Source organism: Lepidochelys kempii, chromosome 3, assembly GCF_965140285.1.
Source record: "Lepidochelys kempii isolate rLepKem1 chromosome 3, rLepKem1.hap1, whole genome shotgun sequence".
Lineage (NCBI taxonomy): Eukaryota > Metazoa > Chordata > Testudines > Cheloniidae > Lepidochelys > Lepidochelys kempii.
The window spans coordinates 135,885,259-136,027,495 of record NC_136382.1 but is presented as its reverse complement, the minus strand read 5'-3'; the positions used below and the strand labels follow the sequence as shown (position 1 = coordinate 136,027,495).

The window sequence follows — 142,237 nt, the reverse complement described above, 5'->3', positions numbered from 1 at the left end:
TAGGACTCTTGTAATTTCTGTTTTAATTTGAGAGTATAATGAAAGAAATTGTCTGAGGATGCTCCATCAGCTGAGACCCCAAACCACAGGTTGGCTGGCAGACAAGCTTCTTACCCAAATATAAGAAAATAGAATGAGAAGCTGGTTGCATCAAGTCTTGTGCAGTTATATACGTCCTTGGAAACTAAAGTGCTTATTCCACTTCTGCTTTTATTCTGCACAAATCCTCGGTGTGAAGACTGTGATCACTAAAATCAACATCCTGACCCCTGTCATTTCTATTCAACAAACTGTGGGTCCGAAATCTGCTGGTGACAGAGAAGATCAGTATACTGAAGGGGCTGATGGACGGTGGAAGTATTAAGAGTGTTTTGGGACTGCTCATGCTAAGACCTTACACCATGGAGTTGGGAGTTAATAGTCTCATTCTGTAAAGCTCTGGGCTGGGGTAACAACACCAGGGATACTGCTTTCAGTTACAGTGCCTCAATCCTAGGGAGATATTTAAAAACTGGAGGGAATTCAGGGAAGAACAACAAAATGATCAGGAGGCTAAAGGGATGGGTATAGGAGTAGAGATTGAAAGATCAAAATAAGTGACAACTAAGTTGGAGGATATGGTACCTAGAAATTTCTGAAGGGTGTAAACACCAAGAAGAGAGAGAAATGGAATGAAAGGGCACCTGTGACTGATATATTTTGTATATTTCAACTATGATTTCAGAGTTAACAGCCCCTGAGGTGAATGGGAAAGTTCATACTTCTCTTAAGGGCCTGAATGAGAAAGAAGAGTCTTGTTTACATTGGCCATAAATTAGGCAGATGTGATTACTTTGAACCTACCAGGCATTTGCAGAAGATTGATCATACATGCTGGTTTAGAACATTTCCCATTGGGATGTTATGTGACTCTTAACTTATTATATTTAACTTATAGATTTTCCGGAGTCCCCAGTGAGGCTTAAAACTCTAGTTGCTACAGGATTTTAAGGGAACGCTTGAAGCCCAAAAGGCCATCAAACAGTATTCAGTGCAACTCTGAGATTAGAAAATAAAATAATGTTGAGAATACAATTCAATTAATTAATTCATCAGGTTTTGCCTTCCTGAATATACAGCCTCCCCCCTGTATAATTATGTCACTAAATGAAATACAATTCAATTAATACAATTCAAATTCAAAATGAAATACAATTCAATTAATTAATTCATCAGGATATTAATTCATTAGGTTTTGCCTTCCTGAATATACAGCCTCCCCCCTGTATAATTATGTCACGAAATTAAACAGTAAAACATAATCTGAGTGAGACACTGAATGTTTCAAATGCTTCTCACATCATGGGTTTTGGTTTCAGTGCAACCCATGTGCTTGTTAGAACCCGCTGAGTTTTGCCTGTAAATATGTAAGAGAAGCTTGTTAATAAGGTCAGTAGTGGGCTTTCACATTTTTACTGTTTTATTTTAACGGTATCAGCATCTTCTCATGACATTGCAGAAAGCATCCCAGGTCAGTGAGCTGGAAGCTAACATGCTGAGGAAGCAAATATAGCGGTAGGAGCTCGCTATTTGTTTTGTTGCTGGTGAAGGTGAGGGAGTAGAGGAGAGAGGCCAATCTGTTCATGAATGTCAGGCTGTCCTAGAGGGGTATACTAATGGGCTCCATATCTCCCTTTTTCTGGTGTAAAGCTGAGGAAACTCTTGACCTCTAAAGATCAGTGGACTTTATTCCTTCTGCTGCATCGTCTCCTCTTTGTGGGCGACAGGAGCTGTACAGAAAAACTAGGGAGTTTTGTGCTGCCACCACTTCCTGCAGCAGCCTGAGATCCACAGCTATGAACTCCCCTAATCCCATGGATCTCAGTGGTGGAAGTATACTGCATAGTGTGGTTCTTGGCATCTACAAGCAATGGCAACATGGCTGACTTCTTGCTACACTTCCACGGGCCTCATCCCAGCCACCTCTGATCATGTGATCTATGCCGTGTGGTGGTCACATGGTGCATAGCAGAATTTAATGCTGCTTTGACTGGAAACATAGACAATTATTAATTGTTATGTAGGAAAAGTAGAGACAGATCCACATAAACCAAACCAGACACAATAAACAGAGAAAATAGCTTTTTGTTGTTGCTCTGGGTAATAAGGAACCAAAGTAACTTCTGGGTTTTTTTTTGTTTCTCAGCTCTCTCTGTCTTTTCTTTATTTATAGTATCCTTGGGCAATATTTTTCTCTGACTTCCTCACATGCCTGAATTCTTCCTGTTAGACCAAGACCAGTCAGACTAGTCTCTGGACTAGAAGAATGGTAAAAATACTCTAGAATTCATGGTAGTTTCTTTATTCATTCCCCTGAATTGGAGTTTGCCATAGAGTTTTAAATGCCTCATTCTTTACTCTGTCTACAACAGAGATATCAGATAACCTCCCTGCAGCTCAGCAACTTCAAATTCTCCACTGTCCTGGGCAAAAGATTTTTGAAAAGATAAATTCCTAAAGAGCTTAATAGAAGAAGGCATGAGAAAGGAAAAACTTAACTGTGTAGCAATCATTCATCCTGAATTTCAGCTGCTGCGGGCCAAGCACGAGTCCACAATACAGATATTTGCAATCAAAGCTTTTAAAATATCAGCTATCCTGGCCAGATGTAGCACTGAAAGGTCAACTGGAAGCAAATCAGCAGCTGTGCTATGAGAAAATATGGATGTTTCCTCTAAGCAGAATCAGGAATTTGACTTTATCACATAGCTGATACCTAGATATTACAAGATTAGTGCCCTCTAAATACCAAGGATGGATTAATACAGAAGGAATAAACCAACTCTGCTGGTTTGCAGACTCACTTTCAAGAAGCACATACTGGAAGCCATCAGTCAGAAGCAGAACCCATTTATAATACAGCTTTTTGGTTGCTTCCAAACTGCTGAGCATGTGAGCATGTGGAATGAGCTTGGAATATGCTTCTGGCGGGACACTTCTGATCTCTGCTCAGTTTGGGCTCTTCTCTGAGTTACGGGCTATAAAAGTGTCTTTTGGATACAGCTCCTCTGTGCCATTAAATATTTGGAGGTTCTGATGGAAACTAAACAATATGCTGAGAACTAGTTTTCTCAAAGGAAAAACGTCTCCTGGAAGATGGGCTTCCCCTATGAGCATTAGATTCCATTAGCTGTCCCTGGCATGTGCCTTTTATGCACTAAAAATCTCTCCATAGCCCTCATGATAAACCAGATATATTTTTCTGACCTTATTTGGGTCATACTGTGTAGTCAACAACAATACAAATGTAGGCATCTATCCTATAATCCTTATGCAGGCAAAGCTTCCACTGCCTTCAAAGAAAGTATAGCTTGTGCATAGAAAACAAGATCCAGCCCTCACAGGATAATCAGATTAAACCAAAATACAAGTAGCTTTAAAGCATGAAATTGCTGGTTGATATTTTTAGGTGCTATTTCCATGGAAAAAATCCTTCTGGGAGCCCCCCAAAATGCTAGGTCAATGACTGGGTGATTGAATGGGACAGATTTAATTAACCAACAGCATCAGAGCTTTGGTGTCTTCTTTGCCACCTTGGACTTTTGTGTAAAGCTTTGTCTGGTAGCCTTAAGATTGTGTCAGACAGTTCTACAGCTTCCCATCTCTTTCAGCCCTAGGGCCCAATCCTGCTCCCAGTGATCGTCCATTAACAAATCTCCCATTGCACAACAAACTGTGAAACTCCCATTGATTTCTTTGGGAGCAAGCTCAGATCCAATAAGACATCTCTACATTCCTTTTGTAAGAAGACTTCTAAATCCTGATGTTTCTGACCAGGCTACTGAGATTCCCTCATCCCTCATGGGATAATTCTGTGTGATTTAAAGCAGGATTTTGCAACCTGCAAATCAAAGGTTGAAAAGTGTTGAGATGGATTTGTTGCCTTTCACTATTTGAACAGCTCTGTGCAACCTGCATTGTCCTGGGCATCCAGTATCTGCATGAAAATAAGACTATTTATGGGGAACCATAAGAGGGGAACTGAAATTTCCAAGTATTCCCCTTCAATAGGGATTTCCTTGCCTATTTCCATCAGCTGGGAGGAGACTGGGGATCAGGAAGGTATAGTTCTTCCAAACTGTGGAGCAAAGGGATCTGTGTGGATCTTTGGCCCCATCTCCTTAGGTCTCAGAATCTCTGTAATGCATCCTTGTAACAGTGGTTCTTGGGGACTTCTGCTCTCCATAAGAATCTTAATGAATCAGAAATAAAAGCCCTTTTAGAATGGGCTGATTTTAGCTGCATCCAGCAAAGGGGATTAACTTAATTCTTTTTCTTTCCTTGGCTTTTAATGCTGCTTTAATATCTGCTAGTTTGCATAATGTCAATATAGTCCTTCAAGAGCCTCCATTTTGTTTGAAATTAACATATCTTTTTGCCCTGGTTCTCTTTTAGTTCAGGCAACTGTAGTCCTTGCTTTGGGAGCAGAAAGATCTGAGTTCCACCCACCTGAGATTTATGTTGCCACATTACAGATCACAAGGCTTCTCATTCTGCTTAACTAAACCCCATGGGAGAGTCTGTAATACCAGTGTCCTAGGTGTTAGGGACAAATGACAAACCAGGAAACTCTACACTAGGGATTGAGAAGGGTTATTTTATACATTTTTGCTCAGTATCTTTTTGTTTAACACTAAGGATTCTGCAAATAAAATGAACCCAAATGTATATATCTTTGGACTATCATTTTCTTTGATACCTGATGACTTTTACAAACCACCCACCTTTAGCTGAGAGTAAAGAAACTAGGTAATTCCTTTAGCTGTACAGGAACCTGGCTGGAGTAGGAGAGAAATGACACCTCACTTGAGATGAAAATGTTAGTTATATTATCTCATTAGCCTCCAAGACTGCACTCAGTCTTTGCTTCCTCCTTGATCTCAGCCTCCCTTCAGTGGAGATGATGAGAGGACAACCCTTTGCAGTGTTCTCAGGGCTGAAGTCACCTGTCCAAAGTTCCTACCAGCCAAAGCCACCTCCATAAACAGCCTGGTGAGGAGAAAGAATATTCATGCCTTAGCCCCTCACCTCAGCTTTCCCATCCAGACTGGTAGGCCTTCGACCTCTGGGTGACCCCAGTCCACCTGCAGACCAACACCCACTGTCTTCAGCTGTCTATGGGAAGGAAAACACGTTGGAGGAGAGAATGAGAGTTTGGGCCCTCAGGTATCGTGGATTACAATGAATCTTCTCTGTGGAAGTCAGGTTCCCAGCTAGGGTTGCCAACTGTCTAATTGCACAAACCCAAACACCCTTGCCCCGTCCCGTCCCTTCCCTGAGGCCACGCCCCTGCCCCGCTCCTTCTCTGAGGCCCTGCCCCTCGCTCACTCTCCCCCACCCTCATTCACTTTCACTGGGCTGGGGCAGGGGTGTGAGAGGGGGTGCAGTGTGCGGGCTCTGGGCGGGAGTTTGGGTGCAGAAGGGGGTAAGGGGTGCAGGCTCTGGGAGGGAGTTTGGCCATGGGAGGGGGTGTGGGGTGCAGGTTCTGGGAGTTTGGGTGAGGGGTGCGGGCTCTGGGCTGGGGCTGGGGGTTGGGGTGCAAGTGGGGGTGAGAGGGGCAGCGCTTACCTCGGGCAGCTCCTGAAAGCGACCAGCACATCCCACTGGCAGCAGCTCCTAGGTGGTGGGGGGAGGGGAAGGGGTCTCCAAGCTCTGCCCCTGCCCGCAGACACTGCCTCTTCAGCTCCCATTGGCTGCAGTTCCTGTCCCGATTTTTCACACTTGCTGTCTGGTCACCCGATCAAGAACACAGCAGGCTATGTAGGCAAAGTGGATGGAGGAAAGCTGGGAATTGAAAAAGTGTGAGAAGAAAGGAACATTCTTAAATGGATGTTCTTAAACTTCCAAAATAAGCCTTCAAAATAAAAGTTACAAATTAAAAGCATCCACAAGCAAGTGATAAAATCCTGGGCTATCTTTTCGCATTTCTGTTTGAATATGCGTCTATATGTAATAGATCTAATTTCAAATTATATTACACTGTTAAAAGATACATTTAAAGAACATAAAGTTTGCAAAGTCAAGCACTCAAAAGTTAGGAAATGACAAAACAGAGGTTGCCTGCGCAACCTTCAGTCACCTCCCAGTCCATATGCATTATGATACTGTCCTTAATTACATGATCACATACTACTTTTTCCACAGGACCTTGCCTTATTCAGTGCACAGGATGGACAGTGTGGACAGTGCTCTGGGAGTGAACTAGGAGTGTGTCTGTGGTGAATGATACTATTGTAAGGAACCCCAGCCTCCTTTGTTGCAGTAGTTGGAACTGAAAACAGGGTCTTATAATGGAAAGTGGCTGGCACCCTGAAGTACAGGCAGACTACTCACTCCTCTGATAATAAAATCCTGTGAACGCTCAATATTAGGGTGATGAGATCATTCAAATGAAAAATCAAGACCTTTCACAGATTATCATCAAAGAGATGAGATACTGCATGTGGGAGGAGGGGTTTTGGGGGAACAAGTGTTTGTCCTAGGCTGTGTGGAAAGGCCTTTGTAGCTGCAGGATGTGAAGGATGCTTGTCCTGCGGTGTATTTGGAGGACTCTGGCAGCTGGAGGATGAACAGGAATGAGAAGCTTTGGAAGCTGGGAAAAGACAGGTCTGAGAGGCCTGGAATGATTTCACAGCTGGGATGGAGGAAAGGGGTATTTGTCAGGGATGTACTCCCTTTCATCTTCAGCTATGCTAGCCCTAGTTTGTTTTGGAGCAAATATAAATCTTATCCAAAAGCAAATTTCCAATCCTCTCAGTTAACAGAACAGCCAAGCAGAGGCTATACAGTAAAACCCTTCAACCTCAATACAGCGTTTGCTATTAAGACATTTAATCAGATGTGGTCCTTGCCCAAATGAGTGTGATGAGATTTGCTTCCTTTTAATCCTGTCATTGTAGGGAAAATTCCATCATGAACTGCTATCTTTTATCTTACCTCTCACATTTCTTTTTTTATAGGGCCAGATTAAGAGGAAACCAGTTTCCTTACCCTCATTTGTGCAAGGTTAAACATCTTTATGGCAAAACATTTTGAGAGGTTGCCACCTTTTGGTTAAAAAATAAAGCACCTCTCCAGCCCCATAAATCAGTAATAACTGGAGTATTTGAGAACAATCTAGTGACTGTGAGTGTGCATTTTCCAATTATAGCAGGAGAAATTCCAAGAGCCAGGAAGAGGAGCTGAACTGAAAATCACAACTACTCCTGCTGAGTGATGACTTGTTCTGTGGATCTGGTCAACATCCCATCAATTCCCCCTTTGAATTGTTGTTAAAAAACTTGCACCTTTGGAAAAGTGATCTGAGGCTTGTGTTTACTTAGAACCCGTCTTGCTCCTTCCCATTGAAACAAATAAGAGTTTTGCCATTGCTTTAAGTGGGATTTGTTGTTGTGACGATTGTATCATTGTCATGATACAGATACAGACCCTCAAAGGCACTTGGGCACCTAATTCCCATTGAAATCAGTAGGAATAATTGCATAAATACCTTTGAGGAGCCAGGCCACAGTCCCTAAGGTTCTAATGAGGCAGCAGAAGGACACTAGTCCACATTTCCACCATAACCATACAGTGGTATCTGACATACCATAGTTTTCTCCTATTTTGAATAGGAGATAATTATGGTAACTTGTGTCTTTAGCAAATGTTGACTTTTAATGATGTTGGTAATAAAATTTACCTTTTAACTTGCATTTTTCATCAGCAGATCTCAAGTCATTTTTCGGAGGAGCGTAAATATCATTCCATGAATCTAATGGCATGAAAACTGAGAGGTCTGCCATGGGTTATAGCTGATATCTCACATCCACAGCTTACCAAACCACTGAGAATGATTAGAAGAAATACATTTGTCACTGACTGTGACTTTGTTAAGATGGCAAATTAGACAGTGACATCTTGTATTACTAACTGAGAGCAACACACAAATAACATAGGAATAGAAGTGACTAAGAACAGTGCAATTATTCAGATTTGTGGATGGAAAATTTTACAGAAGCTCGAAATGCATCAATGAAAGAAAATGTCACTTAATCTGAGTCTATTTTAGTAACAAACATTCTGAGATATACCTTATTTGGCAATTTATATGTAGGGGATTTACACCAGAGATGAAACTGGCCTCAGGATACCTATTTATAATTGTTTTAATTAATCCAATGAATTAAAAAATAAAATTTTCAAGTTTAAAATGGAAAGCAAACGTCCCACTCAATTTTGCCCTTCTTTGTCAATGACTGGTTCCAGAAGTCCCTCATTTTAGCTAAGCAATAGCTATTATGGTGCAGGGTATTGTTGAAGATTGGTGATTGGATTGATTGCCTTGACTGCATATCAAGCCATTAGACCCAAAGGTTCACTCATCAAAAGACTATGGGATTTGAGTGGATCATGGCAAGAAACTGTGAATGGCTTCTGGATCACAAGTGGGAAAAGGCTGAGAATTACTACTGTAATCTATTACTTTTAGAATCCTGCCAGCAGAAGGTCAATTAACAAATTCACTTTGCCAAAGGCATCTTTCCTGTGGTCAAAATTATGGTATAATATACAAAGATCAGCATTGGGACAGATAATTTTCAAAGCTGTCTCTTCAAAGGCCTCCCACACTGAGGATGGAGACAATTACCATAAATATTCTGACAGGTTTCAGAGTAGCAGCCGTGTTAGTCTGTATCCGCAAAAAAAGATGCCACAAGTCCTCCTTTTCTTTTTGTAAATATTCTGGTATTTAGGATCTATGTCTGTTTCTAGTTTCCCTGCTTTACTATGTTTACTTACAGGTTTCAGAGTAACAGCATGTTAGTCTGTATTCGCAAAAAGAAAAGGAGTACTTGTGGCACCTTAGAGACTAACCAATTTATTTGAGCATAAGCTTTCATGAGCTACAGCTCACTTCATCAGATGTATACTGTGGAAAGTGTAGAAGATCTTTTTATATACACACAGAGACCATGAAACAATACCTCCTCCCACCCCACTCTCCTGCTGCTAATAGCTTATCTAAAGTGATCACTCTCCTTACAATGTGTATGATAATCAAGTTGGGCCATTTCCAGCACAAATCCAGGTTTTCTCAATTGGAATTCATTTGCAAATTTGATACAATTAACTTAGGCTTGAATAGAGACTGGGAGTGGTTAAGTCATTATGCAAGGTAACCTATTTCCCCTTGTTTTTTCCTACCCCCCCCCCCCGACGTTCTTGTTAAACCCTGGATTTGTGCTGGAAATGGCCCATCTTGATTACCATACACATTGTAAGGAGAGTGGTCACTTTAGATAAGCTATTACCAGCAGGAGAGTGGGTTTGTGGGGGAGGGGGTGAGAAAACCTGGATTTGTTCTGGAAATGGCCCAACTTGATTATCATACACATTGTAAGGAGAGTGATCACTTTAGATAAGCTATTAGCAGCAGGAGAGTAGGGTGGGAGGAGGTGTTTTTTCATGCTTTGTGTGTATATAAAAAGATCTTCTACACTTTCCACAGTATGCATCCGATGAAGTGAGTTGTAGCTCACGAAAGCTTATGCTCAAATAAATTGGTTAGTCTCTAAGGTGCCACAAGTACAACTTTTCTTTTTATGTTTACTTACGTCTGTCTATCAGTAAATCTGACCTCACAGGAAACAAAATGACCACATGAGATAAAGTTTGCAATAAAGAAGACAGTGTGATCTAATGGTTAAAATTTGAGTTTGAGAGTCAGTACTCCTGAGCTGGTAAAAAAACAAAAACAGCTTCACAAAAAAATTAAAAAGTTCAAAGTTGTTTTCATTTAGAAATACTAAAATCTGACCCATTTTTCATTTTTAATGCAGCATTATTTTACTGGAAATAACTTTTAGCAAAAGAATTACTGAAAATATTATCAAAGTTCTTGCTGAAATTTTTCATTTGGCCAAAATCCAGTTTTCAATAAATATTTTTTTTCATTTATTGCAAACCCAGTGTTTGGTAAACGAAAAATCTCAGTAATCACTTCAGTAACATTTCAATTAAAAAAACGTAATGAAAGATTTTGGAAAACCTGAAAAATTTCAATTATGTAGAAATTTGTTGTTACAAATGTAATATTAAGAAAAAAGGCATATTTTTAAAAAATGTAAAAACTATCAACCTGGTCTATTCCTGGATTTTCTATTCTTGACTCTGCAACTGGATCAAGTCACAGCCTCTGTCTGTGCCTTAGTTTACTCTACTGCAAAATACATTTATTAATGTTGTGAAGCTTAACATTTATTTGTAAAGCACTTTGAGATCCTTATAAGAAAGGTGCTATAATATTGTATGTGCAAAGGGTTGTCATTCTAGCTTAAATGGTGAAAATCCAAGAAACTTGGAACTAGAGCTAGATTCTGTTGTGCCAATGAATATAATATATCAATTACCCACCCAATCACTATTTTGGGTGGATCCTACCAACAGCAAAACTTAGCAATAACAATGTGATTGAGCGTTTCAGCCTTAACTATGATTCTTTCTGCTTTTATTATTTTCAACCAAACTTTTAATATTGTTTTTACTTATAAACTTAGTTTTTATGAGGTAATTTCCTTCTCTTTTGTTAGTTTTGGGAATAAAAACCCTTGAAGTGTAAGAAAAGCTGAGTTTCTGAAATATACAGGACTTGATTCTCATTTACACTGAGGCTACTTCATGCTGCCAGAGTGGTATAAAAGACAGCTAGTGTAGAAAAGATTCACACCAATAATTGTCAACAGTGCCACTACTGTTCTTTCAGAGCAGATGTGACTAATATAGATTTTTCCCACAGGACCAGAGTCAGATTCTACCTCGGAAAATGAGAGTGCTATTTCAGTTAAAGTCAGTAGGGCAGATTGACTTGATTGAGGCTATGACACATACACCATCTGAGGAGCTGCCTCAAAGTGACTGATCTGCACATATAAGTGGCAGAATTTAGCCATAGATCTCTGGGAAAAATCAATATACTCAACACCATATCCACTTTGTAGCCCTGTGTTCCTGGGATCATAAAGTTCTATGTAGAATATATTCAAAATACAAGCTGGTCATCAAAATTTAAAAGATTCAGACACTATAAAACTTGTAAATTCTGACCAGTTGCGTTAAACCTATACAGTGCTGGAACTGTCAGTGTTTGCAACTGACCTTTTCCAATGCACCATGGAATTTCTGTATACATATTTTTAATCATGTAAATAGCAAGAATAATGTGAACCAAATTTACATTTCATGCCATGCCTGAAACTAATGTTGCCCTGGATGTACAGTATATAAGCCATTCAAAGAATAATGAGTTACATTACTGTTTATGGAAGCACATATATAGAAAACAAAAATTACTAAATAAGATCATCAGCTGATGCAAATAGGCCATTAACTTCAGTTACAGCCCTCTGTCTACCCCCTGCTGACTGGAGATTGGTGGGAGAGAGAGAAATATATCTTTATCTGTTCACACTATAATTTTAGGAGGTGCTCAGATACCATAGTTATGGGTGCTATATTAACTAGATAAAGGTTTTTTGAAAATTACTCAGAACATGGATTTCTGAGATGAATAATTTAAAGGTGACCTGCAAGATAAAAATAACTTTATCAGGATGTACCAAATGCTCCTGATAACACCTAGGGATATGATGCATCTTCTGGGTCAAGGGAATTCACATTCATGCAGTCTCTCATGAACCCACACACAGTAAATAGAGCTTAAAGAACCTTGCTAATTCCAGTTTGAGTTGTCCTTTTATCATATCAGGATTGAGTTTCACATTGTTCTAATTGCTCAAAAGTGTGAAAGAAAAAAACAGTTACATTTTAGGCAATGTGCTAAGTAACTGTTGACTATATGGAACATTTATCTTATTATTAGAAACGTTCATAATTTATTATTTACATTTTTATTTAATGTTATTATGCCGGTTTTAAGCACTTGCTGTGTGCTTGAGCTTTAAGTAGTGTAGAACTCACTATCTCTGCTTCGGAAAGCTGTAATGGCAAAATTATTAGAATCAGTGTTACTTTTTCAGGTATTCTATAAGAAATTAAGAATTTAATATTAAGTATTAAATATTTAACAATAGTTCAAATGGAAGTTATCTTCAAATGTCATAACAGGGACCAGCAGAGGGCGCCATGGTCTTCTTTTCTGTAGAGGGTTATTTGAAAATTAATTATCGTGCCCTCAGGGCTAATTTGGTGGGTGACTGATGCTATTGTGTCACACGGGACTGTTTGTTGTACTTTGCTCTCAGGCATATTTCCTGTGTTCAAAGTTACGGCACAATTAGAAGCAGGCCTCAGTTTTCGAACCGCTTCTTCAAAGGCTCTGCATCCACAGGAGGGAAATAATTGTTGCAAAAATGCTGGGACTCTCTCACATTTATTAATGCAGGCCTGCCAGTGAATCCGACCTTATCAGAAAGCAACAGAATTCTTCTACCATTACATCTTCACCTTAAAAACAAAGACCATATATCTTTCTTGTGCTCTTCTCTGTGTATTTCTGCCAGTTGTTATGCCCATGACTATCATGAGCTGGGTGGCTTTATCTGAGTTCTCCTTTTGCTTAAAATGCTGAGCATTAGAGAACACACAGCTTCAGTTTGGAGACTTACTGAGAAACTCTTTGACTGAAAACAAGTGTTCAGTTTGGGAGAAAGCATGATCTAGTGTGTTTCGTAAAGTCACTTCTTGGTGTCTCAGTTCCATTTCCAGCTCTGTCCCTGATTTGCAGTGTGACTGACATGTTTTGTGTGCATGTCACTTATGACCTCTTGGTGCTTTCATTTTTCATCTGTAAAGTGGGAATAATAATATTTACCTACTTTAAAGGTAGTTTATAAGGGTTTCAGAGTAACAGCTGTGTTAGTCTGTATTGGCAAAAAGAAAAGGAGTAGTTGTGGCACCTTAGAGACTAACCAATTTATTTGAGCATAAATGGCTAAGTCATTATGCAAGGTAACCTATTTCCCCTTGCTTTTTCCTACCCTCCCCACCTCAGATGTTCTTGTTAAACCCTGGATTTGTGCTGGAAATGGCCCACCTTGATTATCATACACATTGTAAGAAGAGTGATCACGTTACATAAGCTATTACGAACAGGAGAGTGGGTTTTTGGGGTGGGGGGTGGGAGTGGGGAGAAAACCTGGATTTGTTCTGGAAATGGCCCACCTTGATTATCATACAGATTGTAAGGAGAGTGATCACTTTACATAAGCTATTACCAGCAGGAGAGTGGGGTGGGGGGAGAGAAAACCGTCTGTAGTGATAATCACCCATTCTTTCATGGTTTGTGTATATAAAAACGTCTTCTGTATTTTCCACTGAATGCATCCGATGAAGTGAGCTGTAGCTCACGAAAGCTTATGCTCAAATAAATTTGTTAGTCTCTAAGGTGCCACAAGTACTCCTTTTCTTTTTATAAGGGTTGGCATTACAGAAGTGAAAGGTGCTGCTGGTGGTATTATTATTACTATGGCTACATAGAAATCTATGCTTTGCTTACCAGTCCTGCATAGTATGGTTACACTTAGGACAGGGCTGATGTCTGTGTTTTGTACTGAACTGAATTTACTACACAGAAGAAAAAAAGTTTGGATGTCCTCAGAATGAATACAATGCTGTTTTTCGCTCCCGAGGTTCTACTAATTTTGAAGACTTCAGGTCCTTATCTCAAATGGCTGGTTTAAAATATCAGTAAAAACTTGAAAGTAAACCCAATTTTTTATTAAATCTGATATCTAATATAATATGTGCTTTTAACTATTTTTTTAAATTCCATTGTAACATATATTTATGTGTTTTCATTGAACAAATACACACACACATTGTGAGTAAGGAAGGCAATAATCATGTCCAGTTCAGACAGCTATATATCATACTTTATAGCCACGATGTGGGTGTAGGGATGGGATTGTGGGGAATATGTCATCAATATATTAACAATTGCATAGGATATAACAGGACAAGAGTTACTATATTTCAAGAAAGCAAATAGTTGGGAATTAAGGGTAAGATTCTGTTTCCCTCACTCATACTGAACAGCACCTTACTTCATGAGTAAGTTTCTTGATTTCAGTGGTCCTATACATAGAGGAAGGTGGTACTCAGGATAATGAAGGGTGGCCATAAAAATCAGGCCCTAAAAATATCAGTGACCTCTGTGCTCTAGGAAAAAGTATTAAAATGGTAAGAGTGCAAGAAGTGTTAGAGAATCCGAAAGACTTTACAATTAAGGAAACAGGCATGATTCCTCTTTAAAAGAATTCAAGGAACAAGAAATGGCTAATGTGGTTTTAAAAGTATCTGCTCAAAGATCTGAGAGTTAATTTAAGCCGGTACTAGAAGTCGAGAAGGCAGGCAGGAAGGAAACAAGCAAAATATACTGTTCAGAATTAAAGCCTTTTTTGGAAAGGAAAAGGCAGTAAAATGCTATCGTTCAAGGGGAATAAAGGGGCTGAAACCATATCAGAGAACAGCAAAAATAGTAGAGAGAAACTCACCCACTAATAATTGAAGAGAGGATGGAATCAATAACTCAAAAATAGCTGTGCTAGACCACTGCCATTGTGACGTCTTTCCTTAATGCAAAAAAATAAAACAGCAGCATATGGACATTCAGGAAGTAATGAAGATATTGACAAAACAGCTCATCCAAAGGCAGGGCAGTATTTTAAATGTGAATTTTGGTTCACATGTGTCCTAAGCGTGGGACCCAATAGTGAGTCACTAAGCCCAGTGCTCTCTCCACTGTAGCACAAAGCCTCCCATCACCATTCTTTGATGTGTACGACTATATTTAAAATTTTGGTTTTGGGTCACTTTAAAAAATGCATTTACTAATATACATTGTTAAACCTAGACTTCTGAGTCTGTTTTCAGCACATCTGTGCCCAGATCGAATGTATATTTGAATGGGGATATTCTAAATAAAAGAGAATAGTCATTTTCTGATACGAAGGGTATCACTGAAAATGGCTAATTTCATATAAGTAAATTTTTATTTTTAACTTTTAAAAATTTACAGCTTAGAAGCCTGGAAGTTTTGTTTAAATCGCTAAAGGCTGGATTGTGCTGCCCTTATCCACTATGAATTGTATCTTACTTTGCTAATAGTCCTTTTGAAACAAATGTGACTACTCATGGAGTAATGTACTACCGCATGTGAATAAGGGGCTCACAATCTGTCACTATTTATATTAAATACTGAAAAAAGAGAGTTCTTGCTCTCTTCTCCTTCCCCCAAGGGACCTCCCACATGCGTTAGGGCTACTGTATCAAGCCCTATTTTTTGCAAATAATGCCTTTTTCCCCAGGACTAAATAAGTGAATATGTCTTGCACAGAATTGGCCTAATGTAGATATTTATCTTTTATTGCTCTTCTGTGACAAAACCACAGTGTTATATGCTAAGATGAAACGTTAAACTATGTTTGGGAAGAAACTATGTTTGGGTCACTATTTATATTTGTCTGCAGTTACTAAGTGGAATGAAATGCATTATAAGTAAGGAGTCCTGGGGACAGGAAGAATAAATAGTTGTAATTCATGGAATTACTGCTCATTTCTGGATCCGGACAGCTTCAGGGCCAGAGGAAATTCACAGGCTTTGCACAAAAACATGTTAAAAAAAGAAAGAAAGAAAAACATCTTTATTCAGTTTGGTCAGCATTATGGGTGCACAGTGTTTTATAAACAACTAACTGTACAGAGCCAGCTACTTTTTGTGTGGAAGTTTATCCTGAAAGGGGAAGGACATAAGCGCTTTGCTGAATCACGATCTACATAGAAAAGAGAGAGCAATAATTACCACCCAGTCATACTAAAGGCATTTACCATCTCCTGTTTTATTGGATATGAAACAGCTGCTTTACTCTAATCTTGAAAAGGACAGTTTTCAATACAGCAAACTTTGAACAATGTGTGTTAGTTGGCCAAGAGAGAGATCAGGAACACAAGCATCCTCGTGCCCTTAAAGTGACTTTTTTTTTTTAATGGGGGATAAGGGGGTAGCAGCCCCCAAGACTCTCTCTCTATTCCCTGTCACACAAAAAACATAAACAAGCTATCATATTATAGGAAATATTAATATCTAATGTTGAATTCTTCAGAAGCCTGGGCTTCTGACTTTTGATTTGGCATACTTCAAAGTCTCCACGTGGATTCCAGAAAACTGACTAAATTAAATGGCGGGCCAAGGTCTACTTTGGGGGCTTCAGTATTAGCCAGAACAGCTGGCAACCGTTGTAGTACATCTCTCCTCCCTCATCAAATCTTTTCATAAAGCCCAATATCTGGAGATTGTTGGTCCAGGCTGCATTTTCCAAAGCCTCAGTTTCCCCTGTTTGGAAATCCATTCTCTCTCATTATGGAGCTCTACCAGGCTCTGTGCTGTACTGGCAACTGCCTGAGTTAGTGATGCTTGTTGCTTATTCATTTCTATATAGAGTCAATTTTAACCTGTGTATTCGGGTAAAACAATCAGTTTTATCTTTCCCTGGGATCCTCATTCAACGTACAAAGACACTGCGTGGACGCATTTTACCTTGTAGAAAATATATGCCCCAGATTGCTCTGTACTCTCCAGCCATAGCACTCTAACAGAGCAGAACAGAGAAGGAAACAACTTTGGGTATGTCTCCACCCAAATTAAGATGTAATTGTAGCACGGGTAGGCATACCTGAGCTTGCTTTAATCTAACAAATGCAGGTAGCAACAGTAGTGAAAACATGGTGGTACGAGCTTCAGCGCAGGCTAGCCACCCAGGTACAAACCCACCAAGGACCCTGGGTACATACTTGGGTTGCTAGCTCACACTGAAATCCGTCCGTACCATCACATCCTCACTACTCTTGTTACCTGCACCAACTAGATTAAAGATAGTATGGATATGCCTACCCACACTACAATTATACCTTCATTTGCCATGTAGACATACCCTTTGAAACAGGGTGTGAGACAGAGTTAGACACTTCCAAGGCACAAATAAACATTGGAGGGCAAAAGCTACTTTGTGCCCCATTGGCATTACAACTCTACGTGTTTCTCAGCTACTAATATCACCTGTGGAGAAATACATGAAGACTTTTCCAAAATGGACTCCACTTCTTCTCCAGAAGGGCTAGCTAAAATGGATATTCAGGCAATCCATTTCCCCAAGATATCTTTCCTTCTCTAATAACTTTGATCAGCTAGTTGGAAGGGAAAAATCAGTAAGTGTTCTGTCTAAGGGCCCATTTTGCTTATTCACAGTTGTTTAGACTGAGAAAAACTTTTTTCTTTAGATAATTTATTTCTTTACTGCATGCATTACCTTAGCACCTGGAGATGCAGTCAGGATCAAGCCCCATTGTGCCAGGTGCTATACAAACAAATTCTACAAATCATAGCCAAACAGTGATGTAATTGTCCAATAAATTGCCAGGAATGGTAGGGTGGGAAATTATGAGCAAGTATCTCAGTCTTCACTAGTACTTTCTAAATAACCTTAAATCAAAATGTCAAGGCTTAGCACATATTGGATGCTTCTTTTTCCAAATATTTGCTGTTGAATTTCTAGCCACCACTAATACCATACATGTACTTTACCTTTGTTGCCTTGTGGATCATCTCTTGAAAGGTCCAGAAATAGCACCTTGGGTCTGCTGCTAGAATACATGTCAAGTTTGATGCAGTATTCCTTGTGCATCCAAAACTCTCACTCAGTTTACTGTAGTGGAAGTTTTGGGTAAATACAGAATGCAGGATCTGACCCATACTGATACTTTGGATTTGGTGGCAAATTTTAGATTGAGTGATGATTTAATGTGAGATGTATAAAATCTCCTTTCCTCATTTCCAGACCACAAGATGTCAAGAACATTTTCCTTTTGTTTGCTGTCTTTTGAAGGCTGATAGGATAAGACACCAATGGTACAGCATAGTAATTTGAAGTAATTTTCCACAGCAGATAGGAGATAAAGTACAACTTTTACATATCTATTTCCATTGTTCCACTCTAATTTGCCTTTTCACATCCCATTCCCATTGTTCTGTGAACAATAGTGCTTCATCTCTGTTCACCGCAATCAGTTAGAAACTGACTATACCTTTTGTCATTATGTCTCCTCTAATCACGTTTTTTGTTATTCTGAAGTCTGTACATAGTGCCTCTCTTTTGTGCCTTTTGTTGCATAAAGTTTAAATTTGCATATAGTGACAAAGTGGTAAATCTTGAGATAGTTATACTGCCCTTTTTGTTGTGAAAAGCATATGAAGTTTTAAAATAGATTGTTGCTCCATCCCAACCCTCTCCTACTTCCCAAAACTGCCTATTCTTCTTCTTGAGGTAGGCTTCCCCTTGGGAGACAATGGGAGATAGGATCGATTTAAAACTTTAGATAAGGAGTTTAATATTTTTCATGTGACCTTATGACAGTTGGGATATTTGTGATATTTGACTTTTATATAGCCAGATACTTTGTCCTTGGTGACAATGTTCTTTCTGTTCTGTTTCCCACATCCTTTCCCACAGATTATATCCTAGTTTTGCTTAAATGAGGAAAAGTGTTTATGGTTTTGTGGGAAATAATTGTGTAACTCAAATTATGATTTCTTTTTCTGAGCCCTTCATATATCTATTGATTTTGAGGACTGTACAAGAAATTAGATGTAAAGTTCAAAGTTAGGCTCTGATCCTGCAAAGACTTAAGCATGTGTTTAACTTTAAGCACTGAATAGTCCTGTTGAAGTCAATGGATTTACGGTGCTTAATGTTAAGCATAAGCCTAAATCTTTGCAGGAACAGGGACATAATATGTGCATCTGAATGTTCTTGTTATACAAGAAATGAGATCTGGATGATTAATTTGTTCTGTGATGATTGGTTGTTGTAATATGGACAAAATTCTGCCATCAGATCTGCACCTTATGTGTCTCTGGTCTCGTGTACACTTAAAATTTAGGTTGACATAACTACATCTCTCAATGATGTTAAAAAATCACTGTGTATGGCACCTATGTCATTCTTATACCCAGTGTATATGTAGGTATGTCAACAGAAAAATGCTTCCATCTATCTCGCTACTGTTGCTTGCGGAAGTGGTATTCCTACACCAATGGAAAACCCCTTCTCTCGGGTGTAGGCTGTGTCTACACTATGGGGCTATGCCCTGTAGTGTAGACATACTGAATGAAAGGTGCTTTATGGAAGCTTTTATTGTCAATCAAAAACCTTATGTGAGAGTAAATGGCATTCTGACATCCTCCCAGATGTACCTAACTCCAGATCAATTTTCTGGGAGTTGCATGATTCTCTTTAGCAAATATATCTGGATTCAACCCCATATTGACTTCATACGTTAGCTCTTGCAAGTCATTTATTCCCTCCTATGAATCTGGGAGAGAGAGAGAGGTTTAAATCCACATCTCCTACCCCCCACGTGAGTGCCTTAATCACCAGGCTATAGAGTCAGTCTCACTTGCTTTCTGTTTGGCACAATGAATATTTAAATATTTATACACAGTGGAATAGAGGGATTGAGAGCAACTCACCCCAAAATAGCCTCTAGCCTAGTGGTAAGGATGCTTCACCTAGGAGGAGGGAGATCTGAGTACAAGTCCTTGTTCTATGGAGATTCAAACCTGGGTCTCCCGCATCCCAGGTGTGTGCCCTAAGCATTGGACTAACGGCTATAAGGAGGAACACACACAGTCAAACTTGTGAATAATTTTGGGTCAACCAAAACTGCATTTTTCAATGAATAAACTATTCTCCTGAAAAATTTCACCCCGATCTACTTATAACCTTTTACTCCCTTGCACATGTGTGTAGGGTGAGGGACAACATTGCCCTTTGTGTGCCTCTGTTCCCCTGGGCATCTGACTTTGCCAAGGGTGCAAAAGTGAGTTGCTCTCTCCATATAGAATTTTGCTATATTGTGTCCTTTCCCCCCCTCTCTACTGGCTTTTGTGTTCTTCATTGTGACATAGACATATTTAGATTTATGATGAGTGAATCCCAAAAGGTTCAGAGGTTCAACTTTAATAAACAGGCAAACATTCACATGTCACGCTGCTGTGACTTAAACTTTATGAGGCTGTCTGAGATCTTCCTTCAAGCCCCCTCCTTCTCTGTGACCTTCTAAGGTTCCCATGGCCTGCCCCTCTGAAAACAATTTTCCTTCTCAACAGGCCTCAGTTCCATCCTTCCCAGTGATCAGCCCCCTCATTCTATTCTGTATCCTTTTTTCCCTGCAACTACTGTATTGTGTTCTACATAGTGACATAGACATATGATAACACCCATTGTTTCATGTTCTCTATGTATATAAATCTCCCCACTGTATTTTCCACTGAATGCATCCCATGAAGTAAGCTGTAGCTCAGGAAAGCTTATGCTCAAATAAATTGATTAGTCTCTACGGTGCCACAAGTCCTCCTTTTCTTTTTGCGAATACAGACTAACACGGTTGCTACTCTGAAACCAGACATATACTATGGTCACTTTATCTTTTGATGATCTAGTATCTCATATAAACTGAACTGCCTGATCTAAACTCCAAAGTTAAGAAAGAAAAACTGTACAAGAAAATGAGTTCTCTCTCTCCTTTCCCACATGTACAGGTGTGTGTGTACATATGTATTTGTTGTATATATATTTTTCCACATAAGAATGGAAATAGGGAGAAAAGGAATGTTTTACAATTTCTTCTCTCTTTTGGGAAATGTACTATCTACTTTTATTCTGAGTTTGCTGCTGCTCTCCACATGAGCACTACATCCGGTTGTTGGAATCTGTTGTATTATCAACAGTCAGGGAACTTTGGTTTTCTTAAGAGAATTACGGCATCAACATGAGAGTAGGAGGGAACGCATTAAGGAGTTCTGCTTCATTCTCTAAACTTACACACAAAAAAAAACCCCTCCAATTCAACTGCAAGAAAAAGAGATGTTATTGGTCGGGTGAGTTATGGCACAATGTGGCTGGGATGGGAGTGTGGGGGGGGGTACTTTGAGTTGCTGCGGTCGGGGATGGGGTTAGCAGGGGAAAAACTCAGGCTGATGGATTTGATTTAATTTATTTAATTTACTGGTACGAAAGAGACTTACTGATGGGGTCGGGATGCAGTGAGGGGTGGGGGAGCCCTTCCCCTCTAATTGTGATTGGCTGGTTTTCTCTGAGCTGCCTTGTTCATTGGTTGGCTCCTCAGCCCCGCAGGAGCCCCCCTCTCCCCTCCCCACCCCAGCCCTGGCTGGGTTTAAATCTTTGGGGGCTTCAGAGTTCCGCCGCCCGCGCTGGAGCTGCTGCCGCGCGCTGTGCAGGGAGGCGCCGGGCGAGGAGAGCATGTTCCCCGGGCGGAGCTGGGGATGGGCGCTGCTGTGGGTGCTGCTGGGGCTGGCCGTGCCCGGGGGCTGCCGGCCCCGCGGGGGGCTGCTCTTCCCCTTCGGCGCGGAGCGGGGTGACGCGGAGCTGGAGCCCGGGGACGACGTGAGCTCCCCGGCCCTGGAGCTCCGCACCCCGCTGCGCTTCTACGGCTCCAGAGTCCGCTCCCTCTACGTGAGTGCGGGGCTGGCGGGCGGGGGCTGCCGCGAGTCACCGGGCTGGGGCGCGGCAGATAACTAACCGGGTTGCTGCCGGGCCGCTCGGGTTCAGCGCGTAGAAGATCCCCCCGTTTCCCTCCTCTCCAGCCGAGCGCTGCTGCGCCCCGGGATAAGGCGCTGTACAATGGGCGACGTGGGGAGGTCTCCGAGCTGGAAGACTTTGGCTAACCACAGACCCAATGAAAAGCAGATGCCCCCCCCCCCCCACGCCCGCCTTTCTCGGCTGGGTAGCTCCCTCCCTGAAAGTGCTCTTGTTGCCTGGATTTCCGGGGGGTTTGTTCCACTACAGGGCGTAGGCTGAACGCAAAACTTACCAATGCAGATCGGAACTCTCCGAGCCAGATCCTCAGCAGGTGTAAATTCAGTTACTTCGGTGGAACTGGGCTGCTGTACATCAGAGAGGATCTAGCCTAGTGATTTTCAACTTTCTTTTTTCATTTGTGGGCCCCTGAAAAATTCAAATGGAGGTGCAGACCCCTTTGGAAATCTTAGTCTGCTGACACAGACTCCGGGCACAGGTTGAAATCTAGCCCACTGTCTCCCCTAGGGTTGGACTTTTGAGTTAATTTGTTCCCTTAGGCAAGAACAGACTATCTTCTCCCCAGGAGTAGTGGTTTGAAAAGGGAGACAAGGTTGATGTTTTTGTTGCACTGGATTCTAAGATGACTATCAATTTTTCTTCACATACCAGGGGATTTTAAAAATATAGCCCCAAATAAGTGACCAGTGTGAATTCCTTGGTGGATTGCCTTGTATGGCTGGCTGTCTTGCTAGTGAAAGGAAAGAGTTGATGCTTTATATGGCGATTGTTGCTGGTGTGTTGCTTAAGTTGCATTAGCACCTTGACTCAAAACTATATCACTTGGCTGAAGATTGGCATACATTTATTATATGTTTGTCATAAAATCTTAATTTACAGGGTCATAAGGCTTTATTTTGTATCAGGTTTCTGATCAACCCACTGCTAAATACAGTAGCTCTGTCTGTATTACCAAGTCTGTATTGGGAGGCCATGGATATGCGGTCTGCAGGGGGAAAAGGCACATAACAGCTTAGCCAGAGTGTGTACAGATTTTGAAATACTAGCTGTTCTCCTGGAGCTAAGAAATATCACTTTCATACTGTATGTGTTGTGTGAGCTGCAAAATTAGAGCAAAAAATATCTAACCAAAAACTGACAAATTCAAGACTGATATATCTGTGCTTAAATTGTGTTCTGACCCCCTCCACTTCACCCCTTATCCCTTGGGAACTCTCAGCATGATGTTAACTGCTAAGAGAACTGCTAGGGTGGTGGGGTACGTGCATGCATACTATCTAGAATATCTTAATATCTATGTATGACTTGAATCACACTATCTAGAATATCTTAATATCTATGTATGACTTGAATCACGTGCTAATTCAGACAGCTATTAACACAAGACAGTGAAAGTGGGATGTATCAGTATTTTTGTTGAAAATGAACTATATAGGTATTAAAAGTGCTGGAAAAAGTGATGTATAGCCGTAGAAACTAGAACCTGAGCTGGAATTTCAGGTGGGCATAAATATCTAATTCTGAGTTCCTTTAAAGGGAGAGGAGAACTCACACACTTTTTATTTTAAAAAAAAAAAGAAAAGGAGTACTTGTGGCACCTTAGAGACTTTTCCCCTGCATGCCTGCTGGTAATAGCTCACCTTTCCTGATCACTCTCCTTACAGTGTGTATGGTAACACCCATTGTTTCATGTTCTCTGTGTATATAAATCTCCCCACTGTATTTTCCACTGAATGCATCTGATGCTGTAGTTCAAGAAAGCTTATGCTCAAATAAATTTGTTAGTCTCTAAGGTGCCACAAGTACTCCTTTTCCATTTAAGAGCTAGTAAGTTTCAAATAATCTGAAACATTCAATTATGCATTTTTATCAGTAACTTCAAGACTTGCACAGGCCTTTTGTAAATGAAATTTTTATAGTGTATGATATTTCAGCACAGCGTTTGTTTGTTTTATCTCCTTTTAATAATGACCAGGCAAGTGTCCACACTGATTCTCTTAAATTTTATCACCTGCTTTATTTTTATAGTTTTATATGTGGTATTCTTTCCATGGCTGCAGACTCTGCAGATAAGTGGTATTTGAATGGCTTTTTTCCTTTCTCTGTGGCAGGACCAAGGGGATAGCTTGTTAATAATAATATTTATTTGTATTATTGTAGTGCCTAAGTGCCCTATTATGCAGCAGGACCCTGTTGTGCTAGGCAAACACAAAACAAAAAGGCAGTCCTTTCTCCAAAGAGCTTGCAATCTAGGTCTAAGACAAAAGACAGCTGATGGGTACAGACAGATAGGGCAGTACAAGAAAACAACGAGACAATATTGGTTACCATATTAGACAGTGGTGCAGTAATGGTGCTTGAAGGTTTTCTTAAGTGAATTCTAATCTGTACCTTCAGTTGTTGTTTGCTGTTTGTATTCTGGTAGCATCCACAGTGTTCTCGTAACTTTCTGCCCATAGGAACATTATAAGTCAGTGTTTTCCAGGAAGAACCTATGGTCAGAGGTACTTGTTCAGTGTAAAGTGTGAGGCCACTAAGTGGAGTGGGGGTTATTTGGACTGCAGCATCACCAATATACTGATGACAATCAGTCCTGTGCTCCTTTGCATGAGATCTGTGGGGTGCAATCTTTCAGTTTTTTTCTATGTTGAACTTGCTGTGACTATTTCACACTTTTATTGGCATGCCGAGTGAAGACTGATACTGATATCCATGTGTTAATATGGCAGCAGAACCTGGCCTAGACCATTGCTTAATGATTGTCTTTTTTCCTGAGATCTTATCAGAGATCTGATGCATTTTAAAAGTCGACCAGACATACTACACTGCCTTTAACACATGTTAACCTGGTTCAGTTAAAGCTGAACCTTCTAAAATCACACTTTGTGTGCTGTATAGGCATGCTTAGTAACTTAACGTTCCAGTGAACTTGAATATCTTTTCAGGTGCACACTGAATGAGGCAGACCCTCACAAGAGCCATTATACATTGAATTAGTTTAATTATCTGGCATTTTGTCCATCGTACCAGCCAGAATGATTATTTGGAATAAAAAAAAAATATTCTGGAATAGAGTCCCCACTTGAAGGAATTTTACCAAAAGTGTTTTATACTTTTTCTATTAAATTACATATACAATATTACTCTTGAGAAACAGAATTTACAAAAAGTACTGCTATTTGATAAATATATTAACTGATAATATACTAATTTATAGAATCCCCAAAATAATTTTTTTAATACTTTAAAAATTCTTGGGTCAGTTTAGGTTGTTGTGATGAAATGTGCATTTCTTTATACTTGATAAGAAACGCTTTCCACATTATTCTTAACTTTTGGGTGCTTTATTTTTGCAATCTTAATGTTTATTAATGTAGGTTTCATTAAATGTAATTCTGTATATATATTCTAACAGTTGAGATAAAAAGAGGTGCTTGAACTAATAGTCCATAGGCATTTCAGTGAAGGACCTTCTAATCTAGAACTAAATCTTAGCTCCACCCCTTTTTGCTCTGACCATCAGTTTGACAGGACACAGTGTAACAGTTATGTATTTGTATAGTGGATATCACCTGAGGAATGATTTAGAGAGGTCTGAGGTTATTTCCTTTTGGAAAGGAGTCTTTTAACTAAACTTGATTTAATTTGTTTTATTACATTTGTAAACTTGTTTAATTTATACTTTTAAATTTTGGCCTTGTTCATGTTAGAAAGTTTTGTTGCTTTAACTGTACCAGCACTCAGTTATGCAAACAAACAACCTTATTTGTCAAAAGCTAATTTTTACCCAGAAAGTGTCATGTCCCCACAATGTCTGGTAATTACACTCCAAAAAACAAACAAACTTGTACCATGTACTTGTTTGAAAATTTGATTTTACAAAAGTATTCAGTGTCATTTTTCTACCCCGCTCACTGCTGCTCTATTTGACTAATTGAGATAGAGCTGTATATAGTGTGTCTGGTATGTTTTACTACAAACCATAAATGTAACTTGACAATGTGTAATCCAGCAGTTTAAAATGCTAAAAAAAATCTGCCACCACTTCCTGTCATTTTAAATAGAGTAATACCCTAAAAGGCCAAAAAAAACCCAACCCAAAACCTGTACAGCTGTTACTGTCTTTAGACAACACAAAACTTCAGCTTTTTTGTCTTTTTTTAAAAATAAAAATATTTCTTTATTAAACTGTAATATATATATCTCAATTTTTGGGCTTTCACTTAGTTGTATCAACATTAATAAAAATGTGTATTTATATGAGTTTAAAGGGACATGGTAAAGTTAAATAATACTTTAAAAAAACAAATTTCCTTATGTATGTTAATAAAATGCATTAATTCTTAAATTTTGAAATTTAAAAAACAACTTTTCACTACTTATGATGAGTGCTTATTCTGTGCACTTGACTCACTTTATACCAGGAATCCAGACTGCTTGGTTTCTAATATTTGTTTTTCAGTGTTTCAATAGTCTGGTTCTTTTGCAGTAGAACAATAGTACAATGCTATGAAGTGAGCTGTAGCTCACAAAAGCTTATGCTCAAATAAATTGGTTAGTCTGTAAGGTGCCACTAGTACTCCTTTTCTTAGTACAAAGCTTGGTTGCATATAATGCAGGGTAATGTTTAAATCTGAACAGAACATCTCCTTTGAAAAACAAAACATGAAGATATGCAATTGTTTTTTGAGAAACCAACAAAATTACTTGACAGCAACCCACTCTGGGGAGCTATTGCCACAGAACGTCTCTTCCTCTTCTGCCACTAAGAGCTGTGGGAAGGCAGAGGGGGTCGCGGGGCATCCTGGGTCCTGTCTCAATGCTCCATGATGCATTGCTTCACATCCCAGCAATCCCTGTGCTTCCGTCCACATTTGGCGCCATCTTTCAACCGTTTGTGTACTGTGGGCCCTGCCTCTTTGGGCTGCAGGAATGGATCCTGCACTGTTGACCAATATGCTGCTCGCTCTCACTAAAACGTCACGAGTGGCAGTGGAGTTATTCCTTAAACTACAAAAGCAAGAGGCATGCAACATTGATCTTGCCATGCGTAGTAGCTACGACACAAGATTGCTTGTGGCATTCACGGACGTGCTGACCACAGTGAAACGCCGCTTTTGGGCTCGGGAAACAAGCACTGAGTGGTGGGATCACATTGTCATGCACGTCTGGGATGACGAGCAGTGGCTGCAGAAGTTTTGGATGAGGAAAGCCACGTTCATGGGCCTGTGTGATGAGCTCACCCCAGCCCTGCGGCGCAAGGGCATGAAAATGAGAGCTGCCCTGTTGCTGGAGAAGCGCGTGGCAATTGCACCGTGGAAGCTGGCTACTCCAGACTGCTACCGATGGATTGCTAACCAGTTCCGAGTGGGAAAGTCAACCACTGGACTCATGTTGATGGAAGTGTGCAGGGCCATTAATCGCATCCTGCTCCGAAAGACTGTGACTCTGGGCAATGTGCGTGCCATTGTGGATGGCTTTGCACAAATGGGCTTCCCTACTGCGGAGGGGCGATAAATGGTACACATATTCCAATTCTGGCACCAGACAGCGATAGATGGCACCAAGTACATTAATCGCAAGGGGTATTTCTGAATGGTTCGCCAGGTGCTTGTGGATCACCATGGGCATTTCACGGACATTAATGCAGGCTGGTCCGGAAAGGTACATGATGCACATATCTTTTGGAACACTGGCCTGTGCAGGAAGCTGCAAGCAGGGACTTTCTTCCTGGACTAGAAGATGACCGTAAGGGAAGTTGAAATGCCCATTGTGATCCTGGGAGACCCCGCCTACCCCTTAATGCCCTGGCTTATGAAGCCATACACGGAGCAACTTGACAGCAGCAAGGAGCAGTTCAACAATAGGCTGAGCAAGTGCAGAATGATTGTTGAGTGTGCTTTTGGCCATTTAAAGGCCTGCTAGCACAGCCTCTATGGGAAGCTGGACCCGGCCGATAACAATATTCCAATGCTTATAGCCTATGCTCCATAGTATTTGTGAAGGGAAGGGTGAAAGCTTCACTTAGGCCTGGACCGCTGAGGCTCAGCGCCTGGAGGCTGAGTTTGAACAGCCAGAGACCAGGGATATTAGAGGGGTGCAGCGTGGGGCCATAAGGATCAGGGATGCCTTGAAGCAGCAATTTGAAGCTGAAAGCCACTAATATTTGTTGCTATGCTCGGGAGTGCTTGTAATGCTAGGAGGTGATTGGTGCAGATGATGCAATATGAAGGCTTAACATAATTGTCTATTGCTTTGCAGGACTCTGTTTGCTTTCAATTAATAGAATAAAAATTGCTTTCAAACCAACACAATTCTTTTATTGAAAAACAACTGGAGGAGAGAGGCAAACAACAACAACAAAAACATTGGTGAGGGGGATGGGAGAAGGGAACATCCCAGGACGAGGTGACGTCCCGGGACGGCTAAAGATTTATGTATGTCCAGGGATCATATCCAGCCTTCTCCTTTGGAGTACAATGCAGTGGGTACTGTACTTCAGCAGGGCCAAACTGCAGAGGGATGGGTGTTGAGTGTAGTGGGTAGTGGGAGTCCACAGTGCTAGACTGTGAGGGGGAGGAGTGGAATGCTGTGGGTATAGACTGGAGGCAGGAGGTTGATAAGAGTGTGTTGGCAGCGTCTGGGGAGAGCATGAGAAAGAGTTTTGCGACAGTGGCTGCAGGGACGGCAGGCACAGAACTGCTCGGTATGTTAGTATTGAGTGTCTAGTATCTGCTAGGTTTCAGAGTAACAGCCATGTTAGTCTGTATCCGCAAAAAGAAAAGGAGGACTTGTGGCACCTTAGAGACTAACCAGTTTATTTGAGCATAAGCTTTCGTGAGCTACAGCTCACTTTTCGGATGCATACTGTGGAAAATACAGATGTTTGTTTTTATGCACACAAATCATGAAAAAATGGGTGTTTATCACTACAAAAGGTTTTCTCTGCCTCCACCTCACTCTCCTGCTGGTAATAGCTTATGTAAAGTGATCACTCTCCTTATGATAATCAAGGTGGGCCATTTCCAGCACAAATCCACGTTTTCTCCCCCCCACACGCACCCCCCCAAACAAACCCACTCTCCTGTTGGTAATAGCTTATGTAAAGTGATCACTCTCCTTACAATGTGTATGATAATCAAGGTGGGCCATTTCCAGCACAAATCCAGGTTTTCTCCTCCCCCCCCCCCACACAAACCCACTCTCCTGTTGGTAATAGCTTATCTATTACCAACAGGAGAATGGGTTTGTGGGGGTGGGCGGGGAAGAAAACCCGCATTTGTGCTGGAAATGGCCCACCTTGATTATCATACACATTGTAAGGAGAGTGATCACTTTACATAAGCTATTACCAGCAGGAGAGTGGGGTGGGGGGAGAGAAAACTTTTTGTAGTGATAAACACCCATTTTTTCATGATTTGTGTGTATAAAAACAAACGTCTTCTGTATTTTCCACAGTATGCATCCGATGAAGTGAGCTGTAGCTCACGAAAGCTTATGCTCAAATAAATTGGTTAGTCTCTAAGATGCCACAAGTACTCCTGGAGTGTGTCTGCTTGGCGCGCCATAACATTTAAGAACCTCTCCATGGCTTCATTGTGGCACGCCGCATTCTCCTTTCAGTTCCTCTTCTCGCTGTCCCGCCACTCCTTCAATTCCTGCTTCTCAGCCGTGGAATACATCGTAACATTATGCAGAAAGTCCTCCCTAGTTCTTCTTGGCCACTTTCTAATTCTGCACAGCCATTCAGCCGCCGATAACAAAGAGGGAAGCTGGGCTCCCAAGGTCATCTCTGTGAAGTTTAAATGCAACATTTTACAGAAACAGTATTGTTTGCAACACACAGAACACTGATTCAGTGACTTAAAACACAGTCAGTACTCACACACCTGTCACTAACTGGCTGGCCCCAGGCAAGCACACATTAGCCATAAAATGGTGAGTAGCTGCAGGGGCAGAGTAAATCACTCTTCGTGGACCCTGCTGTACACTGGGCATGTGGCTCTTGGGGAAAGCCAGCATTATACGGGGGGCCCTGATAATCATTCCTGTCCCCACACTTTCCACAGGATGTGATCATTATGGAAGATATCTCGCTGCTGAGGGTGAGCAGGGAATCAAGGGAGGGTCTTCTCCAAGACTGTGGCTTCTGCCCTGGCCCCTATGCAGCTCGCCTGTGTGCAGCAATGGTGTGTGGTGTCTTCCCCACCCCACCCCACCCAGTGACGACACAGTGGTGCAGGAAAGTTACCGTTAATGGGGCAAGAAACAAAGCTGCTCTGCCAAAGAACCTGTGACAGCAGATTGCCCAGTATCTCCATGAGAGTTTCCTGGAGATCTCTGAGGCAGATTTCCACGAAGTGAGGGAGTCAATCAGCAGCCTGTTCCACTGCTCAGACTAGGCATGCGGTGGGAGACAAGCCTGCTTTCTGCAACCCTCCTGCCCCCAACACCTCGCTTCAGTGATTCCCAAAATCAAATCCACTTACCAGGGGCCTCCTCTCCTGTTTGCGCTTCGCCAACATCCACCTGCTGTGACTGGCTAGCCTTTTCTGGGGTAGAAAAGAGTTCCTGGCTACATGCATGTCTGACCTCTGAGTCATTCTCTGCCTCTGGGTCCCCCTCCCACTCCTCCTCCAGGATTTCTTCCTCTTGGCTCGATCCACTCTTGACTGACACATGAGCCACCAAAATAGCCACAGTGGTCTTCGCAGTGGAGTTGGGATTGCTGCCGAGTATTGTGTCCAGCTCTTTGTAGAACTAGCAGCTCGTGGGCGTTGCACCAGAGCGGCGGTTTGCCTCTCACGCCTTGTGGTAGGAATTCCACAGCTCCTTCACTTTGACCCTGCACTGCAGTGTGTCCCGATCATGATCCCTTTCTGTCATGCATCATGAAATCTGTCCATAGGTGGTATATCCGTACTGCTGGAGCACAGCTGGGACTGGACAGCCTCCTCTCCCCAAATTCCGATGCGGTCCAGCAGCTTGGCATTGCTCCAGGCGGGGGATCGCCTGGTGCGTGGAGCAGGCATGGCTGCCTGGAAAGATGCTCTGAGACCATTGCTCGCATCACCGAGCAAACAGGAAGGGGACTTTCAAAATTCCCAAGGAATTTACAGGGTGGGGATGATGGTTGGTCACCTAAGGGCAGGGCAGTAGAGTTCAAACCGATGACCAGATAGGCGATAACAGGCATTGTGGGACACCTCCCGGAGCCCAGTCGCAGCGCTGTAATCGACCACAGTGTCTACACGGGCATCACGGTGCTGTAGCCCCAGTATAGAAAGGTGTTGGGTGGGTTTTTTACAGCACTGCAGCTGTGCGGTTTCTGCGCACTGAGTGGCTTGGCACTGTGTAAACCTTGGGAGTTACAGCGCAGAAAGCTGCTTTACTGTGCAGAAACTTGCCAGTGTAGACAGGACCTACAGTTACAGCAATCTTGAATGTAAGGAAGGAACGTGAGGAATGGCTTGATTATGCCATTTGCACAAAGCCCTAAGCAGGGAAGTTGGGAGGAAGATCTATTGGCTGATCTGTTGGGGAAAGTTGCACAACATCTCTGCTCCTGCTGTGGGGGGCACATGATGATGCTGTTGATCCCTCACTTTCATCAGCCCCAAGCTCTCCTACAAGTGTATAATGTCATCCATACCATTGCTCCTGGGTCTTACAGTGTAGAAGTAGTGTGGTCCAGATTCTAAGATGGTGTCAATCTGAATAGCTCCATTGACATTAATGGAACTACACTAGTTTGCATTAGGTGAGAATCTGGCTCACTGGTTAGCCAACAAAGTAATTGTCCTAAGTATTTATTTATCCATTTTAAAATTCTAAGTTTGAGTATTTACTTCATTACTTTCATCCAGGGCTGGCCTTATGGGTGGGTGAGATGGGTGACTGCCTAGGGCACCATGGTCAGGGGGTACTGTGGTCAAGAGGCAAGGAGTGGGGTGGGCCTGGAGTGCAAGGCCACAGAAGGGAGCTTGGGGCAATGGGAGTGGGGAAGGCATCAGGCACCTGGGGAGGAAGTGGGGGCCAGCGGTGATGGCGGAACTAATGGGAAAGCAGCAGGAGTCTGGGAGGATGAGTAGGAGGTGGGGAGAGGCAGTGGGTGACGGGGCACCAAAATACAGGCTTGCCCAAGGTGCCATTTTCCCTAAAGCCAGCCCTGCTTCCGTATCTAGCAGCACTCTTATGTAAACATTTTTAATAGCATAATGGCTAGTATCTAGTCATCTAAGAGAATCCATACAAAAGACTGCTTGCACTGGGTTTTGATCTATAAAGATTGAGAGTTTTGGAGTTTGTGAGATGTGCTTATTTTGTATTGATTTGCCATAAGCAGAGGTGAATGTGGTAACCTGTGAAGTACAGCTGTTTGAAATCTCATCCTTCAGAGAGAAGAAAGTTCAGTTCTTAATGTACCTTATTGCTGAAACATGAGAAGCTAAAACCCCAAGATTCCTCCAAATAGATATAAAAAGTTGTTTTTGGGATTGTCCTACAGGTTGTTAAACTTGACTTATCTCATAAATACAAGCTTCAGCTTCACTGATATTAGGTATTTGAGAATCGGAAATGTTTCAGTGGGTTTGAAAATACTACAAAAGTGTGTAGACTTATGAAATAGCCATGTGAACAATACTTACTGCCCTGTCTAAATGATTTTACCCTTTCTATTAGGTGGCCACTAATGGGATCATTGCAGTGAATGAACCATCAAAAGAAGAAGAATACCTTGGTCAGTTTCCACTCAGTTTTGGAGCTATTGCTCCATTTTTGGCTGATCTGGACACTACAGATGGACGTGGGAAGGTGTTTTATAGAGAAGATTCATCCCCTGATGTCTTACAGCTTGCTGCAGACTATATCCAACGAGGTTTCCCTGAGGCCACTTTTGATCCAAGCAGTGTTGTCATTGTTACCTGGACGTTTGTGGCTCCTTACCATGTACGTGGAGAAGACCCCACTCTGGAAGGCAAGGTGAATATTAGACAGAGCTCTAAGATAGACCAAGTGCAACAGAAGTGTACCTCCATGGTCCATTGTTTTAAGTGTCAATTGTAATATTTCATACTTCAAAAACAAAATTATTTCAGTTTAAATACCTTACCACTTCGCTTTCTGTGCTTATCACAGCATTCACGAGAAGGAATTTTTTGGGAGGAGTTTCTCAGACGTATTTAAAAGATGTAAGCAGTTTGGCTTGTAGCATGTGGGTGGAGATGAGGACAAAGCTCACGTTTTAACCTTTTTATTCAACTTTAAACTATCCTTGGGCTGTTATGTTAACTTTTATGACACCCAAAAATATGCCAGATACTTGGAATAATCAGGGAACTTAGAGGTACTAAAACCTGGAACTTTGGGGCTAAATTAACAAAGAAACTTAATGTGGTGCCATTCAACATCATTAGGTCTAACTTTCAGGTGCCTAGAAAATCACTGGGATTCACAAAGGCTGGATTTAGGCACCTAAGCTCCCTACACAATGAATGGAAGAGATGGGCATCTCAGAATAGGATTCACAAAAGCCAGCACACTAGGTGATGCCCTCACCAAAGATGGAAGATGCTAAGCCAAGGCGGGTGTGTGAAGCATTTCCCCCCCGTCTCATAGATAGGCGCCTAAGTCTGGGCCACCGGGAAGTGCCTCCTACAACGTGGGATTCTCAGCTGCAAATGCTCTCTTGGTGTGAGGTGCCTACGTTGTTTTAGTAAGAAGCTATCAGGGAGGGAGGAGGCGCAGCAGCACCCTCATAATGTTTAGTCCAGTGGTTAGGATACTCACCTTGGATGTGGAAAACCCCCAATTCAAGTCCCTCCTCTCCCTGATGGTGAGAGGAGATTTGAATTGGGCTCTGGTGCCTCTCTGGTGAGCACCGTAACCACTGGGCTATGGGATATTCTGACAGGGGTCTCTCTGTCTCTCCTGTTGAAGCTGTTGCACTGATTGGGCCAGAGAGAGCAGGTAAGTATGAGACTGACTCTGTAGCCTGATGTTTAGTGCACTCACCTGAAAGGTGGAAGACCCAGGATTGAGTCCCCCTACTTTTTAAAATTTATTTATCCACTTTTCAACAGGGGAGACTGAGAGAACTCCACACTAGAATATACCATGCCCCAGTGGCTAGTTTTTACTCCTGAGAGGTGGCAGAACCCACTTCAAATCTTTCCTGTGCCTCAGTTGGAGGGTGGTACTTAACTTGGGGGTCTCCCACATCCCAGGTGAGTATCCTAACCACTGTGCGAAAGGTTATGAGGAAGGTTGTTCTTCCCTGCTCGCTCCTTTGTGTAAACTTTTCTGTCTTTGTGTAAACTTCTCTGTAGGGCCTGATCTGGTAGCTGATCTCTGAACATGCTTTCCAGACCAGGCCCTGCAGGCGAGTTAGGCAGAAGACTGTCTGTCTGTCTTTCCCTGGTTCGTGCATTGCTCCGGGGCTTAGGTGTCTGGATGCCTGGTGTGGGGCTGCAGTGCGTGTGCTCAGGCAAAAACAGATACCTTGTGAACTTTTACTGCAGTTGAGGCATTGAGCGAGTTTTGGTGCCTACAGGTTTCGGAGGCAGCTGATCAGAGGCTTTGTGAATCCCAGTGGGGCCTGATTCTGGGATTTAGGTGTCTAAAGTGGCAGTTAGGCACTTAAGTCCTCTTGTGAATCTAGCCCTTGATTTCTTTATGGATTGATCACATCTCATTCACCACAAACTCACATATCTGAAATAAGGCCTTCCATAGTAGTCTCTTTAAGATAAATGTATGATGATCCACATATGCTTAGGACTTAATCTCACAATTTATTTGAGAGCTACAATCCCTCCTCCCCACCCCATCTTCTAAATCTTTTAGGTCCCATTCTGCAAAGATGTGAGCACGTGCTTCATTTTATGTACTGAGATTAGCTCCACTGTCAATGGGACTACTCACAGTGTGTAAAACTAAGCATGTGCTTCTGTCTTTCCAGGATCAGGGACTTGTTTTGCCAAATATTAGCTTCTTGTGTCTGACTAGGCCATGGGCATAGCATCCACCTTCCCCAGAAGGGGGCCTATGCTTGGGGCAGTGGTAAACAGCTAAAGTCAGATAAATGGCCCTTACTGGAACACTGTCTCAGCAAGGGCCACGATTGCAGTGGCATGGATGTTCTCTACCAACAAATAATAAAATCCTTCAAAATCCTCCCCGACCCGACAGCCCCAAAAATAAAAAATGCAGCTCAGAATTCAAAATTGGATGTGCTGTCTGCATCTAAACACACATCATGTACAGTCCAGTGCAGTACCACTAGGCCAGCTGATTCCTTGACGTCTCAAAGGCCAGTTTGTTGTGGTAGCTTTGAGGTTGTTGCTTTTTAATTTGGTCATTTATTTATTGGCTTAGTATAAACTGGGCTTTATGAAAGGAATGGTCTGTTTGGTTGACAAGTATCCTGAACATTGCTGCTGGTTATCCAGTAAAGCTTGCACTGTGAGGGGTCCTGTATTGGGTGTTGCCCCTCATTGCACACCTTTGGCTTTTTCATCTCCATGTGGGGCTTGAGATGCCCCAGAATGCACTGAATTAGAGAGTTTCATTGAACTATGTTTCATCAAATTTAAAAGGATAGTTTCTCTGCTCTCTTTCTGTGGATATTCCTTTAATCTCCATGTTGAGCTTCAGCTGGGATTTAAGTCCTTGAAGCAGAAAACATCTGATAAATGAAAATGTAGTAGTTTTGGAAAGTCAGTATGAGTATTTGATCTCACCCAGCCATTGTGTAAGGACATTTCTCACTTGAAAACTGAACATTTTTTTTTTTTTGGCCTTATTTTCGGAAGCTGTGAATTCAATATGCTATTCTGTGCAAACATTTGTAATTAGCATCTGAATTTGATACAAGATCTTCCAGGAACAGCCAATCCACTCAATTTTTCTGTTAAAGGGACTATTCAATTTGCTAAACATAGTACTGAACTTAGGGCTTTTTTAAGCATCCTAATGGCTATTTTACATTGACTTCAGTTTATCTGCAGTAAGACTTTGATTGTGACATTTAAGCATAGTCAACACAAATGTGTTTTTGAAAAAACAATTAAATCTGTTTCTTTGAAAAACTTCTCAAAGGAATTTAACAGTCTCTAATAATTGTGTAATGTACAACCCATTGTGTGAACCCAGATCTTGACTTTGATTTGTAAAGTGTCTTCCTTTTTTTCTAATCTTGAATATTTTCCCACAAGTAATGGAATTTAAATCTTCCCCACAGAGAAACACATTCCAGGCTGTTTTAGCCTCTTCTGATTCCAGTTCCTATGCTGTTTTCCTTTATCCAGAAGATGGTTTGCAGTTCTACAGTGCACACTCCAAGAATGCTGAGGAAAAGATTCCTGCTACAGTTGGCTTTAGTCAAGCCGCTACAAACTACTACTTGTGGATAAAACCAGGATCCTACAATACAGTTGCTAATGATGAAGAGTCCATCAAAAACCTGCATGAGTATGCTTTTTAAATAAATAAATAAATCCAAATCGCAGTTCTTGCTACTGTCTGACATGTTTTTATGCAGTCTGCAATGTGAGAAAATGTCATAGCTAATAAGCTTTCATTAGCCATTGTCTTAGAAATCATAAAATCTGATCGATGCTTTTTCAAAAGTGGGTGCTAATGTTGTCTTCAGTGGGAGCTATTGGGTGCCCAGCCCTTTTGAAAATTGGGGCACTTTCTGAGAAGCCTAACTTTAGGCATCCCTTTTTGAAAAGTCTTGGCCTCTGTTCATAGGTGTTGGAACTGCCTATGGGGGTGCTGCTGCTCCCCGGGGCTTGAAGTGGTTTTCATCAGATCCAGCGTTTACAGTTTGGTTGAATGGCTCTCAGCACCCGCACTGTACAATTTGTTCCAGCACCCCTGCCTCTGTTTTTGTGGGGAAGAGGGCAGAAAGGAAAGAGAGCAATTCAAAAAGTTCAGAGTGCTGCTATCAAGATGAATATGGGCCAAATTACACCACCTTTTCTTCCCAACCCTCCCTAACCTCCAGATATGTTCGAAAGAAGTTAGTTCTCAATGTAGATTAAACATGTTGGCAATACACCTCTACCCCCATATAACACAGTCCTCGGGAGCCAAAAAAATCTTACCACGTTATAGGTGAAACCGCATTATATTGAACTTGCTTTGGACTCGAGCATTTCCGTTATTAATAGTCACTTCCCGCCCCCTGACTGACCCCTCAGAACCCCTGACCCATCCAACCCCCACTCCTTGTCCCCTGATTACCCCCTCCAGAGACCCCCACGCCCGTAACCACCCCTCCCAAGACCCCACCCTCTATCTAAGCCCCCCTGCTCCTTGTCCCCTGACCGCCCCCTCCAGAGACCCCCCCATCCCTAATCATCCCCAGGACCCCACCCCCTACCCAACCCCCCTCCTCCCTGTCCCCTGAGTGCCCCGACCCCTATCCACACCTCTGCCCCCTGAAAGGCCCCCCGGGACTCCCACACCCTATCCAAAGCCCCCGTTTTCCGTCCCCTGACTGCCCCGCCCCCAGAACCTCTGAACCATCCAACCCCTCCTGTTTAATGACCACTCCCTGAGACCCTCTGCCCCATATCTAAACCCTCGGCCCTGGCCCGGCACCCTAAACACGCCTCTCAGAGCAGCGTGTTGGAGCCAAACACGCTGACATGCTGATCTGCCAGAGCGCGCAGCCCCACCCCCCAGAGCGCTGCTTTACTGCGTTATATCCGAATTCGCGTTATATCGGGGTAGAGGTGTACTATCCAAAATTTTAGCCATGTACGCTAAGCTGTATTTTGTATAGGTATGATAATTCATCCAATTTGTAGTTGTATTTATCAATGGAGTCTAGAATCAAATATGTAGTGTTTTTCATATAGAATTTCTATTTATTGTTAAGTTTCAGAGTAACAGCCGTGTTAGTCTGTATTCGCAAAAAGAAAAGGAGTACTTGTGGCACCTTAGTACTTGTGGCTCACACTGTAGCTCACGAAAGCTCATGCTCAAATAAATTGGTTAGTCTCTAAGGTGCCACAAGTCCTCCTTTTCTTTTATTTACTGTTAAGTTACCTGACCCCTTATTTAGTGTGGTTGTTCTCTCTTTCTAGGAGCAGCAATTCTGGAAGGAAAGGAATCTGGGTTTTTGAGATTGGTAGCTCATCTAGTAGTATTGTGCCTGCCAAAATCAGCAACAGTCCAGAATTTGGTGATGATGAACAGTATCAAGGGGTGACCTCAAAACCAGCTGTATTGCACCATGACTCAGTTGAAATAAGCCAGCAACAAGTACCATATGATGTTCCCAGCAGAAGAGGGGATCAACAACATATTACATATAGAATTCCTCAGTCAGCTTCGGAAGATGACTTACAACCACCACACAAAGCTATAACAACAGAGACACCTCCAAGAGAGTCCTCTTTCAATCAACAGCCAGAACTCTCAACTGGAAAAACGCCGCCTCAGTTTCAGGTCCACCAGTTCCCTCAGCAGTATCCTCAGGTTATAGATGTGGAAGATATTGAAGATATTGAGGATACTGGGATTGGTAAGGTCATTTGTACTGTTTTAGGTTATATTAGGGTTGGCACCTGAGTTTCCCCCTTCCACCTCATTCTCCCACCCCAGCACCCCAGTGTGGCTTCCATTTTGTCCTGAGACCAGTCTCCTCTATCCCCCTTATCCCCTTGTTTTCTGCTTCCCCCATCATGGGAGTATGTCGATGAAAGATCTGTATGGGCAGTGTGGGCTGCATGAAAAGTAGATTTATTTAAGGGGTGCTCTCTAAGCTGCTCGATATAGCCTATTTTCCCCCCAGAATGGCTTCCCACTGCATCCTCCATCCCAAATTGGCTCTTTCTTTTTGATTTGCCCTTAGACCTCTGAAATTCCAGACAGATCTGTTTAGTTTTGGCAATGTTAAGGGGACGTATGGAAAGTTTCAAGTCCAATTGTAATACTTGACCACAAACATGTATGGCCAGTTGTGCTTACCACAGACTTGTCCCTCAATGGGTCTGTTCTCAGTAGCTTGAAGGATCGAATGCTGTGGAGAGACTAATGTCTCTGTGGAATAAGTGTATTAATACTTCTGAAGGGCAATATAGTCTCAAAGGTATCTCTGTCTTAACAACATTTTTTATTCAAGTTGTTTTGGTTATTATGGTTGTTAAAGTAATGACCTGCATTTTAACTGTTGCAATATGTTGCTGCACTTAGTAAGGATTGTGTATGTATGATACAGTCTGTTTTCACAGAAGTATAACTTTATAAACTTTTTATAGAACACAGATGACTTGATAAAGTCAGAGAACCCTGAGCCACCACTACAAAAGGCTATGTACAATTTAGGGTTCCCTGGTTTTGTGTGTTTAAAAGCTCTGTACTAGCAATGCTACTTGTTGAGGCAATGAATATACCAAATGTGAAGCCAAGTGCGACACAGAATAATTATTTGAAATGACAGGGCTCAGAATGTTCCCTGACGTCAGACGTGAGGATTGTTATATCTGTGAGCTTGGAAGAGCACAGGTGTGGGTTTTGACAGTGGGTGAATGGGCTGTCCCTTCTGGGCTGTCCCTTTTGGTGTGGGCTGGAAACCAGAACCTTGAGAAACTTTCCCCATGTTTAGCTTAAGGACCAGATTGACATCTGGCATTAATTGGTGTACTTCCATTGACATAACTTAAGACAGTAGAGCTCGACTGATTTACTGCAGCTGAGGATCTGGCCCAGTACCTTTTACTAGAATATTTGGGCAAATTAGTTATGTATTGCAAGGCAAGCAAAAATCTATTGTAGTTGTTTGCCTTTCCCAAAAGCTGATCAAATGGGCACAATGAAATTCTGAAGCTAACTCAGGATTGTGTTGTGTTCTAGTTGGCCCTATTGTGAATCTTTATGGATGTTATGGTTATAATGTAATATGCAGAATACTAATTGGTTGGTATTTCTTCCTGCAGTGTTCCGTTACCATACAGATGTCCAACAGACCTGTGCTAACAACCGTCATCAGTGTTCCGTTCATGCTGTTTGCAGAGACTATCCAAACGGGTATTGTTGCAGTTGTATTGCTGGCTACAAAGGAAATGGCAGGCAATGTGTAGCAGAAGGTAATTTCATTTTTCAAAGCTAAATAGTTGTACTAACGTTTTGTATGAGACATTTAACTTGTAATACGGTTATATGGATACATAGGCAATTAATTTTTTAAAATCCTCTTTAGTATAGAATGGGATGAGGTTGCTGCATTTAAATGTTTTTGTAAGTACTAGTTGAAAATTATGAGTTAAGTAAAACTCCTTAAACGATCTTGAAAAATCTTAATCTTGTGTATTTATTTGAAAGCCATACATAAACTAAGTTTAAATGGACACATAATAAAAAACGTATCCATGATGAAGATGAAAATGTAACTTAACATGGAGAAAGCATTGCTTTTTAGAACCTAGGGTCACAGTTGAAGTGCTTTCATACCACTGTCAATAGCACTGACTGCCTATTTGTTTTGCATAATGGTCTACTACTGACAAGAAAACCAAATTGTCCGCACAATTGCAGACACTGATTCTAAGAGGGCAAGTCTCTGCTTGGAAGGAGCTTCTTAAAACAGACTTTTGCTTACACAATTACCATTTTTGTCTGCAGTAGAGTTAGCAACTATGCTTTAGAGAATTATGTGAGGGAAGGACAGCTAGGGATCTTCAAAGGGTTTGTGCAATGCAAAGTCCTTTTTCTGCCTGACAGCTCTGCCACAGAGCTCCTCCGGGGAGACTACACTGGGGCCCATCGAGAACAAATACCATCCTCCTCCTCCAAAGAACATTCAGTGGGTGGGGTGGAGGAGGAAAAGGAAGGAAAACCCCTTAAAACAACTGAAAGGAAGCAAACACAGATCCTGGTTCAGAATGAAAGAGTAAGAAAGCTGACTTTGCGAGAGACTTTTTATTTTTTATTATTTTAATCTTGCTGGGCTTATGCATTGGGCCATATGCCTTCTGTCTAAATAGGACACTTTAATGGGCAGTTGTCTTGTCAATTTTTGGCCTCACTTCAGATTTTCGGAATGATTTGTTTCCTTAGACCATTAGTTGAGAGGAGATACATGGCATCAAGAAGTCTCGCTTCACTAATCTACAGTAAAGTGTTGTATCTTACTACAAGAAGTCGCACTGTGTTCCTTGGGAACATTCTTGAGACTTTATTAGACCAACCCAGATGAGGCTAACAGTACTGCGGTGAGGTTCTCTCTCTCATCCTGCTGGCTATCGAGTGTAGGCGCTCAGTAATGATGAGGCATTGCTCTTTTATAGGGTTATTGCAATGCGGACTGCTCTCTAGTGGAAGCCTTTTTGAAAAACATTCGCCCCACTAACGTGAATGCTGACCCTGAGTGCAAGACTGGTCCAAAATGGATGGAAGTGATGCTTCCTAATATTTATTGTTACCCTGCCTAATATTTATTGCTTGGAAAAGTACATTTTTCCATATAGTTATGGGGTGAAGAAAATATGTAAACGGATGTCTGGAACATACGTCTACTGGAATAAACAATTAACAACCTAATGCCCTCAGTGTCTAGTCTAGTTCTCTCCGCCCTTTCGATGTAAACAGGAAGCAGACGAACTGGGACGTGTTGGATATCTGTAAATTTCACATATAAGCAAATGGGAATACTGAAGTCTTTGGCAGCCCACTTCTTAAAATGTAATGAATATTCTTCAGGAAACTTAGCGATTTTAAGTACTGTGCATTTAGGAAACCAGGGATTTGTTTGTTTGTAGAGCTCTTATGACTATATCCTGGACAGCTTTGTTATCAAAGCTTTTATTCCAGAGTTGACACCTTAACACTTCATTTGTTAAAATGGGCTGTGGCAGCGGAGAGCACCCAGCTTCTGCGAGCCGGACACATCACAGCTCACACAGAGCTTCCACGCTACTCAGCAGCCTCCCCAGACGTTAGACATTGAGCACAGAGGCTAGAACAGCCTGTTGTATGTGACACCTTAGCCACTAGCGACCAGTGTTAGTATCTGAATTCTTAGTTTATGGGGCTTTGTGTGGAGAAAAATAATTGAAGGCTGCTTGGGCACCCTCAGTCCCAAAGCATAGGTTGAAGGCATTGGCGGGTAACTTTTTACCATTGCAGCCAAGGTGACACTTTGAATAATACACTGAATGGTTTAAAACTACTCCATTTTGCAATGGAGGTAAATATAAGAAATTACACAAGCTTTTCAGCTATGCTTGCTAGGACAGCTGAACATCTAAAGGAAAACTAGACCTTGGTTACTCTTTGAATTTCGAAGACCTGCAAAGTTCAGGGGGTAGCCCATCTCTAGAAAGAAACTTCTTTAAAAGGAATGCACAATCTGACTTTTACTACTGGAGTCAAAGTATGACTCCAGTTTCTCTGACTTTTTCAACTCCTATAGCAAATATCTAAGCTGCTTGATTTTGTTGGCTCTATATTTAAACATGCTCGTGTGAGATCCAAAAAGGAATTTCTTACGTATACACTTGTAATCCTTCTAGTGACTCAATCTGTACATGCATTTTGGCTGTTAAGTAACTGACTAAACGCTTTCCTTGCTTTCTGGTTTTTACAAAAGGCAAAAATTGCACTTAACTCAGTGTTAGTTACAAATTTAAACCAATCCAGAGCAAGGAAAATAAAAGATCTGAAACTAATGTAACTTGAACTTAATGCATGTACTTTATACATTAGAAAATACCACAGCACCCTAAATACTAATCCAGAATACTACCTCTGTGCAAAACTAGTGACGAATTGTATATGACAGAATTTTGAGGAAAGTTGAGGTATGAAAAATGTGGGACTATAATGTACTCAGTGTCACCTTAAATACAGCGAAGCCTGCCATGACCACAATAGGGACCATTCAAAAAATCTTGGTTGCTTAATGGAAGTAACTTCAAATAAAGGAGGAGCAAATTTGTACTCTGTAGCTCTGAAGATACTTTAGCGCAATGGTTTTCAAACTTTTTTTCTGGGGACTCAGTTGAAGAAAATTGTTGATGCCCGCGACCCAATGGTGCTGGGGATGAGGGGTTTGGGCTGTTGGGAGGGGCTCAGGGCTGGGGCAGAGGGTTGGGGTGCGGGCTGTGGGGTGGGGCTGGGAATGAGGGGTTCAGGGTTTGCGAGGGGGCTCTGGGTTGCAGGCTCTGGGGTGGGGCTGGGGATGAGGGGTTTGGGATGCAGGAGGGGTTCTGGGTTTGGGGGGGCTCAGGACTGGGGCAGGGGGTTGGGGTGTGGGAGGGAGTCAGGGCTCTGGGCTGGGGGTGCAGGCTCTGGGATGGGGCCGGGGATGAGGTGTTTGGGGTGCAGGAAGGGGTTCAGGGTTTGGAGGGTGCTCAGGGCAGGGGATTGGGGCGCGGGGTTGGGGCGTGGACTTACCTCCAGCGGCTCCTGGTCTGTGGCGCAGCTGGGGTGCAAAGGCAGGCTTACTGCCTGTCCTGGCACCGCGGCCAGCAGCAGGTCTGGCTCCTAGGCAGAGGCACGGGAGCGGCTCCACGCAGCTATTGCCCGCAAGCACCGCCTCCCCTCCAGCCAGTGGGAGTGCGGAGCCAGTGCACGGGGAGGGGGCGGGTCTGAAGAGCCCTGTGGCCCCCCTGCCTAGAAGCCTCACCCGTTGCTGGCTGCTTCTGGGTGCAGTGCGGTGTTGGAGCAGGTAGGCACTAGCCTGCCTTAGCTGGGCAGCAGCGCCGATGGGACTTTTAATGTCCCGGTCAGTGGTGCTGACCAGAGTCTCTAGGGTCCCTGGGTGCTGAGCAAGGCAACCCAGTGCCTTACATGCCGTGATCCCATACTTGGTTGCAAAGAAAAACACTGCTTTAGGGCAGACTCTGAAGGCAGGAATTTATATAATTAGGGGGTTTACTGTATGGCATTCAGATTTTACTGTATGGCATTCACTATTTGCAGATGCTACAACAGGGGTTCTCAAATTGCGGGTAGGGACCCCTCAGGGGGTCATGAGGTTATTACCTGGGGGGTCGCAAGCTGCCAGCTTCCAATCCAAACCCCGCTTTGCCTCCAGCATTTATAATGGTGCTAAATATATTAAAAAGTTCTTTTAATTTATAAGGGGGTCACACTCAGAGGCTTGCAATGTAAATGGGGTCACCAATACAGAAGTTTGAGAACCACTGTGCTTTCACAAAACAGCTTGTTTATTCAACTATCTATCCCTGGGAAAAATGAAAAAGGACAAGATCTAATTATTGTAACTCTGCCCACTCTCTCTTTTTCATAGCAATGAAACTGTAATTGCCTATGCAACTTTACACCTCATTTGTAGGTGGCTTGTATGTCTAACTCTGTGAGCATCTGTCTCTTGCCATGCATGTTGATACTAATTTTCTACTTTCTATTTGCACAAAATTAATACGCTGATTAGAAAACGTAGCTCTGAACAATGTGTTAATTCTGTTTTTACTTTGTGAAATTCTTTACCTTACATTGGTGTTTTTGATTTACCAGGTTCTCCTCAGCGAGTGAATGGGAAAGTGAAAGGGAAAATCTTTGTAGGAAGTAACCCAGTTCCAGTTGTATTTGAGAACACTGACCTCCATTCTTACGTTGTGATGAACCATGGGCGAGCATACACTGCTATCAGCACTATTCCAGAGGTGCTGGGGTATTCTCTGCTTCCTCTTGCTTCTGTTGGAGGTATCATAGGATGGATGTTTGCTGTGGAGCAGCAAGGATATAGAAATGGATTCAGTATTACAGGTAACTTTTTTTTTATTAGAACTTGTTTAAAAAACTGCTTTATACTTTTTTTGTGGCTTGAGGCAAGAGAACTGTTAAACTAGAATACTTTGAAGTAAATTATTAGAAAGATGCAGAAGCTCCCTGTTTCCTGACTAGTATTGGTTGGTTGGTGCTATATCAAACCTTCTGACCATTTCTTTTGCTGATATAATACAGATATCTGGAATTTTTACTTTGCACTAGGCACAAATGCCTAGTAGTCACCCAGAAACCCTGAGCACTGAGTCGAAGTGGATTAGCCAGTTCCCATTCAATGAACTGATGTTATCAGAAAGCAGGTGACCAAGTATTTTGGGAGGCCTGGGTATACAGCACCTCTGAAAATTGGTCTGTGTGTGTTAACAGAGTAAAATTTTCTGTTGCCCCCTTTTTTTTTTTTTTTTTTAGAGGTAAAAATGGATGGAATTTGAAATCAGCACTTGATACAGAGGCGTGAGCCAGGATCCTTTCTTTTTCTTACTTCACATTGTTGGAGTTTTCTCAGTGTCTCATGTGGTGGCTAGAACTTACTCTGAATTCACCAGCTTGTACAGATGCAGCAGCTTTTCAGTTGAGAACTCATACTATGTCTAGATGCAAATTCCTAGATAACTGAAAATCATGTCACTTAGCAAGACCAGGTGGATGAGGTCCAGGGCCCCATGGGTGTGGGGGCTGTGAGCCGGTTTCAAGGGATCCACCAAAACAAACCAGAGAGCAGGGCCAACATTAGACTCACTGGGGCCCAGGGTAAAAAGCTGAAGACCGAGCCCCGCCCCCCAGGGCAGAAGCCGAAGCCCGAGCAACTTAGCTTTGAGGGGGCCCCTTGTGGTGTGGGGCCCCGGGAAATTGCTTACTAGCTCCTAATGCCAGCCCTGGCTTTTAATCTACTGGATACGCAGAAAAACAGTTGTTGTGGTGCAGGTGGGCCGTGGAGTTTTCACAGCAGTCGGGGGGGAGGGGGGAAGCGGACTCAGAAAGAAAAAGGTTAAGAACCTCTGTTTTATTGAACCAGTTTCTGTTGGTGAGAGTGACAAGCTTTCGAACTTACACAGAGCTCTTCTACAGGTTTGGAAATTCCAGATTAAAAAGATATTACCTCACCCACCCCATCTCTCTAATATCCTGGGACCAACATCCTGGCTACAACACCACAATCACATCACTTGAAAGATCAATTTCCCTCGACTTGCATCTTTAATTTGTTCCTTCTTAATACAGCTGGCTATTTGGCAGTTGTGTAAATAGTCATAAAAATGTAAATGGCTCTTAATTCAATAAATCACAACTGTTGCAAAGTGTGGAGAATCTTTCAGCATAGGGAAACCTTTATATTACAGAACTAGCATAAAAAGATGCTCCTCCCCACTAAACGGTAAAGACTTAAATCTGTAGAGTCATTTTTAAATTATACTTGTACATAAATTTATAAAATTTAAAATGCTAATGAAACCAATGGGTCTTGTTGTACCCTGGTATGGCAACAAAGCTGGCCTTGAGACACTTGAAAGAAGCAGCTAACAAGCAACAAGGTAGAAAGGAAACACCCTCAAATTAAAGTTTGGTGTAAATGTTTTGGTGTCCTCAAAAATTCAGTATTTCCATTTGTTCCTTTGCAACAGCTGCTGCCTGCTGACATTGCCTAAAATGTGGTGAGATTTTTGTTTATGATACCACATGAAAAGAGTCCTGAGCTTTCTCCGACTGTACACTTTTGCTGATGTTTAATATTATCCTAGTCTATCAATGTGCTATGGGGAGGCTATCCTTCTAATGACAGGAGAATTAGAGCCAGAGGACCCGTTGGTGAGAGTGCTGAGCACCTGCAACTGAAATGTTTGGTTGTAGCCACTTCAAGTCTCTTGGTAGTTATCCCTAAATGGGGAAACCTGTTTTTTCCCCTCTGATTACTGTAAAATCATTTGGGGGCATATTTATTGCCTTGTATAGAGAAATATTTTAAATAAGGCACCAAACAAGGTGTATAACACAAAGGGTGGGATTTTCAAAACTCCCAAAGTCTTTTAGGAATACAAGTCCCCCTGAATTTCAGTACGAATTGTGCTTCTAAGTGAGTTTGGGATTTTTGAAAATCCCACCTGTAAACAAAAATACAACACAATGAGGTGAAAGCAGAATTCGAGCCTGAAAGGTGAACTTTTTACCTGCCAAGACTGGAGTGCAAGGATCTGTGTTTTCTCCTACAGCAGCAAAAAGACTTTCAACCCAGATTCTCTGCTGTGCTCAGCTTTTGCTTGACACAAAAAAGATGTGGGGTTATTGGGGAGCTAGTTACAGCACCCTGATTATCAGGGTATAGCTGTGCTGAGTCACCATGTAGGTTAGATATTTCAGTTGCTTATAGTCCCAAATAAACTATATGCTAGCTCTGTCCTGGCTAAGCCCTCTCCTTGTACCTCTGTGCTGGGCTGGCTATACAGCCACTGGTAGCTAAAAGGCCCCCATGCTGGGGGTATTCTCAGCTAGGTAGATTTGGCTGCTTTTGAGCACTTGCAAAGAAGAGGCCAGAATGCAATGAAAATCTGGCCCTATGAATACCTAAAACATATTAGGCTTTAGGTGCTAATGATATCACCAGGGGAAATGCTGCAGGGGAAATACAGAACCTTCAACTGCAGTTTTGGCAGGCAAGTGAGAGATTCACTGATTTTTGTTAAAATTCCTATACATTTCAGAAGTATTTTTGTAATTCAGTGCTACATATAACTAGAGATGGGCCTCAATTTCTGGATTGATTCAAATTCTCAGACCCATCTGTGAATATAATCTGATTTAGAGTTTATGCATTTTTTTAATTTGATGCTTTACAGTTCTGTGGTACAAATTTTGTCAGCCTCATCAGTATGTTAATTGAATATAGAATTTTTTCTTGTTTTTTTGTGTATTTATTTATTTATTTATTGACTTCCTGGAAGCTAGTTCAGGAATTTATAATGTACATTTCAATTTTTTTAAAATTTGGGACCAGAAATTTTCTGTCTGTTTTAAATCAGTGATCTCTTAATAGAGATATTTTCTCTAAAGAATAAAACCACTTTTTAACTATACCACACATGATAAGACTTACTGTTGTATATTTTGGCTCTGCCTCTTCTCTTGATCTGAAACCTTCTCTTCTGCCTTATTTACAGTTCAAAATGTTTAGTACATAAAAGTCTGGGTTCTTTTACTATACTCAGTGATAGTGTGTCAATGGAATTTCTAGAACAATAATTTTGCCCTTATATGGAAAAAAAACCGTGAACTATTAGAAGATCTTGCATAATAGCTTGGAGAAAATATTTGCTTTTTTTTGTTTGTGTTTTCTTTTTTTGTTTTGAAGGGTTGTGGACAACGGTTTGACTAGATGGATTCAAACTTAGTCATGGTTTGCCTAATCTTGATTTCTAGGTGGTGAGTTTACACGGCAAGCTGAAGTTACCTTCCTTGGCAGTAATGAGAAGTTGGTTATCAAGCAAAAATTCAGTGGAATCGATGAACATGGTCATCTTACAATCAGCACAGAAATGGAGGGCAAAGTACCCGAGATCCCATTTGGTGCATCAGTCCACATAGAACCATACAATGAGCTCTATCACTCTTCTAGTTCTGGTAAGAAGCAACATGAATTAATGGAGGTGATTATCAACCATATTCATCAGAAGAGAAAATAAGAATCTGAAAAAACATTGCCTGTTACATAGGTTCATATCTGTTTTCAGTGTAGAGTTTACTACCATATATTTGTTCTTTGGCTCTTTGGAACAACTCAGTGAGAATGTTTTAATAACCTTTATCTCTGAAAATTGCATGTTCTTGGTCTCTTATGTGAGGTTTTGAATTTTTTTTTAATTATGTGGTGTCAAAAAATGCTGGACTGACAACTCTAGAGACAGTGAAGGGGCCTTTCTTTTATCTACAAAAGTGATGCTGTGTAGACAGCAGCAGTGAAAATTTCCTGCATTGCTTACTAATGTTTCAGTTCTGATCTAGAGGGCTCAAGAAGAGAGGCTAATTTGGTTTTCCATCCTATTCTGTCCTTGGTCTGTTTTCTAAGCCCTGGTCTACAATGAGGGCGGGAGGGGGGTGGGAGATTGGTCTAACTTACGCAACTTCAGCTACGTGAATAATGTAGCTGAAGTCAATGTACTTAGACCTACTCACCGTGGTGTCTTCACTATGGTGAGTCGACTGCTGCCGCTCCCCTGTCGACTCCGCCTGCGCCTCTCGCGGTGGTAGAGTACAGGAGTCGACAGGAGAGCCCTCGGGGGTCGATTTATCGCATCTAGACTAGATGCGATAAATCGACCACTGCTAAATCGATCACTGCCCGCCGATTCAGCAGGTAGTGTAGACATACCCTAAGACTACCATTAACTGTACGTATTGCTGTGAGGCTTTTTGCAATGCTCCACTAGGAACTGGACTGAACTGTATGTATCAGTTCACATAGGTCAATTACCAGTTATGTGGTAGTAACAACTATCTGTCACTGTGACTTGGGCAGGATATGAATGAGCAACGTGGAAGCAAGAGGCTGTTTAGCCCATTTCCAGTTCCTTGTGCCACCCCATCTCCACGTCTCTCTTCCTTCAAGAAACTGCAGAAATATGTATCTGCTAAATTAGACCTCACATAATCATAAACGGCTGCTTATTTCACCAGCCTATTTACTTAGCTTGACACGCCTTGAAGAAGCTTATAGCATACTGGACTTGTCTGAATAATGGGCTGCCAGATAGCAGGTATTCACCTTTTTGGCCTAAATCCCGTGAGCAGATCCATGAAGGTGGTGCCCTGTATCCATTTAGAGCTCAACTGACTTCAGAGGGGGTTGGGCATTACAATTAATCCAGGCAGACCTTCTTGAAGGATCATGGCCTTGGTCTCTTTTTCACCATACAGAAAACTGCTATGGAACTTGCAGATTTGATAGTTCTTATATTTTATTCAGGATTTTGTCAGAAAATCGAGATAACATATTGAAATGAACAAAGAGCAAGTGTTTTTGGTATTAGTGGCTGCTGTTCTTTTTAGATTTTTTGAACATTCAGTGACTTGTTTTGGTGAACTTGCATAACAAGTTTCTTAAACTGAATTTGCCTTTTCTCCATGTCTTACCAACCATACAAATTTGCTAAATTATGTTTAGATAAATAGTTAGCACATTGTTTGAAACTCTGATACATGAAAGCAAAAGACAGGCCAAATCAAGTAAAATTTCTTCCTTTTGAATAGAGAAACATGGCAGTGCTTTCAGGGCTGGCTCTAAGTTTTTTGCCGCCCCAAGTGGAATGCAGCCGAAGCCAAAAAAAAAGGGCCGGAGTGCTGCCGAAGCCAAAAAAAAAAAGGAGGGGGGGGGGCTTGGTTTACTGGTGCCTAGAGCCGGCCGTGAGTGCTTTATAGCTGCTTGTCTGTAAAATTCTGTTTAATACTACCTTGCTTTGATCCATATCTGCAGATGGAAATGGGCTTTGTACTCTCCCTTTCCTCTCTTACTCATGTGGTATTTATTGTATTTCAGTGATCACATCATCTTCTACCAGGGAGTACACAGTGACAGAACCAGAACGAGATGGGATTTCTCCCTCCTACACTGTAGCCTACCAGTGGCGACAGACCATCTCATTTGACGAATGCATTCACGATGACTCACATCACGCTATTTCTGCCACACAGCAACTATCAGTAGACAGTGTCTTTGTCCTGTATAATAGGGACGAACAAATTCTGCGATATGCTATGAGCAACTCAATTGGCCCAGTCAGTGGTACGTATATGATAATTCTTCAATTCCTCTTTTGGGGCTTGGATTGTGGGAGATAAACTCCTTTATATTTGACTTTGCATTAGCTGGATGTTAATGAAATAGATTATATATCTGCGTTACTTACCTGGAATTAAAAATGCCTATTGACCTTTCTTAAAAAAGGTCCAAAATACTTCTTGTAAATTGAGCACCTAACTCCTATTGAATTTAAGTGGGATTTGAGTGCCTAACTCCTAGGCTACTTTGAAAATACCAGTATGAATCTTTTCCTTACTAATACATTCATGGAGAATTTTCATTTACCTCATGTACTTTTATCTTTTAAATGAATAACAGTTCTGTCGTCAATGAATCCCTTTTTATACTGTATGGGAGCAGAAACCCACTGCGTCAAAAAACAACCCAGTACTAGAATGAATCATGTGCCATTAAACAGAAGCTAGTTTCTAAGAGCCATCTTTCAGCCAGTCATAGCATTTCATTTCTGGATGATGTGCAATAGCCAATTATACAAAATGTTTTATTTGAGTCAAATGATAAACTTGTTTGTGTGTGTTGGGTTTTGTTTTATTAATTTTGTTTTTGTTTCAATCTGACACTTATTTTAAGGGATATTTGTGCAAAGGTTGATAAGTCTGGGCAACCTTAATGACAAGTTAGTGAAATTCTTTTTTGCAGGAATTAAATTAGGTATGAATGAAGGAACAATTTAAAAATACAAACCAAGTGAGTATAGAAAGGAGTATGTCAGTTTTTGACAGCAAGGATACAGGTAGAAATAAGGCATCCCTAGCTACTGAAAAAAAGCATCCCAACCCAAACAAAACAATCTTATTTAGCGACTCAAGAGACTGGAAGGTAACTATACACGTGATTTGACTTAACCTTGCTTTTTAATTGTGTATATAATTTGCTGTGGGCTTTTCTGTGTAAAAGTGTCATCTGTATTGTTTTTATAATTTACCCATGTTCCTTTGTAAAAGTTCTTGGGAAGACCTTGTGCTGTCATATTTGAGGTAAAAGGCATGACTGATAGTTGACCTGCATCTCAACTGTAGGAACCCCTCTCCCTGATGAGTCCAACTGGCACAAAACTGGCCCCCACACATACTGCAGGTGTAAGCAATCTCTCCTCAGTCTCTGCCTCAGTCCTCATGCTGCTGCAGGGATGGATTCAGACTTTAAACTTCCCTTTAAATAAGGGCTGTAAGAGACTAATGTTTGTCAGATAGTCACATTTAACTTGGCCTCATTTTAGCATCTTCAGTGGTTAAATATAATCTCTTTGAACAGATGGTTCTGCTGATATCAGCCGAAATCCTTGCTACACTGGTACCCATGGTTGTGACACCAATGCAGTATGTCGTCCAGGAACAGGAAATCAGTTCTCCTGTGAATGCTCTGTAGGCTTCCGTGGAGATGGACGTGTTTGTTACGGTATGAGAAACATTTATGCATCAGAATAATGGCTTGTGTAGATTCTGCTTGTCATCGATGGAATATATTAACCCTCAGAACCAACCCTTTTGGCCTGGACTATTAAAACATGTCTTGAAAATCTTGCTATTGGAATATGGTTCTCTAAAGCTTTCTGAGGCAGAAATTCTTTCACTATGTGTTTTGTATAGTGCCTAGCACAAAGAACCCTAAGGTTAACTGGAGCTTGAGTCCTATCATAGTATAAACAAATAATATTAAATATTTAAATAAGTTTTTTTTGCTTTTTTTCTGAAAGAAAAGAAGACAGTGGAAGAAGACAGTTCAAAATAATTACACACATTCTTTCCTTGGTGAGCTTGTGTGTATATTAGAACTTCGTAATGACTGACAGAAATTTTGTAATATTTTTGCCTTTCAAAATCCCAAAAGTTTTTTTTTGCTCTGCTACCAAACCTACATACACAGCATATTCCTAAAAGGATTGCTGTTTTCTCTTCACAGACTACCTATAACAAATATTACTATGGCCTTGATCAAAGCAGTTAATATTGAAATCAATAGCAGTCTTTCCACTATCTTCAAAAGACAATAAAGTCCAATCTTTAGGTTATTTTTTGTACCAGGCTCAGTTAGTAATGGATTCCAATTTGAAGATTTGTGTGAAGACCAAGTGAAATTTTACAATTTAAAGCACAGTTTTCCCAGTCCACAGAGTCTGGCCATACTCTGTTTATAATATGGTTGGGCCACAATTGAGGTAATTAATCGTTGTTAAATTCATTTGTTTTGCTTGTCTAGTCTGAATCGGTATTCCTCTTGGTTTACTGGATCCCCTTATGCCATCTCAGCTGTTGCTGACTGGAAAAACTTGGACCAATAGCCAATGCTGTAAAAGCTTTTCTAGATTAAAAGTGCTGCTCTGTATATATGTTAATACTCCACAGGGTTGCTTTGCTTTTTTCAGATTTTATTGTGAAGCAACCTCAATTTAGCTGCTTATAAAAGAGGAAGCAGTTTTAATGAACTGTTTAAAACCTCAAAAAGAAAAGGAGTACTTTTTAGAGACTAACAAATTTATTTGAGCGTAAGCTTTCGTGAGCTACAGCTCACTTCATCAGATGCATTCAGTGGAAAATACAGTGGGGAGATTTATATACACAGAGAACATGAAACAATGGGTGTTACCATACACACTGTAAGGAGAGTGATCAGGTAAGGTGAGCTATTACCAGCAGGAGAGCAGGGGGGAAAAAACCTTTTGTAGTGCTAATCAAGGTGGGCCATTTCCAGCAGTTGACAAGAACGTCTGACAGGTTTCAGAATAGCAGCCGTCTTAGTCTGTATCCGCAAAAAGAAAAGGAGTACATCACTTCATCGGATGCATTGTATCCAGACTCCAACGAGAGACTGCTGAACTGGAATTAATTTGCAAACTGGATACAATTAACTTAGGCTTGAATAAAGACTGGGAGTGGATGGGTCATTACACAAAGTACCCCCCCGCCCCCCACTGTTCCTCAGATGTCCTTCTGAACTGCTGGAAATGGCCCACCTTGATTAAGCTCAGTACCAATGTGGACACAAGAACAAATGGATATAAACTGGCCACCAGGAAATTTAGACTAGAAATTAGACGAAGGCTTCTAACCATCAGAGGAGTGAAGTTTTGGAATAGCCTTCCAAGGGAAGCAGTGGGGGCGAAAGATCTATCTGGCTTTAAGATTAAACTTGATAAGTTTATGGAGGAGATGGTATGATGGGATAACATGGTTTTGGTAATTAAATATTCATGGTAAATAAGCCCAATGGCTTGTGATGGGATATTAGATGGGGTGGGATCCGAGTTACCTGGGAAAGAATTTTCTGTATCTGGCTGGTGAATCTTGCCCATATGCTCAGGGTTTAGCTGATCGCCATATTTGGGGTCGGGAAGGAATTTTCCTCCAGGGCAGATTGGAAGAGGCCCTGGAGGTTTTTCGCCTTCCTCTGTAGCATGGGGCACAGGTCACTTGCTGGTGGATTCTCTGCTCCTTGAAGTCTTTAAACTACGATTTGAGGACTTCAATAGCACAGATATAGGTGTGAGGTTTTTTGCAGGAGTGGTGGGTGAAATTCTGTGACCTGCGTTGTGCAGGTCAGACTAGATGATCATAATGGTCCCTTCTGACCTAAATATCTATGAATCTATGAATCACTACAAAAGGTTCCCCCCGCCCCTGCTCTCCTGCTGGTAATAGCTCACCTTACCTGATCACTCTCAGGTAAGGTGCCACAAGTCCTCCTTTTCTTTTTGCGGATACAGACTAACACAGCTGCTACTCTGAAACCTGTTTAAAACCTAACGCCCCCCCAGCTGTGTCTCCACAAAGTCTTACTAAGAATCCTGGATGGGAGCACTGAACTCTTTGTACATGTAAAACGCTAGTTTATGGCTGTCTTGGGCTATGCAATGGATATAATTAGTAGTACATTATTTAGAAAAGGACAAAGCTGTGGTACCTCAAATACTGCTTGTGATAAGTGTAGATAAATATTTATTTTTAACGTACTATCCAAAATCTTTGCAACTGTCTTGATTTTTTTTTTTTTAAGCCCAAGGCAACCTCTGTAAACAAGAGATAAAGAAAATTATCTAGGAGAGGGAAAATTATCACAAAGGTCTTTGGGTTACCCTTGCTTTTTGGCTCTGATAACATTTTCACTTCCAGAGACTATTAAATGTATAATTATTATGTAATTTTAAAAGTGTACCTCTCCTCCTTTTAGTTAAAAATTGAATATAGCTGTTTCATTAGAGCTACCTACTACCATAGAACCTGTATTTTGTTAGAGCACTCTAAATAATTTTGTAGAATGGGTAAAGATTTGGAATCTAAATCCTCATTTCTAATAGCCAGTTGCGCTATCTTCGTATGTTTGGGAAAAATAGAAGCCATTGGAACCATCTTTTCAAGACTGGACTCTAAATAGAAGCAGTTCTGAAAAGAAGTCTGTTCTTCTCAGTTGTGTGGCATTCCTGTTGTCTAAAATCTCACATCTTAAGTATTTCACAGGACTCTGCAGTTTAATGTATGACTTACAGAGTAACAGCTATTTTATACTTGGTAGCTTCTCAGTGTAAAATATGTTATTAGTCTGACAAAGCTAAACTGTGATAATGTGCTGTTTTGTTTGACTTACTCTCATAATTTAAAGGAGTACTTGTGGCACCTTAGAGACTAACTAATTTATTTGAGCATAAGCTTTCGTGAGCTACAGCTCACTTCATCGGATGCTCACAAAAGCTTATGCTCAAATAAATTTGTTAGTCTCTATGGTGCCACAAATACTCCTTTTCTTTTTGTGAATACAGACTAACACGGCTGCTACTCTGAAATCTCTCATAATTTAGTCCCTCCTATGTATCCCAGGTCACATTAGAAATTCCATAGATGCCTACACTAGGGGTCCTCCTGGCTGGAGAGCTATAAAACATGATCATATAAAGCTTGGAATGCATGACTTACAGTTAAAGTTATGAATCAATATCACATCTGTACAGGTCCTCCACATGTTACATTTAGTTAAACTATAGTTGGTAGCTGCTATATGGCACAATTTAATAAAATATTAGTCCATTTTATTTTCTGAATGTGTGATCTCTGACAATTACATGCAATGAATTATTATGCATTAGTGTAGTTCTCCACAAGTAACAAGCCTCCAGCATAATCAGTGATGCTCATGCTGTACATAGCACATATATGAACAACAAAAGATATCATTTATTTTAAAATCTAACTTAAAGTTACAGCACCAATTGTTGGTTGAATCCATATTGTACAATAATGATACACTTTACTGCTATAGCTTTGTGCAATCATGTCATCTTAGGAAAGGAACCTTTATTGACCTGTGGAAAGTTCTTGAATGTCTCTTTGGAAATGTTAAAGAATAACAACACAACTGGTGTATGGATTGGTTTCTTAGATTAGTTTTATTAATCTATCTATCTATTTATTTATTTATTTATTGGTAGTTGCGTAATGCCCTTGTTTCCAGGATCCACATTGTTCACCCCTTTGTAATAACTAGAATCTTTGTTACACTCTCCAGATGTTGATGAGTGCTCAGAGCAACCGACAGTGTGTGGCAGCAATGCAGTCTGTAATAACCAGCCAGGAACTTTCCGATGTGAGTGTGTTGATGGCTATCAGTTTTCAGATGATGGACGGACTTGCGTGGGTGAGTTTAGTTCCAGATTTTCTTAAATCATTTACTAGCAGGTTTTGGGCAATGTGGACCATTACACAGAGCACAGATGTGGGAGTCAGGTTTCGTGGGTTCTGTTTCTGATTCTAGCTGTTACTTTGGGCAAGTCGCTTAAAGGTGACCTTCAAAGAATTTTTATAACATTAGGTGTGTGTCCTTTTTTCACAGTTTAAAGAGCCTTTTAGTACCCACTGCTTTTTCCTTGTGAAGATGCACTGTAATCAAGCCACCCCTCAAACATCTTTTTGATAAGCTAAACAGATTGAGCTCTCTAAGTCACTAGAAGGCATTTTCTCTAGCCCTTGAATAATGTTTGTCTCTTTCCTACAACCTTTCCAATTTTTAAATGTACTCTTTAAAATATGGACATCAGAATTGTACGCAGTATTCCAGTATCAGACTCACCAATGCTGTAAACAAAAATAAAGTCACCTTCCTATTCCCCTGTTTATACATCCAAGGATTGCATTAGACTTCAAAAAAGCAGACTTTAACAACTCTGAACTACTAGGTAAGGTCCCATGGAAAGAAAATCTAAGAGAAAAAGGAATTCAGGAGAGCAGGCAGTTTCTCAAGAAGACAATATTAAAGGCACAACCGCATACTATCCCAATGCAAAGAAAAAAGAATAGTAAGAGGCTATTATGGATGCATTAGGATCTCTTGAATGACCTGAAAGTCAAAGAGAATCCTACTAAAAAAATGGAAACATGGACAAATTATGAAGGAGGAGTACAAAAGAATAGCACAGGCATGTAGGCACAAAATCAAATCTGAAAGACTAAGGCACTAAACTAATTACACCTCGTAAGGGACATAAAAAGAGGCTTATAGAGCCTTGTACATCAGGAGCAATAGAAAGATGAAGGAAAATGTAGGTCCACTATGTAGCAGGAAAGGAGAGTGCATAACAAATTATATTAAGAAGGCTGAGGTGTTTAATGCTTAATTTGAGTTTAAAAAAAAATTGAGAACAGATACTTAAGATTAATATTAACAAGTGGGAAGGAACACAAGCCAGCATAGGAAAAGAACAGGTGAAATAAGAATTAATTAAGCTAGATGTGTTCAAATTATCAGGACCTGATGAAATTCTCCCTAGGGTACATAAGGAACTAGCTGAAGCAATCTCAGAACCATGAGTGATTTATCATCAAAGACTTATGGAGGATGGGTGAGGTCCCAGAGGACTGGAGAAGGACAAAAATAGAACCTGCATTTTAAAAAGGGAACAAAGAGGACCTGGGGAGTTATAGACCAGTTAACTGAACTTTTTGATACTTGGAAAGATACTGAAACAAATCATTAAATAATTAACTTTTTAAGCACCAACAGGATAATAGGGTGATAAATAAATACATTTGTCAGGAACAAATCATGCCAAACCAACCTAGTTACCTTCTTTGACAGGTTTACTGGTTTAGTGGATGTGGGGGAAGCCATCAACATGATTTATCATGATTTAGTAAAGCTTTTAATGTCCCAAATGACATTCTCCTAAGCAAATTAGGGAAATGTGGTCTAGATGAGATTATTATAAAATGAGTGCACAACTATATTCAGAGTAGTTGTCAATGTTTCACTGTCACTCTAGGAGGACATATCTAGTGGGGTCTTGCAGGGGTCAGTCCTGCATCCAGTACTAGTCAATATTTTCATTAATGATTTGGATAATGGAATAGAGAATGTGCTTATAAAATTTGCAGGTGACACCAAGCTGGGAGGGGTTGCAAGCACTTTGGAGGACAGGCTCAGAAATCAAAACGACCTTGACAAATTGGAGAATTGGTCTGAAATCAACAAGATGACATTCAGTAAAGAAAAGTCCAAAGTACTACACTTGCCAAGGAAAAATCAAATGCAGAAAATGGGGGATAGCTATTTAGGTAGTACAATAGAAAAGGATGTGGAAGGTATGGTGGATCACAGACTGAATATGATTAAGGACTTTGTTGTTTTCAATTTTTATTTTTTAAATTTTCCAGGTTTTGTCAGGTTTTATTTAAAAAAATTAAAAACAGGATAAAATTTATAAAAAACTAAAATGTAGGGCATGGGGAGGTGAGGAACGGAGGAGTGCCTGGTTGGGAGTGTCCTCTGTTTGTCCATGTTGAATGTAATCAGTTGATGATCACTGGTCCCTAGCAACCACCAACTACTAGTCCAGTGAATAATTCATCTTTATCCATCATGATGAGGTCCCAAACAGAGCTACCACATGTTGGATGCAGTATCTTTTTACGTTAGAAAATTATCATCTATGACTCTTAGAAAGACTGATGCTTTACTAGTACAATTCTCAGCTAAGTTGTCCTGAAGGCTGAATATAAATCTAAACAAACGTGATTTTAAAATTGGCTGTCTTCAGATCTCAGCTGTTTCATACTTGCCTATTACTTTCAGCTGTGGATTCCAAACATAATTGGTGTTTATAGTTGTAAAGGGGGAAAAAATAAAATGAACAGTTACTAACATGCCATCTCATTTCACAATGTCTTCAAATTTAAGGCAGGTCAGTCTTAACTCCAGTTTTAAACTGTCCCTTTGTGTTTCTCCTACTTCTGAGCATGTGTTGACAAGCTTTCTGTTTGCTGTTTCTGAGAGCTGGACTGCATTGTTGGGGTCCTGAAGTGAGCTGGCTGCAGCAGGGTTGCCGCAACAGGAGGGGCCAGGGGGCCATGGTCCCTCCCACGTTTTAGCTGCCATAAGGGCAAGCGACGGGTGGGGGGGAAGGGGCGGAGAGGAGTGAGCAGGGGGCATGCCCGGGGGGGAAGAGGAGGTGCCAGAGTGGGGCCTCAGGGGAAGGGGTGGTGCAAGGGAAGAGCTTGGGGAGAAGGGGCGGAACAGTGGTGAGGCCTCAGGAAGAGGTGGTGCGAGGGTAGGGGCTCCAGGAGAAGGGGCAGCATGGGGGGATGGGGCCATGGTTCAGGCACCATGGGCCCCCCGTCTTTTATGGACCTTATGCTGCTCCTGGGCTGCAGTCCATGTGGGGAGCATGGAATAGGGAGTCCACATTCTCTGAGTAGGACCCAAATACCAATGTTCAAAAGGCCCACCTTCTACCCTTGTATTATACCATTTATGAAACTACATTTCAACATTGTTGGAAATTCCTTCTGATTTGGGATTAGAAAAGACAATTGTTCCACACCTTTCCTTCCCAAAAAAGGATCTACGGGTAGAAAGAGGGAGAATTCAGCTCTTTTTGCTCTCTTATATTTTAGTCCAGATAAGGGTCTATCTTCACCTTGGTGTCAATCTATGTAACTCTCAGATTTATCATTTGGAGAATGTAGTGTGCTGTTTAGAACTAGTCCCTACTAATGCTGTTGTGGACCAGTGCTGGGTGTAGGTTGGGAGTCTTGAAGTTCCTGTTGGAACTTGCTAAAAAGGAATTGTAACCGCAGAGCACTGGAGGGGAAAAACCATGCTAAATCCCTGCTTAAAAAGAAATGTAAGCCTCTAGGGTTTTGAGGAAATTTTATTGTTAGCTGTGTAATGTCAGGTGGCCTGTGAAAGCTTTAAATAAGTAACTTTATTGGCTCTGCCAAGTAACTTTTTATTAAATATTTCCTTTCTTACATATTTGTTGTTTCAACATCTGCTTGGTGGAAACCTGAATTTAAGAATATATAGTCAGGTGTTTCCTACTCTGGGCAAGTACAGGCTCACTACGTTTTTTTTTTTCCTTACTCGCTCTCAGGCTTTTCCATGTACAGAAGTTCAACTTTTATAGTAGCTGACTAAGTCTGAAGGTGCTTGTACAGAATGCATTTTTAAAGTGAATTTCTTTATGCACAGATTAATTTCCCATGTGGAATTTTCATCCTGTTTAATATCATATAGATGCAACTTGTCTAAAAATGCATGACACTCTTTTTGGACAGTCTTGTGAATATTGAATGATTTTAAAGGGCAAATGTGCCACCCTGCAGCTGGGCGGCAGGGGGACACGACTCTGCTAAAAGTAGCAGGGTAGGCAGGGTAGGCACTGCTTGGGCTGTCGAGGGCCATGTAGGGATATATGCCTGGGGACGTACACGCAGGCTTCAGGTGTGTCTTTGAAGCAGTGCCTCGCTGCCTGTGCTGCTGTCTGTGCCCGTGCAAAGAGGGCTACCTAGGTGTGTACGCTACACATCGCTGTAAGGAGTGTGTAATGTGGATGTACCTATAAAGTTTATCTTTGTAGCACTTCCGGTGACCAGCTCTGGCCAAATTCGTCCCTGATCTAATCCCGTTGACCCCCAGTTTGGCCCTTTCTTTCTGGCGGAGGCATTGCAAAGATAAACTCTGCAGTGTACAGGGCTGGAAGGAGAATGGAGAGTACTTCGCTGATGAAAACAAATCCAGTGGCTCTCTTCTTCCCTTCCCCTTCCCCAGGGATGGGGAGTCAGCACTCTGCAAATCTAAGCACCTGAGTGGGTGTCTGTTGCCTTCTTTTGTGCTTCTTGCTCTCTCAAGGCAGTGCTCCTACTCACCTTTAGCTCTTTCCTAGTGCTTGTGTTAAGTGCAAGTGGCATGAAACTCCCAAAATCTTGTGACCTATGTACATGTCAAGGCGACTGGAGTTGTCTCCGTTTTTACTGAATATTTTGATTCGTTGCTGCGTAATACGTTGTCCCATTGACGATGCAGCCGGTAATATGGGGTTGGGCATAGGGCTGTTGATCAGCAGCTGTTGGTTCCATCAGCGGGGGAGAAAAGGGTTGTAAATGGGTGCTGTGCTCCGATTGTTGGCTGCAGGGTCGGGAGGGTTTGGGGATAAACAGTCCAGAGTGTAAAACCGGTGGTGGTTGTGGCTCTACGTTTAAACCTTACGTTCACAGAGAAACTAATCTAAATGATCCCAACTGTGTCAGTGCTTTTCTACCAGGGCTTTTCATGTGGAAAAGAAGAAAAGTGACTCTCATCATAGATCTTGCTGTGGCAGCAGCTTTTACTGATAGCATTGTAATCTATATGTCTGTACTGCTGAGAGAGAAGCAATCCAGACCTTGCTCTCCAGTCACCCTGTCCCTCCTAGAAAAGAGCCCATGAAGGGCTAGCTCTTGGTGAGCACTCATGCACCAGCTGTTAGAAAGCTGCTGTGGCTGCAGGAGTTCCAGATTCAAATATTTCTGGGGACAAGGGGATTTCAAAATTTATTTTAATTCTTTTTTGCCTCTTCCCTTTCTCTTAGACACAACAAGTGGGAAACGGGGAGTTGTGGAGAGTGATAGAAGTAGTGTTGGGCATGGAATAGCTGTTGTTACTGTAGGAAATGTGATAGCAGACACAGCTGTAAGTAGATTGTGTGATAGCTGCTGCAATTAGCCAAAACTTCTCCTCATTAATCTACAAATGTATTTGGCTCCTACTGAGTCACAGGTCCCATCTGTTGCCAAGTGACAACAATCCCGGGTTAGTTTAGTGGGATACTGAATTATTCCCAGTGCGTTCGACGGATAGTTCAGCCAACATGTTGATAGGCCTGTACAAGGTTATTTTCCTGACATTTTGTCATCCACTCTTTGATTAATTATAAAAAGGAAAAATCTTTTGGATGCTAGTATTTGTGTTGTGGTGACTTCTCTGTTGCATAGTACAGTACATTTTTGGCCCAAACCTGCAAGGTGCTGAGTCAGATGAAGCCCTTCATTTGTAAAATGGCCTTGTCCTGCAAGGTACATAGTGTAAGTAAGTACAAACAGATAAATAAAACAAAGGTTCCTTTGTAATTTATACCTTTGAAAAATTGCTTTTCTTTCTCTGAAATGTATCTCTAGCTGCAGATTAAGTAGAGGGAAATTTAAACGTGTAAAATCTCATTTTTAATTTTGTGTTTATCTAAACTTACAGCTGTCGAACATGTTATAAACCATTGTGTGATGGGCACACACAATTGTGATATTCCTCAGCGTGCCCAATGTGTGTATGTTGGTGGCTCTTCTTACATCTGCACATGTCTAGATGGCTTCTCTGGAGATGGACGCTCCTGTGTGGGTGCGTAATGCCATTTATTTATTTAGTACCGTTTTGCTGATTATTATATATGCTAGTGAGCCAGTTGATACCTGCCTTGGTTTGATTTTTAAATCACTTATTTCCAATTTTCAAATAGAAAGTGTCTTGGTTGATAAGTCTCCTGACAGACATAAAATCCAACCCTTATATTTCCCCCCTCATTTGTAACCCAGGACTCATTACAGATGTGGTTGATAAGTAGCCTGTCTCTGAAGGGAAAGTTGCAATAATCTTAAACAGTTGTTAGTTTATGGTCACCTAAACAAAACAGGTCAGATCCTCAGTTGGTGTAAATCAATGTAGAGCAATGTCCGTTTATATCGGTTGAGGATGTGTCCCACCGTGCCTGGCACACTGAATTTGTAATAGTAACATGCTTTTTTTCGCATTGCTTGGACTATAGTGCAGTGGTGGCTTCCCATAACTGTATGCACTGGAACCTTTGCCAGCCAAATCCTAACCATTTTATAGGGTCCACCAATCTATAAATCTATTGCTTCAGAAATCCAGAATATTTTTAATAATGTGGGTAGGTAGCTGTGTTAGTAAACTGTCAACAATGCTTTTTTTAGAATTTTCTGTATAAATTTTGCATGCTTTACCTCTAGAAATCAAATCCTAACCTAGATATGGGTAAAACTTTCAAAAGCAACAAAGTGGCATAGGAGCTGAAGTTCCATTGAAAATCAGTGGAATGTAGGCTCCTAGGTGTTAGCCACTGTTAAAAATGAGACTTCTGTTCCTAAGCCACTTTGGCACCTTAAAAAAATCCAAACCAAACAACTTAACTGTGATCTGTAAACTATTGTATATCATGAGAAATTATCTTGCCTGATATTCTGTTTTACAGATGTAGATGAATGTCAACAGAACCGCTGTCATCCAGATGCTTTCTGCTACAACACTCCTGGGTCCTTCAGTTGCCAGTGTAAGGCAGGTTATCGTGGGGATGGTTTCCAGTGTGTGTTAGGAGGTAAAGTTTTACAGTTCTTCAATTTGGGATCAGAAATAAAGCTCGGGAATTAGAGGACAAACGTTTAACCTATTTCATCGCTAGAACAAACTCTCCTGTTTCTAGGGTCTTCATCTTTATTACCATTTCCCCCCTTTAAGTGTCACCAACTTGGCAAATATAGCTATCAATCTGTCTTGTGCAAAAAAAATATTAGTAGCCTTATCGTTTTAACGTAATATTTCAGTGATCAGTGGCTAGTGTCCAAGCATTCTGAGACTCCCAAATGTATTTAGGGCCTGATTTTCTAAAGGTCAAATAACTCGGGCTGTATGTAGTGGGTGGATACCACAATTGTGTATACACAAGGCTAATTAGGCATTGAACTGGCTATTTGCTCATACAATCCTAGCAATGGGGTTCAAATTCAGCATGCCATTGCATTCACATATTTATTCATTATATTCACATCATATTTATCTAACTCTTCCTTAACAGCACATGTGGTGTGTCAAATCATCCAATATTTGTAGACTTTTCTGTACTAACTAGACTCACTGGAGAAGATTGAAGCCAGATTTGCAGCATTAATTCTGAAGCTCTAGCTTTTGTCGCCTTTTAAGACAATGTTTCATTATTCTTTTAACTTAGTTTTCATGCATGAATACCTATGTATATTGATGGAAAGTTATATAGTGTTTCTCACCTCATTAAATATTTCTCAAACTAACCTGAAAATGAGAAGTGAGTTTTTGCCAGAGAAGGAACTTTTAGGTAATTTGAAACCAAACTGAATTTTTAAGATTCTAAATTTTTCCATAAATCAGAGATGTAGAAATATTGCTTTGACATCTGTTGCATCCCCTTTGTTACAGCAGAACTAATGGTTTAGTATTTACTGCATAAAACAAATGTCTACTAAACCTTTCAGTTTAAATCTACTATGGTTAATACAAAGTGACTTTTAGAGTATAGTAGTAGCTTCATAATATTTTTACAACTATGTAGGATGACTTCTACTGTATTTCTTTATGGAATTTGCCTAGATGCTTTTAAAAGTCTGGGCCCAAGGGCCTAGTGCTCCAGCTGCACCTTAAATCTGCTGAGTTTAATACCCTATTTGTTTGGCTGGTCACCATGATTTTTCTGAGTCCTGTACCTTACTTGACCTTCCACTTTCAAGGTAAAATATCTTGCTGTATATGGATCTATCCTAAAACAGTGTTAGTGGTAATATAATAGCTGGTAGGGTTTTTAGTATCCAGTGTTTTTAGGGCTAAGAATCTACTAGGGTTCATTAAACTTTCTGTGTGTCTGGGGTTTTTTTCCTTATGATTTCTGCTGTGAATTAGGGACATATCTAAACCACCAGCATCAAATTAGTTCAGTGCATAAAGTTTGATTGCAAAAACTGCTTGGTAGGTAAGGAGCTTATCCTTTGCTAGTGAATTAAGTCTGATTGGAATACAGTAGAACTCTATTACTTCGCACTTCACTAAGCTGCAACACTGGTAATTCTCACAAAAAACCTTGTGGTTACTCCACTCTTCAACAGAGGAGTAATAGCAGATGCTTTAGAGAGGCCTCTTGCCCATATGCTCAGCGTTTAGCTGATCACCATATTTGGGGTCGGGAAGGAATTTTCCTCCAGGGCAGATTGGAAGAGGTCCTGGAGGTTTTTCTCCTTCCTCTGTAGCATGGGGCACAGGTCACTTGCTGGAGGATTCTCTGCTCCTTGAAGTCTTTAAACCACGATTTGAGGAATCCAATAGCTCAAACATAGGTGAGAAGTTTTTCGCAGGAGTGGGTGGGTGAAATTCTGTGGCCTGCGTTGTGCAGGAGGTCAGACTAAATGATCATAATGGTCCCTTCTGACCTTAGTATCTATGAATCCATGAATCTATATTGCTAAAACTTCATTAGTTTTACAAATATACTTTGATATGTTTAATAGTTATGAAGTTTTATCAGTAATTAAAACCAAAATATACTTGTCAAAAGTAGTTCAAGTACATTTTCTAATTTATTTTTTTAACTGTGCTTTGTTCACTTTATTGGCTGACTTTTAATATGTGGTACTCCACACTGGATCTCCCAGTCAGAGTATTTTAGTGAGGATCTACTGTATTCAAATTTACAATCTATCCAGGCTTTTCCCCTCCTACTTCTTCCATACCAAGGTGAGATCTCATTGACCTAAACTAATTCACTAATACCTCTCCAGGTAGCTATCAGCTTGGAGATTTTCATTCAACTAATTGCTCGGTCCTTGCTACCTATAGTCTTTTCAGCAGCTTATACAACTGGCTGCTTATGATTTTTTTTTTTTATCACAAAAAAGTGAGTCTAGGTACTGCGGAAATGGGCCTCTTGAAACAATTAGACTGACAAGCCCAGATGGGCCCAAGCCACAGAGTTTGGACTTAGAGCTGAACTTTACTAATAAGCATCAAGATTTCAGTTTTAAGAATGGTAGAGTCAGAAATAAGCATCTGCTGAGTCCAATAGACAAAATGATGCTTTAGGCAGCCTTTATTCTAATTGATATAAAATTAATCTTAAACACTGGGTTCCATACAATGAGTAACAATCTATTTTATGCATTTTCTTTTTCTTTTTTTTTAACCAGTAAATGGTAAATCATCTCTCAGAAGTAGCTGTTGGAAATTTCACATTCATTCCAAACTTAGCCACCTTGTTAATGAAAGAGTTGATGTGAGCATTGACATTCCAGCAGCTACTAAGAATGTCTGAACTTCATTATTTCCTCACGCTTCATTTTTTCAGTTCAAAAAGAAACGGATGTCTGAGCCCTCCAACCCCTGCAAACCTCAGAGGCTATGTTTACTAAACAGAAGGGGAAAAAAAGATTCTTAGGTTGGGACCTATGGCCACTAAATACAACTCACACAAGTACTGTTAGTGTGTATAATCTTTCATATGAGAAATGAATTGACAACATAAGTCTATTTACTGTTTGTAGTATATCACTACAAATGCAGGATGACAAAAGCAAAAGTAAACTGATAAATAAGGGTGAGTTTTTAATGTTGACATTTTTAACCTGCTCTTTGAGACTGTTCAGGACTAGCAATTGAAAATCCCAGTGTAGTCTCTTGTGGTACCCAGAATGAACTGTCCAAACAAGAAACTTAAAGTAACTATGAGATTACATAATGACTCTGGGCACAGTATGAAAACATTTGCTGTAGCTTCCATTTGTGAATGAAAATGTGATTGAGTTGGTAGATCAGAAGTTGAAAATATTTTAATGGCTTATAACACTGAATATCTGAATTTGGCATGATTACAAAACCAGTGCATAATCAGTTTTGGTGGGTGGCGAAGGGGAGGAAGATGTCCCATACAACTTGAAATAAATTGAAAATGACAGGGATGCTGAAAGTGTGATGGAACAAAAATTAAACCGCTGTTGCTGTAGGAAGGATATCCTTACACATTCATAGACTTCAAGGCCAGAAGACATCACTAAGACCATGTGGTCTGACTTTCTTCATAACACCAGCCACCTCACCCAATAATTTCTGCATCACCCAGTAGTATTTGCATCAAGACCATAACTGCTGTTTGATCTATAGCATATCTCTTCGACAGACATTCTGTCTTGATTTACAAGACTTCAAGTGATGGAGACTCCACCACGTCCCTAGGTAAGATGTTCCACTGGTTAAGTAGTCTCACTGTTAAGAATACATGCTTTAGTTCTAGTCTGAATTTGTCTAGCTTCAGCTCCCTAACGTTGGATCTCATTATGCTATTTTTGCTTGATTAAAGAGACATCTAACAACAGAAATCTCTTTCTCCATGTAGGTTCTGGTAGACTACGGTCAAATCACCTCTTAAGCTTCTCTTGGATAAACTAAATAGATTGAACATCTTAGGTATCTCTCTGTAAGAGATGTTTTTCAAACCTTAAGTTATTTTTGTAGCTCTTTTCTGAGCCTTTTTCCAATTTTTCAAAATCCCTTTTGAAGTGTGGACACTAAAATGGGTCAGAGTATTCCAGTACCGTCTCACTAGTGTCATGTACGAAGGTAATATTACCTCCACACTCCATGACATTCCCCTAGTTATACATAAAAGGATCCTATTTACCCTTCTAGCTGCAGCATCACATTGGGAGCTCATGTGCAGTTACTTGTCTACTGTGATTTTTCAGTCCTTTGCAGAGTCACTGTGCTCCAGTACACAGACCCTGTAACAGGGTGGCCATTTACCGAGCTCCCCTTCCTGGACTGGGTTCTCTTTACAGGTACCTACCCCTTTTAGCCCCCTCTTACAGGCTCCTTAAGAACTATGCCCAGGATTTCACATGAATAACAGCACTTGCTGCTTGGGTTTTATATCTAAAACAATTCATTTCTGTATTAACACCACCCCTGCCTGGGGTCAGTTTAATAACAGAAATAGGTCCTAACAGTCCTCAGGGTCCCAAAATAAAGTCCATCATCACACAACAGTCCATACTCAACTCTAGTGTCTAGGTGTTTCTCTTACAGCTGGAGCTCATCTTCCATCCCAGTCTGTTCTCACTGTTCTTCCTAGCTGGATCTCAACCTCCTGACATGGCCTCTAGCCCAAACCCCATCCAGGTTTCCTCACAGCCTCCTCTTCCCTGGGCTTCTCTTAAGATCACAGCTCCCTTGGTCTCAGGGTCTTCCCTGAAAGAGCTGTTCACGTTCTGCAATCTCCAGAGCCTCCCCACTTCATTCTTTTTCTGGTTGTTTTCCATGGTGAAGCAAACTTGATTGGATAGTTATAGCCACGAGGAGCTCCTAAATACCTCATGGTTTATGTTCTCCCATTCTGCCCTGTATCTTTCAGGTAATGTACATTGTAACAAAGCCTTTCTAATACTACCCTTTTCCCTGATATTTTTACTAAAAATATTATAACTTTTGTTAGCTTAAGCCATTGAAATTCCTCAAACTTTTCCCTTTCTTTATCAAAACCCTTATATACCCATAAAAGGTGATCAACTGTTTCTTCTACCTTACTTCACATACATAGTCCATCTTTGTGTTTGTTTATTCAAAAAAAAATTTTGTTTAAACCACAGTGGCCAGTTAGTACTCTACACAAAATCACTTCATTTTTCCTATCCGGGCTCTGTATTTCATTATCCTCTACTCAAAAGCACAATTCAAAAAATCATCTTCCTCTTCTTTCATTGATCCAAATTTTTTGCCACTTCTCTCTTTAAATCATTCTGTATGAGGTGTCATGCTGTCTGCGGGGGGCTCACAAGCATGAGTGCCAACTTTAGGGTAGACTGTCCAGGAACCGGGCACAAATTCCAAATTGTTTGTGTTCTATAATTAGATTTTACCAACCAATTAACAAATGTGAACTCCTAAAGCACTCTGACAGCCTTAACCTGGAGTCACACACAGTCCCATTTGGCGCCCCAATCTATCTTGTCACCCCTGGCAAGCGTGCCTCTGTGATAAATGGTCGCTTTACACCAAAAATCACAGCAATATTCAGGTTACTCCTACTCCCAAAGGACCAGTCACTCACCCCAGGTCATTTTGCGCTTTAGATCTCAAACAAAAGACAATGCTTCTAGCCATGCCTATAAAAAACTAACTAAAGGGTTATTAACAAGGGAGAAGAAATGAGTTCTTTACGAGGTTAAAGCAGGTAAGCATACATGCGCAAAGATACAGTCTTAAGTTCAAAATGTTATAGTAGCGTCTATAATAAGCAAGCTTTTATGTCTTTTGGTGCTAACCCAAGCCAAGCTGCTTGGGGATCGCTTGCTTCTGTTTAGATATCTCTGCCCATCACAGTCTAGACAGCATACAGAGACTCTTCGTAGTTCCTTCTGGTGAGAGATTTTTATCCCCATTTCCCTAAAGCCAAAGCTGATGGGAGAACTCTTCGTGGGTGGATGGGGGGGAGCAATCGACAAAGTCTTTGTTCCACAATGGCCCATTTGGATTCAGCAGTCCTTCCTGATTGGCAGGAGGTAACGCCTTCTGTAGGAATCTAGCATTTTGCATTAGATGGTGGTTTTTTCCTGTTTGGTGAGTTAGAGTTTCAGAACAAATATTTTACAGTTATAGCGCAAACACTTAAGTATTATCTTTATAGCATGGGACATATTGTAAGTATTATATGCAGCGCCCTACAAGCATTCCATAAATTTTAAACACTACACACATTCTTATAACTTTAATATCTATTTTAACTATACTGACCCACAGGTAAGGCAGGCTGGTTTCCAACTATGCATTTGTGAGCGTTCAGTGAGGCCAATTCCTGTTTACTCAGGGGTATTTCTCAGTCAATCCTTCCATTTCTTACAGTGCTTTTAGCAACTTTGTCTGCCATTTTGTTTCCTGTTATCTTCATATGTGTTGGCATCCAGGCTAATGCTATATGTATTCCTATCTATCCTAACTCTGTTGTTAGAAATATAACTTCATGGATTAAATCACTTCTACATGTGGAAATCCCTTTTATTAGTGCCACAAGGCCTGATATTGAACCCAAAAACATGATCCCTGCTGCTGAACGTCCATCCCAGATCAGTGTAACACACTAGCATTATTGGCTAGTTTGGCCATCACAACAGCTACAAAATCAGATATTCTTTTAGATGTACTAATTCCTAATTTTGGTGTACAATGTGCTGTCCCTACTTTTCCTGATCTGTGTTTTTTTTTTCTTTTTTGGACCTATCTGTGTATATTTGACAAAAAAACAACTCCACTTTTCATCTATATACTGGGTACACTTCATTTTTTTTATATCTATTATCTCCTTTTTACCCTTAGATTTATAAAATAAATCTAAATCCACATTTGGACATGTTCCATCCATAATGAATGTTTCCATGACGAAAAGTTTTGACTTTGTTTAGCTTTTCCTTGTCTTTCAACTTCTGCGTCCACATATGAACTCAAATGGCATGTGGAGTTCTAACCATTGTGTGCTAAAGGTCACATATTGAATTCCCAACAATCCCCATCCATTTGTTTTGGTAGTTTCATCATTGCAATTCCCATTAACTTTGTTAGTTCCATTGTAAACAGATTATTAAAAATCTTTTTAACCCTGAATTCGTATTGATTATTACAATTATAAAATTACTTATTGGAGTGCGACATGCATTTGTCATATATAACACATTCTTTATTTAGGCAGCTACTTAGAGTTAATTACGGAGATGGAAATTAGTGAAATAAATTTTTTTTGAACTTTAGTTAACATATACAAATATAATTGAAATTCTAGAAAAATCAGTGACATAAGTAGGGTTATCAGACAGCAAATGTGAAAAATCAGGACTCGGTGGGGGGTAATAGGCGCCTATATAAGACAAAGCCCCAAATATAGGGACTGTCCCTATAAAATCAGGACAGCTGGTCACTGTAGACATAAGTATAAGAATAAGTATAGTAAAATCCAAAACCAAAAACAACGAGGAGTACTAGTGGCACCTTAGAGACTAACAAATGTATTTGGGCAGATGGTTTTGTGGGCTAAAACCCACTTTATCAGATGTATGGAGTGGAAAATGCAGTAGGAAAATATATATAACAGTACATGAAAAGATGGGAGTTGCCTTACCAAGTCGGAAGTCGAGAAAATTCAATTGACGTGGGCTATTATCAACAGGACGAAAAATCACTTTTGTAGTGGTAATCAGGGTGGCTCATTTCAAACAGTTGACAAGAAGGTGTGAGTAACAGTAGGGGGAAATTAGTTTTTAGTTCTTGTAGTGACTCATTCACTCCCAGTCTTTATTCAGGCCTAATTTGATGGTGTCCAGTTTGCAAATTAATTCCAGTTCTGCAGTTTCTCATTGGAGTCTGTTTTTGAAGTTTTTAAGAATTGCCACTGTTCAGTCAATTGTTGAGTGTCCAGGGAGGTGGAAGTGTTCCCTGACTGGTTTTTGAATGTTATAATTCTTGATGTCTGATTTGTGTCCATTTATTCTTTTGTGTAGTATAAATATAGTATAGTATAGTAAAATGGTTTCCTGTGTTCATATTTACAATCCTACAGTGTCCATACTTTCAACCTTATAGAGACTGTTAGAAACAAAGATGGAATGAAACGTAAGTGGAGCACATCGGGAGACAGGTCCCAAATCAGGTAGCATGCTATTCTGGAACTTGCTACACCCAAGAGTTTAGGTCACAGGCTTTTATAAAAGAACTTACTTGATACACTTTTATAATACAGGAATGTGTTATACATACAATCAGTTGATTTATTTGCTTATCATTTGAGGTTCAGACTGCCTGACTCTGTAGCCCAGATAAAGCTTTTTTTTCTCCTGCTGGAATGTAGACACCATGATATCTTCTCCCCAACTTGTTAGCTTGATAGCTTTATGTATTTTATAAGTAAATGTGCCTTCAGTGTCTCTGCCAGACCAGGTTGATCAGCCAAGCAAATACACATTCCATTATCTAGGGCAGAGTGGGTGGGTTTATGAATTGCTTTAAGAACATAATTCTAGCACATATCCATAACTCTTGGTATATACCCAATACATACATCATGGAAGAATATTAGTGATCAGCGAGTTACTAGTTTTCCAATGATATATTACTTGACACCTCTTGTGTATATATCATGACTAGGGCCCTACCAAAATCCCGGTCCATTTTGGTTAAGTTCACGGTCAGAGGATTTTAAAAATTGTAAATTTAATGATTTCAGCTATTTAAATATGAAATTTCATGGTGTTGTAATTGTAGGGGCCCTGACCCAAAAAGGAGCAGTGGGGGATCGCAAGGTTCCTGTAGGGGGGGTTGCAGGACTGCTACCCTTACTTCTGCACTGCTCCTGGCAGGGGTGCTGACTTCAGAGCTGGGCAGTTGGAGAGCGGTGGTTGTTAGCCGGGGGACCAGGTCTGAAGGCAGAGCCACCGCCATCAGCAGTGCAGAAGTAAGGATGGCAGCTCTGAAGGCAGCACAAAAGTAAGAGTGGCAATAGCACGACCCCCCCTAAAATAACCTTGCAACCCCCCTGCAACTCGCTTTTGGGTCAGGACCCCCAATTTGAGAAACCTTGATCTCCCCCATGAAATCTGTATAATATATGGTAAAAGCACACACAAAAACAGATTTCACCGGTGGGAGACCAGATTTCATGGTCCGTGATGCTTTTTTCATGGCTGTGAATTTGGTAGGGCCCTAAATATGACACCACTGTGTGAGGTGTAGTGAGTATGTCAGTTCTGATGTGTTGCTGCACAAATGGGCCTCTGTGTCACAATGTGGAACTGTGTCTTATCTATTGTATGAGCCTGATCCTGCAAGCTCTTACTAGTAAAAAGCTTCTTTGCAGGTAATGAGACTCCTCACATAAGGATTAACATGTGGTAGGGCTTGCAAAATGAAGCCTTGTGTCTAAAGCAATGGGTAAATGTATGACACTGTGTAGATGTTTAATAACCAATAGTGTAATTCTTTAGAATAATGGTGAAAATTTTAAATGTTACATCTTATGTAGTGCCAGTGGCATGCCCCTCTACTTACATATATGAAAGGAGACCAGGTCCAGGCCCCAAAGAGCTTACAGTTAGGACTGTCACACGATTAAAAAAATTAATTGCACGATTAATCATACTGTTAAACAATAATAGAATACCATTTATTTAAATAGTTTTGGATATTTTCTACATTTTCAAATATATTGACTACAATTACAACACAGAATACAAAGTGTACAGTGCTCACTTTATATTTATTTTATTACCAATATTGGCGCTGTAAAAAACATAAGTAATAGTATTTTTCAATTCCCCCATTACAAGTACTGTAGTGCAATCTCTTAATCATGAAAGTTGAACTTACAAATGTAGAATTATGTACAAAAAAACCCTGCATTCAGAAACAAAACAATGTAAAACTTTAGAGCCTACAAGTCTACTCAGTCCTACTTCTTGTTCAGCCAATCGCTCAGACAAACAAGTTTGTTTACATTTTCAGGAGAAATGCTTCCTGCTTCCTTCCTATATCACCTGAAAGTGAGGTATTCACATGGCACTGTTATAGCCGGCGTTGCAAGATATTTATGTGCCAGATGCATTAAAGATTCATATGTCCCTTCATGTTCCAACCACCATTCCAGAGGACATGCATCCATGCTAATGACGGATTCTGCTCGATAACCATCCAAAGCAGTGTGGACCAATGCATTTTAATTCTCATCATCTGAGTCAGATGCCACTAGCAGAAGGTTGATTTTCTTTTTTGATGGTTCGAGTTCTGTAGTTTCCGCACTGGAGTGTTGCTCTTTTAAAACTTCTCAAAGCATGCCTTACACCTCTCAGATTTTGAAAGGCACTTCAGATTCTTAACCTCAGGTTGAGTGCTGTAGCTATCTTTAGAAGTCTTCTATGCTTTTTATCAAATCTGCAGTGAAAGGTTCTTAAAATGAACAACACGGGCTCTGTCATCATCCAAGACTGCTATAACATGAAATATATGGCAGAATGCAAATAAAACAGAGTAGGAGACATACAATTCTCCCCCAAGGAGTTCAGTCACAAATTTAATTAATGCATTATTTTTTTAATGAGCATCATCAGCATGGAAGCATGTCCTCTGGAATGGTGGTCAAAGCATGAAGGGGAATACGAGTGTTTAGCATATCTGGCACGTAAATACCTTGCAATGCCGGCTACAAAAGTGCCATGCAAATGCCTGTTCTAACTTTCAGGTGACATTGTAAATAAGAAGCAGGCAGCATTATCGCCCATACATGTAAACAAACCTGTTTGTCTTAGCAATTGGCTGAACAAGAAGTAGGACTGAGTTGACTTGCAGACTCTGAAGTTTTACATTGTTTTGTTTTTGAGTGCAGTTATGGAACAAAAAAATTACATTTGTAAGTTGCACTTTCACAATAAAGAGATTGCACTATGGTACTTGTATGAGGTGAACTGAAAAATACTGTTTCTTTTGTTTGCCATTTTTACAGTGCAAATAGTTGTAATAAAAAATAACAATATAAAGTGTAATAAAAAATAAACAATATAAATTAACAATATAAAGTCTACTTTTATACTGTATTGTAATTGAAATCAATATATTTGAAAACGTAGAAAAAATCCAAAAATATTTAATAAATTTCAATTGGAATTCTGTTGTTTAACAGTGCAATTAAAACTGCAATTAGTCATGATTAATTTTTTAATTGCAATTAATTTTTTTGAGTTAATCATGTGAGTTAATTGCGATTAATAGACAGCCCTACTTACAATTCAAACTAACAAAAGAGGGGAAAGAAATGCAGTGTAAAAACAAAGTGACTGAGTGGTCATAAGAAAAGGAGTACTAGTGGCACCTTAGAGACTAACCAATTTATTTGAGCATAAGCTTTCGTGAGCTACAGCTCACTTCATTGGCTGCATTCAGTGGAAAATACAGTGAGGAGATTTATATACACACAGAACATGAAAAAATGGGTGTTAACCTTTTGTCTTGTTCCCTCCTCCCCCCCCCCGGCTCTCCTGCTGGTAATAGCTCATCTTAAGTGACAGGTTTCAGAGTAACAGCCGTGTTAGTCTGTATTCGCAAAAAGAAAAGGAGTACTTGTGGCACCTTAGAGACTAACCAATTTATTTGAGCATAAGCTTTCGTGAGCTACAGCTCACTTCATCGGATGCATACCGTGGAAACTGCAGCAGACTTCATATATACACAGAGAATATGAAACAATACCTCCTCCCACCCCACTGTCCTGCTGGTAATAGCTTATCTAAAGTGATCATCAGGTGGGCCATTTCCAGCACAAATCCAGGTTTTCTCACCCTCCACCCCCCCACACAAATTCACTCTCCTGCTGGTGATAGCCCATCCAAAGTGACAACTCTTTACACAATGTGCATGACAATCAAGTTGGGCTATTTCCTGCACAAATCCAGGTTTTCTCACATCCCCCCCACCCCCATACACACACAAACTCACTCTCCTGCTGGTAATAGCTCATCCAAACTGACCACTCTCCAAGTTTAAATCCAAGTTAAACCAGAACATCTTGGGGGGGGGGGGGGTAGGAAAAAACAAGAGGACACAGGCTACCTTGCATAATGACTTAGCCACTCCCAGTCTCTATTTAAGCCTAAATTAATAGTATCCAATTTGCAAATGAATTCCAATTCAGCAGTTTCTCGCTGGAGTCTGGATTTGAAGTTTTTTTGTTTTAAGATAGCGACCTTCATGTCTGTGATTGCGTGACCAGAGAGATTGAAGTGTTCTCCGACTGGTTTATGAATGTTATAATTCTTGACATCTGATTTGTGTCCATTTATTCTTTTACGTAGAGACTGTCCAGTTTGACCAATGTACATGGCAGAGGGGCATTGCTGGCACATGATGGCATAGATCACATTGGTGGATGTGCAGGTGAACGAGCCTCTGACAGTGTGGCTGATGTTATTAGGCCCTGTGATGGTGTCCCCTGAATAGATATGTGGGCACAGTTGGCAACGGGCTTTGTTGCAAGGATAAGTTCCTGGGTTAGTGGTTCTGTTGTGTGGTATGTGGTTGTTGGTGAGTATTTGCTTCAGGTTGCGGGGCTGTCTGTAGGCAAGGACTGGCCTGTCTCCCAAGATTTGTGAGAGTGCTGGGTCATCCTTTAGGATAGGTTGTAGATCCTTAATAATGCGTTGGAGGGGTTTTAGTTGGGGGCTGAAGGTGACAGCTAGTGGCGTTCTGTTATTTTCTTTGTTAGGCCTGTCCTGTAGTAGGTAACTTCTGGGAACTCTTCTGGCTCTATCAATCTGTTTCTTTACTTCCGCAGGTGGGTATTGTAGTTGTAAGAAAGCTTGACAGAGATCTTGTAGGTGTTTGTCTCTGTCTGAGGGGTTGGAGCAAATGCGGTTGTATCGCAGAGCTTGGCTGTAGACGATGGATCGTGTGGTGTGGTCAGGGTGAAAGCTGGAGGCATGCAGGTAGGAATAGCGGTCAGTAGGTTTCCGGTATAGGGTGGTGTTTATGTGACCATTGTTTATTAGCACTGTAGTGTCCAGGAAGTGGATCTCTTGTGTGGACTGGACCAGGCTGAGGTTGATGGTGGGATGGAAATTGTTGAAATCATGGTGGAATTCCTCAAGGGCTTCTTTTCCATGGGTCCAGATGATGAAGATGTCATCAATATAGTGCAAGTAGAGTAGGGGCTTTAGGGGACGAGAGCTGAGGAAGCGTTTTTTAAATCAGCCATAAAAATGTTGGCATACTGTGGGGCCATGCGGGTACCCATAGCAGTGCCGCTGATCTGAAGGTATACATTGTCCCCAAATGTGAAATAGTTATGGGTAAGGACAAAGTCACAAAGTTCAGCCACCAGGTTAGCCGTGACATTATCGGGGATAGTGTTCTTGACGGCTTGTAGTCCATCTTTGTGTGGAATGTTAGTGTAGAAGGCTTCTACATCCATAGTGGCCAGGAGGGTGTTATCAGGAAGATCACCGATGGATTGAAGTTTCCTCAGGAAGTCAGTGGTGTCTCGAAGCTAGCTGGGAGTGCTGGTAGCGTAGGGCCTGAGGAGGGAGTCTACATAGCCAGACAATCCTGCTGTCAGGGTGCCAATGCCTGAGATGATGGGGCGCCCAGGATTTACAGGTTTATGGATCTTGGGTAGTAGATAGAATATCCCAGGTCGGAGTTCCAGGGGTGTGTCTGTGCGGATTTGATCTTGTGCTTTTTCAGGAAGTTTCTTGAGCAAATGCTGTAGTTGCTTTTGGTAACTCTCAGTGGGATCATAGGGTAATGGCTTGTAGAAACTGGTGTTGGAGAGCTGCCGAGCAGCCTCTTGTTCATATTCCGACCTATTCATGATGACGACAGCACCTCCTTTGTCAGCCTTTTTGATTATGATGTCAGAGTTGTTTCTGAGGCTGTGGATGGCATTGCGTTCCGCATGGCTGAGGTTATGGGGCAAGTGATGCTGCTTTTCCACAATTTCAGCCCGTGCACGTCGGCGGAAGCACTCTATGTAGAAGTCCAGTCTGCTGTTTCGACCTTCAGGAGGAGTCCACCTAGAATCCCTCTTTCTGTAGTGTTGGTAGGGAGACCTCTGTGGATTAGTATGCTGTTCAGAGGTATTTTGGAAATATTCCTTGAGTCGGAGATGTCGAAAATAGGATTCTAGGTCACCACAGAACTGTATCATGTTCGTGGGGGTGGAGGGGCAGAAGGAGAGGCCCCGAGATAGAACAGCTGCTTCTGCTGGGCTGAGAGTATAGTTGGATAGGTTAACAATATTGCTAGGTGGGTTGAGGGAACCATTGCTGTGGCCCCTAGTAGCATGTAGTAGTTTAGAAAGTTTAGTGTCCTTTTTCTTTTGTAGAGAAGCAAAGTGTGCGTTGTAAATGGCTTGTCTAGTTTTAGTAAAATCCAGCCACGAGGAAGTTTGTGTGGAAGGTTGGTTTTTTATGAGAGTATCCAGTTTTGAGAGCTCATTCTTAATCTTTCCCTGTTTGCTGTAGAGGATGTTGATCAGGTGATTCCGCAGTTTCTTTGAGAGCGTGTGGCACAAGCTGTCAGCATAGTCTGTGTGCTATGTAGATTGTAATGGATTTTTTACCTTCAGTCCTTTTGGTACGATGTCCATCTGTTTGCATTTGGAAAGGAAGATGATGTCTGTCTGTATCTGTACAAGTTTTTTCATGCAGTTGATAGATTTTCACTCCATACGGCTAAATGCAGTGCCTTCCATAATGACAGGTTTCAGAGTAACAGCCGTGTTAGTCTGTATTCGCAAAAAGAAAAGGAGTACTTTTCATCTTAAGTGATCACTCTCCTTACAGTGTGTATGATAACACCCATTTTTTCATGTTCTGTGTGTATATAAATCTCCCCACTGTATTTTCCACTTCATGCATCCAATGAAGTGAGCTGTAGCTTACAAAAGCTTATGCTCAAATAAATTGGTTAGTCTCTAAGGTGCCACTAGTGGTCCTTTTCTTTTTGCGAATACAGACTAACACGGCTGCTACTCTGAAACCTAAGTGGTTATAGTTGATAGAATTTCATTTTTTTGTTGGTGGTGATGGTGCTGATGAACTTTTATGTGTATGTTGTAATATGAGCTAAAATAAGCATTATGAGTTGAAGCATGAGAATAAGGGTGAAAGACTATCCAAAAAAAAATGCTGAAAGACTATCCAAAATAAATGTGTGTGCTCAGTATAGAATGCAGATATGCTGATGATGATCTTATTTCTGTTCACAGATTTTAAATACAAATATTTATCTAAAGTAGGCTGTTTACAAGAATGAAAGAATAGATCTCAAGGTAACCTATAGACAGTTGGATGGAACTGAAAGCTTACCACAAATCCATACATATAAGCATCTAGCACAAATGAGTAAGATGATGATTTTCAAAGGCACAAAGGGCAGCTAAGCACCCAACTCTCATTGAAAAGCAGTGGGATTTGGTTGTTTAGCTGTCTTCTGTATCTTTATAAATATAGGCTAAGAATTTCAAAGTTTAAAAAAGCCCTGGGCTCCAGAGTCTGGAAACTAGATGTCTGATCCAACAAGCTCTTACTTATGTGAGTAATCCCACTGACTTTATTGGGACTAATTGCATAAATAAATGTTTGCAAGATTGGTCCGTAGGATTGCAATAGCAAGTAAAGCATGTGTTTTTGTGTTTGTGTTGGGGAGACTTAACAAAACTGCAAGGTGAACTGCTATGGTTATGAAAGGAGGTATCTTTACTATAGCTTCCTGTCTATGCGGTGATAGTGAAATTATTTTGCTTGAGATTCTCTTTTCCTATAAATATTTTTGTAAACTCTTATCTGTTGACTATGGCTTCAGTTCAGGAGAACACTGGGAATGTGTTTTGGAAACTTTCATTCTTAACATCTATATTATTCTTAACTAGCTATTGGAAAGGAACTGTCAAAATTAAGGCCTCAGTCCTTCAATTGGATCCACATGAGCAGAGCTTTGTGACTGTATAGTTTCAGAGTCTGCCCACATGGCTCTGATTGCAATATTGGCCTAAGGCCCTAATCCTGCAAACAGTTATGTGTGTGCTTGCTTAAGTAAAGTTGAGCACATGTATAAATATTTGCAGGATTGAGACCTAAATTGGTCATGAGTCATGAGTAACTTGCAATTTACTGTTTTGCTGTGGGTTTTGCCATCTCGTTTTTGACATTCCTATAATCAGCGTGGAAAGTATCTATGTAACTAAGTTCATATACATATGTGAACTCCAAGATTCTTGTGACATTCTATTTAGCTGTAGTAAGACCGTGTTTTATGTAACAACCAGATTACAATTGGAGTGCATGCATTCTTTTCTATAATACGTAATAGCTAACTCCTTTTAAAAATGTATTCATTCTCTTGATTTAGATTTAGAAATTTAAGTTGTTAATAAAATAACTGCTGGTTTAGTTTTGTTAGAAATTCAGTTGTGACTGAGGCTATTACACTATTTGATGATTAATTCTTGGGGCAGAGAGGAGCAAAGGCCAACCTCTAGGATTCATATTCATTTTTGGAGGAGGGAGGGGCTGATGCCTTCTCACAAAGATAATTTGGATGGATAATAGTTTCCTTTTAAAACCCTTGAACAGTAGAAAAACGTGGCTGGGCTCCCGCTGCTGTACACCCTCAGCTTTCACGGGAGAATGCTATACACAGAACGTGACCTCTTAAAAAAGCAAACGGTTTGGGCAAAGAAGCCAATTACTGCATTCCCTGCTTTACTGCATTCCCTGCTTTTTTAGAGTGCATTGCTGGGAAGATAATCATTTCAAACACACACAGAATATTAGCTCTGTAGTGTTCCTTAAAAATGTGTGGTCTCCCTTGTCTCAATGTACTTCACCACCCACGTCAGAGCTGAGGCCAAATATTTCATTTGTTTAGAGACGCTGAACTGTTCTCAAGACATTTGCATTTCCCGATTTTAATTGTGTCCAGGTGTCTGAGACATGTCCCAAGCCTGTCCTTGCATAACTGGTTTAAATAAATTTTAAAAAAATCTAAGGTTTGTATCTGTGTGACTGTAAAACCGTATGAATAAGCGGTGTCATCTGCAGAGCCTGCTCTACTCTGAGTGGCTTCGCAGGGGTGTACTGCTGATACTAGTCATTGTTCCCTACCAGGCTGTTGTGTGGTGTAAAACACAAACAAATAAATGAAAGTGGTGATGTTAAACCTTGTCATCAAACAGTTCAGAGTGGTTGTTGCTGGCTGGTTGGAGAACTGGTTCTGCAGGCTGAGAAAGGAGGCAGGGGATGTGCAGTCACAACTGATCTCTATCTGTTCCCTCCCAAACGCTGCAGGGACCCCCAAAAGTAAGATAAAACTAATCTAGTCAGTTGTGTCTGGAGACATAAAAAGTCATTTGTCTGTACGTTTTGAGTTTGTTTATGCTGAAAGGCAAGTCAAAGGAAAAGTTAGTGTTCCGCTCATGCTACTATTCCCTGTTGCATGAGGTATCTGATTACAGTATATTTTTCATAAACTGATTTTGTGATGTCTTAGGAAAACCTGTTCTTCAGAGGACTGTGTCCAACCCTCCTGAGCATATAGAATGCTAATGGTTCCTTTGTGACCTCTTTATTAACAGATCTCCACAGGTGGTGGGGCTGCTGCATGTCATCAGTTTCTAGACTGGTGTATCTGTTCTGCCTGATACGCCCTTCTTTTCAACACATTTACAAGACAGTAGAATCTAGTCCTATGATTCCCCCCCCCCCCCCCCGACTTTGTTTGTGTTCCCCCCCCTTTTGGACCAGACCACACTTCTCTTTGCAGATACCAGAGGGATGTCGCCCTGCTTGTGACATAAAGCCATAAGGAGGCACTGCACTTTTTGGCTTCTGCAGAGAACTTTCAGAGTAACAGCCGTGTTAGTCTGTATTCGCAAAAAGAAAAGGAGGACTTGTGGCATTTTAGAGACTAACCAATTTACTTGAGCATAAGCTTTCGCAAGCTACAGCTCACCTCATCGTATGCATCTTTTTGCAGAGAACTTGTAATTTCTGCTGCTTATCATGGACTTGCTCTTGTGGATCTGAAGGGAGACTAGGCCTTTAGAGCTGCAAAACAAAATTACATCTACAGTATGGCATAGCTAGTTAGCCACAATTCTTGGGGTGAGGTGGTGTTGCAAATTGATTACACATTATGCTGCCTCCTCCTGGAGGAGTGAAGTTCCATTCTAGGTCACAATGGACAGGCAGAATGATTCTTGTTAGTGGATGTTGTTATCTGAACACATAACGTATTAAAATCTAGCATTTGCTCATAATCTCAAACTATATGAAGTTACACTTTTAACGCTGACTGTGAAATATGTTTTGAGACAAATGTGCCACACTTCCATTTGGGCAGGTTATCATTGAAGTAACTACACATTATCTTTTCAGATATGACATCAGGACTTGTAATAGTAAAAACTTTCTTTAAAGGCTGGAGTCTGGAATACTTTCATCATAGTCTGCTGCACGAGGATCCTGTAGCTGGTCAGATGTATAAAATAAAATATCCATTGCTTTATTTTTTTGCAGAACTGGAGAAGACTAAATGTCAGCATGAACAAGAACAAGCTTTGGCTAGCAGGGACTCTTCCTACTCACAAATGCCCAGACCTATTGGTCACTTTGTTCCTCAGTGTGATGAGCACGGGAATTACCAACCAATTCAATGCCATTCTAACACTGGGTATTGTTGGTGTGTGAATAGGGATGGTAATGAGATTGATGGCACCAGAACTGGACCAGGAATCCGACCCCCATGTAAGTTACTCAAGGATTTGTCTCTTCTGTGTGTATCTCTTAAATTGTTGCAGCATCTATTTTTAATGGATTCTGGTATACCGTGTAGGTGCAGCGCTGCCCTGGAGTATTGCAGAGTTGTGCTATCTCAGTGGGAGCATGCCCATTGCTAAACCCCTTGAGGGGCTATAATTAAGGCTATGTTTTAGTAAAGGTTTAGTTAGGGTATTTTTAGTAAAAGTCATGGACAGCTCACAGGCACTAAACAAAAATTCACAGCCAGTCACCTGTCTGTGACTTTTACTAAAAATACCCCTGACTAAAACTTGGTGCGGGGAGGGCAGCCCAGGTGCTGGTGGGGAGGATTGAGGAGGGCAACAGCATGCAGGCACTGCTCCTGCAGATCCCATTGGCTGCAGTTCCTGGCCAATGGGAGCTACGAAGCCAGCGCTCTGGGTGGAGGCAGCGCGCAGAGCTGCCTGGCCATGCCTCCACCTAGCAGCTGAGCGAAGGGGATGTCACCGCTTCCAGCGAGCCCCCCAGGTGAGTGCCACCCAGAGCCCACCTCCCCGCATCCCATGCCTCTGCCCCCTCCCACACCGAAACTCTGCTGCTGGTGGGTGCGCGGTTGCCCCAGACTTCCCCAGCAGCTGCCAGTACGACTGGCGCAGGAGCTGCCTGAGCTGCCCCTGAGCCAGGCGCACCGGCCACTGCAGAAGTCACAGAAAGTCATAGAATCCATGATCTCCGTGACCCACTCGCAGCCTTAGCTATAACGCACTCGGTCGCAGCACCGTGTGCAAGAAAAATTCAGAAGCTGTATAATATCTGTTGTACTACCTTTCTTGTTACTATCCATTTATAGTGCTATTTCTTTCTAAAATGTCTGTAATTATGCACTGAAGATAATGGCTTGCTTTGTTGTATTTACATGAACTGAGTTTTTCGTCTGCTTTTCGTCATCTGTCACCAAGGTCTGAGCACATCTGCTCCTCCTGTTGTTATTGGGCCCCCTGTTCGACCAGATTCAATTCCTCTGCCCCCAGGAACACACTTACTCTTTGCCCAAAGTGGGAAGATTGAACACGTCCCACTGGTGGAAAATAATATGAAGAAAACTGATGCAAAAGCTTTACTGCATGTTCCAGTGAGTATCTATTGTACCTCCTATAGCCACTGGTGCTTAGGGAGAAAATGTCCTCTTGGTCACTGAAGAGATAGATTATGGACCTTGTGTACAGAGGAAACCCTCTCAAATCTCCCTTACATTGAAGGACTTACTCATTTTAGTCCCAAATTTACCTGTGCTCCACACAAATTTGGTATCCTCTCACTCTTATTGAAATTATTTATATCAGTAATAAAGAATCCTGTGGCTACAGAAAGAGTTATTTACACTAAAGGAAAGGTTCACAGAGCATTTTAGCTTTTCATCATGAATAAATCTTGTGTTCCTTTTATGTCCAAAAAAACCTCTTATAGCTTGTGTGTGGGAACACCTCACCCCCAGACTCATGGCTTTCATTGGCTTCCTGTCCACTGCAGCCTCCAGTATAAAACTCCATATTATTCTTAAAGGTCTTCCATTGAGTTTCTGTCTTTTCTCCTCCTGTCATCTGTCTGAATCTCACCCTGTTCTCCAGTCAGTTCCCTAATCACTTCAGATGTCAAACTTGCTTGTCCCTTCTCCGGGTCTGGTCCCTGTGGGTGGTAAATCCTTTCCCCACATTCTTTCCCACTGTTTGGAAAAAGCCTCTTCTTATCAAATGACTCCCTGTTGCTTTTCAAATCCCATCCTCTTTTCCATGGCCTGTAACTCTTAACCAGTGGTGGGCAACCTGTGGCCCGTAGGCTGCACACGGCCCGTCAGGGTAATCTGCTGTTGGGCCACCAGACAGTTTGTTTACATTTGCATGGCCGCCCGCAGCTCCCAATGCCCGCGATTCACTGTTCCCAGCCAATGGGAGCTGCAGGAAGCAGAGGCCAGCATGTCACTGTGGCCTGCGCCACTCCCGCAGCTCCCATTGGCTGGGAACGGCGAACCACAGCCACTGGGAGCTGTGGGCGGCTGTGCAAATGTAAACAAAGTGTCTGGTGGCCCATCAGCATATTACCCTGATGGGCTGCATGCAGCCTATGGGCCGCAGGTTGCCCACCACTGGTTAAGAGTTACAGGCCATGGAAAAGAGGATGGGATTTGAAAAGCATCAGGGAGTCATTTGATAAGAAGAGGCTTTTTCCAAACAGTGGGAAAGAATGTGGGGAAAGGATTTATCACCCACAGGGACCAGACCTGGAGAGGGGACAGACAAGTCTGACATCTGACGTGTCAATTATTACCCTGACGGGCTGCATGCAGCCCATGGGTCGCAGGTTGCCCACCACTGCTCTTAACTCTGTTAAATGATATGATCTGATTCCTTGAGCTACCCAACTTCAGCATGTTCATTTGTTCTTCCTGACACTTGGCATTACCCCTTTCGTCCCAGCCCCCGTTATAGAGTGGCTACCAGAACCAGGTGTTGTAACTGTTGTACTTTTGTATTTCTTGGGTATTCTTTGTAGGCCAAATACTGATCTCAGTTACACTGGTGCAACTCAGTGAGTAATGTCAGTAGGATTGCCCTGATGTAAGAGTAGAATTGGGTCCATTGTCTATTGTATGAAGATTCTATACAATAATAAATTGATGTTGTATATCAGCCCCAGTACAAACTTGGGCAGTCAGGTTGATGTATAAGCAGAACTGAAAATTCCTGGTGGCTCCTTCTGTCTGGTCTGAATAAAATAATTTAAAAGAGAAACTCCAGTGAAAACTTTCATAGATAAGATTAACTCTTAGTTTAATCATTAAACTTTTCCGACCTCTTTCCTTTATACTGACAATAGCTGTTTTTTTTTTATCCCAGTTGCTAAATTATAGAGAGATTTGTGTAAATGTCAAGCAGAAACAGCATGTTGCAACACTCAAACACTCTGATCACCCTGCGACCTATTGCCTGAACGCATGGTCAAGAACACCATGCATAAATAAATCTCGTTTTAATGGATGTTTTTGAAATGCCTTGTTAAGGGGTTGCTGGACTCTCTGTACTCTTCCATTCTGCCAGAATCTTATCTTACGAAGGCATCACAAGAGACAGACTCAGGAATCCATACAAAATGAGGAGTGTCAGACTAAAAGTCCCATCCAATTGCTATAATAAGGATTTTTTAAATCTAAATGTGTGCTCTTTAGGTTCTGCTTTCTTTTGCAAGTCTTAAAGAGTCTTAAATCTTTTCTGATTGTCCACTGACTTTCTCAGGAAGAGGAAATGTTGTAGTTCATTTTAAATAAGAATAGTTCATGTATTAAAAAAAATAATTTAATTTAATTTAACAGTTTTAATTTAATAAATTATATTTCAATATAGTACCAGGCATACAAAGCGGTTCACAAACTGCATGCACAAGCACCAATGAAATGCAGCCACCTAGGGTGTGTGGGTTAGTGGCAGGCAGCAACTAAACGTTGCATACCACACATTAAAGGAATGTAGGGTACAGGAGGAAGAGAACAGACTCTGTATAAGAGCTGCCTGAGAGCCCCAGCATTGGGAGAGTAGATTGTGGGGACACCACTAGAGGGCCCTAGCACTTGAATGAGTGAGGAATGGATTCATGGTGTGTATGTGTCTAGTAGACAGGGTGAGGAGTTGGCGCATGGGCGTGTGGGAGGCACCCACAGTACAGTGTGGGTGCATGATGGACAGGGGTGATGGTGGTGGGGGTGGTTACATCCAGGGAGAAGTGGGTGCATAGGTATGTTGGGGAGAGAAGGTGTGAATGATGGGTGGATGAAATGTGGTTGGGTGAATGAGTATATTGGTGGCTGGGTGTTCTAGAATCTAGTGGCAGAGTGTGTGATGGGTGTGAGTAGGTACTGGACATGACAGAAGGGAGAAAATTTAAGGTAATGGAAGGAAAGAAAGATGGGACAGTTAGAAAGAAAAGAGAAGTTAAGGAAAGAGTAAGGAGGAAGATGAGAGAAAAACAAAGAGTGACAGGAAAGAGGTACTCATGAAAGAATGTGGGAAAGAGGGAGATGAGGAAAAATTAATCTGAAGGAAAAACACTGAAAAGTGTGGAGGGAAATATGAGGATTCTTGAAAGAAAAATAAAATGGCGAAGGAGGAAAAGGAGAAAATAAGTAAAAGGCAAAGAGACTGCATCAGTCATTGCAAAGGAGGCTATTGGAACTATCCACAAAATTCAGCACTAACTCTCAGTAGGTCTCTGTGTATGTAACAGAATTGGAAATGATTAATTAAAGGCCTGATTAATTAAAGGAGTTTCGATTAAAAGTTTTGTGGGCTACTGCAAAGATAATTGTCAGGATGACTGTCATGAGATGGAGGGAATCACAATTATTTCCTTTTTTAGATGAGTGAAGAGGGTATCCTCTGGCCAGACTGCAGTGGGGGTGGGGGTGCAGCAGCTTCTCACTTGCACTAACTACTTCTCCAACAGCTGTAACTCTGCTCCTCCTGGCCACCCACCTTCCACCTGCCTCTATAGCTCTCCTCCATGACCTGACCCCCATCAGGGCCCCTCTGTTCGTTTGCCTGCTGGGCCCTTATTCTTAACTCTGGCCCTGCGTAGAGCCTGATGCTTAGACCCCCTAAGCCATTCTTTCTAGCTTTAGAACTGTTATTTAGTATGAGGCTGTAATTATTCACTTGTTGACTTACAGGACAGCGTTGTTATTGGAGTTGCGTATGACTGCATGGACAAGGTGGTTTACTGGACGGAGATCAGTGGCCCTTCCATCAGTAGAGCCAGTTTGCATGGTGGAGAGCCAACAACCATCATCAAAGCAGGTAGCAATATTAGTTTCTGCTTGATAGATTCATTTCCAGCAGGGAGTGTAAAGACTTGCATACACCAACCTGCACTGACCAGCCAATGGCCTTACTCTGACTGCTGCAAGGCTAGATTGTTTAAAGGAAGATCAAATTGGCAGAAATCAAAGTGATTGGATAATCTTAGGTTTTAAAAATCTTTATATTTAAAAAACCTGTCTATTTTATTCTTACGTGTATTGCGGAAGCACCTAGTGGCTCCAGCACCATTGTGCTAGGCACTGTACAAACTGAACAAAAACACAGTCCCTGCCCCAAAGAACTTACAATCTATGTATAAGGCAAGTGACAACAGGTGAATACATCGAACATGTTGAGGGGAGCACAAGGTAACAGGGAGATGATTATGATCTGGGTAATGAACAGCACTCCCCTCACACCACCTACTTAACTATTGTTGAGTTTTTTTGTAGGCCTCTCAGCAGGAGGGATTTGAAGGATGAAGTAAGCATTTCTAATGGGCCTGCCATCACAAGAGTTAGGACAGGTCCCCAGCAGTTTGTAGTAGTAGGTATGGGCTATTGGATATCACCATAAACTACCTTTCCACAAACTTTCATCATGAAGTATAATGGATTGTTCAGCAGTCACAGTGCTAAACTGTGCTCATACTTCTGCAATACGTAGCAAAACAAACCTCGTGCCTATTAAGTCATTATAAACAGATTTGGGGAGGGGAGTCAATTTAGCAAAACAGTAGTCATTTAAAATTTTATTTTCTGTGTATCTGCTTTCATTTGTCCTGTTTTTTAACAAGTATCTCCATCTGAGGTTTATTTCTATTGGAATTGAAGGGTACTTCATTCACTTGTTCGAGATCAATGCCAGTTTGGGCTAAATTAAGACTCTTGAGGCAGTAGAGGGATGGGCAGTTTGCACCCCCACAACAGTGGTGGTTTTAGGGGGCATTATCTCTGCATAAGGCAGAGGAAAGGGTTGTACTCCCTGGGTGCAAGTGCTAGACTGCTCAGCAAGCACAACTGATACAGCTGTGCAAAAGATGCGAACATGGGGCATTCTGCCCAGAATTGTCTATCTAGCTGGTATGTAGGGGCTGCAAGGGCACACCTTCAGTGTCACACCTTCAGTGATGAGGCTGTAGTTTCCTAAAGGATATAATACCTTGCCCTGCCTGATCCTTTGTTTAGGGAGCTTCCTCTGGGCTGGGTCTTCCCTACTCTTGAGCTGCATGCAGATCTCAGCAATCTGCTCACAAGTCTTTGCAAGGACACACTCCATCACTTACATGTTATGGAAGTAGAGAAATGGGAGCTGCCTTTACCCTTTAAGGAGGCAGCTCCCATTTCTCTACTTCCATAACTGATGCAAATATTAACAAAAATACAAACAGAACCTATATAGCAATAAATATTAAAACATTGAAAATTATTACTAAATGCATAATTTTACAATGTAAAACCATTTCTATAATTATACTTGATTCCAGGGTTCTCACACAAGCAGAGCGGAATGGGTCTTCCCCTGCTTTGTGCTCAGGAAGTGGACGCAATCATGTTGTGTTGCCTGCTGAGTGGGTACTGTTAGGGGAAGGGAATAGGTTCCCTGTGACTATCCTCTAACAGTAGAACCATGCCTTGGGCTTCCTAAGGGCCTAATGTCTGAAATGCTCACAAGACTCCCTTTCAATTCTGATAGAACTAAGCTCAAAGACATATTCTAGACACTTATAGTGAGTCGGTGCCCATCCAGCTACAAAGGGGTTGATGGAAGGACTACTACTTTCCATTCTGTTTATCTCTAAGGATCCCTCAGAACAAAGCCGTTTTTGCCTGTCTGTGAATAAGTTAGCAGGGGAGGGAAGCATAAAATAGAAATGTTGACCCATATCATTCTTATTGATCATGGATTATGTATATATTGTAGTGACTTTTCAGAAAACCTGTGACTTCATTTAATGAGAATTGTATTTGTTTCACATCTTCCCTCCTCCTTGCAGTGTGTTGTATGTTGTAGAGCCATTTAATACTATATCATGAAGGGGTGAAAGCATATGTGATCAGTACTCCAAGCCCATAGGTGGTTTGTCATAACAATGTTGCGTTATCAGGTAATCTTCCATGTCTTTTGTCTGCTATGGAAGCAAAAAGTGTCTAAAGACTCATTCAGGCCTTCTGTTGCCCTTGTTGCTGGTGCAGATTGTGATAGATCAAGTACTTGTGAAGTGATGCTAAAACAGGGGTTCTCAAACTGGGGGTCAGGACCCCTCAGGGGGTCGAAAGGTTATTACATGGAGGGGTCGCAAGCTGTCAGCCTCCACCCGAAACCTCACTTTGCCTCCAGCATTTATAATGATGTTAAATATATAAAAAGGTGTTTTTAATTTATAATGGGGGGAGTCGCACTCAGCGTCTTGCTATGTGAAAGGGGTCACCAGTACAAAAGTTTGAGAACCATTGTGCTAAAGCAGTGGTGTTCTTAATTTTCTGTACAAACACCAGATGCATTATATCATGGAATCAAAACAGAACACTAAGGTGTTGACTACTTGCTCAAGTGTTTAATTGGGCATTTACATGGTGTGCATTGCTAGCCAAAATTCAAATTCAAAATTGCAGAGGCACTATTCCCAATCTTTCAGAAGACATTGAGGTTTTCCTGATTTTATCTCCTTTCCGTGTGCTGCAGCTCCCTTGTTTGGTTTGCAGTTTGTTTTTGTATTGAACATTTATTTCTTTGTTCATGTTTTTGTGATTGGAATTTGTTTGCTTTGCAGGGGCATGTTTTGGTATGGGGCTCCATCCAGCTCTCATCTGCTTCTGCAGCTGCGTAGCCTCCCGAGGCTACAAGTTTCCTGAGCTCCGCAGCTGCAGGGCTGCTCCGCACAGGGAACTTCCCCTCTGCTGCAGTTGTTTAAATCATATTAAATCATATAAGCCATACATGTGTGCAGAGCCTGGGACTGTGTCCAGCCTGACTCCAGTACTGGTGTACTGAAATCATGGCCCTAGGAGTGACTGGTGAGGTGGGGGAGGAGATGCACAGAACCTGCTTAATATATTCCCTTAGACATGCCAGCAGGGGCCAAGTTTCCCTCTGGCTAGCCAGCCAGGAAAGACATTTACTTCAGGCCACACACAGCCTCTTTAAATCTCCTGGCTGACAGCTCAAAATAGAATTGTGCCAGGGAGGAAGGACTCCTGGAAACCACTGGTAGCAGATCTCTAACCCACTACCCTCTCCTATTCGGACCAATTGACTAATAGACCATCGGAGTCGGCAGTCCTCCTGTTCAGTGCCTGGGGATGGGAGAGAGAGTCTCCACCCCACATGAGGCAGCTCCCACTGCCTGCTGACCTCAGCAAGAGATGAAAGGATATAGAAGCATGATTTGGGGGTGGGAGAGGAATCTAATTGACATTTGCTTGGTACACCTTGATCAGTTCTTTGCAGATTTCAGTCTTGGAGTGGGTGGTCATTCCCACTCGTCCAACATGCACACACGTGTGCTTGCCCATGCGCACACGCGCACGTACACACATACACACACACACAATTTGTGACCCAAATAAGTTACATACCTAGATAAGGCAATGTAGCTTCTGCTGATTATGGTCCAATATAACTCTTATTAGGATAATCACAGTGTCCGGTTTTTTTAAATTCCCACCTAGTGATTTGCCCAAGTGTTTCTCCCCAGGAATCCAGTTTGGGTTGAGAAATACAAGACTTGTTTAATGGCTGAATAATGAATAAATGTGAAAATGAATAGACAAACTCAATTCATTTCATTTAATCTTTCTTTGAAATTCAGAAATGGGGCGTGTAGTTCTGCATTTGAAAGCTTCCTTGACAGATGGTTTTCATGAAGGGACAGGTTTCAGAGTAGCAGCCGTGTTAATCTGTATCCGCAAAAAGAACAGGAGTACTTGTGGCACCTTACAGACTAACAAATTTATTTGAGCATAAGCTTTTGTGGGCTACAGTTTCATCAGATGCATAGAATGGAACATATAGTAAGAAGATATATATATATACATACAGAGAACATGAAAAAGTGGAGTAAGAGACTAATTAATTAAGATGAGCTATTATCAGCAGGAGAAAAAAACTTTTGTAGTGATAATCAAGATGGCCCATTTAGACACTTGCTGATAATAGCTCATCTTAATTAATTAGCCTCTTACTCCACTTTTTCATGTTCTCTGTATGCATATATCTATCTTCTTACGATATATTCCATTCTATGCATTTGATGACATGGGCTGTAGCCCACGAAGCTTATGCTCAAATAAATTTCTTCATCTCTAAGATGCCACAAGTACTTCTTTTCTTTTTATGAAGGGACACTATGACACTTTTGAAACAACCCCATGCAATCTTTCCTTACTGGTTCATTCAGAGTTTATACCTCTGGAATTAGTCTGAAATGGGATTGTATTTACATTTAGTTTCAGTTTGTGTGCAGCCCGTTCTTCTCTGTGGACCTATGTGTCCTAAAAACTGTAGAGCAATTTTTTGTGCTGGCTGAGTACAAGAAACTTTAATATGCCTTTTTATTTATATTTTTAAAGTATTTGTTTCTCCTTCTATGATTTTGAGTGAGAAATCACTGGGACCAGAGTAATAGGTCATTGTCTGCTATTTCCTGTTGCTTTTGGAACAGATAACTGTCCAAGAAAAACTATGCACATACAGTACTAAAATATGTTCCAAACAAAATCCCTCTGCAAAACACAGACTTGAATTTAAATTCCATCTAGGGTTAATTCTTTTAGCACTTTGGAGATTGATTGTTAAACTTGAATACATTTTTAAATATTATGATGTATTTAAATTGTAATCAGTACAAAACTATAGCTTTCAGAATGATGCATTGTTTCTTCTCCTTTTGTACTGACATACTTTAAAGATTTGTAAGCCCGCCCCAGATCTTTGCAAAGACCATTTTGTTTTCCAAAAGGATAGAATAATTTCAATACTGATGAGCAATAGTGTTTGTTTCCCTGCCAGTCATTCTTCTTCTTAAGTCAGCACTACATACCTATTTTTGTATTAGCATTACTACTTCCGATAAAGTTGTGATGTTTTCGGTTCTTTTGTTTGGTTGTTTGTTTTTTTTTTAACAAAAAATAATTATCCCAGTTGAACCACTTGGCAGATATACAGATAATAAAAGTGCCTTAAACTAGTATAGTTCACTTCCAGTATGGGAATAAACTATACTGGTATAACTGTGTCCACACTAGGGGACTATACCAATTTAGGTGCACTGATATAGTTACTTTTGTAGGTAGACAAGCCCTTGGGTTAGAATTTGTGTAATTATCAGGGTGAGAAGTGACTCCTAACTATAAATTAAAAAAAAAATTAAGTAGGTCCATTGGCATCTCAGATTTGAAATCGTCAGTATGATAGAATTGTGCATCCTTCAGAAAGGACACAGTCACCTGACCCTTCTAAGCCAGCTTCATGCTCCAGACTAATGGAGCTCTGTTATTGGCATATTGGAGGGAGCAGGTCCTGACAACACAATATAAAGCTGGATGTTGTGGGACAAAGAATTGTGGTGGGTTTTTTCTTGATTTTTGTTTTTTGTTTCCTAAATTTCAAATAGAGTATGTACCTCCCTTTGCTCTAATTATTTGGCATATTCTTGTAATTCTAAATTTGAGTAGGTTTTTGTTACAGCCATTTTTGAAAAAGTCCTATAAAATTCAGTAAGGATGAAACCACCAGAAGTTTATTGGGTTCTATAGAAATTATTCTAAGCAGCCTTCAGAATTTAATTGAGAACTGTATCCCTGACATGGAATTCTCCCCTAATAGCCCATCGGGCTGATCTAAAGCCCATTAAAATCAATTGGAGTCCTTCCGCTGATTCATGGGCTTTTGGTGTATTTTAAAATTAACAGAAAAAATCTATGGAAGTATCAACTTAGAAGTTGTGTAACCCTATTGAATTGTTAACAAAACATTTATAGTACATTTAAACCGTGACTTCAGCTTGTGTTCTATGGGAGGCAGCAGTGTCTAGTGATTAGCACAGGAAACCCGTATGTTGTTCTTGACTGCCACTGACCTGGGCCCCAGTTCCTGTGAGATGTGCCGTTTGGATTGATCCCTGAGCCTATGAAGAGCCCCACTGACATCAAGCCTAAACTACCTGCACGTCCTTTAATTTTCTCTACGATCAATAGTGAAATAAACTAGTCACTTTTGTTGTTCTCTCTAGCAATTAGATTTGCTCTCTTTCAGGTGCCAATTAAAGATCTCCTTTGTAGAAGTGCATGCCTTAACAATAAGTCACTATTTTTATATTTTGTAAGGTACAACTTATATTCCTCGTGTAACAGGTTAACGTACTCTGTATAAAATGGTTTGTTGGCCTTAATTGTGATTGGACAGGCATTAGGAAAATTACTTAATGGAAACATTGCTGCTCAAGCTGGAATAACCGTTAAGTGTTTAGTATAACTATATTAGGAAACAAACTTATTGTTTGGTGTTTTATTTTCTTTGTTCTGTTCCAGACTTAGGAAGTCCTGAAGGAATAGCAATAGATCATCTCGGTCGCAACGTTTTCTGGACTGACTCTTACCTCGATAGAATAGAAGTGGCCAGGCTGGATGGTAGCCAGCGCCGAGTGCTGTTTAACACTGATCTGGTGAACCCCAGAGCCATAGTAACAGATTCTGTGAGAGGGTATATATATATTTTATAGACACATTTATTTTTAATGAACATTCTATGTATATATCCTGAAAGTCCCTCTACATTTTTACACTGTCTTCAACTGTTGATATAAAGCTTCAGTATCCTTTTCTCAGTCCCAAATATCCTCCTATAAAATAATATATTACTAGGTGTTTTATTGGAAATAAAAACTTCTTTCAGAATGCTTATTAGAAGCATTTCTTCCTAGGCACAATAATAATGCATTTTTATTAGCAAATGAAGTATTGGATTAGAATAAGCATTTTCTTATTGTTTTTTCCTTAATGGCAGCCATATTTCCAGTACTCTGCTGCCTTTCAAAAAACTGCATTAACTCCTTCTCTATCTACATCTCTGCCTTTATCTACTCCTGACCATCATCCAAGTACCTTTCCTATTTATTCTCTCTGTCTCCTTCACCTACACCCCATGATGTGTTTTCTCTGACACTGTTATGCTTGGGACAGCCTCCTAATTAACATACACCAAGACTCTACCGAAAGTTTGAAAATCCAGCTGTGCCGTGAAACATTTCAGCTACAGTGCTTACCTTTAAACCCCTGCCAGTTTTATCTTAAGTAAATAGATTCATTCTTACTATTTGGGGTATTTCTTAAACTGTCCTATGCACATTATGTTGTCTGTTTAGAATACTACAAATACTAAGGCAAGTCGCAAGTGTTAGGGGATGAGCACTATATAGTGGTCCCTGTTTGTTCTATTACACCAACTCATTCCAATGAATTTTATGGTAGCATCTTGTTCGTGGTTTAGCACATTTTTCCCTAGCGTTGTCTTAGGACTCTGTTTCTTTCTTTCATTGTTTAAAATTCCTATCTCAATCCTCAGCAGCATACAAAAATAAAAATAAAAAAGTAACCTCCATAACAAATTACCTTCACAGCACATTACTGGTGTGCAGCGTTAACAAACAATATACGACTTGAGGAGAGATATAAAACGAATGCCCATTACAATGTAGTAAGTAAGCCTTTTTTTGCAACCCTCCCAGGGTCCAAATTCATGAGAAAGGAAGGGGCAATAGGCCAGCATCCTTCTTATCCTTCTCCACTGCTGCCACCTCCTTCTCACTTTGCTAAGAGGGCATCGACCACTTGTAGCAGCACCCTGGGACCACAGCCCTAATCCAGGCCTAGTAAAGAGAGGTAGGGGGTTTGGAGAGTCAGCCCACCCACCACACACACACCTTGCCCCGGCAGCTCCTGTCCCACAGGGCTGGGCACAGCTCCCTCCTAAAGTCATTGTGATCTGATGCATAGGGTTGCAGCACCACTCAGGCTTGACCCCTCTGCCCCTCTGTTTAATGCAAAATTTTTTTATGTTTAATTTAAATACTCGTAAACTATTGATAATGCAAGTTGGGCACAAACTGATTTCCATACTCTTATACGTGGGGTCTTAAACTGCTGTTGTCCGAAATGCCATTTTCCAGGAACATGTTTGCCAACAAGAAGAGTCATTTCACTCAAAATACTTAATTTCCAATACAACTGAATGAAAGGTTTTTGTTTTGTTGTGGTTTTTTTTTCCAGTCACATGAACTTCTAGGAAGTTGTGCTAAACAAAATTAGTGCAGCTTTCTGTAATGAACAAGGACTACTCAGGCAATGCAACAAAAATTTGAAATGTTCATAAGGGAGAACTGGGGAATATATCATGGAATCCTGACTAGATTTCTCAAGGAGAGTCTTTGGAAGGGTCATCCTCCTTCCAGATGTTAACTGAACAAGATTTTTGGTGAAAGGAGCATGTATGTGACAGCTCAAAATGCAGATATTTAAGACTAAATAAAGGAGTAGTGCCACTAATTTTCCTCTTCATGGAAAATGTGGTATATCCAGTAAGTTGTATAAGTAAAGGGTCTCCCGATCATGCAAACAGATTTGCATGGGTGGACCCAAGTACCTGAGTGGAACCTCATTGACTTCAGCAGGGTTGGCGTATTAGTTGGCAGCTTCAGGGAATGTAGCCAAAGTATTAATAAAACGGTGGGCGAAAGGTTGAACTAGCGGCAGTTAATGCTCTGAGTCTCGTGAGGTTTTTCAGACAACTGACTCTAGTTGATGAGAAGTTGCCTCTGGTTCGGATCTGTTGGTAAATATTCTTCCAAGTTATACTGAAGAAAATGTTGAATTAAAGTAAATACATACATATGTGCTGAATTCTCCCACTAATCAGCCTCAGGGCAGGTGGTTTGTTTTTACCTGGACTGACTTTGTATCGTTGAAATGGATTTTTCTGTTTGGCACCTGGTAAATGAGCTTCTACCCAATGCTAGAAAATGAATTTTGTTTTAAAGTGATGCTACTTCACTATACTTCAGTATCTTCTATCAAGGTCAAATATGCTGCTTTCTGCCATTCTATCTAAATGTTCCCTGTTTCCTCTTTTGTTTCCTTAAAAGTTTTCCTTTATGTAAAAAAAAAGAAAAATCACTTTGGATTGATCAGTTATTTTAACTTTTTTCCTTTTCTTCCTATTCAGAAATCTTTACTGGACTGACTGGAATAGAGATGCTCCTAAAATTGAAACTTCATACATGGATGGCACAAACAGAAGGATTCTTGTTAAAGATGATCTGGGATTACCAAATGGTCTGACATTTGACACCTACTCCTCAATGCTGTGTTGGGTTGATGCAGGTAAAGAGAGGTGCTGAAATGTTCATATTCACAATGCATAACAGGCTAAACATGGTAACCAGTGCAATGATGCCCAGCATGACTCATGAGCAAATGCTTTGAGTTGTTTAGACTTCATTTTTTCTCAGGCTTGAGAGTCATACCCCAGAGTATCCACTGTTTTATTTATTAACTCTTGCTGATTCACCAAAAGTAGGTTTACAAGCTGAAGGATTTTAGTTCTGAAAGGAGAAAGCACTAGGTCTGCTGTAGACTTATTTTGTGTTTGCTACAAGCAAGTATATCTTTAATCCGTATTTAGCCCTTGATTCATCGAGTCTAGGGCCATAGAACTTCATCCAGTTACCCCTTGAATGAGCCCAGTTACTTGTGTTTGACCTTAAACATGTCTTCCAGAAAGGTATCCAGCCTTTAGTTGAAGGAACAAGTTATAGACAATCTACAACTTCTCTTGGTAGCTTGTTCCAGTGATTAATCATCTACACGATTAAAAACGTGTGCCTGATTTCTCATTTGAATTTGTCTGATTTTAGCTTCCAGCCACTGATACTTGTTATGTCTTTCTCCACTAGAGACTCCTTTAGTATCCAGTATTTTCTCCCCTGTGAAGGTACTTATACACTGAAATAAAGTTACCTCTCCATCTTTTTGATAAGCTGAACAGATTGATCTCTTTAAATCTCTCAGTAGAAGACATTTTCTCCAGCCCTTGAATCTTTTTTTTTTTTTTTTTTTGGTGTGTGTGGCTCTTCTCTGCACCCGCTCCAATTTTTCAACATCTTTTTAAAAATGTGGACACCAGAATTGTATGCAATATTCCAGTGTCGATCTCACCAATGCCGTGTACCGAGGCAAAATTGCCTCTCTGCTCCTCCTCAGTGTTCCCCTGTTTATACATCCAAGGATTGCATTAGGCTGTTTTGTCACAGCATTGCACCAGGAGCTCACAATCAGTTGCTTGTCCCCTATGACCCCTAAGTCCTTTTCAGGGTCACTGCTTCCCAGAATACAGCCCCCTTTCCATAGGTATGGTCTGAATTCTGTGTTCCTAGACATATACTTTTGCATTTGGCTGAATTAACACACTTTTTGTTTGAATGGGCACATCGTACCATATTGCTCTATTTGACTGCCCTATCCTTACCATATGGCAAATCTTTGAGTCATCCACAAATTTTATCAGCTGTGAGTTTATATTTACTTCCAGATTTCTGATGAAGTTGAATAGCATCAGATCTAGAATCAAACCCTGTGGAACTCTTCGAGAAACACCCCCATTTGATGACAATTCCCCATTGACAACTATTTTTTTGATTTGTCAGCTAGCTGTCTTAATCTATTTAATGTGTGTTCTATTGATATTGTATATTTAATGAGAATGTCATGTGCCTTACAAAAGTCTTAAGTATATTACATCTTTGCAGTTATCTTTATCAACCAAACTTGTAATTTCATGAAAGAATTAAATTGGATTTCTTTGACAAGAACTATTTTCCATTAAACTGTTTTGACTGACATTCATCCCATTCTTATTTCTTAATTCTTTAATAATTATCAGCTTTTCCATTATCTTTGCCCAGGATTGATGTCAGGCTAACCAGACTATAGTCAGCCAGATCATCCAGCTTGCCCTTTTGCAATATTGGCACCATAGCACTCTTCCAGTCGCCCCAGCAGAGAGGCACAGAATTAAATGGGCATTGAGGTTCAGCTGTCTTCTGAGTCAAAGAATTGCTCTGTCCCCAGCTCAGAGTCACAGTATACTGGCGAGGCACTGTGGAGAAACTTTCACTGCTGCTCCCCAGGCTGTAAATCTTCTGTGGATAAATCATCCTTTAATCTTCAGGACAGCCAGGCCCCCGCACTCTTTGTGAGCAAAATTTGTCGTATATGCACAGATTTTCCCTGGCAATCTTCAGCAGCTGCTGCTGTAATCTTTCAGTCCAACTGAATATCCAGACAAGGACCTGAATGGGCTTTCATCTGTCGTTCTAATGGAGTCCCACAGGCATAACACTGATCTACCAAAGTGGGCACATAGGAATAAATGAGACATTTTATAAAAGGTTTGGTGCTTGGCATATAAGGAGACATGATCTGGACAAGTATTTGGTAGGGGGGAGGAGGACTTTGAGGAAATTATACTCTATACATGCTCTTTTGATTATGTCCTTGTGCTTCCCTTTCTCCCCTCCCCCCAAAAAAGAACTGTTTGTCATATACAAAGACTAAATTGTTTTATTGTGTACAGGCACCAAGAGGGTGGAATGTATGAATCCCAATCAACTTGGTCGACGAAAGATCCTTGAAGGAGTCCAGTATCCTTTTAGTATTACAAGCTATGGGAAGAATTTATATTACACAGACTGGAGGAGGTAGGTTATCTGTTTAAGAAATTATGTAGTTGTATTTGAGTCTGGTCTTCTGCCTGGTAGAAACTGAGGTTCACTGCGTCTGTTCTCTTGGCAGCGAGTGTATTCTTCCTTAGAGATTTTATTTTTTTTCTCTCCAGGCAATCAGCTGAGGCAGGGCGTAGTGGAAATTTAGAGTTGGATGTATTAATGTTTCTAGTTAACTGTTTTCTCAATTTAATAATTTGTTCTCTAAAGATGCTTTTAATGCTGAACGTGAGAGGGATAGGTTTAATATGAGGGGGTGGTTTAATATGTCTTATGGCAGCACTTATTTTGAGGTTTAGGACAGAAATTGATTATTTGAAGCTCTTCTTATCCTTATTAGTATGTAACTGTTCAGTCAATAAGAAGAAGAAAACATTTTAGCTGTTGACAACAGTTATTTTTGTTTGCTGTAGGCAGGTGATTTAAGCCACATTATGATCTAGGCTGACTTTACTAAAATTTGCACATGAGATTCCAGACTAAATGTTTTTAAAATACCAGTAGTTTGTTTTTAATCCATATAAACATGTGACCAAGACTGTATCTGCAAGACTCTTGAACAAATAGTTCCACTGATTTCAACAGGGCTACTGGGAGTAACAGGGAGTAAGGGCTATTCACATGACTAAAAGTTTCCAAGGTTGAACCCAATATCTGTGAAATATTACTTCAGAATGCCATTTAAAAACGGGAAGTGGAAAATGTCACCATTCTGCCAGCCCATCGCCTTTTGTTGACAGCAGGCAACAACTGCACCTTAGTGGCTGAACTCCTACCCTTCTAATTCTGAATGTCAGATTTCTCTTGAAGTGGAACATTGTCCATAACAATGGATCGTTCCATCGTGGCCGTGCCAGGAATAATATTGTAGGGGAGAAGAGTATTTAAATTACCAATAAACTTGTTCCCTAGAGGGATGCGGTCAGACTGAGTGGCCTATGTTTACCTTTTCCTTCCTCCCAAAAAAGACTTTTGCCCTGCTACTAGAAGATCCCTCTGCTCCCCAGAATCAGGGCTGTGACATATTTGGGTTGCCTAACAGAAGTGGGATTCTGTATCAAACAAATCCGACCCTGGGGTTCTTCATGCTTGGGGATACTGGCTACTCTCTGGTCTGCCTGTGTGTGATTCAGCATTACTAGTTGGCAGGGTGTTAAAATGTAAAAAAGTATCTGGTGCTTCCTCTTCCAATATTTTTCTTCTGAGGTCATCTTAGGGGAAAGCCCTCGCTCACCTTTACACTTTTCTTTTTGTGTACTGTAGGGACGCTGTTATAGCTGTGGATCGCACAATTTCAAAAGAGAACGATAACTTCCAGCCCCACAAACGTGCCCGTCTTTATGGAATAACTACAGCTTTTGCTCAGTGCCCACAAGGTAATCACAAAATCCCTATGTTTCTCGGGGAGCTATAGAAAGTGAATGTAGGTATCCAGCAGTTCCCAAGCTATGGCCCACAGAGTACTTGCTGTTGGTTGGTGGAAAGCAGACTGGTCACATGGTTTCCATCTCTTAACATGAATGGATTCTAAAAATACAGCTTTGTCCATGTAAGCAATTGCTATAACCTCCATAGGAACGTTACGGAATCATGAATAGGAGGGGAATTGGTGGCCTGTTCAGTCATGAATGGGAGGGGCAAGTGCGTGTACAAGACACTCTCTCTTAAGATGGGGTCCACGTTATGCAACCAGTTCAAGCACCATTTTAATAACGCACACAATTGTCAGTCAGCTAAACAGAATGTTTTATCTGTCCCCAAGGGCACTAGTTAGGCCTCATTTTATTTTAAATTCATAACTATAGAAGTGTCTCAGTCTTCCTGCTGGGATCAATAATCCTGTGTTTTTAAAAAAGGAAGAGTTAAAGAAGCAGTAGGTGGTAGAATAGGCAAAGTCATTCTCGCCCTATGTAAATGTTAAGCTTTTGAGTTATATCCATAAATATTCACGTGTCCCAAAAGCCTCTTGGGAATTGGTAATGGTCAATGGTAATTCTTTTCAGAGAAACAACATTCTTTATTTCCCTTGTTTTTCATACTTAGCTTGAGCAATAGAGGCTTAGAGGAGGAAATTAATATCCTTGAAATAATAATTTTTGTTTCTCTGGGAATTAATGCCACTGTTTAGTCTTATTATTTCTGGCCAAATTCAGTCTGGCTGTCGACAGAAAGTTCATGTTTTAGGATTACAATGATGCTAGATTTGTAAGATTTTTCTTTTCAGCTGAGACCAAGATTGTGACAGAGTTTGTGTTCAAAGGATATTTTGCTATTGATTTTGAGTAGTTTAATGTAGGTGCTTACTTACCACAGTGCATGATTAAAAAAGGATGAGTATATAGATATCTTCATTGAGAAATGTGTTAAATGTTTTTTATTATATGTATTACGGTAGCACCTTGGGGCCCTACTGTGTTAGGCAATGTACGTACATAACAAAGAGAGAGTCCTTGCCCCACAGAGCTAACCATCTAAGCAAATGTGAGTTTACGTTTTTTCATGGCCAGCTTTCTCTGTTCTGTTTCATTGGGGGGGGGGGGTCTGTCTCTCTCTCCAAACATGTTTTTGTGTCCATTTTAAAAAGAAAATCTCATGATCTAACTTGCCTCTCTAAATACTATCCTGACTCCCTGCCCCTCAAATCATGGAGATATACAGTTAACTCTCTCTGTCTTAGACTCCTCAAATCTGGCTGCTCCCTCACCACTAAAGTGAAACATTGGCACTAATGACCTTCTTCTCTGTGACCTCGTCATCTTTGGTCTATATACTACTTCTGATACTGTCTCTTCCACTTCCTCCCCTTGGCTTCCAGTGCACACTGCTTTCTTTCTTGCTTATTCTGCTTTGCTTGAACACTCCTTCACCATCTCCTTTAATGGCTCCTCATCCTCCCCTTTCTCCTTTGTTTGGATGACATCTCTTAGGATTCTGGACGGAGTCCTCTCCTTTTCTTTCTTTCTGTTCACTCATTCACTCACTGACTGTCTCTGCATTTTATTTAACTATGAACGTTAAAGTTCTGGATACGCTTTTTAAGTATAGTCCTTCATGTTGCCTGTAACCAAACTCAGAAACCCTTTTTTCCTTTCCTATGCAATCACTGCTGCTCCCTGTGGGCCTTTGTTGTACCAATAAAATAAAAACCAGCAGGATCTTATTAAAGGGAAAAAGGCAAAATACCACATTTATTGTGAATACAGAAAGGATCATAGTAAGCAGTTAGTTATAGTTATAACATTCCATTCAATCTCAAATTTATTCTCACATTCATTCATTCATACAAACATACACACACACACACACAGGTTCTGCAAGGTTGTTATCATAGTTACCAGCCTTAGAGTTGCTCATGCCAAGTCACTGGCCAGGTGGCCTGGACATGAGGAGGGAGCAGGGCCTTGTCAGATGCTCATCTGATGCTCCTGGAAGTTGGTTTGCAGAATCAGACCCCAAAGTTCTCACTTTTTAGAGTCTATTTTTATAGGAATTTCTTCCTATGCCAGTCTATGGGAATTGCTTCATCATGCTGTTGCTGAATCAATCAGCAGATAGCACATTCCTGACGGCTCCAAGATGTTATCTTGTTCTTTGGTTCTCCCATTCTTGAGGCTGTTGGGTGGATTCCAGTCTGCCCTCCGGGTGGGGTCCTCTGGTTATTTCCACTTGACACCTTCTTCAGCCGATGGACACTGGATTCTTAGGCTGGCACCTCCCTGATCATTCAGTTATTATCCACACCAAGCATCCATCCACATACATCCTCTATCTCTATTTTAATCACAATTGTTAATACAACAAAAGGGTGGGGAGTCTCTGGGTGCTGTTTCTGTTGTTAGAGTATTGCTTTGAGTCTCTCTCTCTTGTGAATTGCTTTGAGAACAGACTCTGTCTTAGAATGTACTAACACAGTTAGCAGCTTGCAAGTTTCACACATAGAGGGAGAGAAACAATACCAAAAACCAAGAGACCTCTTAATTAGTAATGCCCTGGAATTTAAACTCTGGGGAATCAAACTCATTTGTGATTTTAATACAGAACTTCTTTAATATGATCCAACATAATCCCCCTTTTGACACTAAGATTTATAATTGTCAGTGTCACTTTCTATGTAACCTATTCAAGAGAAAGTACTGTGAGTTTGTGATTCCAATTCATGCCACATACATGATCCTAGTGATGTATCTTTACTATAAGGTTCTGGGGCAACGGGCAAGGTGAGGCACACGCACTTTTGAGGAGTCCATTCGGTACAACCTCTAGTGTCCAATAGCTTCCCTCCCTCCCCAGCCCACTGGCTCAAGGTCCAGGGTAGCCAAAAGGATCCCATGTGTAATATGGGGAGTGGGTTAACCTTCAATACCTTTGCCTCCAGGGACTGTTGGTGTGCAATTTTGACAACAATTTCTCCCATTAACAAGTCTGGTTTACAATAGTGGAAACATATTGCATCCATTCATATTGATAAGTGTCAAACAATGATCTCTTTCTTTTTTAACAAATGCATCAAACCCTTAATATTTCCCAATATGACCCAGAACATTTTGTGTTCCAAAGTAGCTAGTGCAAGTATCTGCATTTCAGTGCATCCCATAGCTATGGCTGTGTAGTTTCCTATTTCTAATATTTTTTTTTTCTTATGGATAAGCCATGTGGTAGTATTAAGCCATTACTAAAGATTCCATTGGCCGTTTAGGTTACCCAGACCAATTTGGACTAAGTCTACATTGGCATGTACTTGTTTTTGTATCAGGCTGTCCTGTAGCTGGGACAGAAAGCTTAATTTATTTTTAAGTTCCTGCAGGTCTTCAGTATTTTTTTTTTAAACACACAACAGTGCTAGCAACAACACAAGACAAAACATAGAACACAGAACACAATTTCTATTGTGACAGTAGATTCATGGTATTGGGTTGCTTTTCAGCTGGCAGCTTTTCCTGATTTTCTGAAAGACAAAAAGAACATGTTTCTACCCCTTTTGGGGTGGCAGATTATTGCTTAAAATATTTCTTTTACAAATACCCTTGCTGATTGCAGGCAAAACAGAGAAATTGCCCCCATATTTTCCTGTTTTTGTCCTATAGGCAGGCCAGGTTTCAATGGCTTTTATCTTTTAAGGGTTATGGGGAAATTATCCCACTGTTTAGTCATTAAATCCCTGAGTTTTCCTTCTTATACAGCAGACCAAGTTTATAATGTTTTTCCTGCTGTGTTAAGCTTTAAGTTTTATTTACAGGTAATAACTGAGAAGCATCATTACCATACGACCTTAAAGGATTTTTCCAAAAATCATACACACTATACGTTGTTACAGGGATACTTATTATCATTAAATTTATTAAAATTATCTTGTTATCCCATGCCTTTTATTTAGACAATTTGTTTGCTGACCAGGTATGTCCTTTATCTGCAGCTCCTTTGTGCTGCTAGTTCTTTCCTTCCTTTATCATTTAGGTAATTTGCATTTTCACAGAAACTTCCTGCTTTTGGATTTAAAGCCATCAGCAGCTCAGAGACTCTATCTTAAAAGGGACACAATCAACTTTCACCAGAGTTTTGATTACTTTTAACTTCTGCTTCCAAAACACACAGCAATCTGAAAAAGAAAACCCAACCTATTGTGGCTCCCTTTGGAGCCCTAATAGCATTTTAATTAAGTAGCATGGTATGTTTGCATTTCTTTTGCCCCTTCTACAATATACCCTGCACATGTTCTGGGGCAAATGCACATTCCTTCCATAGTTTAATTTCTATAACATTATCCAGATCCATTTTTACATAAGGTGTCACTATTTCTTTTTTTGCTTACAGAGTTTTCATGTACCTTTATCAAAGTGACAGTCTGATTACTCAGAGCCATTTTAAGACTCAGTGTTTCTAACATTGCTTCTTTTTGTTTTGTGCACCTCACCCCTGCTGTTGCTTCAGAGAGGCACTGTCTTTTTTTAATTTTTTTTTTTTTACTACAACTCTCATCTGCTGTTTTGTTACAAAAACAAACAAACAAAAAACAAACAAACAAAAAGAATCCCAAATTTATTTTTTTTTATATTCTCCTGATTTTGACTGCCCTGCTGCAGCCACAACTTAAAAACATTTTAAATTTTGTAAAGCATTGAGTTACCTTTTAAGGGTTAAATGCCAAATCCCAAAGCCAAACAACACTAATTACCTGTGTCTAGCAAAAAGGTCTGTCAGTTTTGCAACTTTGAATTAAAGAGTCAAATGGATTTTTAGTGGCATTAACAAAAACAAAACTAACTGGTCCTTAGAACTTTACATATTTACACACACACAGACAGATACATACACATTTTCTTTTCCTTAACATCTCTTCCACACTGCTCTGTTTTTTACATCTTACATTCCCTTTATACATTTGAGGCAGTTAAGTTCCAATAGAACCCTCTTATGTTCTTTTAGCAAATTTGACTAAATTGTCCAGTCAAATGATTTTAATCAGATAGTTTATTTTTGCCTGGCTAATTTACAGACATTCCTTTGGAAAAGGGCCCATTTTTCTTTCAGAATGGCTGCAAAGAAACCAAGAATGCTCTAACACTTTTCCTTTTTAACATTTTCGGTTAAAAGTTGTTTGGGTGAAATACAAAGTTTAACTGCTTAATTCCCTCCAGCCTCTGCAGAGTTAACTTTTTTTTTTTTTTTTAACTCTCTTTTCTCTTTGTAATTATGCCTGGGGGTGCCGTACATAGGACCTTCTCCCCCTTTACCTGCCTCCCTCCAGCCTCTGCAGAGTTAACTTTTTCACTCTTTTTGTATTCCTGGAGTGCCTCTTTCACTATTTTCAGCTGGCTTTGGATATTTGTAGCCAGCACCTTCCAATTGTCTGCTCCCTTTTCCATTTGTGCCTTTTCCTCTTTACATGAAGACAAGCGGAGGGAAGAATCCTTACATGCCTCCCACAACAACCAAATTGCTGCTGCATCTCTTTTGGCAGCACTAGAAGGTTTGTATATGAGGATATACTGAGCCAATCTATCCTCTCGGTCCGAAATAGTGCAGACATCAGCTAGGCCTTGTTTAGTCCAAGGACTGTGCCCAAATTTTTGAAGGATTTGTTTAAAAGGTGTAATTTCTTTAACAAAAGGTGAGGTTGGAGTTCCTTCTGACTCCATTCCTCCCTCTAGTACTGGCTTACCCTGTTTTCTTTTAAACATCTTAACATGGATATTTCAATCTCTTTGTCACTGCTGGTATTACTTAGCAAGTGACACAGCCTAGATTCTGAAATCATAGCTTAATCTATGCGTTTTTCCCCTGCTACCTTCCCGGAGGCCAGCAGGTCCCCTGCTACCTTCTCGGAGGCCAGCAGGTCTAGTTTAATCTGTTTTCCCTACTACCTTCTCGGAGGCCAGCAGGTCCCCTGCTACCTTCTCGGAGGCCAGCAGGTCTGGTTTAATCTGTTTTTCCTGCTACCTTCTCGGAGGCCAGCAGGTCCCCTGCTACCTTCTCGGAGGCCAGCAGGTCTGGTTTAATCTGTTTTCCCTACTACCTTCTCGGAGGCCAGCAGGTCCCCTGCTACCTTCTCGGAGGCCAGCAGGTCTGGTTTAATCTGTTTTTCCTGCTACCTTCTCGGAGGCCAGCAGGTCCCCTGCTACCTTCTCGGAGGCCAGCAGGTCTGGTTTAATCTGTTTTCCCTACTACCTTCTCGGAGGCCAGCAGGTCCCCTGCTACCTTCTCGGAGGCCAGCAGGTCTGGTTTAATCTGTTTTTCCTGCTACCTTCTCGGAGGCCAGCAGGTCCCCTGCTACCTTCTCGGAGGCCAGCAGGTCTGGTTTAATCTGTTTTCCCTACTACCTTCTCGGAGGCCAGCAGGTCCCCTGCTACCTTCTCGGAGGCCAGCAGGTCTGGTTAACCTAATAGAAATGCCTAGCTCACTAGAGCTGGCGGTGTGCACACCAATATTTACAATAACTGAGGTTTTTTACCAATATTCCCCCTTTCGCAATTCTCCACCAAAATGTTGTACCAATAAAATAAAAACCAGCAGGATCTTATTAAAGGGAAAAAGGCAAAATACCACATTTATTGTGAATACAGAAAGGATCATAGTAAGCAGTTAGTTATAGTTATAACATTCCATTCAATCTCAAATTTATTCTCACATTCATTCATTCATACAAACATACACACACACACACACACACACACAGGTTCTGCAAGGTTGTTATCATAGTTACCAGCCTTAGAGTTGCTCATGCCAAGTCACTGGCCAGGTGGCCTGGACATGAGGAGGGAGCAGGGCCTTGTCAGATGCTCATCTGATGCTCCTGGAAGTTGGTTTGCAGAATCAGACCCCAAAGTTCTCACTTTTTAGAGTCTATTTTTATAGGAATTTCTTCCTATGCCAGTCTATGGGAATTGCTTCATCATGCTGTTGCTGAATCAATCAGCAGATAGCACATTCCTGACGGCTCCAAGATGTTATCTTGTTCTTTGGTTCTCCCATTCTTGAGGCTGTTGGGTGGATTCCAGTCTGCCCTCCGGGTGGGGTCCTCTGGTTATTTCCACTTGACACCTTCTTCAGCCGATGGACACTGGATTCTTAGGCTGGCACCTCCCTGATCATTCAGTTATTATCCACACCAAGCATCCATCCACATACATCCTCTATCTCTATTTTAATCACAATTGTTAATACAACAAAAGGGTGGGGAGTCTCTGGGTGCTGTTTCTGTTGTTAGAGTATTGCTTTGAGTCTCTCTCTCTTGTGAATTGCTTTGAGAACAGACTCTGTCTTAGAATGTACTAACACAGTTAGCAGCTTGCAAGTTTCACACATAGAGGGAGAGAAACAATACCAAAAACCAAGAGACCTCTTAATTAGTAATGCCCTGGAATTTAAACTCTGGGGAATCAAACTCATTTGTGATTTTAATACAGAACTTCTTTAATATGATCCAACACCTTTCCCCGTCCATTCTGACATCATCCCCAACTCCAGACACCTGCCACTTGCTCCATTACATGATATCCAGATTGGTACTTGGTATCTGATGAGTACTGAGGGGATGATACTCAGGAGCTGATCAATCAGAAATCAAACGTAAAGCACTTGCAGCCCTAACTCTGGCGTGGTTTATATTTTCTGTAATGTTCCTGGTTTTTCTACTATATGAACTGGTTTACCCTAGAAGGCTTTTTTAATATGTAAACTCCTTTTCACTTATAGGGCATAACTATTGCACAGTGAATAACGGAGGCTGTACTCATTTATGCCTGGCTACTCCAGAAGGCCGCTCTTGCCGCTGCCCTGACAACACAGTTGGAGTGGATTGTATAGAGAGAAACTGAGCGCTAAACCAGGAAATGTGTTAGAACAGAGTCTCCCTTGGGAAAAGTACTGTAAATAGTTCACAGCTATCAGCGTAAAATGAAGACAGTAAAGATAAGCTCCATGCTGCTTACAGGGGGCAAGCCACAACACATACACCATAGCACAGCATGGTGGCATTCAGGTAAGTCTGTGCTGCCCAGGGAGGGTCCCACGCCCTGCAGCATCACCTTCTTGCCTTTAAAGAGGAGCTTGGGGGCTCATTTGCTCCTGTGCTGGGCTCTGAACCTCCCAGTAAAATTATCATACCCTGTGTTTTATGGGGTGTCTCAAATCCTGATGTGCCTGAGAGATGGGAATTTTGAGCACCACTGACTGTGCTGTGCATTGGAGCACACAACGATTCAGCTACAGACTGGAATGCTGTAGCCCAGCAGCGGTGCAGCAGGGTCACAAGTTCAGCTTCCTGTTAGGCAGTAAGCCTGTCGTCCAAAGGATGGTCAGTGGGTGCGTGAGAACATCCCTTGGCAACATGAACTCCACAGTGCTTTAATACATCCCCCTCAGCTGCCAAAGCCTTTATACGTTAAAGCTGCTCTCTTAAACCTTTGCTTTTTGGCTATTGATAATGTTACGGGAAGTTAACCAATATGCTTTAGCACAGGATAGCTCCTGTACTGGTTCATGTTGCCTCTTCATACTGTGTGCAATCATCTTACTACCAGCAATACTTTAGTGGGTATTGTGAAATTTTCCCTGGATTTTCCCAAGAGGTTTATTTTTTGTCTTGCTAGTGGACACTTATTGAATAGCTTTTGGATATCTCCAAAGTTGAGACTTGGGATACAAATGCCAATTCCCATAACTCATCAAAGAATGGCGATTGATTGGTGTTGTGTTTTTAAAGGGAGACTGTCAAGTATTTTTTAAAATCTTCAATTTCCTATTTTTGTGATACTATTTTATAAGCTTGAAAATGACACTTCCATTTTGCCCTACCAATTTTTTTTCTTTGTGGCAAACCTGGATATTTTCTTTTCTTACAGACCATGAACAACCAAGACAGTTGAGTATTTGTTAGGCAACACTTTTGACAATCTCACAGGGCTTTAAAAAAAAAAAAAGCCCTGTTCATGTGTCAGTTTACAGCAAGGGCAAAACATCTGTGCTGGAAATGGGTGTGAAGATGGAGCGTGTCTCCACTGACAGCAATGCGTGCAGAGCAGTTAGGAAAATCCAGCACAGGTTTCATAAGAGATTACACATTGTAATGATAAAACCCTTTAATAAACCCTGCTGCAGCAGACCATTTCTGGGAACAGGATTTAACTTTTGCTCCTGCTGCTGCAGGCTGGTTAGCTTATCTGCAGTAGAAGAACCAAATGTGATTGTGAGAGTCATGTATCTAAATAGCTGTCTTTATAATCTCTTGGTCACAGGGATAAATTACAATAAAAACCCCCAGGCTATAGTTAAAAAAACTGAGACCGTTCTCCTCCAGATTATAACATTGCTATAACAGAGCCAATTTTGAGCTTGAACTATCTGACAATTTCCTTTTTAATTATGTATTTATCTCAAAAATATCAAATGCCATATAGAATGTTAACGTTTTTGTGTAACTTTTAATAACTTTTAATTCATTGTATTCATATACTTTAATGTGTCTTAAAACTGTAAATACCAATAATGTGCTGAAATGAAGGTGCTTAATAACTGTTCCTCCAGAATTATTCAAATATCAGGTGATACATTAAAGTTTACACTCTGTACAGCTATTTGTAGTACAGCCAATAAAGAATTTTTTGTATAAAAATGTCTTTTGCCTGCACGACCAAGTGGTGTCTTGTATTCTTAAATTTTCTGATGGTGAATTTTAGTGCACCATCGTAACTTGGTCACTGTGTAGACCAGAGTAAGATTTGTTCCCAAGATTTGATTGATCCTAAAGCCCCAATCCCTCAACTGACTCCATGCGAGAGCACCCGGGCGCCTGCAAGTACTTCCATTGAAGTCAATTGCACTGAAAGCCATCCAGAATCAACTGCAAGACTAGGGTCTAAATTAGACCATGCAGTTCAGGGCCAGATCCAAAGCACATTGTAGTCAATGAGAGTTTTTTCTGTTGGCTTTGGATCTGGCCCATAGGGCATTGGATAAAGAGCCAATCTTAAAGACATACAGGTTTTTTAATTATACACATCTGTCTTTAGTGGATTATCTAAAAAGTATATTTTAAGGAAAGATTTGAATGAAGAGGTTGGTCTGGTAAGACTTATTGGCATCTATTCTGTGTTCTGCTTTGGCTGTCACACATGTCCTGAATGGTGTCTTATCTCCTTTGGGACCTCCCATTCCAAGATAACACTGAGTCTGAGTGTCATAAATATCATATAATTCTGTATTAAAAAAACCCCAAACAATAACCTCTAAACTAGGAAATACCAAAGTTAAATCTGTATGTTGAACCTTAACTCTGCCCTGTTATGTGTGGGAGAAGTCCTGCGGTGCCTGTATGTGGTCATATAAATAATGCCTTGACACAGAGAGGCAGAATTAAGTTTACACAGTCTTAACTTTGGTATTTTCTGATTTTAGAGTGCTTAACTTTTTTCAATCTTAATTTTCTCATAAGACAGTGGAGGTTTTGTATGGCATTTCCTAGGTGTTTTGTATGTGTGTAAGACAAAACAGGAGAAGATCTAAAAATCACCTTCACAGTTTGCCTAGACATTCTGAATAGGCAGCAGCAGGATGCCCAAAGTGAAACCAGATTTACAGAGTGCTACGTTGAAAATATGAACACAGTAAGAGTTTTGCAATTTATTTCAGTGGCAGCTTAATCGTACTAAACCATTACAGCTACTCCTACTATCCAGGGACAATACATATCCTAGGGGGGTGGTTCCCAAACTTGTTCCGCCGCTTGTGCAGGGAAAGCCCCTGGCGGGCCGGGCCGGTTTGTTTACCTGCCGTGTCCGCAGGCTCGGCCGATCGTGGCTCCAAGTGGCTGCAGTTCGCTGCTCCAGGCCAATGGGAGCTGCTGGAAGCAGCGCGGGCCGAGGGACGTACTGGCCACTGCTTCCAGCAGCTCCCATTGGCCTGGAGCAGTGAACCACAGCCAGTGGGAGCCGCGATCGGCTGAACCTGCAGATGCGGCAAGTAAACAAACAAAGGCTTTCCCCGCACAAGCGGTGGAACAAGTTTGGGAACTACTGCCCTAGGGATTCGCACCATCAAGCAGCACTACTGGATAAACTGTTTTATGGGGTTTTTTTCATATTTTAAAACCTCTAGGAATGCTCTGAAAAATAAATACATTAAAGTGACGCCTTCTTCCTCAACAGATTTGCTCCTAGTGTATTCAGCGTCGTACTGCCTGACTTGAATAAAACAAAGTTTTCACTGATTTTATTCCTGTTAGCACTATAGAGTCAATGCAGCTCAGAGGGTGGAAGCATGGTTTGTTCCTCCTTGTGCATCATGACCAGACTTGTTTGCTTAATTCCAAACCACTAGTTCTGTGCAAACCAACTAAAAGCAATGAGAGTATACAGGTTTCACTGAAGACCTAATCGGACCTGCAGAATCTTTATTACTGATGTCATAGAGAAGGCCTCAACTTGGGTCTTAGAGCTCACACTGAGTTTGTGGAGCTGACAGAGAAAGTCTATTTTAAGTTATAAACCAAGCACAATTGAAATGGAATCAGACACAACAAACATGATGCCATTTTTATAGATTTACTTTTTCAGAGTAAAATCCTTGATGTAATCATTACACATGAATTACACCCCCACACATCTGAAAAAAGCCAGTAGTCAGTGAAGGGTAGTTGCTACTGACTTGCAGTACAATCCTAACCAGACATAAGTAATGTTTTAAATAAGAAAAATTTAAATGATTTGTACTGAGAATATTAGAAGTTTCCACTGGGGGAAACTTCATATAGAGGGTTTGCTTAGTGGCCTAAGCATCAGGTAAAGAATTCCTAAAGACCCTGCAACATAGGAATGTAGGAATTGCCAGACTGGATCAGAGCCAGGGTCCATCTAGTCCAGTATCCTGTCTCTGAAGCATCTGGTGCTAACCACTGTCAGAAGAAGGTTCAAGAAACACCAGTGAAGGTAAATGTGGTAATCTGCCTAATCCCCAGCCCCTATGTAGGACTCGTCCTAATCCTTAAGAGTTAGAGATTGGTTTAAACCCTGAAACATCAGATTTGAATCTTGCTAAATTTTTGGTCTCAATGAGATCCTGCGTCACTGAGTTCCACAGTCTAATTATACTTTGTGTGGAAAGAGTATTTCCTGGTATTAATTTTGAATTTGTCTTCTTAAAAGGATTGACTCAGCTTTTCATCATTCTACAGTTTACCGTTTGGGAGTATGTATAAAAATCTGAGTATCTTGCTTCCTCTGTCTGACCATTAAAGACTGCATGGCATAAAATTCAGGACTTTCCCTGCAGTTCCTGGCGGAATTTCCCCATCCATCTTCATCCCCGAGTGTCAACTGCTATGCACCAGTTGGCTCTCATCCTCTACCTCGCAGGTAGCTGCATTTCAGTGGTGCTGGTATATACATTATCTGTGAAGTGCTTTGAGTTGAAAGGTGCTGTGCAAATTTATTTTAAAAATGGTGAGTTTGGGACTGGAGATCAACTACCTCTTTCTCCTTGGGTGCTGTGGAGTATTAAAAAAAGGCTTGTCAAAGTTTAGAGTTCAGATTTTCTTGCCTTTCAAAAGAAAACAAGAGGAAAATACTTCAAAAGAAAACATTTGCAGGAGAGTGAAAACTGTAGGAGAGAGGCTTTACTCAATGGTAAAGTAAAAAAGAAATTTAAGCAGAGAATGGATGGGGGAGGACAAGGGTAAAATAGTTCTCATTTATTAGAGATGTCAGTTAAACAGTTTTTGAAATGCTTTCATTCAGATCTACTTGTATAAGTTTCAGAATGTGTATTGTTACACTATGCTAATGTATTAAGCAACAAAAGGTGAATTCTGTTTTCCATTGCAGTTGTGAATCCACAGTACTTAGGAGCAGGATTTGGCCCTGTGGCGCTTTAAAATAGTGTCAGCGAAGATCTGGAAAGAAAGGAAAATTTGTTACTCAGCACTGAGTTCATCATAGTATCAGGCTCGTCAGGAGGGACCCATACGATGCAGTGCAAATAAAGCATAAGTGTTAGGACAGAAAACATCAACCTCCAAAAATAAAGCATAAGTGTTAGGACAGAAAACATCAACCTCCAACGGAAGATAAGTGTCTTAATCCTGTAGACAGCTTTTAAAATCTTTCACTGTAAAATCCACTTGCAGGGGCACTTTACCCTACACAATAGGGAAGAAGCAGTCACTTAAAGAAATAAAGCTGAAAACTTGCCATAACGTATGTCGCTATGAAGTATGTCTCAAATTTTATACCATTTGAAATTATCCTTCCAAGAAGGATACATCTAAACCTGAATTAAATTGTGGGTCTGGTCCTCACGCCTGCGTGTGAGAAACAGGAGGAATTGTTGTTGTAGATTTGCTTTTGATTCCCATTGCTTATCATCTCCATGGAATTCACTTCTCATGGTGCTGCTGGTAGCCCAGGATAGTTTGCAGAGGCCCAACATTCTCTTGGTTACTGTTCCAGTTTGGCAGACTGCTTGACCTGCATTTATCTGATTACACAATTTTGTCACAAGATGTTAGATTTTAACTCGCATGAATATAATTAAGAATGATAGGTGATTTATTCGAGGATAAGAGGATGAATGGACCCTCAATGGCAGTGTCATGTTGCATCAATTTAACCTTGGGTTGAATACGGTCTGTTTCTCAGTGCAACATTTCATAGTATATTGCTCTGGAGAAAGTTTGGCAACAGTACAGAAATCTGATGGAAAATGAAGATGTTGCCATAAATTAGGTTGTGAAACATTTAAAGAAATAGACTGTACAATTTTAAGAAGCCTCCCGCAATTGTCCTGTTTATAAGGACTAAGTGTTGCCTTCAGAATCTAAGATATGTATCTAGGGATTTGGCAGGAGTTTACGTAATAACCACTTAAATCATCTGTTTTGTTCAGATTCTTCTCCACTTGAATTCTGCTGTTGGCTTTACTGGCATTTTTGTGGGGGTCTGTAGGTGAGGAAAATAGGAGAAAGATGCTTATGTTGTCCCCTCTAAACGTACTCATAACAAGTACTGATGGTGGATCCTCAGAAAGTTAAATTAAGCACTGAGTGGTTCAGCTGTTTATGAGGTGCACTGAAGTGTTTTTCTAATATCCAACTGTTACAAAATAATTGTGAAAATTATTCTGTTCTAAGCCGGATAGGGGTAATAGCAGTAACTTGTGGTCTGCCTTTGATATTTTATTGTAGCAGGATGTTGGAATTAGAGAAGGGGGACAATCTCACTAATCACAAGTAACCAGCACATCTCAAATATCAATTATTTATAGACAATGATACGTCTACACCAGAGGTCCCCAAACTGTAGGGCGCACCCCCTGGGGGGCGTGGAGGAATGTTTGTGGGGGTACGGCAGGCCCAGGCCCTCCCAGTGCCACTCTGCTCTGGCCCCATCCCCAGCTATGGTCCTGGCCCCATCCCCAGCCTCATCGCAGCTCTGCTCCAGGGTGTGGGCCCAGCTGGGGCTCTGCTCCCAACCCTGCCCCCACTCTTGGCCCCTAGCTGCAGCGCCATTCCTGGCTGGAGGTGTGGGCTGGAACTGGCTGCTGGCCCCCACTGCAGCCTGGCTGCAGCTCCATTCCTGGCTGGAAGTGGCTGCTGGCCCCCACCGCAGCCTGGCTGCAGCTCTGCTCCTGTCCCCAGCCTTAGCCCCTGGCCACAACTCTGTCCCCGGCCCCAGACGCACTCCTGGCCTCAGACCCACCCCCAGTCTCAGCCCCCTTACCCCTGTCCATGTCCCCCCTACCGCCCAGAGCCATGGACCCGCTCCCAGCCCTACTCAGGGGGAGGAGGACAGGGGTAAGGGGCACAACCCTGAAAAGTTTGGGACCACTGGTCTACACTGCAATAAAAGACCTGGAGATTGGCCGTGACTGGCTTGGATCAGCTGGATCAGGTTGCAAGGCTATAAAGTTGCAGTGAAAGTATCTGGGCTCTGGCTAAGCCTGGCCTCTAGGACCCTGTGAGGTGAGAAGGTCTCAGAGCCTGGGCTCCGGACACAGCCCAAACATCCACACCAGCCGTTCTTGGCCTGCGGGCCCCATGCGGCCCAATTAGTACACGGCTGTGGCCCAGCTCAGCTGTGTGCTAAAGGCTGGCTGCGTGCCAGGGTCCCAGGTTCCCGGCTGCCTGGCATGGAGAGGGGATGGGTCCAGGCTGCCCAGCCGGTCTGGGCTCTGGGCTCCCGGCCTGCCCCATGGGGTCAGGGGCAGCCACTCAGCCCCATAAGCTCTGGGACAGCCATGCAGTGAGGGTCCAGGGTGAGGGCTCCTGGCTGGCCCTATGGGCTCTGGGGTCTGAGGCAGCCACCTGGCCCCATAAGCTCTGGGGCAGCGGCGCAGCAGGGAACCGGAGTGGGCAGCCAGCCTGCCCTGCGTGGTGGGGGACAGGGTCTGGGCTGCCACTGCCAGCCCCTGTGGCCCAGGTAACAATGTGCAATAAGTTGAGAACCATTGATCTAGACTGATACTTTTGGCCCCACAGCCAGAGTCAGCTGACCTGGGCTGTGAGACTTAGTGCTGCAGGTTTATTGTCATAATGCAGACATACCCATAAAGTTAACACATGACCAAAGATGACAGAATAATTGCAAGCAATAAACACAAGGAAGTCATGATTCAAAATCTTGCTATTTTGTGAGCAGAGAGAAGCTGACTTTGTTGAACAAATTATTAGTTACAAATCATTCCTTCAGCTCTAATTATAAGGAACCTTTCTACATTCTCACAGAGCCATCTTTCATACCCCCAAGTAGATGTGGGCAAACTGGTAAGTGTGATGGGGTGACTGCCCCCCACTCACTCTGCAGGGTTGAATGCAGGCCTGATGAGCCAATTAACCCATTAGGCATTGATTAAGGAAGCTCAGCTGGGCAGCGATAGGTGGGGCCTATAAAGCCCAGGAGCTGAAAGCAGAAGGGGCTGTTGGGAAAAGGCAAACACTCCCAGGAGAAAGGAGGAGTGAGTGGAGGCTGTATTCACTCTTTGGGAAGATGGAGGTGGCTTTTGGGGATTGGTAGGCTTAAGAAAAAAAGGGGAACCAGTGGCAGGAAGCAGCCCAGGGACAGAGTAGTGAGCCCAGAGAGAGAAGGCTTAGAGAGCTGAGCTGAGGGTCCTCAGGCTGGAATTCAGAGAAGAGGGTGCGCCTGGGTTCCCCTACTAGCCAGTAGGTGAGTGGACTGCCTGGAACTACTGAGAGCTAAAGCTCCTCCGGAAGAGGGGAGCATGGACAATCACATTGCTGGAGGGCTGGGCCATGAAGAGGATGCTGTGGTTCCTGAGGCTGTGAGTGGAGCTGCAGGCAGATGGAGTGACTGTGCAAACTATGGGTGGGCATCGGCCTTGAGCTAATCCCCAGGAGGAGGTGTCAGTCTGGTTGTGAGTGGTGCACCTCATGACAGTAAGAGTAAGCAATGTATTTTTTGGATCTAGCCCCTCTTTCTGTTTATCTGTTTTTACAATGGTACTTCATATTTGAAATTGTGACTGATGGTTGTTTGAAATGAATGGGAGACCTCTCTGGCACTGTGTGAACTCTTTGCGAACTCTGTCATGACTACTGCCTCAAGTTCTTGTTCACAAGTCACTCTTTGTGCCATGTGATTGGTGACTCAGTGTAGGGGTCTTTTATTTTTATTTCCCCCCTATTTCCTAACTGGATGCTTTGAAAGCAAGCAAAGGTTATGAAGGGATTATTTATCATAACTTTTATGAGGCAGACATGTCTATGTTCTGTCACAAGATGAACAACTTTCTGCAATGGCTGAAAGCAATTTACCAACTATAGTCTTCAGTGGTACTGCCATTCACTTTCCTAAACTGATACATTGCACAGGTGACTCTAACCTCGGCATTTAGGATTTGTCAAAAAATATTTTCATGTTAGTCATGAATTAATATACAGAAAAAGTTCTCCTTTTGGGGAGATTCATGTCCTGAATATGAAATCTTTCTTAGAAGCTCAACTAGTTGTCCCTAAAATGAGGTTTTTCAAATTAAAATTAGCATTAGGCAGACTTGTACAATTAAACTGTAGCTTCTTTATTCAGTTCTATTTTAAAATGCAACTGAAAGGTCTGAAATATGTTGCACATTTAATACAGGACTTGGTGTGAGAATCAGTCTGTCTCAGTAACGAAACAAGAATTTCATTTCACTTCAGTGGAGCAATGCAACCAGTTATATTTTTCCATTTGTGTATCTAACACCTTAAGCTAAATTTTACTGAGGCAATACAAAAAAGTATTGGTCATGATTATTCATAAGCAGTATTTTTAAAAAAAAGAGGAGTATAAATTCCCTCAGTATTGACTGACTACTTCAGGACTACACAAATGTACAGTGGTGCTGGCCAGCTCTCTCCATTTTATCATGAGCATCAAGACACTTGAAACTTTTCTCTTAAACCCACAACTCCTGCCTGAGAATCTCAGGCTGATTTTTAAATAAAGGAAATTTCTAGCCATCATGGTTATTGAGCTAGTTACATTTTCTAGCGTCGCAGTTTAGACTCCAGAAGACACATAAGAACTTGGTCACCAGGGTGACTGGTCTGCTTAAGGGGAGATGGGCCTAGTCTTCCCCTCCCCCACCCCCAAAATGCATGATTAGCTCATCTCCTCGGGGGCGGAGGGGCAGGGAAATTGGGTCACACAACCTCCATCAGCCCTTTATCTAGATAAGATGGAGGCCTAGATAGAAAGAGGAAGTGGTGGTGTCACCAGCAGCAGATGGCTGTCAAAAGGCTTTGAAGAGCTCGAGAAGAACTCGAGACAGGCAGAGGCCTGTGTGGAAGGCTTGTGAATGGTCACATGCTTGGGAAACAGGAGGGGCTGAAAGGCAAGCCCAGAGGGTGCACTGAAAAAATTAGAGGTGAGAACACCGGTTACTTAAGAAGGAGGAGCTGTTTTTTGGTATTTTTGTGTTGTTTTTTTCCCCTAGAATAGGTGGAATTTTCTTAAGGATGTAGCTGGAGGGCCAAATCAGGGCAGCAAGTCCCTGCAGCAGTCAAATGAGGCTGTGGAGTTCAGTGAGGAGCCCTGAAGAAAGGGAAACCAAGGCCAGGAGTCACTCCATGCCATGAGGGGGTGTTCTAGAGGCAAACATCCAGTAACAGGACCCAAAATGTATCTTTTTTTTTTTTTTTTTTTTTAAATCTTATAATTTTGAAGCTAGTTTCATGATTTTCTGAATGCTTGGGGTTGGTAATACTGAAATGTTTATAGAGAAGTTATTCTTCCAAAGGAATATGTCTTGTGATTAGAATGCAGGAACTGGGAATCAGGATCCAGTCCCAACTCTGCCATTCGCTTAATGTAGGACATTAAACCAATCACTAGAGCCCAAATTTTCTAAGATTCACTATTTTATGGTGCCTCCTCTTGTACAGACTTTTTTCCAGAGGGGCTGAGCACCTACACATCTTAACTTGAATTAGAGTTGTGGATTCTCTGCACTTTTTTTAATCAGGCTTTTGGTGTTTACCCACACTGGGAAGCCTGCTCCCAGCAGTTTTGGAGACATACCCATAGACTGGATGAATATAATACTTAGAATCAGCTTTGCAAGAAAATTGTTTAAATTTTCTTCCACTAATGACAGGTTTCAGAGTAGCAGCTGTATTAGTCTGTATTCGCAAAAAGAAAAGGAGGACTTGTGGCACCTTAGAGACTAAGCAATTTATTTGAGCATAAGCTTTCGTGAGCTACAGATCACTTCATCAGATGCATTCAGTGGAAAATACAGTGGGGAGATTTATATACATAGAGAACATGAAACAATGGGTGTTACCATACACGCTGTAACCAGAGTGATCACTTAAGGTGATCTATTACCAGCAGGAGGGCGGGGGGGGAGAGCTTTTTGTAGTGATCAAGGTGGGCCATTTCCAGCAGTTGACAAGAATGTCTGAGGAACGGGGCGGGCAGGGGAATAAACATGGGGAAATAGTTTTACTTTGTGTAAATGAACCATCTACTCCCAGTCTATATTCAAGCCTAAGTTAAGGCATGAGATGCGCTGTCCTGAGGTTGGGGGTTCCACGACCACCACCCCCAAGAGGAGAAGGCGGATGGTGGTGGTTGGGGACTCTCTCCTCCGGGGGACTGAGTCATCTATCTGCCGCCCTGACCGGGAAAACCGAGAAGTCTGCTGCTTGCCAGGGGCTAAGATTCGTGATGTGACGGAGAGACTGCCGAGACTCATCAAGCCCTCGGATCGCTACCCCTTCCTGCTTCTCCACGTGGGCACCAATGATACTGCCAAGAATGACCTTGAGCGGATCACTGCGGACTATGTGGCTCTAGGAAGAAGAATAAAGGAGTTGGAGGCGCAAGTGGTGTTCTCGTCCATCCTCCCCGTGGAAGGAAAAGGCCTAGGTAGGGAGCGTCGAATCGTGGAAGTCAACGAATGGCTACGCAGATGGTGTCGGAGAGAAGGCTTTGGTTTCTTTGACCATGGGATGGTGTTCCATGAAGGAGGAGTGCTGGGTAGAGACGGGCTCCATCTTACGAAGAGAGGGAAGAGCATCTTTGCCAGCAGGCTGGCTAACCTAGTGAGGAGGGCTTTAAACTAGGTTCACCGGGGGAAGGAGACCAAAGCCCTGAGGTAAGTGGGAAAGCGGGATACCGGGAGGAAGCACAGGCAGGAATGTCTGTGAGGGGAGGGCTCCTGCCTCATACTGGCAATGAGGGGCGATCAACAGGTTATCTCAAGTGCTTATATACAAATGCACAAAGCCTTGGAAACAAGCAGGGAGAACTGGAGGTCCTGGTGATGTCAAGGAACTATGACGTGATCGGAATAACAGAGACTTGGTGGGATAACTCATATGACTGGAGTACTGTCATGGATGGTTATAAACTGTTCAGGAAGGACAGGCAGGGCAGAAAAGGTGGGGGAGTAGCACTGTATGTAAGGGAGCAGTATGACTGCTCAGAGCTCCGGTACGAAACTGCAGAAAAACCTGAGTGTCTCTGGATTAAGTTTAGAAGTGTGTGCAACAAGAGTGATGTAGTGGTGGGAGTCTGCTATAGACCACCGGACCAGGGGGATGAGGTGGATGAGGCTTTCTTCCGGCAGCTCACGGAAGCTACTAGATCGCATGCCCTGATTCTCATGGGTGACTTTAATTTTCCTGATATCTGCTGGGAGAGCAATACAGCGGTGCATAGACAATCCAGGAAGTTTTTGGAAAGCGTAGGGGACAATTTCCTGGCGCAAGTGCTAGAGGAGCCAACTAGGGGGGGTGCTTTTCTTGACCTGCTGCTCACAAACCGGGTAGAATTAGTGGGGGAAGCAAAAGTGGATGGGAATCTGGGAGGCAGTGACCATGAGTTGGTTGAGTTCAGGATCCTGACGCAGGGAACAAAGGTAAGCAGCAGGATACGGACCCTGGACTTCAGGAAAGCAGACTTCGACTCCCTCAGGGAACGGATGGCCAGGATCCCCTGGGGGACTAACTTGAAGGGGAAAGGAGTCCAGGAGAGCTGGCTGTATTTCAAGGAATCCCTGTTGAGGTTACAGGGACAAACCATCCCGATGAGTCGAAAGAATAGTAAATATGGCAGGCGACCAACTTGGCTTAATGGTGAAATCCTAGCGGATCTTAAACATAAAAAAGAAGCTTACAAGAAGTGGAAGGTTGGACATATGACCAGGGAAGAGTATAAAAATATTGCTCGGGCATGTAGGAATGTTATCAGGAGGGCCAAATCGCACCTGGAGCTGCAGCTAGCCAGAGATGTCAAGAGTAACAAGAAGGGTTTCTTCAGGTATGTTGGCAACAAGAAGAAAGCCAAGGAATGTGTGGGCCCCTTACTGAATGAGGGAGGCAACCTAGTGACAGAGGATGTGGAGAAAGCTAATGTACTCAATGCTTTTTTTGCCTCTGTTTTCACTAACAAGGTCAGCTCCCAGACTGCTGCGCTGGGCATCACAAAATGCGGAAGAGATGGCCAGCCCTCTGTGGAGATAGAGGCGGTTAGGGACTATTTAGAAAAGCTGGACGTGCACAAGTCCATGGGGCCGGACGAGTTGCATCCGAGAGTGCTGAAGGAATTGGCGGCTGTGATTGCAGAGCCACTGGCCATTATCTTTGAAAACTCGTGGCGAACCGGGGAAGTCCCGGATGACTGGAAAAAGGCTAATGTAGTGCCAATCTTTAAAAAAGGGAAGAAGGAAGATCCTGGGAACTACAGGCCAGTCAGCCTCACCTCAGTCCCTGGAAAAATCATGGAGCAGGTCCTCAAAGAATCAATCCTGAAGCACTTGCATGAGAGGAAAGTGATCAGGAACAGCCAGCATGGATTCACCAAGGGAAGGTCATGCCTGACTAATCTAATCGCCTTCTATGATGAGATTACTGGTTCTGTGGATGAAGGGAAAGCAGTGGATGTATTGTTTCTTGACTTTAGCAAAGCTTTTGACACGGTCTCCCATAGTATTCTTGTCAGCAAGTTAAGGAAGTATGGGCTGGATGAATGCACTATAAGGTGGGTAGAAAGCTGGCTAAATTGTCGGGCTCAACGGGTAGTGATCAATGGCTCCATGTCTAGTTGGCAGCCGGTATCAAGTGGAGTGCCCCAAGGGTCGGTCCTGGGGCCGGTTTTATTCAATATCTTCATAAATGATCTGGAAGATGGTGTGGATTGCACTCTCAGCAAATTTGCGGATGATACTAAACTGGGAGGAGTGGTAGATACGCTGGAGGGGAGGGATAGGATACAGAAGGACCTAGACCAATTGGAAGATTGGGCCAAAAGGAATCTGATGAGGTTCAATAAGGATAAGTGCAGGGTCCTGCACTTAGGACGGAAGAACCCAATGCACAGCTACAGACTAGGGACCGAATGGCTAGGCAGCAGTTCTGCAGAAAAGGACCTGGGGTGACAGTGGACGAGAAGCTGGATATGAGTCAGCAGTGTGCCCTTGTTGCCAAGAAGGCCAATGGCATTTTGGGATGTATAAGTAGGGGCATAGCGAGCAGATCGAGGGACGTGATCGTTCCCCTCTATTCGACATTGGTGAGGCCTCATCTGGAGTACTGTGTCCAGTTTTGGGCCCCACACTTCAAGAAGGATGTGGATAAATTGGAGAGAGTCCAGCGAAGGGCAACAAAAATGATTAGGGGACTGGAACACATGAGTTATGAGGAGAGGCTGAGGGAGCTGGGATTGTTTAGCCTGCAGAAGAGAAGAATGAGGGGGGATTTGATAGCTGCTTTCAACTACCTGAAAGGGGGTTCCAAAGAGGATGGCTCTAGACTGTTCTCAATGGTAGCAGATGACAGAACGAGGAGTAATGGTCTCAAGTTGCAGTGGGGGAGGTTTAGATTGGATATTAGGAAAAACTTTTTCACTAAGAGGGTGGTGAAACACTGGAATGCGTTACCTAGGGAGGTGGTAGAATCTCCTTCCTTAGAGGTTTTTAAGGTCAGGCTTGACAAAGCCCTGGCTGGGATGATTTAACTGGGAATTGGTCCTGCTTTGAGCAGGGGGTTGGACTAGATGACCTTCTGGGGTCCCTTCCAACCCTGATATTCTATGATTCTATGAATTGTATCCAGTTTGCAAATTAATTCCAATTCAGCAGTCTCTCGTTGGAGTCTGGTTTTGAAGCTTTTTTTGTCGAAGTATTGCCACCTTTTAGGTCTGTAATCGAGTGACCAGAGAGATTGAAGTGTTCTCCGACTGGTTTTTGAAGATTATAATTCTTGACATCTGACTTGTGTCCATTTATTCTTTTACATAGAGACTGTCCAGTTTGACCAATGTACATGGCAGAGGGGCATTGCTGGCACATGATGGCGCATATCACATTGGTAGATGTGCAGGTAAATGAGCCTCTGATAGTGTGGCTGATGTGATTAGGCCCTATTATGGTGTCCCGTGAATAGATGTGGGCACAGTTGGCAACGGGCTTTGTTTCAAGGATAGGTTCCTGGGTTAGTGGTTCTGTGTGGTTGCTGGTGAGTATTTGTTTTCAGGTTGGGGGGCTGTCTGTAGGCAAGGACTGGCCTGTCTCCCAAGATCTGTGAGAGTGATGGGTTGTCCTTCAGAATAGGCTGTAGATCCTTGATGCGTTGGAGAGGTTTTAGTTGGGGGCTGAAGGTGATGGCTAGTGGTGTTCTGTTTTCTTTGTTGGACCTGTCCTGTAGTATGTGACTTCTGGGTACTCTTCTGGCTCTGTCAAATCTGTTTCGTCACTTCAGCAGGTGGGTATTGTAGTTCTAAGAATGCTTGATAGAGATCTTGTAGGTGTTTGGTGCTAATAAGCAATGGTCACATAAACACCACCCTATACCGGAAACCTACTGACCACTATTCCTACCTACATGCCTCCAGTTTTCACCCAGACCACATCACACGATCCATTGTTCACAGCCAAGCTCTACAATACAGCCGCATTTGCTCCAACCCCTCAGACAGAGACAAACACCTACAAGTTCTCTATCAAGCATTCTTACAACTACAATACCCATCTGCTGACGTGAAGAAACAGATTTGACAAACTAGATACAATTAACTTAGGTTTGAATAGAGACTAGGAGTGGATGGGTCATTACACAAAGTAAAACTATTTCCCCATGTTTATTTCCCCCCCCCCCCCTGTTTCTCAGACATTTTTGTCAACTACTGGAAATGGCCCACCTTGATTATCATGGTTCTCTTCTCTCTCCCCCCCCACCCCCACCCCCGGCTCCTGCTGGTAATAGCTCACCTTAAGAGATCACTCTCCTTACAGTTTTCAGAGTAGCAGCCGTGTTAGTCTGTATTCGCAAAAAGAAAAGGAGTACTTGTGGCACCTTAGACTAACAAATTTATTTGAGCATAAGCTTTCGTGAGCTACCAGGTGAGCTATACCTTTTTGTTCTCTCCCCCCCCCCCCCCTTGCTGGTAATAGCTCATCTTAAGTGATCACTCTCCTTACAGTGTATATGATAACACCCATTTTCTCATGTTCTGTATATAAATCTCCTCACTGTATTTTCCACTGAATGCATCCGATGAAGTGAGCTGTAGCTCATGAAAGCTTATGCTCAAATAAATTGGTTAGTCTCTAAGGTGCCACAAGTACTCCTTTTCTTTCTTCCACTAATATTTGCTTAATATGCTGTTTTCATGTAAATTAACTTGCTAGCATATTCATGGAAAGTGACCATTGTTTCCTTATATTGCTACCTCTGACTGTAGCCAGCTGTTGACTTCTATTTCATACTTTAGGCTGTAAACTGTTAGGGTCAGGGACTATCTTTTGTTATGTGTTTATACAGTGCTGACCAAAAGGGTGTCCTGGTCCAGGACTGGGGCAGGTAGGTGTTGCTGTTATACAAATAAAAGGAGCATCAACATAATTTTAATTTTTAAAGGTACTTATATAAATTTTCTATTTTAATAAATGTCATGTTTGCTTTTGCTTAGCAAACAAAAGCTTGGTGACTGTTTTGCATGGGTTACGTTCCTCATGTAATGTCAGTTGAACCCAGTGGATGCTCTAGGTAGTGTAGATATCCTATGCTGCCCTAAACAGGACTCTTCTTGCCCATCTTAGAACTGAATTAACTGGTAAGCAAGTTATGACCTTAACTCTAGGTTAAGGTCTTGCTCCTGCTCCACAGCACCTTTCAGCTGGCAGACAGAATAAAAGTAGCAGACTAATGCTAGGGAGCATTGGTCTGCTACTATCTTAAGATTCCCAGACCAGTAGGAGCAAAGCAGTTAATCAGCAAGGTCTTTCCATCATGAGTTAGTGTTTGTCACAAGCAATTAAACTCTCCAGTCTGGAGGTCCAGCTCACCATGTGTGGATTTTTGCTTTCTCCAAGGCATTCTGCTCTGCCTCTCCAAAGTACCCACCCTCACCTTTTCATCTTGAACACTTGTGGAAGGGAGAAGGATGCTGAGTTACTCATCCACTGGAGGTCACACTGCTGCTATACACCATCACAAGTAGGTAGTCATTAACTCCCTTACTGCTCTGTTTTAACCCATTTGCTCGTTGTGTTATAGTTCCAGAGCAACAAGACTTGGCTAGGAACTTTCTGACTCAAAAGGTATTAATCCATCTAGTTTCCTCCTAGTTCTGTCTGATGGGTTTAGTTCCAGTGTTGAACAGAGCTGGGCAGCAGGGACCACCAAATTCCCCACATCGCTCAAAATACAAATGCATAGGGCAGCCCTGTCGTTCCTCCCTGCAACTCCGCTAGAATCTCATACACAGGGCTGAGCTGCAGTTGTGCCTTCTATCTGCTAGAGCACTTATGACACTTGCTGATCAGGGAGCTGGGCACCACCTCTTCCTGCTGCGATCTATTGAGAAAGGAGCAGTGGTGGGTGGCAGTGTCTGCAGAAAGGGGTGTTGGCAGTAGCATGGAGGGAGTGGCCCGGTATTGGGACCAGGTTCCCTCACCTTTCTCACAGCAGCCAGCCACTCCTTTCAAGAGCCCACACCAGCCATCTGTCCCTCAGCACAACCTTCGTCACCAGTCACCCACAGGCAGAACTAGCCACTCCCAGCACCCTTGGTGCCCTCTCAACAGCCCTACGCACCTCTATGGCCATAGACAGCCACCAAACAGCAACTGCAGACACCTACTACCAGTGTGGCAAACTCTCTTGCAACTTTTCCATGCGTGATGTGATTTTTTTAAAAAAATTATTATTTGAGCCTGGAGCCAGTCTCATGATAGATAGCAAATTTGAGCTTTAATTGCCTGCTCACCCCACTTGTCTCCTGTCACAGAGCAACCATTCAGAGCTGCTTTTGGCAGAAGCCGTTTTCACAGGAGTGGAGGAGGGAGTGAAGAGCTCTGCATTTCAGCACAGCTCCACTCCCTCCTCATGCTCCCCTCCTGTAGGCAATGGGCACAGGACATTCCCCTCTCCCTCCCTGCAGCACTGGGCCTCCAAAGGGATGGGGGTTGAAGAGCCACTGGAGCTGCCCCAGCCTGAAAGGGAGAGATGAAACCCTGCTGCAGCCCCACAGGCCAAGGGGAAAGGGAGGAAGGGGGGTGCCCCCCCAGAAGGAGCAAAGGTGAGATTCGGGGTGGGGCTAAACTGCTGGGAGGGGTCTAGGGAGATGTGGGGGAGGACAGGCAGAACCTGTGTGGGCACAGGGAGGACAGGATTGATGGGGAGGTTGGGGGCAGAATTAATTTCTGGGCTGGGGATATGGGGGTGAGTTCCTGCAGCAGGGGCCAAAATCACCTTGCCCAGTACATTTGGAGAGAGTGGGTGATGCTAATTGTAACACAGAGGGGATAGGAAGGGTCAAAACAACAAGGACCGACCGTGTGTAGGGTTTTTTTTAAAGGGACTTACTAGCAGAGGTGATACCTGGGGGCAGAGGCTTGCAGGGTCAAGTGCCCAGCCCCAGATTGGCCTGCCTGGTGGGGGACAGAGAGGGGCTCTCCTCACCTGTTCTGCCTTCCCCCTGGCACACTTGGCCCCTGTCCCTGGCAGCTGGGCCCGGCCTAGGTGGGGAGCAACAGGGGCAGGACCAGCCACACAGGGTTGCTGCTTTGCAGTGCAGTGTCTGCCTGCAAGAACCTGCCTCGGTGGCAGTAGGCTGCCCTGCAGCTTCTGGGGACAAGGGTTAAGCAAGCCAGAGACCCCTCCTTCTCTTAGCCCCAGGCAACACATTTCTGTCTCGCTCAGCCACTGACCCCAGCCCCTGGGTCTGGGCAGGGTGCCACCACACCAGCCAGGCTATCGGGTTGCTGCTCTGTGCAGCACAGCAGCTGCCTAGGGCAGCCAGCTTCAGCCATGGGAGAAGCGGCTCTGTCCCACTCCCCAACTGGGCCTGGCTGGTGGGAGGACATAGCCCCCCCTCACCTGCAGGTAACACAGGATGGGGAGAGCATGGTGGCCCCAGGCCAGGCAGGGAGAGGGGGTGTCACTGGGCAGAGGAGACACATGGGGTGGTCACATGTCCTCCCTTCTAGATTGTGCAGCTCCACTAGTGGGGCAGATCCACAAGTCATCTATTTACTAGTTTTGGGCTAATCGTGATTTGGTGGGGAGGGGCTTGATGTTGGCAATATTGCATCACTTTCAGTTACCTCCGCATCCACCTAGCTTCCCCTTCTCACTCCCCTCATCCACCCACCCAACCCATCCAAAACCAACCAGCTTCCCTAGCCATCCCCACACACAGCTGCCATGTTTTATACAGCTTCATGTTCTACCCTTACCACTGCCTTGAGCAGAGTGGATTGGTAACAAAGTGAACCTTGTCATAGGCACATCAATGCATGTGCCCATTAGCTCATGGGATTTGCATGAAATGGCACACATGGAGGTTGCTCTCATCTTCATTTGTGTGACGTTGTGATCTGCCAGGCCTTTTCCAGACACCCTAGTACAATAGTTCTCAAACTTTTGTAATAGTGACCCCTTTCACATAGCCTCTGAGTGCAGACCCCCCTTTATAAATTAAAAACACTTTTATAATGGTGTTAAATATATTAACAACGCTGGAGGCAAAGCAGGGTTTAGGGTGGAGGCTGACAGCTTGCAACCCCTCGCCCCCATGTAATAACCTCATGACCCCCTGAGGGGTCCCGACCCCCAGTTTGAGAATCTCTGCCCTACTAATTAGGGTCAGCTTTTGTAAGATTTTTGAACTGAATGAAAGTGCATTGGCCTACAATTTCCTGCCTCAATGAGGGGTATCAATACAGATAGTAGGTAAAATTCAGAACTATTGCACGATTTATATCTGTCTGATTGGAATCAGTGGCCCCTGTCAAGAAGATTTTCTTCTGCCACTCCTTAGTGTCACTGCCAAAAAAACTTTTACTCAGGATGCTTTGATTAAAGCAAGAGAAATGTTGGCTTGACACCTAAGGGTTAAATCTTGCATTATGAAGTCAACACTTACTCCAGCAAAATTGTCATTACGGTCAGTAGTGGTTTTGACTGAGTAAAGACTATAGGATTTGGCTCTGAAGTTTTAAAAATACACTTTATTTACATGTTTAGAATATATACCTGTGTAGTTTAAAATTGAAGTAAGAAAGCCATCAGGAATTGTGCTATGCATCTTAACTTCCTTTTCACATAAATATTTTATCTAGAGTTTGTCTCAATTAGCACAATTTTAAAACATCTCTCAGTTCTTTTAGAGTTTCTCTAAAAGGTGATGAAGGGGGGCCCCCTTCAGGCTACTCTGTTCCACTTCAAGCCTATAAAATGGTCTCCTCTTGAGCATGCCGGTAACAATACTGTACAGAACTGCAAACTACTTGATTTAAAGCCTTTACAGAAAATAATTGTTAATATAGGATACTACCATGATACCAATTTAACCATAAATTCTTAAAGTTAAAGGCTGAATTGTATTTCTACAACTGCTCTAAACGTGTTTTGAAAGCCATTGGAATAAGCAATTTACTGCATGAAAACAGTAACACAACACTTATAAGAATTTGATTAAAACACTTACAAAAGGGCTGAACCTTAGAGGTGCTGAAACCCAGATTGGCTGACTTCAACTTGGTCAGGCAAGTATTAACAATGAACCCTTTAAGAGTTTACTTTTTTTAATACTCCTTTAACAGAAAAGTGCTGTCAGTTTTTGGACTTTAGCTAAGGCCACATGAATCAGGTTTTTTAGAATACGTTAAACAAACATAGCCAATTATTTACAGCACCTGGTACCCAATTAAACAGGTTTGGTTCATCCCAAACTGTGTATAAAATAACAAATTGGCTAAACTGTGCACCTTCTCTCAGGAGCAGTAACCACAGATCACCACCCTCCTAGCTATTATGAGGTTGCAGTTCCCTGTATAGATAGTGGAAGATGGGTGTTTTGAAGAGGGACTTGGAAGAGGATAAAGTGATGGCTTTAGGGATGTTAACTGGAGGCTTCCAGGTGTGGCATGGGTGGAAGTGCTCCTCAGAAAAGCAGATGGAGCTGGCATCCCTTGTAGAGCAAAGGTGGTAATAGCTCTGCCCTTCCTAAGCTGTGAAGGCTTTGAAAGTAAGGATAAGACTTTGTAATTGACAGGGTTACCATACATCCAGGTTTTCCTGGACATTGCCTCTTTTTTGATTCTCCACCTTCTGTCCGGACAGACTTTTTCAAACAGACCATGTCAGGGGTTTTGCAGAGCAGTTGTTGCGGCCCAAAGGAGGAGGCGCTGGCTGCTGCATTCTTGCCACTGACAGGGAGTGACACTGTCCCTGCACCTCCAGTGAATACTCCTACCACAGGTACCCCCTCCAGCATCCCCCCCAAATAGCCCTTCTGGGGGGTGTGTACACACACCCCTCTCCTGCACTCTACAAGTAACTCCATCAGCACCTCCCAGTGTGTACACACCCCTCCAGCATCCCCTCCAACACTCCCAAATACCCCTGCCACACCCCCTCATGTGTTCCCTCCAGCACTTCCCTGTTGGTACTGCAGTACACACACCGCACCAGCAACCCCAACTGTACCTTCCCTCAAGCTCCTCCTCCCCTCTCCACATCTCTTCTCCTCCCCCAGCACTGCTGACAGTGTCCTCTCTTGGGGAATGTGAAATGTGGTAACCCTAGTAATTGACACAGTGAGAAGTGGAACCAGTAGACTTGGAGGGTTACATAGCACAGACTCAGGAAGATCTTAGCATATGAATGGCTTGAGGGGGAGGCATTGAGGCCAGGGAGGAGGAGATCAGGGTTTAGACAAGAATTTTGGCAGTGTGTGCAAAGAGGAAAGGTTGGAGAGGCATAAGAATAAGTGGTAAGATTTAGGCCAGGTCTACACTACCACTAACTTGGGTATAATTAAAAAAAGAGTACTTGTGGCACCTTAGAGACTAACCAATTTATTTGAGCATGAGCTCATGCTCAAATAAATTGGTTAGTCTCTAAGGTGCCACAAGTACTCATTTTCTTTTTGCAAATACAGACTAACACGGCTGTTACTCTGAAATATAGCACAATAGTTATACCAGAACAACTTCCTTTGTAGAAATGGCATCCCCCCCCACAAAGTTTAGCTTATGTTCCACCCAAGGACTTATACCTGCATAATTACACTACTATAGTTATACCAGGTGAGCTATACCTTTTGTCACCCCCCCCCCCCGCTCTCCTGCTGGTAATAGCTCATCTTAAGTGATCACTCTCCTTACAGTGTATATGATAACACCCATTTTCTCATGTTCTGTGTATATAAAATCTCCCCACTGTATTTTCCACTGAATGCATCCACTGAAGTGAGCTGTAGCTCACAAAAGCTTATGCTCAAATAAATTGGTTAGTCTCTAAGGTGCCACAAGTACTCCTTTTTGCGAATACAGACTAACACAGCTGTTACTCTGAAACCTTTGCTAACTGAGTGACTCCAGCTGGATCTACTCATGTTAGTCTGACAGTGAGCAAGAGACCAATTTTCTACCTACTGTATTTTTAAGATTGCCTATACTCTTGCAGAAAAGCATGATCAATGTTTCTTTCTCACCTTCTGTCCTACAAGAAAGAGCATTAAACATATTCTGCACTTCACCTTTTACTGATCGTGACTGACTTATTTGGTTAATGCTCATGAATTCTAGTGTAGGCATACCTGACATGTGGGGTGTTGGGGGGGCTGTCTATAAGCGAGGACTGGCCTGATCTTGGGGAAACAAGCCACTCCTCACTTATAGACAGCCCCTTAACCTCAAGCAAATACTTACCAGCAACCACACAACAAAAACACTAATTGAGGAACCTATCCTGGCTGTTAGGGGGCTTATTCCTTCACCCACTTACTTCCCTGGTCCTTCTCACATGAACAGAGAGCAACAATACCCAAAGTTCAAAGGTGCAAACAATTCAATGTTTATTGGGGTGAACTTCCAGCAAGCATGATTCTAGTTTCCTTCTTTAGTATCCTGTCCCAGCTCTGACACCAGAGCCTTTTGTGTCCCTGTTCCCATTCCTGCCCTTAGCAAAACATGATTCCAATTTCCTTACCCCTGTTCCCATTTCCCCACACCCACTCACTTCCTGACTGACTGCAGACTACATAGTAAAACTTGAGTTCTATTTAGCTATACCTTAACCAATCATTTTCCTGAAATTTAACTAACCAATCCTAACATATTGTAACATGATTATGTAACCAATTATATCCTGCCACCTTAATTAGTTTACACCCAGCAAAATTATTTATACAGCAGACAGAAACAATCACAGAACCAGACAGAGATTATACAGACAAACAATAGCAAAGTGGGAACTATAACGACAAAACAATACAGAAGTGAGGATTTCACATCCCAGCTATTGATAAGTGAGTTCTTGCCAGACAGGATGCTATCAAACTAAGTTTCCGTTTACATTTTCTAGGCACTTCCCTTTCTCTGGACCTGATAGGCACTATCAGGACAGGATTGTATTCCTAACAGCCCAATAGCACCTTATTTCAATGTGACTAGTTTAGAATGTGATGATGTGACCGTTCACTTCCCAGCTTGTAGCTGCTTCTGTTGCTTAGCCAAAGGCCTTAATCTAAGAACAGGGCCTCAGACTGTCCCAGTAAGAGAAGGACCTTACACTGGCAGACAGATTTTGATTCTTTCTATTATACCTCTAACTAACCAAGTGATAAGAATACACCTAAATTCTTTGAGTACAGCCCTTTACCGACAGGCCTGAATATCTATATCCTAACACTCCACCCCTTTTTTTTCTTTTGGGATCCTCCTGCCCAGGTATCCCTGGAAAAGCATAGGACATATGGCAACACATTTCCTGATAGGGCCAGGCATCAAGGTGGAAGGTGTCGATATTCCATTTGTCCCACTGCCCCTTGTGTAGTATAGTGCCCTGCACCTTCTCTTGTACAGGCATACCACACACACTCCAATTAGTGTTCCAGACTTTCCATTATAGCGGGCCTGAGAAGGTTGGGTCCGGGTTATCTAGTACACTGTAGGGTTTGGAGGGCTTACTACATAACCTATAAGTAATCTCCCTATGCAATGTAACACAAGTACAGTTAATAATACAAAATCCACAGCAACACCGAGTCCTGACCACTGCAGTATGATCCAACATCTGAGACACCCCCAAAACACTGCCTCTCCTCCTTCAACAGGGTCATGATCTTATGTGTCCAGTTGCTAGTAGTTGCAACAAGCTGCTCCTGCAAGTTTTGCATGCTTTTGTCCATATAAGTCCATTGAATGTTCACAGAGAAATGGGATATTGTCCAAACCAGCTTGACCATTTGGTATGGAATCAGGCAGTATGCCCTGGCTTATTCACAGCAATAAGATTCACAGATCCATTTGTGTACCAAAGTCCATGTAGCAGCATGTAGATTTGTGTAGTTTGGTTATGGGCTGGTGTAATTGTGCCCCCAGTAATATGTACATTCCCAGCAAAACACCTTATACACAGTACACCCAATTGTCCACCCCTTGCATAGGCCATTGATCCTGCTCCTCTATAGGCATAGAGGGGCACATCCAAACATCTTCTATTGATTTACACTATTTTACACACCCCTCCATTGATTCCCAGTGAGCTCCTCCCCTTCTCATTATTTCCATGGGGCTTGTGGGGGCCACCTTAGTTGCCATTGCATTTCCAGGTACCACGGTAGCTATTACACAGGTGCTAGCCTCCTAGTTGAGTATTTTGCATTCCCATACACCTCTTTCCCCCCCCCCCCCCCCCCCCAACAAGGTCAGCCTTTTGAAGCCATCTCCCACCCATGTCATGAGGTTTTCTGTTCATTAAAACACAACAATGCTAGCAACAAGACAAACACCAAACACAAAACATAGATCCATGGTATTCTGGGTTATTTTTCCCGCTGGCACCAGCTTGCTCATAGAGTGTCTGAAAAACAAAAGAAACAATTTCCACCCCCATGGTGGGGACAGACTTATTGCTTAATAATAATACCACTTTCTTTTACAAATTTCCTTGCTAATTGCAGGAAAAACAGAAGAATTACCTCCAGGCTGTCCTTATTTTGTTCTATAGTCAGGCTAGTGAATTACCCCACTCATTTATGAAATTCATGAGGTGGTGTACCTCAATTTCCCCTCTTGTACAACAGACCATGTTTGCAATAGTTTCTCTGCTGTACCAAGCTTTAAGTTTATTCTCAGGTAATAGCTGAGACACAGCTTCAGACTTTAGCACTGTACACACACACACCCCTTAAGGTTAACCTGTCCCCCTTATTTTCAGGCATGACTTGTTTTTCACCTCCCTTTCCTGGAGGGCCATAATCTGAGTCTTCTAGTAGTTTGTTTGCTGACCAGATGTATTCATTGTTTGCAGCTCCTTTGTGCCCATCAGCTAGGTAATTTGCATTTACACAGAGGCTTACTAGCTTGCTTCTGGATCCAAAGCTGTTAGCAGCTCAGACACTGTCTTAAAAGGGAAACATTTTACTTCCACCAGAGTTCTGATTACTTTCCACTTTCATCTCCTGCTCCAAAAACACACAGAGATCTGAAAAAGAAAGCACAACCTATTGTGGCCCCTTTTGGAGCCCTAATAGGATTTTAATTAAGTACCATGTTTTATTTGCGTTTCTTTTACTCCTTCTCCAATATACACTGCACACATCCTAGGAAAATGCAAATTCCTTCCATATAGTTTAACCTCCAGCCAAATTAATTTTACACAAGGTCTAACTGCCTCCCCCATGCCCAGAGTTTTCATGCACACCCACCAAAGCAACAATCTGATCCCCCAGAGCCACCCCAAGGCTCAGTGCTCCCATCATTCCTCCCCTTTTCCTTTCCTTTTACCTGTGCGCAGACACAAAATGCTCTTTTGCCTAACATCCCTTGCACTGTGATTACTCTTTTTACACAACTGTACCCCGATTACACTTCCATCTTGTACAACTAGACACAACCAGGGGCAGCCAAGCTAAGTTCCAATAGAAACCCCTTCCATCCTTTAGTGATTTTGATTACATTACCCAAAAGTCAAATAATTTTGATCATTCTCTCTCTCTGCCTGCTGCCTGCAGCAGTCCCTTATAGACCATTTCTGTGGGAAAAGGGCCCGTTTTCCCACAGAATAGCTGTAAAGGCTTCTGGGGACAGAAGCATAGTGGTGGTAGTAGCCACTCTACCTGACCCCCTTGGATAATTTAATTACCAAGCTTCCATCCAATGTGACTGCACAGATTTGCACATACAGTTACATTTATATAACTGGGTTTTATCATTAAACAAACTTCCTTCTTGACATCTCACATAAGTATCCAAAGTACCCTCCATTAAAACTTCAGAAAAACAAGAGTGTGGAAAGGCAGGTTGCACTTTTGAAACTTTTTTTTCCCCTTCTTTCTCTCCACTCCCCCAGGACCAAGTCCCAGCTCCAGTCTCTAAAGGTAGTCTGTTAACTCTGCTTTTGACTTTAAACCCTGTTGTGCCAAATCATCTTTCACTATCCTTAACTAATTTACAACCCTTCAGCAACCCTTGCTGAAGCAGCACCAAACTTGAAAGATTACTGGCAGCTTCCCATAATGCTGCCCTTACTTCAAACCTCTCACAAGCAGACTGAAGTGCCTCCTTTCCCTGGAAGGCGTTCAGTCCCCAGGGGCAGGGACCTTCTTCCACTACCTATATACCAAGGAAGGTGGGCTCCTCAGCCACCCCCCATCCCTCTGGGTCCCCTAACACTTCCTCCATTTCCTTTTTAATCTCATCCCAGGTTGACCCCTGTACCTGGTATGGGCCCTGGTTCTTCCTTATCCATTTATCCAAAAAATCCTTTACCCTGGCTTGCCAGAACCCACAACTACCATCACGAGAGTTCGCGATACCCCCTCCAAGCAGTTGTGTGGACTGTTGGGGAGGGGGACTTACAGGCTGCCACTCACCTATCCAATGCGATGCATCCGAGTCAGTCACGGCACCAAGATGTTAGGGCGCTTATTCCTTCACCCACTTACTTCCCTGGTCCTTCTCGCATGAACAGAGAGCAACAATACCTGAAGTCCAAAGGTGCAAACAATTCAACGTTTATTGGGGTGAACTTCCAGCAAGCATGATTCTAGTTTCCTTCCTCAGTATCCTCCTTCCCAGCTCTGACACCACAGAGTCTTACACCTGTGGCCTTGTTCCCATTCCTGCCCTTAGCAAAACATGATTCCAATTTCCATTTCCCCACTCCCACCAACACCCACCCACTCACTTCCTGATTGACTGCAGACTATATAGTAAAACTTGAGTTCTGCTTAGCTATACCTAGCTAAGAGAGGGGGTGTGGAGAGGGGAAATGGGAACAGGAATGGGGGTAAGGAAATTGGAATCATGTTTTGCTAAGGGAAGAAATGGGAACAAGGCCACAGGTGTAACACTCTGTGGTGTCAGAGCTGGGAAGGAGGATACTAAGGAAGGAAACTGGAATCATGGTTGCTGGACGTTCACCCCAATAAAAGTCAAATTGTTTGCACCTTTGGACTTCGGGTATTGTTGCTCTCTGTTCATGCGAGAAGGACCAGGGAAGTCAGTGGGTGAAGGAATAAGCCCCCTAACACTTGCAACAAAGCCCATTGCCAACTCTGCCCACATATCTATTCAGGGCCTACCATCATAGGGTCTAATCGCATCAGCCACATTATCAGAGGCTTGTTCACCTGCACATCTACCCATGTGATATATGCCATTATGTGCTATCAATACCCCTCTGCCACATACATTGGCCAAACCAGACAGTCTCTACACAAAAGAATAAATGGACACAATTCAGATGTCAAGAATTATAACATTCAAAAACCAGTCAAAGAACACTTCAGTCTCTCTGGACACTCAATTATAGACCTAAAAGTGGCAATTCTTCAACAAAAAATACTTCAAAAACAGACTCCAACGAGAGATGGCTGAACTGGAATTAATTTGCAAACTTGACACCATTAACTTAGGCTTGAATAAAGACCTGGGAGTGGATGTCATTGCACAAAGTAAAACTATTTCCCCATTTTTATTCTCCCCCCCCCCTCCTGCCCTGTTCCTTGCCTACAGACAGCCCCGCAACCTGAAGCAAATACTCACCAACAAGCATATACCACACAACAGAACCACTAACCCAGGAACTTATCCTTGCAACAAAGCCCGTTGCCAACTGTGCCCACATCTATTCAGGGGACACCATCACAGGGCCTAATAACATCAGCCACATTATCAGAGGCTCGTTCACCTGCACATCCACCAATGTGATATATGCCATCATGTGCCAGCAATGCCCCTCTAAGTCATTATGCAAGGTAGCCTGTTTCCTCTTGTTTTTTCCTCCCCCCCCCTCCCCCCAGATGTTCTGGTTTAACTTGGATTTAAACTTGAAGAGTGGTCAGTTTGGATGAGCTATTACCAGCAGGAGAGTGAGTTTGTGTGTGTATGGGGGTGGGGGGGATGTGAGAGAACCTGGATTTGTGCAGAAAATAGCCCAACTTGATTGTCATGCACATTGTGTAAAGAGTTGTCACTTTGGATGGGCTATCACCAGCAGGAGAGTGAATTTGTGTGGGGGGGTGGAGGGTGAGAAAACCTGGATTTGTGCTGGAAATGGCCCACCTGATGATCACTTTAGATAAGCTATTACCAGCAGGACAGTGGGGTGGGAGGAGGTATTGGTTCATATTCTCGGTGTATATATAAAGTCTGCTGCAGTTTCCACGGTATGCATCTGATGAAGTGAGCTGTAGCTCACGAAAGCTCATGCTCAAATAAATTGGTTAGTCTCTAAGGTGCCACAAGTACTCCTTTTCTTTTTGCGAATACAGACTAACACGGCTGTTACTCTGAAACCTGTGTATATAAAATCTCCCCACTGTATTTTCCACTGAATGCATCCGATGAAGTGAGCTGTAGCTCATGAAAGCTTATGCTCAAATAAATTGGTTAGTCTCTAAGGTGCCACAAGTCCTCCTGGTTCTTTTTGCATAATTGACTTGTCACCTTTCTCAGACTCACTGGAAAGGGTAGTGGAGTTTCACAGAGGTTTTGAATCCACCAATCTCATGATGTGGGAGCAGCATGAGTAATGTCTCATAACATTGAAGGACAATGTCCCATCCCAGAGGAAGACTTGGAGCCCAGAAGACCAGACTGGGGGCTAGACCATTTTAATAAGCGTGGTTTGGAACACTTATGGAAAGCTTATGCTCAGATAAATTGGTTAGTCTCTAAGGTGCCACAAGTCCTTCTTTTCATTTTGGAACACTATTTACCACTAGGTGGAAGTGTAGTAATATAATTACTACAGCATTTGTCTGTCATCTTGCCAACCCAGCACCAGTGTGGGATAGAAGTGCCCAGAGCCTCTCATGGACCTACACTAGACAGTTGGATTTAGAACCAGGGGCCGTTTGGTGTTAAATAATAGAAAAATGAAATTCACTAAAAGTGTGGTGAATAGTTTAAAGCCACTTGTACAGAAATTAAGATTTTTATTATGACAGAGTGAAAAGATGCACATTAAAATTCCCAAGAATTTGGATTAAAATTATTTCAGAAACCCTTGAGTTGGGACACTCAAATTAAAATAAAATAGCAGAAAAAATTTAAAACTGGTTTATAGCTAAATATGATGGGACAAACTCATTATAATGAAGTAGTGCGACTGTCAGCCAGACGCTAGCAACAGTAATCTAGTAGTAGTATCAGCAGGAATATTTTAGGCATTTTATCATTATGTACATTTTGCTGTAATATCTACGTATTAAGAGTGTAAACTTTTGTGGGCAGGGACTGTCTTTTGTAAAATGTATCTACAGGGTCTGACACAATGGGACCTTGATGCCTGATTAACACTTATAGATGCTACTGTAATAAAAATGTCTGAGTGCAGTACTGTTTAGGTGCTCTAAGCAGACTTCAGGTTGTATGCTCCCAAACTCTGGGAGGGAGTTTGGGTGGGAGAGGAGGTCTGGGGTGCAGGCCCTAGGCTGGGGCAGGGGATTGGGGTGCAGGGTGCAGGCTCTGGGAGTGGGTGTGGAAGGAGGGGGTGCAGGTTCTGGGAGGGAGTTTGGGGACGGAAGGGGGTGCAGGGTGAGGGCTGTGTCTGCAGATGAGGAGTTTGGGGTAGGGGAGGGGCTTAGGGCAAGAGTAGGGGTGTAGGGGGTGAGGGCTCTGTCTGGGGCTGGGAATGAGGGGTTTGTGGTGGTGGAGGGGGCTCAGGGCTGCGGGAGAGGATTAGGGTGCAGGGGATGAGGGCTCTGCCTGGGGCTGGAGATGAGGGGTTTGTGGTTTTGGAGAGGCTCAGGGCTAAGGCAGAGGTTTGGAGTGCAGGGGGATGAGGGCTCTGGCTGGGGATAAGGTGTTTGGGGTGTTGGAGGGGCTCAGGGCTAGGGTTGAGGGTGCGGTGGGGGGGGTGAAAGCTCTGGCTGGGGGTGTGGGCTCTGGGGCAGGGCTGGGGATGAGTTTGGCGTGCAGGCAGGCTGCTCTGGGACCGGGGCCAGAGAGGAGGACTCCCCTCAGCGCTTTCCCTGCCGGCAGCAGTGAGCTCTGGGGGAAGAGCCCCCCTTTCCTACACCCCCAGCACACTCACCCCTACCACTGTCACTGCAGGTGCTCCTAGGGCCCCTTTCAGGTCCCAGAATCTCTCTCGCCTCCCCCGGGGTGGGTGCTGGGGGGTGCTGCATGCGCCTTCTCCCCTGCTGTTGCCCCTGACTGTAGCCTCACTGGGGGTGAGGGATGGGGCTGACTCCTTGCCCAGCATGGGGCAGAAGCGGGCGGAGGGGCCCCCTGTTCTAGTAGAGGGTCCCACCAGAAAAGGGAAGGGTCTGAGGTGGAAGGTCAGGCTCAGTCAGTCTGCCCTGGCAGTGGAGCGGGGGCCACTAGGACCCGGCGGCAGCAGTTGCTGCAGGAAGGCAGCATGGAGCTGCACCTTAGGGGCAGAGGCAGCGAGACTCTGCTCCAGGGCCCGGGGAGGCGTGCGGCAGGGGGCCGGGGGCAGCAAGAGGGGGCTGGGGGACACGGGGTGGGGGTGGCGGCAGGAGGGGCCGGGGGGACACCCGGCCCCAAGTATTGCTGGAGTTCTGCCCCTGGGCTCTGAACATTGCTGATGCTAAGGCACCACGTGGAGATATGACTCGCCGCCCCTGGGCACAAACCTGTGCAGGCACCCAAGCAACCCTAACTGTGCCTTGCAGTGGCTCCCTCGCATACCTAGGGAGCAGGGGCTCCGAGCCAGGCAGGCCCCTCATCTAGTTTTCAACGGGCCAGTCATGCAGTTTTGTCTAGTATCGTGATGGATGCAGAGTGCACTACTCCACCATTCCCAGCGCGACCCTTGTAGGCACTGTGCATGCAAGGCCATGCCAGCAGGCATGGGGCAACATACTCTGCAAAATGACATCCTCTGTGCAGCATGGCCTTGCACATATGGTCCATGTGAGATTACTCTGGCAGGGGCAAACCCATGCAGTTTTGGAAGTGCTGGTATTTTTCTCATTCGGGGCTACACCATTGGTCATACAGACAGTTTGTTCCCTCAAGCACTTATTCATTCACGGTTCTCTGCTGTGGTCGGTATAGGCACCATCATCTTGGAGCTTTATAGTTACCGTACCAAAACTCAAGACATTATTTAATCCCAAATAGTCAAAAGAATGAGTTAATTGCTTAAACTAGGCAAGGAGAGCACCAGGGTGTTCTGCAGCCTGGCTAGGTGTGATGTAGATGTCAGCAATCATGGAAGGGAAGTTTTGAATCAACACATTTCTTCTGAAAAGCACAAACAGAAGTCGTGTAAGTACTTCAACTACTATACGGAGCTTCCTCAAAGCTGGTGTCGCCTCATGATGATAATGTGACTGCTGCTGAACTTTGTGAAGTGTTCCATGCTGTTATGCATCACCATTCTTAATTGAAGCATCAACTGTAGTTTAAAAGTTGATAGCCACATATGAATCATAATGACAGGTTTCAGAGTAACAGCCATGTTAGTCTGTATTTGCAAAAAGAAAAGGAGTACTTGTGGCACCTTAGAGACTAACCAATTTATTTGAGCATGAGCTTTCGTGAGTTACAGCTCACTTCATCGGATGCATATCGTGGAAACTGCAGCAGACTTTATATACACACAGAGATCATGAAACAATACCTCCTCCCACCCTACTGTCCTGCTGGTAATAGCTTATCTAAAGTGATCATCAAGTTGGGCCATTTCCAGCACAAATCCAGGTTTTCTCACCCTCCACCCCCCACACACACAAACTCACTCTCCTGCTGGTAATAGCCCATCCAAAGTGACAACTCTCTACACAATGTGCATGATAATCAAGGTGGGCCATTTCCTGCACAAATCCAGGTTCTCTCACCCCCTCGCCCCCCTCCAAAAAACCCACACACAAACTCACTATCCTGCTGGTAATAGCTCATCCAAAGTGACCACTCTCCCTACAATGTGCATGATAATCAAGGTGGGCCATTTCCAGCACAAATCCAGGTTTTCTCACCCCCTCTCACCCCCATACACACACAAACTCACTTTCCTGCTGGCAATAGCTCATCCAAACTGACCACTCTCCAAGTTTAAATCCAAGTTTAACCAGAACGTCTGGGGGGAGGGTAGGAAAAAACAAGGGGAAATAGGCTACCTTGCATAATGACTTAGCCACTCCCAGTCTCTATTTAAGCCTAAATTAATAGTATCCAATTTGCAAATGAATTCCAATTCAGCAGTTTCTCGCTGGAGTCTGGATTTGAAGATTTTTTGTTTTAAGATAGCGACCTTCATGTCTGTGATTGCGTGACCAGAGAGATTGAAGTGTTCTCCAACTGGTTTATGAATGTTATAATTCTTGACATCTGATTTGTGTCCATTTATTCTTTTACGTAGAGACTGTCCAGTTTGACCAATGTAAATGGCAGAGGGGCATTGCTGGCACATGATGGCATATATCACATTGGTGGATGTGCAGGTGAACGAGCCTCTGATAGCGTGGCTGATGTTATTAGGCTCTGTGATGGTGTCCCCTGAATAGATATGTGGGCACAGTTGGCAACGGGCTTTGTTGCAAGGATAAGTTCCTGGGTTAGTGGTTCTGTTGTGTGGTATGTGGTTGTTGGTGAGTATTTGCTTCAGGTTGCGGGGCTGTCTGTAGGCAAGGACTGGCCTGTCTCCCAAGATTTGTGAGAGTGTTGGGTCATCCTTCAGGATAGGTTGTAGATCCTTAATAATGCGTTGGAGGGGTTTTAGTTGGGGGCTGAAGGTGACAGCTAGTGGCGTTCTGTTATTTTCTTTGTTAGGTCTGTCCTGTAGTTAGGTAACTTCTGGGAACTCTTCTGGCTCTATCAATCTGTTTCTTCACTTCCGCAGGTGGGTATTGTAGTTGTAAGAAAGCTTGACAGAGATCTTGTAGGTGTTTGTCTCTGTCTGAGGGGTTGGAGCAAATGCGGTTGTATCGCAGAGCTTGGCTGTAGACGAAGGATCGTGTGGTGTGGTCAGGGTGAAAGCTGGAGGCATGTAGGTAGGAATAGCGGTCAGTAGGTTTCCGGTATAGGGTGGTGTTTATGTGACCATTGTTTATTAGCACTGTAGTGTCCAGGAAGTGGATCTCTTGTGTGGACTGGACCAGGCTGAGGTTGATGGTGGGATGGAAGTTGTTGAAATCATGGTGGAATTCCTCAAGGGCTTCTTTTCCATGGGTCCAGATGATGAAGATGTCATCAATATAGCGCAAGTAGAGTAGGGGCTTTGGGGGACGAGAGCTGAGGAAGCGTTGTTCTAAATCAGCCATAAAAATGTTGGCATACTGTGGGGCCATGCGGGTACCCATAGCAGTGCCGCTGATCTGAAGGTATACATTGTCCCCAAATGTAAAATAGTTATGGGTAAGGACAAAGTCACAAAGTTCAGCCACCAGGTTAGCCGTGACATTATCGGGGATAGTGTTCTTGATGGCTTGTAGTCCATCTTTGTGTGGAACGTTGGTGTAGAGGGCTTCTACATCCATAGTGGCCAGGATGGTGTTATCAGGAAGATCACCGATGGATTGAAGTTTCCTCAGGAAGTCAGTGGTGTCTCGAAGGTAGCTGGGAGTGCTGGTCGCGTAGGGCCTGAGGAGGGAGTCTACATAGCCAGACAATCCTGCTGTCAGGGTGCCAATGCCTGAGATGATGGGGCGCCCAGGATTTCCAGGTTTATGGATCTTGGGTAGTAGATAGAATATCCCAAGTTGGGGTTCCAGGGGTGTGTCTGTGCGGATTTGATCTTGTGCTTTTTCAGGAAGTTTCTTGAGCAAATGCTGTAGTTGCTTTTGGTAACTCTCAGTGGGATCATAGGGTAATGGCTTGTAGAAACTGGTGTTGGAGAGCTGCCGAGCAGCCTCTTGTTCATATTCCGACCTATTCATGATGACAACGGCACCTTCTTTATCAGCCTTTTTGATTATGATGTCAGAGTTGTTTCTGAGGCTGTGGATGGCATTGCGTTCCGCATGGCTGAGGTTATGGGGCAAGTGATGCTGCTTTTCCACAATTTCAGCCCGTGCACGTCAGCGGAAGCACTCTCTGTAGAAGTCCAGTCTGCTGTTTCGACCTTCAGGAGGAGTCCACCTAGAATCCTTCTTTCTATAGTG

At 42.2% G+C, this 142,237-nt stretch overlaps 1 protein-coding gene across 1 annotated transcript; it reads left to right on the top strand.

Moving 5' to 3' along the window:
* Positions 1 to 21,291: 21,291 nt before the first annotated feature.
* On the top strand, positions 21,292 to 109,301 carry NID1 (nidogen 1). The gene is made up of 20 exons (XM_073338168.2): positions 21,292 to 21,566; positions 32,334 to 32,633; positions 35,893 to 36,122; positions 37,748 to 38,187; positions 39,602 to 39,751; positions 44,145 to 44,396; positions 47,829 to 48,029; positions 49,942 to 50,187; positions 51,481 to 51,624; positions 55,723 to 55,851; positions 61,717 to 61,860; positions 62,732 to 62,854; positions 81,369 to 81,596; positions 82,550 to 82,722; positions 86,308 to 86,434; positions 92,968 to 93,139; positions 95,657 to 95,814; positions 98,066 to 98,189; positions 99,477 to 99,589; positions 107,406 to 109,301. Exons 1-20 carry the CDS (start codon positions 21,354 to 21,356, stop codon positions 107,525 to 107,527), a joined length of 3,789 nt encoding a protein of 1,262 aa, XP_073194269.2. The 5' UTR covers positions 21,292 to 21,353; the 3' UTR covers positions 107,528 to 109,301.
* The last annotated feature ends 32,936 nt before the right edge of the window (positions 109,302 to 142,237 follow it).

Excerpts from the sequence above, each read along its gene's own strand:
- NID1 (XM_073338168.2), top strand. The coding sequence starts at position 21,354 with ATGTTCCCCGGGCGGAGCTGGGGATGGGCGCTGCTGTGGGTGCTGCTG. Across the intron at positions 32,634-35,892 it reads ACCCCACTCTGGAAGGCAAG|AGAAACACATTCCAGGCTGT; the intron begins GTGAATATTAGA and ends TCTTCCCCACAG. Across the intron at positions 81,597-82,549 it reads ACCAGGAATCCGACCCCCAT|GTCTGAGCACATCTGCTCCT; the intron begins GTAAGTTACTCA and ends TCTGTCACCAAG.